General features: G+C 38.4%; 3 protein-coding genes and 1 long non-coding RNA gene across 4 annotated transcripts; 2 read left to right on the top strand and 2 right to left on the bottom strand.

The window, feature by feature from the left end:
- Positions 1-13669: 13669 nt before the first annotated feature.
- LOC140226802 (sulfotransferase 1C2-like) lies at positions 13670-24832 on the top strand. The gene is made up of 6 exons (XM_072307226.1): positions 13670-13855; positions 16957-17084; positions 19672-19918; positions 21484-21578; positions 23009-23186; positions 24007-24832. The coding sequence occupies exons 1-6, from the start codon at positions 13678-13680 to the stop codon at positions 24120-24122; spliced, it is 942 nt and encodes a 313-aa protein (XP_072163327.1). The 5' UTR covers positions 13670-13677; the 3' UTR covers positions 24123-24832.
- Positions 24833-41846: 17014 nt separating this feature from the next.
- Positions 41847-60682, top strand: LOC140226801 (sulfotransferase 1C2-like). Its single transcript, XM_072307225.1, has 6 exons — positions 41847-42024; positions 45763-45887; positions 57369-57615; positions 59826-59920; positions 60080-60257; positions 60528-60682. The coding sequence occupies exons 1-6, from the start codon at positions 41847-41849 to the stop codon at positions 60641-60643; spliced, it is 939 nt and encodes a 312-aa protein (XP_072163326.1). The 3' UTR covers positions 60644-60682.
- Positions 60683-70895: 10213 nt separating this feature from the next.
- On the bottom strand, positions 70896-72763 carry LOC140226800 (uncharacterized). Its single transcript, XR_011900998.1, has 3 exons — positions 72631-72763; positions 71728-71870; positions 70896-71000 (listed from the first exon to the last, which is right to left on the bottom strand). It is a non-coding gene; the product is annotated as an uncharacterized lncRNA (long non-coding RNA).
- Positions 72764-73623: 860 nt separating this feature from the next.
- LOC140227445 (nose resistant to fluoxetine protein 6-like) lies at positions 73624-122923 on the bottom strand. The gene is made up of 7 exons (XM_072307850.1): positions 122890-122923; positions 84925-85017; positions 81651-81813; positions 80691-80770; positions 75685-75786; positions 73678-73852; positions 73624-73635 (listed from the first exon to the last, which is right to left on the bottom strand). The coding sequence occupies exons 2-7, from the start codon at positions 84981-84983 to the stop codon at positions 73624-73626; spliced, it is 591 nt and encodes a 196-aa protein (XP_072163951.1). The 5' UTR covers positions 84984-85017; positions 122890-122923.
- Positions 122924-144179: the final 21256 nt, after the last annotated feature.

Here is a 144179-nt window from a genome sequence, read left to right as displayed (position 1 = left end):
GCTATTCAGTTGTTTTTGTTTTTTGTTTTTTTGCCAAACTACGTCATTGATTTTTAATTAATTTTTTTCTTCATTTACTTTGGTATCTTTGGTACGAATTTGTGAAGGGGTCTGCGATATTCCATTGTATTTACGAGTGTGTATGAGCCCTATAATGATGGTTGGCGTAACTGTCAGATATAAATAGATTAGAAAATACTAGTAGCCGGTGATAGATGGATGTAACGGATACATACTTGAGATAGATTGATAGACATGATGACATACATTCATGTGAATACATACTAGTTAAAAGTACATACATTTCATGTAATTTCATTATTTTTTTCCATTTCCAACGAAAACTAAACACAGACATAAACATAACAATTTAATTGTATGAATACAAAACATTTCGAATATTTACATTAGTATGTCAATTGCTATAATGATATGTTGGTAACAGTTACTTAAAAAAAATCATATATATAGAATTTATGTAATTGTATTGCATAATCAAATAGGCTGCTGAAAATGAAGGGGACAGCTATAAGGTGAGTTGGTGTATTGCAGTCCCCCTCATTTTTTTTTTTTTTTTTTTTTGCCATTGGAAGGCGATTTCTGTATCATTAGTACGATAATAGGTATATTGAATTTAGCTAGTAACTGATCAGTGAGAATCAGTGGGAATGCTGGGGGATGATTGTTCCAATCCTTGTGGGATTCATTTAAGAGTACATTATATATCTATTGTTATGTGAAAATTATTTGCTTCAGAATGGTCTCATATTCAAGTAACGTGTAGGTTAGCATGCCTGCACAGTGACGGGGCGATCGTTAACGGGCCGTTAACGATCGCCCCGTCACTGACACAGGCATGCTAACCTGGAAACATTAAACTGTACATTACTTGAATATGAGACCATTCTGAAGCAAATGATTTTTACACAACAATAGATATATAATGTACTCTTAAATGAATCCCACAAGGATTGGAACAATCATCCCCCAGCATTCCCACTGATTCCAGCTGATCAGTTACTAGCCATCGCCTTTAAACCACGAAGACAGGAGGAAGAAAAGCGGGGGGGGGGGGGGGGGCAAAAGAAGACGGAAACGAACTGGAAGAAAATAATCCAATAGTCCGGATGTTGAGTGTATTATCTGTTATCAGCTAATCTCGCGCGTGCGCATTCTTCATCGTTCTTGATATGTGCTTGTACCGTCTTGCTGCACTTCAGCTTCATGAACAAGCGAAGTGTGTGTAAAGGGCCTACTGTTATCACGCAGCCAGGGTTCATCAGTCTATAAATCACATGAAGAGTCATTGAGCTGCGATTTATCCCCGTAGTGTGCTGTTCAACACCATAAGAGTGTAAAAATTTAACAGGCGTTTTCAGAGGTCACGACATAGTCACAGAAAGTTATTTTTATACAATGTCGAAATAGTTATGCACGCGATGATGAAAGGTTCATACCACATTAATAATTGAGGGGGCGTGAGGGGGGAAGGGAGAAAAATTAACATTGTTGCAAGCATTCAATAAACAAAATTGTGCAGTACTATACAGGAAGTAGAACCAGGGAGGCTCCCATGGTAGAACCAAGGAGGTATCACTAGGCGAGCTCGCCTGTAGTACTTCCTTGATAGGACAAAGCAGGGGCGTTTCTGAACGTTAGCGTGACGGGGCGTTTCTGAACGTTAGCGTGACGGGGCGTTAAAGGCCCATTTACCCTTGAACGACTGCTCAGCGAATGCCCATGGCGAATTCGAAAATTTGACGATCTACGTTCACATCCGTTGCGTATATACTAGAATAGTTCGTCACCGTCATGTTTGGCGTTCTTATAGCCTTTTTTTTTTTTTAATTCAAGCTCCATATTCCACATTCTATATTCAGGTTTCATATTCCATTTGATTTCGGAGTAAAATATGTATAACACAACATTCAATTTTAGACATAATTTCACAAATGTATAAGGATAGTAATATGATTATGTGTAAATATGAGGAACCTACTAAAAAGCAATGCTTGTAGGGTGTAGGTTCCAAAGAAATAATATAAGCGTTTAGTACAACATGCTAATTACGAAAAATGACGAAACACAAGCGAAAATCGGTATGTCGAGATTATAATAAACACTATACGGAATGTACAAAATAGTTTATGATGTTCAAGATAAACTCAGGGATTCAATGCTCCAGAAAATTGCACTATTGGTCAAAGAAATGTGGTCAAATGAAGTCACCCGAGCGAGGCATCATTGCGAATAAGATCAGATATATCAAATGGTCAAGGCAAGTAACTATTATACATAGGATTTTAAAAAATTGGCTTTTAGATTTTGCTTAAAGGAACTTAGAGAACTTGATTGCAGCCGAACAGAATCTAACTCATTCCAGAAAGAAGGACCGGTAGAAGTAATTGTCTTAAGGGCTAAAACTGTACGAACGGGGGAAAAGTGATATGATCCACTGTGTCTTGTAGGGTAATTATGAATTTCACTGTTTTTAACAAACATTGAGGAAAATAAACTAGGAAGATCGCCAATGCTCAACTTATACATAAAAATTCCAACGTGATACAAATACAAATCAGAAACGTTTAGTAATAAATAAACAGTTCATTTGTATGATCAAAAAAATGTGCACGATTTATGATCCGCAAGGCCTTTTTCTGAATCAAAAATAACGAATCGGTTTTAGTCTTAGAGCAATTCCCCCAGGCCAATATGCCATAATTTAAGTAAGGTAATAATAGAGTTGAATAGAGGGAATGCAATATTGGCTTGGGGAAGAGGTACTTCAATTTGTGAATAACTCCAACGTTTTTACACAACAACTTATCAACATGAACCTTCCAAGAAAGATTACTATCAATATAAATATCTAAAAATTTTGTTGAATCTATTTGATTTAACTGCAAACCATTCACTAATAATGAACCTGGAAGAAACTTTATTGTATTATAGGTTTTCCCGGCCAATTTCGCACTTTTGTCAGTCCATTTGATAAAAGGTTCATTCAATTTAGCGAAAATCGTCATCACTACACATTCTGTCATTCAAAATTGCAACTTGTTCGTTCAATTTAGCATTTCGGTCAATGAAATTCGCACATGTGCCTTTCGAATTCGTAAAACGGGCATTCAAATTGGCACGTGCTCTTCAGTCATTCAAATTTGCCAGCACTGGCGGAAAATGGTATTTCAGTCATTCAATTTCGCGTATGGGCAGTCAAATTCCAAACATGTTCATTCAAATTGGCGTAATGCTATTTCTATTTTGAAAAGGTGAGAACCGTGATTTATACGTATTTGCGTATCTCTCAATAAAACAGGGAAAGAATCATAGAAGCATTTTAGGGTAATAGCCTTGACAAATTGATGGCTAGAGCTGATCCAAGAACTTTTATTTATTCCTAATGATAATTAACGCAATCTAGCACCCAACAACTGAAAATATTGAAACATGCACATGAAAGAAATAATCATGTAAATTGAAACCTCCTTCTCCCAATTATTGACAAAACAAACTTAAGATCAATGTATCTGTGAATGAAAAATGCTATCGAACATTATAAACACATACACTTATTTTGAAAGTACTGTTGCAAAGGTGATATCAGAATAAAAGCACAAACGTGTCTGCTAAATTGACTGCAGTAAATGCGAAATTGGATGCCCAAGAATGAATTCGAATGAACGAGCGCAGCGTTTACGTGATCACGTGACTATATCGTGCTAAATTGAATGAACGATTTGCGAAATGGTGCTTGTCTTACGAATTTGAACTGAAAAAGTGCTGATTCGAAAGATGTAAAAGGTAATTTGAATGCTCCAAAATGAATTTGAATGAAAAGATTATAAAATTGAAATACCGAACATGCCGTCTAGGCTAAATTGTGCTAAACTGAATGCAGCAATTAGGAATTGGACTGAAAAAAGTGCGAAATTGGCCGGGAAAACCTATATTAAAGACCATATAATTAGTCTTGTTTATATTGAGCGATAATTTATTCGCCTGAATCCATTCCAATACCAGTTGCAGTTCGTTATTCACAGAATCAAGCAACACATAAGGATCTGAGTGGGAATAAAAAAAGACTTGTGTCATCTGCAAACAGAAGAAAAGACAGCAGAGAGGATGAGTTGCGAAAGTCATTAATATAAAGAATAAATAAAAGAGGACCTAAGAGGGAGCCCTGTGGAACGCCACAGAAAATCGAACTTATTTCTGAGTCATGGTTATTCACAGTAACAAACTTAGTTCTTTCGGTAAGATAACTTCTGAACCACTACAAGGCCTTTCCACGAATGCCGTAATGATTTAATTTGTACAAAAGTATTTCGTGGTCTATTGTGTCAAAGGCCTTGGAGTAGTCCAGAAACAGGCCGACTGTATGCGACTTTGAGTCTATAGCTTTCGCAACTTTCTCTACAAGTAATAATATAGCATGAGTGGTTGCATGTTTTTTTCCGGAATCCGAATTGATTATCAGCTAAAATATCACATTGATTTAAGAATTTAAGTAAACGATTATAAACCACCTATTTTAGAAAAGGAAGACAGTAATGATATTGGTCGATAATTTCCCAACTCATCCTCTCTACCTTTCTTATAGATTGGTAGAACTTTGGCAATTTTCATTTGAGTGGGCACAATGCCAGTAAGTAAAGACAAATTCAAAATGTGGACTAATGGTGAAAGAATTTCATTTATAATACATTTTATGAGATGATTAGAAAACCCATCGTGACCTGCACTCTTCTTAGGGGAAAGGGAATTAACAATATCTAAGACCTGTGCTTCAAGTACAGGGAGAAAAAATAAAGACTGAGGATTGGAATTTAGTAGATATGAGTGGAAAGGTCTGTGTGCAGATGAAATGTTGCCTGCCAAGTTTGGACCAATGTTAAAAAAAAAATTAAATGCTTCCGCAATTTCTCCATCATCTGTTATATTCTTGCCTTCACAGACAATCTTATCAATTGCACTTTTATTTTCTTGTTTGTGAATTTTGTTTGTTTGTGAATTATTTTGTTTGTTTGTGAATTATTCGAAGGGGCTCACATAGATTTTGCCTTGAGATTTGGACATGTTAAAAAAAAATCAACTCCAGCGTATTTTTGCGAATCCTTTGAATTGCAAATGAACACAAAGAACGTCAAAAATGTTCAGAACTATTCTAATACTGTGTTAGCAACTGATGAAAACGTAATTTCATTTTTTTTTTAATTCGATGGGCATTCGTTGGACATTAGTTTGCAGCGTAACGGGGCCTTTAGAATCTTCCCGTGTGGGAGAGCCCGTAATCATTTTGTATCACCCCCCGCCCCTCACCCGGGAAAATTTTCCGCAGCTCCTGCAAAGTAATGATAACTGTATGACACTTTTTCAACACGAGTCATATCTAAGGGATTTAATTAGCACAGTATATAATTAGGCCCTACTGGAAACCAACCTTGGTGAGAATCACTTTGGACCTATAATAATTGTAAGCAAGCCAAGACGATTTTTTTTTTCCTTTGGACGGTAAAATCTATCAATGATTAACGACTAAAGGTGTCGTTTAGAAATATGGCAACAGGTGGATTCGTGCACCCCAAAACAAAGGAAATAGCACACAACAAAAAAACTCACTATGCAGAAATTTATTTTCTACCGACGTATCTTATTCTTGCTTTTCTTTCAATCGCAATGCTTATTTTTCTTCAAAAGGCAGCTTTTGTCATGTTGTTGCTGTAGCGACGGAAATGATGTGAAATGAACAGAATGGAAAAATAAGCTGATAATCAAGATAGTAATTTATTATAAATATTCCACTCAATCTTGTCCTGTTTTCTTTCTTTTTCATGAAAATATATTTTTTCTTTATAAATAGTTGTTGCCATGATAACCGTCATTGCTATGATGTCGCCATGACGTTATAAAAATTGTATTCTTTTTAGAATTTGATTAAAGAGGGTTCATAATGACATATTTTATTGTTTACAACATGTTTTTATGATGTTAAATGAAGAATAATGCGTTGCCATGGCAACGGCGGAAGACGTCGCTTAGAAAAATGGCAACAAGTGGATTCGTGTTCAGCACCCCCAAAATAGGGGAAATAGCACAAAAAATCAAAATCTACAGAAAATCTTACGAACATTACAACTCGCCGTCTACTAATACGTACATGCATGCAGAAAATAGCCCGATTTCACATTTTGTTACGTCATCAACCCCGGCAGCTGTGGGGCTCACACCTGTAAATAAAATGGAATGTCCCAGACCCCTTCACAAATTCGTACCAAAATACGTCATCAACCCCGGCAGCTGTGGGGCTCACACCTGTATATAAATAAAATGGAATGTCCCAGACCCCTTCACAAATTCGTACCAAAGGTACCAAAATAAATGAAAAAAAAAACCAACTAAAAATCAATAATGCAGTTTGACAAAAAACTGAATAGCTGTAGATATTGAGAATGAATTCCTCTACAAACTGCATTTTGGTTGGAAGATGAAAGCTTTTCTCATAGAGTTTGAGGGGACTATATTTCATTGCGTGCATGTACGGAAAATATGTGATTTTTTGAGTGAAAAGAACTCGTAGTCTGGCTTTGCGGACCCCTGGACAGAGTGAGCCGAAGAACCTGCCTTGTAAATTTGATGGATGACAGGGTATAGCTCACTTACCCAGGTTAGTGAAGGTGAAACACCTCATTTCTCCCAGCTATTTTACGGACTTTTTTCCCTAAACTTTGAGTTTTGACACGTACATGTCTCTATATGGGGAATTATTTACCCGTGAGAGCCCTGTAGGGCGCGCCTCGCCCTAACAGAAACTAGAGCACGCACTACGTCTTTATCAACCTTTTATTATGCCACCTTTTCTCAACCTTTCCAGCAAGTTTCATCCAAATCCGTTCAAAACTTTTTGAGTTATTTTGCACACGAACAAACAAACCAACCACCCAACAAACAAACCAACGGTAATGAAAGCATAACCTCCTCCTTTACCTATGGTGGAGGTAATTATGAGTTACACCAGCGTTCCCAAGAACTTGATGTTATTTCACTAGCTTTAATAATAACCAGGTTTCTGAAATGCGTTTTCCTCCTACAATTATATATCTGATGAACTCGTATGCAGTTTGGATTGCAAAAACGAAAGTAAACACAGTAAATTAACGCAACTCTGTGCTATATTCGGTGTCGTCTATCTCTCACGAAGTCTCTTTATTACTTCATAATCAATATGTTATTGTTACAGTGCTTATTGTTGGAAGAAAGACAAATGAATAAATAAACTTGAAACTTGAACTTGAACTTGAATATGTATCTCATTAACTCCTACAATTTACGCCTGAATGCCGTTTATGTGTAGGCGAAAACTGTGTGTCCTGCTTCTTGGTTGTTGTGTGTTATCAGTACAAATCCGACCTCATCCACCTCCATGACGTTCGCATTATCAGTGTTTCGGGACGATATACGTCATGTCGGGTCACCGAATCAACGATCCGAGGTTACATAAGATGTGGTGCCATTCGCCTCCTCAGTTGTACAGTGTACATTATTTTGTAAGTCACCGGTGCACGTTTATTTTCTCACTCAGGACTGCCACGCGCTGCTGCCTCTTGCGGTCCAAAACACAAAGCACAGCATAGCTTTCCCTATTCAACGCCCACTGCACTAGCATACGAGATCCTCGACGGCAAACCTCATTCATTGAGGCTTGTCTACATGTCTGTTCGTTCCACGCGCATACACTTCCCATCACACTTGCTTGCCAGAACATTAACAGAGAAGTCGACAGTCGAGTCACTACCGCTTCCGTCTCTTGACATCATAGGAAGGCAGGTAAGTGTTGTATTCTTCAGGTCACCCTAGCCTTTGATCCTGGTTCTTGTCCCGGGAGCTCAGTACTCGCATCCCGCCGCCAGTCTGGTAGTAAAGAGGTTGTTAGTGTGTGTGCGAGAAACCGATCAGCGATGCACAGCAGCAGAAGTGGTTAACGTTTCGCCGTACAATTTTGTCCTAAGCCGATCTCACATTTAATATTATACATATTTGCACGAAAATGATGTGCAAATACTGTACAATCTGCGGCCCGTAATGCCGAGTCTGTACAGAGTAGCTCTCAGAACTTCAATTCAGTGTCATTATGATACAAAATATTGTATATAGTGCAGTTCACTGTATAATAGTGTAGTGGAGGATGAGTGCATAGCGCGTTGCGTTGACAGTTTGCGACGATGCAGTAGAGCAAGTCTGGTAGGATGCAGAATAACCCTGTGTCAACCAACTCGGCGATCGCACCTACAGGGCAGTGTATTCTACAGATGCAGACATATGACAAAGGCATCTAATATTCACACAAGAATCCTATATAAATGTGAATGGTGAATGACCTTTGTTATTGTTATCAGCGCTATAATTGAATTCTGAATGTGGTATATACAATGACCGCCAATAAATCAGCAATGCAAGGTCAAAGGTGCATACATCTGGCTCAGTCATACATATCCAACGCTGTCTTGTTTTAAAGGGGCATTCCACACATGTTAAAGTTTGTTAAAGGGTGATTTTTGGTTGAGATGAGGATTCAGCTTTTAACTTCTGGTGAGATACTAAGAAACCACTTAATGATATGTTAAAGAGCATGCAATATTCTAAGAGAATTAATTCAAAGGTTATTCGATGAAAATCGGTTTTGAAATGGCTGAGATATCCAAAAATAAACTAAAACATTGCAATCCTATATGGCGATCCTAATAGTTTTGGATGTCTCAGCCATTTCAAAACAACTTTTCATCAAATAACTTTTAATTCCTCTTAGAGTTATATGCTCTTTCATATTTCATAAGAGATTTTTCATTATCTAAAAAAGAAAAAGAAAAAAAAAATCATCATCAAAACACGTTAGAAACCTGAAGCTCCTTCTCAACCGAAACTTTACCATTCCGTGAACAAACAAAATGGTATATTAGATGTCATAAATCACTGTATTGATGTGTATGTGTGTGTGTGTGTGTGTGTGTTTGTGTATGCTCATACGTCTGTTTATACTTAAAGGGACTGTACAGTACTGGTTGAGGTGGGGATTCATGTTTTGAACATTCTCAAGTGAGATAATGAGAAACCTCTTATGAAATGTGAAAGAGCATGTAATTTTAAGAAGGATTCAACGTTTATTTGATGAAAATTGGTTTTCAAATGGCTGAGATATCCAAAAAAGTGATAATAATAAAAGGCGACAGGCCCCAACTTTATTAGGATCTCTTTGTTTCACCTTGTTTTTGGATATCTCAGCCATTTCAAAACCGATTTTCATCAAATAAACTTTTGATACCCCCTTAGAATTACATGCTCTTTGACATCTCATAGAGTGGTTTCTGAATATCTCGCAAAACGTTAAAAGCTAAATCCTCACCTCGACCAGAACTGTACACACATTCGTGTTTTCAAAATACACCCGGAAGGTCGTACTACTTGTATATTCCGTATCATGTGCAAGCGGGGAAAAATCTACTCTCCTTATGATACGGTAATTTGATAAGCTATTTGCAGCTAACACCCGGCCCCTGTGCCACCCCACGATATCTGAATCTATACCTTTATTCATGGAAGTTACGTTTAAAGTTCCATGCTCTATTCATTTACGATTTATAATCATGCACATTGATTTTTCACCTTATGTTCAGATTTTGATTTATCATGATTCATTTATTATACACAGCCGCAACCAAGGCCGAAAAATACCGAAAGCCTTATGTCACCGGATGTTGCGTTCGCATTATGATCACCCGACGATATAATGAAAATCAAATTATTACATACAACTATAGGGAAAATTCTCTGTAGTCGTATGAAAGGCTGTGAGAGATATTTTTTAAGTAGTCAAATTCTGTCTCGTCCTCAACCCCCAAAGTACAAATATGTTTTTTTCTTTATTTTAAAAATAATGATGAAAATGCTAAGGATATACGCGTGGTTCCATATTTCTTTCACAAAAATCACGAATAGAGACCTGCTTTACAACTTTTGATATTTTTTTTTTATCTTTCAATTTTCTTTTATTAAACAACATCAAACAAAATTACAGAGATCAAAAACATGATTATACAAATAGAAATAAACTTTTGATATTTTAGGTTTGGTTCACCAACAATGCCTATTTCATAGTCCACTGTAAACTATAGAATATCAATTACAATATGCCGTATATATTTTTCTTGTATTTGGCAAATATTCTTACTTATAAAATTATTATTTTTTCTTGTTTTTTTTTTTTTGTTTAAGACCGGAAACATAAAAAACCCCTACAAAATAGGCAAAAGATAATATGCAAAATGCCATTCTTACAATATTCATGCTGGTATGAAGAGTGATATATGCTGGTGTTCGAAATAATTGTCATTTGGTTGTAAGGTTATAAAATCTTCATGTATTACTTCAATTGTGGATTTACCCCTCTTTGTACATCAGTCCTTAAATAATAAAGGATCCAATGGGGTCATAGACAACAGGTCATGTACATCAGTTTACGACTGCCTGTCATAAAATGATATAATGGGCTTGTCAGCAAATATACCCGTTATTACGAGCGGAAAATCAGCTCCGTCACTGCAAGTGAGAGTTTTAGACCAGAAGGAATATCTCCGCCTATACTTCATTCTGACGTTGATTACTCTTGAATCGCATGCATGTTGTGATGTTATTGGTTGATTGTCGCCATAACCAGTGATGACTTGCTTCTTTTTTTCTTTTTCTTTTTTTACATTGATTCTAGTCAAACCGCACTTAGACTCATAGGAAGACTTCATAATCAGCACACTTTACACCTTTTTTTTTTTTTTCTTGTCGCGTGTTCTGATTCAAGGATGACGGATACATTGTAGTAAACTAAGAATTCTTTTGTATAAATTCAATCTCGGTACTGCTTGCCATATCAGTCGTTCTCGCAGGGACGTAGGTTGACTCATAAAACATTATTCATAGCAATAAAGAAGAGAGACGTGCTGAGTTCTCAAAACTCAGACTCTGTCAATAAAGCGATTTCTACTTCTTCAACAATGCAATCCATGGTTCTATATTCTTAAGACTTTCAAATCGCCCCACACCACATGCTCTATCACTTTATTGTTTTCTCCGCATCGCCAAGGTTGTCAGAATGCACACTGGCTTACACTACTTGTCCGTTGTAAAAAAGAAATGCTATCAGACATCACCGGTAAATACCCATCTATACTTATTAGATTCACCAACAGTTACTGCATATTGAAAGGGTTTTACAATACTTCGCACACTTTCGCGTATAAAGGAAGTAGACGTGTCCTAGATAAGTATACCCTACAGTGGACCTTTCCTGTTGCCGTTGAGGAAGGACAAGTTCTTGTTTTTTTTTTTTTCAGCATAGCCATTTTATGTAAATTTTACAAAGTGAAAGCTATACCCAGTCAAACAACAGTGATTCAGTTAACATACATCTGTCTATTCCAGGTCTCGAATAGAAATGTCGATCACATGTGTCTGCTTCATGCCTTGAAACAAATGACGTCATAGACAACTCAGAGTACATTCCCCTCCCGAATCGATTGTGTTCTTATTCAAAGACGTGTCTATTGCGAAGTCTTTCATCTAGTTTGACGTCACTGCTATTTCCTCAGAAAGCAAATAACCTTGTTTGACCATGTTGTTTGATTTTAATACGTTGTCCGTTATTACATTTTCTTTGACTGGGTATATTAAATGGCTCAAATTTACAAGCTGTGCTTCCAAACGTCCCAGAAATTGGGTTTGCATGATCAAAATTTGGTTTCGGTGACCGGAAGAAACAGATGTGAAAATGTGACCGTGCACCTCAAAACGAACATAAAGTCGCACACACTGATTTTGCGTGAGGACTGAAAATAAGTGAAATGGGTCAACCTAGCTGAACTTGACTTTTTCATATTTTCTGAAAGAGCGGGTCTTCTATTACAATATGCTAAAATTTGGTATCATAAAACGGGCAGGAAAGTGTGTTTTTTTAGCAGTTTATCTCGAACATTTTTGGTAGAATAGTGTGATTAGGTGTGTCTTTAGAATCCCTTTTTCATTTCTGAAAAACCTTGTCCACACTCTTCACTTTCAACTCTAATAACTTTTGAAAAGATAGTGCTACTGCTTTGAAAGTAGGCATTAATTATGGACAGAATGTGTTAATGAGGCATGCTTAATTTCAGTTTAATCTGATAATCCCTTCATTGTTGTTACTCTGGTGGTTTACTTCCTGTTTTTTGTACCATTCATCGCACAGCCAGCACGGTTTGGTAAAGATTAAGCGCTTGAATAGACAATGTACTTCAGAGCCTCTTTTCTCAGTTCACACTTTTCCTGAGTTTGTGCCTTCTTTCCAACATTTAGATAGGTTAGGAGAGTCCATTTGATTTGAGTTATACATCATTTTAAAGCTTAAAGTCTGCTCTTTCAGAATATGGTCTTAACTAAAAATTCATATCTGGCGACTTTTTGTTTGTTTTGAGGTGCAGAGTCACAAATAATTAACTTTACAAGACATCAAGGCTACGCAGGGTTCGTATCATCAAAATCATAGAGTGATAATAATGATCCCGCATGCAATCCATGTGGAGTTCAGTGATCTACAATAAATAAATATGTATATATATATATATATATATATATATATATATATATATATAATTATATATATTATATATATATATATATATAATTATATATATTATATATATATATATATATATTATATATATATAAAATTAGATACTGCAGTCGTCTACATGATTACACTGATTATTATATAAAATATGCCATGAACCTGATGGCATAGCCAATCCATTCTACAACTTTATGGATGATGTTCATACCTGTTACCTCCGCCAAGAGGGTTTTGTTTTGTCGGTGTTTGTTTGTCTATCTGTCTGTGTGCAAAGTCACTCAAAAAACGTAGTGAACGGTTTGGGATTAAACTTGCGATTGCATGAAAATTTGATAAGGTTGCATGCATGGAATAAATAACTTTGGTAGTGATTCAGGAATTTTTGATGAATTTTTGAACGATTTTTTTAATCTTTTGGTCAATAGGGTCAATGAAGTGGGGAGTTCAAGCTATACGCGTATTTGAGGTTTGCATATTAATACTCATACTAATATTATCCTCATGCTCTGCTTGAGGTACCGCGCTGCATGCAGGAAGCTGATGAGGTACTAGTTAAACACAAGGCTTCATTAATGGGATTAAATTACACCTCTATACAAATCTCAAGATTTGGATAGCTATGTTATCCCGCTATTTTGTATGTGTTACTGCTGCTGCAGGAAATTTGGGCGATTTTCAAGCATGCATGTGTATGGGCAGAAGTGAGTTGCGTGGAGGAGGTATTCGCCCTAAGAGTGATTTTCTAGTTGTTTCTTGATTCGCATATACCTGCAACTTTGTGAAATATGAATATCAACTTTCATTTAGCAGCCCAATGGGACTTTGTATGCAATCGATTTATGGCTTCTCATAATTAAAAAAAAAGTACAAAGTACTTGTTTTCTTTTCTTCCGAAAGTAAAGAAAGGGTTCACCTGAATGGAAAAAAATATTGCACGTGATTTTTTTACTTTATGGTTATCTGTCTGACCCACTCTCCCTTCTCTCCTTATATCATTTCTCTCTTTTCGCTGTTGCAGAGGAGTCATCATGAGTAACGGCAACCAATCCACGCTACTTGATCAGGCACCGGCTTACGTAGCCGATGTCTCCTACGAGTACGAAGGTGTGCTCATGCCCAAATTCATGCCAGCTCGCTGCGTCGAGGCCGTCAGGAATTTTACCGTACGGGACGACGATATCTTCCTCATAACATATCCAAAGTCAGGTAAGCCTTTATAACCAGTTTTAAAATCTTTTGAGTTAAATGAAAGCAAGATATTTTGAAGCAGAAGGGTGAAGATAGGAGGTTTGAGTTTTCTCCACTAAAAAGTCTGCCCTCTGTCTGATAAAAGTGTAGATCAGCAGTTTAGATCTAACAAATTTCATCTGTATTAAGAGCAGACAAATTGGAGAAAACTCATATCTCATAATTATCTTCATTATCTGCTTCATGTTTTTTTCTTTTTTGCTTTCAGGTTTTTTTTTTTTTTTTTTTGGGGGGGGGGGTATTTTTTTTTCTTTCAGTTCATATGCCTTGTCCGCCTTAGACTGTACTGAACATACAGTAGCAATGTCAGAATTTCGGAGCTCGAGTCTCCGTTCCAAGTTCATTGTGTCGCTGCCAACAACAGGGGATAGCCTGGGTGTCGGTGTCGCTGCAGGAAGGCCGGTGGATGAAGTGTTCGGTTCTCACTGGTTCCTTTTCCCGACGTGTTTGTTTAAACGTAGATCAGCAGTTGCGATCTTATACATTTCATTTTGTACAAAGGGGTGTATTTTCTGTTTGCTGGTAGAATTAACAACCTCCATCCCTCTTAAAGAGTTTCACATTTGATGTTGTGATTCAGCGTATGAATATCAAGTATTTTGTTTTTATTTGATACAACCCCTTTGCTGTTTAGATTCACTTTTATTCATTCATGTAATTCTCGAATGAAGATGAGTAGGGCTATACGAATCAATTACTGCACAAATTGATGTGTCATATTCAATCCAAAATGTTCAGTGGGCGAACGATTTTTTTTTTTTTCAGGAGGAAGCGAATTCTTCCATTCGTTTAATTGTAATATACTCACAAGGTCTTGTGTCGATTTGTGATTGAAACAAATCATACCTTCAATAATTTTTAATATTATGCAAGAATCATGAGTCGTATATTATGATATGTAAACTGAAAACCATTCATGATCCCCTGTGTCATTTGAGTCTGTGTTTGTCCACAATACTGTGATAAGCTACCTACCCTTAGATATATTATTGTTCATCTTTGGCTACTATACCAATAAATCTCTAATTCTCTCTTTGGTATTCCACGGTTGCTGTTAAAATGCTGTGTGGCATAAGACATAATAGCCATCGACTTCAGTGATAACTAAAATCTCAACTTTTCGCTTTCAACGTATACACGTATTTGGCATCAACGTATAAACGCTCCAGCAGCATTTGACCGAAGTTTGCCATCATTTTTTTTTTCTTTCATACGACTGGGTTTTTACTTAAGGGACAAGTCCACCTTCATATACATAAAGATTGAGAGAATGCAGCAATATTAGTAGAACACATCAGTGAAAATTTGAGGAAAATTTGACAATCCGTTCAAAAGTTACGAATATTTTAAGTATCTGCGCAGTCACTGCTGGAAGAGAAGACTACTACAGTGTATGATGTCACATGCGTACAACTATATAAGGAAAATAAAAAGAGAATTTCACAAAACTTTACTTTTTGAATAAAGTGCACAGTTCTTCGACTTGCTACTGACGTATGTTAAGAGTAATATTATTCCCCCTGCCTTCTGAAAGAGAGAAGTCGAGTGTTCTTTTGTTATGCGAGAAAAATGGAAATATGTTGAATTTTCTTTATTCTTTCTTTATATCGTTGTACTCATGTGACATCACAAGCTATAGTAGTCTTTTCATCCAACCGTGACTGAGCAGAAACTTCAAAAATTCATAACTTTTTAACGGATCGTCCGATTCTGCTCAAACTCTCACTGATGTGTTCTATTAATATTGCTGCATTTACTCAACCCACATGACTAATTGTCTATGAAGGTGAGCTTGTCTGATGTCTACATTGAAGGGCAGACCCGTAACTCCGAGAAGATCCCGAACCTCCCCTACCCCTTTCACCACGTTCAGAGATATACCTTTCCTCGTTGACGTACGCAGAAGCAGGGTTTGGATTGTTCGTATTTTGTTTTGTTCTTTAGACTCAAATATTAGATTTTCAAATGATTTGAACAAAAAAAAAACAAAAAAAAAAAAACCGGAAAATCACAAAACAATTTTAAAAGTTTGTTTTTGTTTGTTTATTTGTGCTACCTTTTATGGTTTTTTGTGTTTTGTGAGTTTTTTTTTTTTGTGTGTGTTTTTTTTTTTTTTTTTTTAGCGTGTGCACTAGATCGGTAATGTCCATTCTAAAACGGGAATGCGAAAGAAACAGTTGCATTAGATTCTCAAGAAATTTGGTTATTAGTAAATTCCTGTGAAAAAATCGTGGCATAATGAAAGAAAGGTTATATCTAATTTGTATGTTTTTTTAATGATCAAAGTTTCGTATTACTCTTTTGATAGAAAAATATCAAAATTCCCTATTATACCCAAAGTGTGAAAATGCAAAAAAGCTCCTTCGTCGGAGAGGGAACGGGAAGGTTACAGCCCCCCCCCCCCCAACCCATTCGCTTGCTCGGTAGCTGTATATGCTCTCCTTTGCTAGCGTGTTTTCCCCAAGATTGAACGTAGATATTCTTGTCCCCCTCCTCGGAAAAGGATAACAGAATCTGAATACGGTCGTGCCACTCCCAGACCTATATCCTGCATCCCGCTCCACCATTTCCAGTTTAGAACCCCCATAAATATAATAGTTACTGCCATATTGGCCTGAAAGTTGCCATTGTTTGCTAATATCACTCACGTATTGGCGACAATGATTGAAAAATATGTAAGAATAAACTCGGCGCAAGGCTTCCTTGCGGAAGGCATGTGATGTTGTCGTTTCCGAGTGTATAATCGTGTGTAGGCCCTACAATAATCTATATGCCTTAGACCTTGCTCCCGCCAAAATAGATCTACAGTTGTTGTTGTTGTTGTCTTTTCTTTATGTGACTGCATGATACGGTACAAAGAGTTGATAGAAACGTATCTAGTTTATATTCCTATCCCACTGTAGTGTCCGACAAACCTTCGCACATCATTCACGACAGCAGGAAATTACAAAATTAACCGATATTGATGCTTACAGTGCGATGTTGCACATAACAAACGGTAGAGCTGTCATTTGGTTTTGTTTTTCCGTTCCCTTTATGCATTTTCCTTTTTATTCCAGGAACAACATGGGTACAGCAAATTGTTTTACTGGCCTACCACGACGGGGACAAGAGCCAACTCGAAGGCGTACATATCATGAAGGTGGTCCCATTCTTGGAAGCTGTAGAGAGCATGAACATAGAGGGGGTATGTCGTCTTCATCGCTCGAACCTGAGTTTCCCCGGTCGCGATATTTTTTTTTTCCCAGGATGGGAAAGGCATTTATTTGTCTTGGTGACTTGGATAGAGAATAACTATCAAGTCTTTGACTTTATTACTCTCTATAAGCCTGACGGAATAAACCGTTACAAACTTATTATACTTTACAAATTAAGAGCAAAAATGGAAACAAGATGGTGAGCAAAACCCAGCATGGGGTTCTAATCACCGTCCATCTTTTAAACACTTATAGCTCCATGATTAGAGCACTAACACATCGTGCCACAGCGAGGACCTGCCGAGATTGGTGGTCATTGGGCTTTTGAAGTATGCAAACATAATTTGTCTCCCTATAGTCTTAGTTTCAGACGTTTTTTGTCAGTAGACTGCCGTAGACTTTACACACACTAGTAACTTTCCCATCCTGGGAAAAAAAAATATTGCTCCCCGCGATTACATGACACCGCATTGTGCGCAAAGATTCGTATAAACACGAAGCAGAATCTCTTCTAAACGCAAGACTGAGGCATATCATCAATGCGCTTGCGATATCAGTCTATTTCACTAGAGGTTTTCCTGCAGCTCTGCGAAAATAATCTCAGAATGAAAAGAAGAATGGTGTTATTAATGCAACATAAACCTACTATTTAAACGAAGAGAAAAGAGAATGAAACGATGTAAGTAGATATAACACTACACTGAAAGTGCAAATAACATTACTCTTGATAACGAAGAGAACTTGCGTAATTTTACGTAACGTCTAGTTGCTTCCGGTTGGTCTTCCTCTATTCCATGGACCATTAAATGGGAAAGTTGTGTGCTCTGCATTGCCGTGATAAAACACTACAGCCCACTCTAAATCATTGTAAGAGTACTGGAGCTTCGTCACCAATAGCTGTCATAGTTACACTTATAATCTTGGTGGTATAGTGAGCCGCCTCCAAAGAAAATTGGTCCATTGGCTATATAACCATAACTTATAAAGTGGTAGCGTGCTACTAGGTAAACTTATATGTCAGAACAAGAACATATCAACATGTTGGATTCTGTTTATCTATCTATCTATCTATCTATCTATCTATCTATCTATCTATCCATGAACTTTCCATGAATTTTCATTTTTCTATTTGTTTCAGGTACGCTAGATGAGCTGTAGATGCTCTGATTAGATTTTTTTTTTTTTTTTTTTGGGGGGGGGGGGGCTCAATCCCTCAAGGTTCGGTGACTGGACTTTGGCTAAAATGCCACTCTCAGTCTATGTTGTAAAAATCATCTAGGAATGTTCAGTGAAAATATGATTTTGTTGGAAGGATTGAATGATGGATTATTTCCATGGAATGGTAAGTTGTGAAAGATCAAAGGTCCGGGTCGAAGGTTACTGTAGTCTAGTTGAAATATTCATCTTTAGCCACAAGTGTCGCCGCGATGTGCATTGATAAATCATTTTTTTTAAGGATAGAAACTATATCAGGTCCACGATTAACTGCCTGACAAGTCAGGGGTCAAAACCCTGAATTCGAGTTCAAAGATCACCAAATGTAACCAGAACATATAAGTTTCTGGTCATAAATTCTCGTAGGTGTAAGTCTTAGTACAATGTTCTGCGTTGTTGATTATAATCAAATGGTGGGGGGGGGGGATCTATATGCGGATGTTTACCACATAATGCTTGGTCAGTGGTCCAAACCAATAAGCTTCGTAAAAAACGAAAATGAAAGGCCGTATTATTATTATTATTTTTTTATTTTTTTTTGGCTAAAATTGTTTGCTTGAAAAAAAAATGTCCAGGTTCTGGGCGCTTATTTCAGAGCGACACAATGCGATGATTCGGTCACGGCAATAGACGGCCGAGAAAGAAAAACCGTTCCTCTTTTGGGTTGAGCCACCTATTTTTATCTAGGAGATTAGTGGGTTAATCGTCAGTGCCGCGTGAGTTTATACACGACATCATCACATCGTATCACTTACCAAAGTCTTCTGGGGCCCCATATGGTAACGATAAGACTGTAGCATCCTGATTAGCTGTTGCTGCGGGAAGTTGCTATTCTAGCAAGAGTGGGTATTCTAACATCTTTAATGACATGGGGCCCAAAACCTGGACTAAGTCACGTTGGAAGCTGAGCTGCCCTGCCGCAGTCGAATTGATCCAGTTTCCTCCTCATTAGGCCTACTTCACTGTCTAAAGAGGGCGCGATATGTAGTGTGGCATGTTCAGACTGATTCGGACCTTTAAACAGGAAATCACGAGTACAATATTTGATTGATGTTAAAATTCGCAATGGAGAAATTAGGCACGCCAGATGTTTTTTTAATGATTTGTTTTGGTATACTTTTGCAATATAAAGTGCATGATCTTCTGGCAGAAAGCCGATTCCTCATTAATATATTTGTGATAATTTTAGCGTCATAGCCATCTATTTTAGCTCTACAGCATCACAAATTAGCTGAAGTCCATATTTGCCTCTACCTCAAAGATTTCGTTGTTAATCAGCCAAAATATCCATGTTGTTGTTGCTGCTGCTGGTGATGGTGGTGATCGTGTTGATCCACTCGTCCACTGCTGATCTTTCTCCAGGCAAGCACATCTCGGATGCAGACGGAGCTTGCGGACGAGAAGCCGTCACCAAGGATACTGAAGACTCAGGTACCGACCAAGTGGTTGCCGGAGAGTATCCGGGAAAGCACGCGAGGAAAGGTCATCTACGTGGCCCGAAATCCTAAGGACATGATGGTCTCTTACTTCCACTTTTGCAAGATGACCTTTAATCTGCCCACCTATGAGTCTTGGGACGTTTTCTACGAGGAGTTCATGGCCGACAGAGGTACAATCTCGTTGCACTATATCTTAACCCTAAAAAGACTGGGCTATTTTGGTAGCTCGAAAGACTGGGGGGTGGGGGCCTAAAGGGCCCCCCCCCCTTAAGATCTCGGCCGTAGATCGCGCGATCGCCGCGAAAATTTGCACAATGGTAGTGTGCGATGTAATCTACAAGATCGTATATTTAAATTTGCCAAAATAGTCTTCTTTTATTTTATTTTGATTAATTATGCTAATTTATGCGAGAAATCAGACTCTTTGATCTAAATCAGTAAATAATAATAATAATAATAATAATAATAATAATAATTGCATTTATATGGCGCTTCATACTGACGTTTCTAAGCGCACTTTGCTACTCATACAAATAGATTAGAAAACACAATAACATTAACAAAATCAGCGTTAACAGTAACAAAAGAAGAAGAAAGAAAAGAAAAGAAAAGAAAAATACATGTGATACAATGGTACAATAATTGATAACTGTGTGCGCCTCCAAAAAAAAAAAAAAATTACAAAATAAAGCTCCAAAAGTGCTCATTTTTGGTCTAATTACTCTTTGTGGCATTCTTAGCAAATGCACTTGAAAAAAAATTCGGTATCAAAATTGATTTCTTATTTTATTGTTTCATGAATTTCTTATGTATTTCTTTGTTTTTTCGACCCTTTGTTTCTGTTGTTTTTTTTAACAAACTTTGTGGCAGACACTTTTTGAAGCATAAAACTCCTAAAACAAATTAATTTTAACCATTGAGAGTAAAAATAGGCATATTTATATGAATTATGTGAAAAAAAAATCAATTTGCATTGACTTTGAACACAAAATCACATATTTGAGCCATTTTCGGCCTCACATGCATGTACAAAATGTTACGTAACTTCAGAACCGTACCCCTGGGCGTCACAAATTTGGTGTCAAAATGTGCGGGAAACTTGAAAGAAAAAAGTCATAAAGCATCGCGGCGAGAGCATTGCGTGTTGCAGAGTAATCGCGCGAAATGTCGAGGGGGGGGGGGTCTTTTAGGCCCCCCCCCCCAGTCTTTTTAGGGTTAACCCTCTCTGTGTCAGGTACTTTTGACAGTGTGCACAATGCTATGAGGTTTTCTCCAGTCGGGACTCGAAGCACACAAAGGCTTTATTGACATGTCGAACACTTCTTAATCTCTGAAATTTCCACTTTTTATAAGGTATATTTTATATTTTGACCATAAACTGAAATGACGCAGCCTTCACTGACGTGTATCTGGTATTTGATTAAAAATCCGATGGATATTGGAGAGAAAAATAAATGATCGTGTACTCTTTTTTTTCCCCTCCGATCATAGAGTCGATGAAGTAATTCTGATTTTCTTGCAATATAAATCAAACTGATTATCAATTGGAGATCTTTGTGTGTATATTTGCCTCCATTCGACACGTTCACCCTGACAGCGACCGTGTGTTTGCTGTTTAATAGACGGATATAGGTCGCGATATCAACGGGGAAAAAATACGCGACACTTCAGTTGTGTCTCTATAACAGGACAAACGATCATATTATGACGTCAGTCTAACTACATTTCTTCACAGTGCCCCGCGGATCATGGTTCGACAGCGTCCTCTACTGGTGGAAAAAACGAGACGAACCCAACGTTCTTTTTCTCAAATACGAAGATATGAAAAAGGTAACTAGAAATGATTCTTTTGCTAGCCATTAGCAACCGTGGTTAAAGGTTAGACCACCGGATGATTTTCAGACTTTTGCATTTGAACAACTGTAAATTAGTTATACTGAGTACAGAGTTTCAGAATTTATAGTGATGGGGATGAGGAAAAAGAATGTTTTCAAGATTTATAACAAATTGCAAATAACAAGGATGATGACATGGCAGCCTCACAATAAGAATGCATGATTTGGGGCTCAATTAAGGAAGCTGCCTGCGTAGACTAGCTCTACACTGGTGAACTTAAATGTTAATCAAGCAGTATTGTAATGGAATTACACTGCTACATTAAATTTTCTGAAATATGTGAGGCTCGTATGTCATCAACACTGTTTAGTGTACTGTCGTTTGAGATTTTCAGAGTATTGGTTTCTCTGCTCAAGGACCACAATAAATTTCACAAATCTATACATGCAACTGTCGATTTATGTACTGTACTACATGGTGTAAAATTATGAAAATCGTTTGGAATGCCCCTTTAAGTCACATACAAGTGGAAGAGCTACTCGCTGGTTCTGTTAGTAAAAACGCACATTTGATTTGAGATTGCATCTCAGTGTTACAGATTTCAATGTTTTCAAAATCTTTTGATTCTTTGTCGCTGGTTGCTTGAATTTTGTGTGTGTGTGCGTGTGTGTGTGTTTGAGAAAATGAAAGAATTCTCGCACGTTTGATAGATGTTAGATTATGTACGATGTTAAGGTATGAAAATGATCATCAGCAGATTGTGTAGTCGTCATCCTTACAGGACAAGTTCACCTTCATTAACATAAGGATTGAGAGAATGTAGCCATATTAGTAGAACACTTCGTTGAAAGTTTGAGGAAAATCGGACAATCCGTTCAAAAGTTATGAATTTTTGAGGTTTTTGTGCAGTCACCGCTGGATGAGAAGACTACTGCAGTGTATGATGTCACATGCGTACAACAATATAAGGAAAATATAAAGAGAATTTCACAAAATTTCATCTTTTGAAAAAAGTACACATTCCCTTGATGCGTTACTGACATATGTTATGGGTAATATTATTCCCATTGCCTTTAGAAAGAGGCAAGTCAAGTGCTCTTTTATCATGCGAAAAAAGTGAAAATATATTGAATTTTCTTTACATTTTCTTTATACTATTGTACTCACATGACATCACGAGCCTTAGTAGTCTCCTCATCCAGCGGTTTCAACACAAAAGTTTTAACAATTCATAACTTTTGCATCGATTGTCCAATTTTCCTCAAACTTTCACTGATGTGTTCTACTAATATTGCTACATTCTCTCAATCCTTATGTTAATGAAGGTGAACTTGTCCTTTAATTTCCAAGTTTACAATTTTTCACTTTTCTAAATTTCCTCTCATTTTTTTTTTCTAAATTGTTAAACTTCGTAATCCTCCCAGGACTTAAAGGAGTCAATCAGACAAATCAGCGAGTTCATGGGAAAGTCTTTCTCAGATGAGACAATAGACGCGATCGTGGCGGGTAGTACGTTTGACGCTATGAAGAAGAACAAGACTTCTAATCCAGACCAAGTCATCAAGCGAGTGAAAGAAGGAAGCAAGTCTTTTATGAGGAAAGGTAATTTTGTTTGTTTGTTTGTTTGTTTTCATTTTCCATCTGACGAGGTGGCTCGATAGCTCATATTCCGCTGAGCTTAGCCGGTCTTTCATGGAGTCCAGTTGTGAGTGCTTGATTAGGGCGGACACTTCACCGGGTTGTGCACACTGCTCTTTGCGATGAATGAATGAAGCGTGATTTTGAACTTGAATGGGAAGTGGTTGTCTCACACATGGGACCTCTATTTTATGTCCTATCCGAGGGATTAGAGGGGACGGCATGTTAACATACAACATTGCTCAGTGAGACTCACTTGATGAGTCGGAACCCGCGTCCGAACCCAAGTCATTCAAATTCAGTAGAAAGGCATATACGCTATCTAACTACCCTGTCGCCTTGTATCACCAGAAGAAGACGGCTTAAGGAGCCATTCGGAACCCTATGATGAGGTACAAAATGAAAGCATTAAAACAATTTTTGAAGCGTTCTAACTCTTCGCATTTCAGTCATGACACTTATCTAAATTAAGTACTTATTTATCGCATTTGTATACTGTATCATTTTTTTTTTGTATTATCTTGGACTAATTATGAATTTTCCGGTAAACTGTGCACTCAGAAACATCCGTACAAAGCGTCTTATAATGTATTGTATTGTATTGTATTGTATTGTAAGATAGCTGGGCATAGGTAAGATGGACTTTTTTCTTGCTTTTTCGTATAGAGTCAGTGATGAAATTGTAAAAGTAGTTTGTCAATTGACCACTCTGGCGATGTTTAACAATAAGTTATAGTCTTTTTCTCTTTCTCTCTGTTTATTCCTTCATCTCCTTCTTTTGTAGGTGTGATAGGTGACTGGAAGAACTACTTTAGTGATGAGCAGAATGAGCGATTCGACAAGATTTACGCAGAAAAACTGGCTGGATCCGGACTCGAGTTCACGTTTGAACAAGAATAAGAACAGAGTAAAACTATTAATCGCTATACTCTCCTTTCGTTTACCTCCATTCATGTACATGTACTCTAAAATATTAGAGTACAAAGAGTTCGAGCAAGTCTATATGTGTACAGCGAGGAGAGAAGAGGCCCCACCCAATCCTATTACGTATGGCTATGCTTCGTTTGGGATAGAACGGAAGCTATTATACAATATATGCCATTTATTCCAATTATGGACTTCGAAAAACTGCCTTTGCAAAACATAAAGGGAAGGCATGTACTACTTGTGATTACAGGATGTTTCCAGCTCCATGGAGCGTTTTGTAAGTTGAAGTTAAAAAGAGAATAACGAATTAAAATGTAAATACATGTAATCATTTGGTACAATATTACTGCTGAATTAAATCTTTTTGCTGTATCCTGTTTTCTGCTCTTGTTTTGTTTTTATTGTCATCAGGGTTTTCTCCAAGCTTGCCAGTTCGAGTTCGACCAGATAATATTGTGAAACGAAGCAACTGATTGAGATGATTTTTATGTGGTTTTAATAGGCTCTCCGCGACTTCTGTTGAGTGACAAGTAATGAAACGCGTACTAAACTAACATGTGAACCTTTTTAACACTGCAAAAGACTGAAATCAGTCAGGTGACTGATTGTTCATTGTGCTGTCACTCATAATTGGTATCCACAGTGCATGTATTTCGTATTGAAGCATTGAAAAGCAGAGTAATACAAAGAGTAGAGTTTTTTTTTTTTTGTAAAGTAAAGCAATCTATCAAAAGATACTCCATGCAGAGACAGTTGATACATCCGACTGTACACTGACTATACTTAGCAGCTGCCGTTCCGTGTGTCCATAATCAAAAATTGGGAGTAAAATTTGCTTTATACACTATTTTCACATTAGATAATTTGAGCGAGTACCTTAAAAACAGCAACAACAACGTATCAACTAACTTATTGGATAATTACATTTTCATATATTAATTCCCCAAATCATACCGAGGTACACTGTACTTTGTAGATGATACTCGTCGAATATTTGTTATGTACTATTAAAGGGGCATTCCAGATGATTTTCATAATTTCACATCATCTAGAACATAAATCGACAGCTCCATGTTATTGTAGGCTCCCTAGATGTTTGTGGAATTCATTGTTGACCATGAGAAACCAATACTTTGAAAAACACTGAACAAAAATGATGACACAGGAGGCTCTATTTCAGAAATGTAGTCGTGTAATCCAATTACAATACCGCTTGTTTAACAAGTTCACCTGTGTATAGTGTATGCATGCCTTCTTCTTTTGTTCTGCTTCCTCGAGCCCCACTTCATACATTGTTATGGTGAGGCTACCATGTCATCATCCTTGTTTCTTGCAATTGGGTTTAAATGTTGAAAACATTTTATTCTTCATTCCAATCACTATAAATTTTGAAACTCTGTACTCAGTTTAACGAATTCATACTTTTTCAAGTGAAAAAGTATGAAAATCATCTGGATGTCTCCTTTGATATTACTACGTAATTTGTTATATTTTTCAACATCCCTTGAGAACCAAATAGCATACAAACAGTGTTATCACATATTGAGACTCAATTTAGAAATACCCAGCCATGTGAAAACACTTCGTAATTCCAGATTTAAAACAGAGTCAACAGCACAATGAATTCTTGGAACGTAACAGAATATGTGGGAAGAAACCTACATGTAGAACTGTATATGTAAAACAATACGTTTGACTACTGTAGTGCTCCGCCCTAAGTGAAAACTTCGACTGATGTGCATGTCAGTATGTCATCCCGTTATCCGTCTTAATTACAACATTTTCAGCAATATTCAGATCTTTCTACTTCTTTGCCTTCCTGCTGCTATACATTTTTTTAATATAAAAAACTTTTCTGGTATCTGCAATGCTTACCATAGCAACTGAATTGATTCGAATGATTTCTAATCGAAACATATTCATGTAAGTTGTGAGGCGTTCCGGATGTCGGTGGTGGTTGAGATTTGGATTTCTTTCTTTTTGCCTTGTTTATTTGTTTTTGTTTTGTTTTAAATGTCTTTGTTCACTCGTTGCCGTTGGTACATCGTGATATCCATTTGGCTGTAATTCTAACAACAACATAAATGTTTTAGTATCATTTTTTTTACCTTTGTTTAAGTTTCCTAATATGTGCTATATCTTTAGTCGTTTGCAGACAACCAGTGTTCACGTCAAAGTGAGTGTAAAAAGAGAGAGAGAGAGGAATAAATGGCTGCCATTCTGAAATTATTTCACTGCTAGTCTACATGTATTTATTGCAGTCTTTACAATGTGATAATTTAACGAACCTTTTGTTTGAGTTCTTCAGTGGCAAAGGAAAAACCTGTCACGGGACCATTGTACAGTGACGGGATCGTTAAATTAATGACCGGATATGACCTTATCAATCAAGGACTATATAAGATAATAATAATACAGGGTACTCATAATGCGCCAATTCCACGTAACTAACGTGCTCAAGGCACAATAGAAGAAGTGAGTTATGAAATACAAAAATCCTTACACAAACATGCACATGAAAATGAATGACACAATAATGATGAAAAAATCATAATATACAATTCTACTGGAAAACGGTTACAAACAAATGAGTTTTGAGGACAACTTTAAAGGAGTCAACATTGGAAATGTAACGGATAGCTTGAGGCAACTGATTCCACAGGTAAGGTCCAGCATGTGCAAATGACCGATCCCTCCATGATTTCATTGTTTTTGGAACAAGCAATCTACAATCGGATGACCTTAAACATCTGGGAGGATTATAAAATGTCAGCAAATTAACATTGTACTCCGGGGCAGATCCGTGTATGCAATGAAAAACAAATAGTAATAATTTGAATACAATGATGCGTCAAGTTTGCCTTCAGACAGCGACATTCCTAGAGAACTGACAAAATGTTACCGAAGGCCGCAAGCATTCGTTCAGGGGAGTAGCAGCCATAGTGACAGGCCCGTAAATATCAATAGGGCAATAATTATTACACACACTGCCTCCCTGGGTTCCCTTGAATGAAATTTGAAGGAAACAATCTAATCTAACAATCATTTTTATTCTGGTTTGCTTTCTATAACTTAGTAAATTTTCCACATAAAATTCCATAGAAAATTATTACCCAAAGTGTGCACCAAATCGTTGGGGTTGTTGAATCTTAATTCCAAAAATGCTAAAGCTTTTTGATGTGGGAGGGAGATATCTCATCCCACCTTCTCCTATAGTTTGAGTAGTAAATGAGAAAGTCACCCAACAATTGAAGAATTTAGTATGTTGTTATTTGTTTGATTGCTTTTTTCAACTTTGTTAGATAACCCATCTACATGTATCGTCTCATTTTTGGGTATTGAAAGTTGTTAAAATATTCCACCCACAGTGTGTACCAAATGGCTGAACTTCAAGTTAAAAAATGCTAAAGCTCCCACACCTTCCCGCTTGGTCGTCACGCTTAGATGTTACATTTTAGAATTATTTGAGCAGTAAACGAGGAAATCAAACAACAACGCGAAAGATACCTCGCTTGTCCCACAGTCTTTCCCTGTACGGTCGCTATGCTTAGACGTTATATTTTCAAGTAATTTGATCAATAAATGTGAAAATCAACAGTTGAAGTCCTTTTTCGCCTGGCGTCGAGTTCGTGGGCCTCACTTGTCTAGTGTCGCCCGTGAGACTTACAGGCCTACTGTCAAGCTCAGGTCTTATTTGCAGAGTTTTAAGCTAGTGGACCTTTTTGTGTAGTGTCGAGCTCGTGGGCTTTCAGACTCGTGAGCTGTCTGACTCGTTAGTGTGTGACTCGTGGACCTTTTCCAAATGTCGAGCTTGTCATGGGATGACCCAAAATATTCCATCCTAAGTGTGCACCACATCGTTTGAATTTATGGAAATTTAAACTCGCTATTGGGGGGGGGGGATCCCCACCCCCCCCCCTCTGTCACTGCGCTTAGATATTACTTTACCTAATTCATTTTAATCAGTAAACTAATGAAAAGATCATCCAAAATTAGGAACATTGCTTGTGTGTTAGGTTTTTGTTTGTGTATGTGTGTGTGTGTGTATGTGTGTGTATGTGTGTGATTGTGTGTGTGTTTTTTTTTTAATACCACGCAAAATGTGCACAAGAAAGTTGAATTTCAGTTTAAAAATTCTAAAAGCTTCCTCGTCTGGGAGTGGTAAGTACTACCCCTCCCAAAACCCTCTTCCGGACAGAAAGAACAGTCTTGACCCCCCCCCCCCCCAAAAAAAAAACAAACAAAACAAACAAACAAACAAGCCCTCCCAGACCCTGTCACTCGGTCGCTTTACTTCTTCAAAAAGGCTCATTATTTCCTGTATTCTTAAACTATCTATCCCCTCATAAAAACCCGAGTAAACGGGATGTGTAAATACTTTTCTGCTTTACTTTAAAGAAAAAAAAAGCACTCCTGAATTTTTTAAATTTCTCAAGTAAGAGGCAAAAAATTCCTGCAGAAAAGTGCAAAAAAATGATCAAAATCGGTTAAGAAATAAGGAAGTTACGACATTCTGAAATCTCAAGATTTTTCGGAAAATACTTCCTGACTAGTCGTTAAAGATATTCAAATCAGCAAGTTGACGATGTCATGCTCTCACAATATTTGTTATTCATTAGGGAAGTAGCAGCCGTCTAAGCTCTTTGGCTAGAGTTTAGCTCCTCTCCCACAATGGTGTACAGATCATGTACTTACAAACCGTACTTGAAGCAAAGTATATTCTAGTACAAATCTTGAATATAGATCATGATTACCAGAATAAGTCATTCAATCAGTACTAACATTGTGTTTTCCATTTTACGTTAGAAACACCGAATATTTGTCAGGTGGTCTGTCGACACGATCAATGGACAATTATGAGGTGATGACATCGTCAACTCATATAGAACATATAGAACATAATTATATTTATCAACTGTTCAAAAACTGTTTTGCAAAAATTCACGAAAGTGCACAATTTCATAATTTCCCTAATTTTTATCCGCTTCGATCACATGGACACTCTTGTGCTTGTAACTTTAAACTATTTTGGAATTCTACAATACAAGGAGGCTATTGTGGAATACAATGTGTATATTGCCTGGTGATAGAGGGATCTACTCTGGTGTTTGGGAGTGGCCTACGTGCAAAAGCTAATTAACACCTATTTTATGCTATTCTGGTTTTATTGTAACATTACACAAAGACATTTAGATGTCAGTATCTCCATTATATACATACCTTTATAAAAAAAAATACACACTTACAATTATTTGTGACACTGTTTTAATTCATTTATTAAGTTTCCTCACAAATCATACAGTACATTGTATTGTATTTACAACGTCCGTCCATGACAATGTAAAGTGACACATGAATTATAAGCATATACAGCGTAATATGTTTTAGATGGCCTCCTTTGTGACCGACTCTGCGCTTGCAATAAACTGAAGTTCGAAAGTACAGCGTATGTTGCGGAGATACGTGCAGGAATGACAGGTCACTGATGAAGGCCAGGCTGGATTTAATATACTACCGTCTCAAATTCAATGTCATGTCCACCATGAGGGCGCCACCAACTTGCCTCGAACTTATAGTTGCAGGAACGCCGTCAGTTTCAACTGTACTCAACCAGTACCGGTGCAGTGACAGTGGTATATAAGGCGACTAAAATTGATTTTAATATAGGTGATACCAAGGGCATAAAAGAAGACAAAGACTCATACTAAAGCCAGGTCTGTACAGCGAACCGTCGGAAGAGCATTCTTGAAAAGAGAACGGACTTGAGTGAGTATACTTGAATTAAGTGAACGACTGAAATTGATTTTTTTTTTTTTTTAAATCAGGTGATAGCAAGAACTTAAAGAATCACAAGTCTAAGCCGAAAGTCAAGTCTGTGCAGTGAACCGTCGTGGATCGGAAGTGCATTCTTGAAAAGAGAGCGGACTTGAGTGAGTATACTTAAATTAAGTGAACGACTAAAATTGATTTAAAAAAAAATCGGGTGAGAGCAAGAACTTAAAGAAGCACAAGGCTAAGCCGAAAGTCAAGTCTGTGCAGTGAACCGTCGTGGATCGGAAGTGCATTCTTGAAAAGAGAGCGGACTTGAGTGAGTATACTTAAATTAAGTGAACGACTAAAATTGATTTTAAAAAAAAAATCGGGTGAGAGCAAGAACTTAAAGAAGCACAAGGCTAAGCCGAAAGTCAAGTCTGTGCAGTGAACCGTCGTGGATCGGAAGTGCATTCTTGAAAAGAGAGCGGACTTGAGTGAGTATACTTAAATTAAGTGAACGACTAAAATTGATTTTTAAAAAAAATCGGGTGAGAGCAAGAACTTAAAGAAGCACAAGGCTAAGCCGAAAGTCAAGTCTGTGCAGTGAACCGTCGTGGATCAGAAGTGCATTCTTGAAAAGAGAGAGGACTTGAGTGAGTATAGTTAAATTAAGTAAGCGACTAAAATTAATTAAAACAAAACAACTCGAGTGATGGCAAGATTAGGGAGTGAGTATACTTGAAAATCAGGTGATAGCAAGAATTTACAGAAGCCCAAGTTTAAGCCGAAAGTCAAGTCTGTGAAGCCAACCGTCGTAGATCGGAAGTGCATTCTTGAAAAAGAGAGCGAACTCGAGTGAGTATATTTAAATTACTAAAATTTATATAAAAAAAAATCCTAGTGATCGCAAGAACGTAAAGAAGCATAAGGTTAAGCCCACAGCCAAGTCTGTTCAGCGAACCATCGTAGATCAGAAGAGCATTCTTGGGAGAGCGGAGTCAAGTGAGTATACACAAACCAGACAAAGAGTGCACAAAAATTCATTACTCTTGAACTACTAGTATACTGTTTAAGTTGTTACTGTATAAGTTTATATCACTTTTATATTAGCGCTTATATCAAACACTTTGTGTACTTCGTGCCTGCAGCGATCAATATGCATGATCAATGCTCAGAGTTGCTTTGTGATATTTACATACTAAGTTATTATCTTTTTATTTTTTTTATTTGTCTTTTTGAGGATTAATGCACACTATATTTGCATCTTTGTGCATGTTTTGACCATTCTGTCTGTACGTGGTTGTGGTTTTCTGGTGATGTGCAGTATTTGTTTTCCTTCTATGCCTGTATGCTTTGTCTTCCTAATCCTACCCTTTCAAACTTTGAATTTGAAGGGAGGCACAGTAGCAATTATCAGTTATTCTGAAAATAAGCTGTGAAGAATGTTAACACTTTGGTTAATGTGCACGTAGTATTCCTCTATGTTCTTTTTATTTAATCTGTCACTGTATTTCTTGGATTGAATAACAGCACAACACTTCCCTTTTAACAGTTCTTTGACTTCAAGCAGTTCTAGGAAAAATTTCCCATGACACCACAATACTGCCTGTAGTAAAATCCCAAACAAAATGCCAAGGGGTCGAAGTTCACATAATGTGCTTTACTGCCTCTTTGATAGCTCAGCACTTCTTAACGTCTTCATCAGTCTTTTTTTTTTTTAAATTAAGTTGTAAATATTATGCTCTTTACAAGTGGAGCTATTCCAGAGAAAATGACGATTCAGCTTGTGCACTGGATAGGTTGTTGTTCAGGAATTTGGTGGAATGGTACAATTTGGTAGTGTGATGGCAGAACGACTTGACTCACGTACATGACGAAATTGCAGCAAAAACTTGAGTAATTTATGTGTGGACTATACAATAAGCAATATTTGTTGAGTCAACTGACAATTTTCACAAATTGAACAGTAACAGAATGAAAGATACTTGTTAGATTGAGCACAACAGGTTCTCCAGACACCAACATGTCTTCATTCGTCAAATCATGGTATTGTCAATCTTTAGAACAAGGATTGAAGTCCAACATGTCCAATGAGATCCAGCTTCACCCACTTTAACCAACTTGTTGGATATGATGGGTGGATATACAATTTTGACTGTTTAATTAGTTCAGTTAGATAAACTAACTAAACTAATTAGTTTATCAAACTGCCTGTATAGCATTTCAAAACAAAGCACTACTGTAAAATATTATTCTTGTTCAAGAAGAATGACGTCATCGTGCAAAGTTTGTATCATTCGGGTGTTATCTCTTTATACGCTATTTGCAGCTAGTTTTCAAAGTCATTCTTCGTCATGTCGTTTTCTGGAACTCGGCGTATTACAAATTAATATTATATTTCCTCCTGCCGTGGACGGCAGTGCAATAAAAACCGAAGAAGAACAGACGCTATAGAGAGAGGTATATATGAACAATGATTTATACTAGTTATAGTTTAGCAGCGGATCAAGAATGATTCTACTTTTTATGCACCTATTACAAATAAACTGTCCCTCTGTTTGTCTTTGAGGCGGGTTCTGTCTAGCTGTGTGTATGTCACTGAATAACATGGCCTCTGTTTCAAGTTAGGATCGAATGAACTGGCTGGATCTGGACTCCAGTTCACGTTTGAACAAGAATAACAAAAGAGAGCAGAGCTATTAATCCCCACTCTCCTACCTCTAAGATGGATGTGCCTGATCTGTTGTGATATGAGGAACTGAGAGATAGTTACAGGCCCACCCAATCTTAATCCGTATAAGTTTGGTGGTTACAGTTCTTATTCCGAAGGTTCGTTATTGCGAAGGTTCTTTAGTCGAAGGTTTGTTATTCCGAAGGTTCGTTATCCCAAAGGTTCGTTAATCTGAAAATGTGATAAGGTTTGTTATTCCGAAGATTCATTAATCCGGAAAAGAAACAAGGTTCGCTATTCCGAAGATTTGTTAATCTGAAAATGAAACAAAGCTCGTTACGGACCCTATTTCATTTTGGATCAACGAACCCTCGGAATAACGAACCCTATTTCATTTTCGGATTAACGAACCTTCGGAATAACGAACCCTATTCTATTTTCGGATAAACGAGCCTTCGGAATAGCGAACCCTATTTCATTTTCGGATTAACGAACCTTAGGAATAACGAATCTTCGGAATAACGCCACAAATGTTCGGATTAACGAACCCTTTTTCATTTTCAGATTAACGAACCTCTACGTATATAGGGAATTTGTGTGTTTCGGATTAACGAACCTTCGGAATAACAAACCTTCGAAATAACGAACAGCACCCAAGTTTGGTTAAAGGGATCTATAGGGCAATTACCCCGGACCCTTCCCCTGACATTAACCCTAATCCTACTCCTGAACATAATCCTAACCCTAACACTAATCTTTACTCTAACCTTATCACTAACCAGTATTTACCAGGGGGTAAATTGCTCTCGGTGGTAATTACCGTGATAGGGGTTAGAGGTATAGAACGGACCCCATGGCGACAACTTTCGTCAGATGATCACTTAATGGTAATATCCAATTTTCACGACAATACTTTGAGCTATTTCCAAAATATGGAATAAAACTGCGACGTTTTAAAAATTTCAGTTGACCTCTGACCCCATACTAGTCCAGGCTATAGAAGGCACCCAACCTTGTTTTTGATATATACAATGTCTTTTGATGGTTTCTTGTCAATTCGAGGATGCTGATTCCAAATCCGATTGATGCCACTCGCGTAACCTTGAGCATTTTCGGCAAAATGCAAAAATCCAAAATGGCCGCCAGATATGCTAATTCGGCAGTGATAAACATAATAATGTGCATTATATGACCAATTATTCCACCAAACTTTGTACATTTCTGTTCCTAGAGTTACTCCATCTGCATTTGCAAGCGAATTTTCATTTCATATAGGTTCATTTAGCATTTAAAGCTCATTTTTATTCAAAATGGCCGCCATTCCTATGCTTATGTAATTTATGAATGGCAAAACATCTGCATGGAAACATAGAACAAATTTACTGTATTTCCAGTCCCGTTCCTGCGCTATCATAAAGTGTTGCATGTGCAATATGTTGGGTATCACTTACAATATATAGGGGGCCTACATAAATATGAGCATTTGATATCCATAAACTTTTTTATACGATGTTGAAGACAATTTCTTATATATTTCATTTTGTCTCAAACAAAAGTCTCAACGATAAGTTCACTAAATGTCTCGCAAGGAATCAATATACCATCATATGCCTGTGTAATATTAACACAATATATTAAGCAGCCTAGATACATGGTATTTATCAAATAATGTTGAAAATGGAGGGGAAGCTATAGAAAGCAAAGCTTGTAATATGCATTCCCCTAAAACCATATTAACAAAGTACAGAAAAATCCTATACAGTAAGTGCAGAGATACATGGCTGCAGGCAAAAACACATCGGACATTAATGACACAACTAAAAACCCTTTACATTGTATTTTTTTTTTCCAGCAAGGAGGGGGGGGGGGAGGGAGCAGTCCTGCACTCTTAAAACATCCGAGTCAGAACTGACCCGGAACTGGGTCCGTGTCCGATGGGGTCACACACCGTTCTGGGTCAAAAATGATATGGAATTTGTCATGAAGACCCCGAATGGGGTCACCCTGACCCAATTCATGACTCTGAATGGGTCACATCTGACCCCATTCCTTGTCATTTCTGACCCGGAACGGTGTGTGACCCGAACGGACCCAGTTCCGGGTCAGTTCTGACTCGGATGTTTTAAGAGTGTGAGGCGAGTTCGAAATGGATCATGACCTCCATCACTTTGATATGATTTAATTTAGAAGTGCTGCCTTGATTTATCGAGCAAACCTGATTTTCTTCTTGAATTAAAACAAAAACAAAAACTGTTGAAGGCATAAACGAAACTGTCCTAATGCAATACCGTACAAACTGTTCATTAAACATCAACCAAGGAGCAATGTGAGATACCTCTTTCAGTTCTCTCACAGTTCCCAGGTGTTGATAATATACACTTTGACATCATGATCTCATTCAGTCTTGTCTTAAAACTAAAACTGTCATTTTTATTGTCTTTAAAGAACCCTTTAAAGGGAAGGTAAACCCAAAGAGCAATGTGGATTGAGTGAAAGCAGCAACATTAGTAGAACACATCAGTGAAAGTTTGAGAAAAATCGGACAATCGATGCAAAAGTTATGAATTTTTAAAGTTTTGGTGTTGGAACCGCTGGATGAGGAGATTACTAGAGGATATGACCTATGAGTGGACAACAATACAAAGAAAATATAAAGGATATTCAACAAAAATTCACTTTTCTAGAATTATGAAAGAGCAGAGGACCAACCGCTTTCAGAAAGCAGGGGGAATAATTGCTACCCTTAACATATGTCAATATCAAGTTGATGGAATTTGTAATTTTCATGAAAAATGGATTTTTGTAGTATTTTCTTTATATTTTGTTGATACTGTAGTCCACTCATACGTCATAACCTCTAGTAGTCTCCTCATCCAGCGGTTCCAACACCAAAACTTTAAAAATTCATAACTTTTGCATCGATCGTCCGATTTTCTTCAAACTTTCACTGATGTGTTCTACTAATGTCGCTGCTTTCACTCAATCCACATTGTTCTTGGGGTTTATCTTCCCTTTAATTGTAAAGCTGTTAGCAGCAGGCGACATCAGCCCCAAATTTGCAGAATTCTCAGGCTGAAGATGCATATTAGACCTGCAATTGTTTTAATTGCAACCACATCTGGTGATGTTCAGCACTTCCTCAGGGGTCAGAGAGCGACTATTTGCCATAGAAACAGGATGAAGATATGAAGACTTGCTTGATCACCACCCGTTGAAGCCCTGCGGCTTTGTTGCCAGGCCAGAGACAATGTTGTAGGTAACTTGGGTGGTATCAGAGATGACATCAGACCAGCATCTGCACCAACCTGTTTTGGGGTCAAAGCTTTCAAGTTACAGTAGGGAAATCTATATAGGCTTGTGGGATTTCAGGCGCATTGATGGCAGGTTGTTCAAAGGGGCATTTCATGAAGTGTTTTGTCAGATCTTTTCTTTTTGACAAACTGTTATAAGCTATTAAATCCTTGCATCTGATTGGCTGAGAGCAAATTTGTCAGACAAATTTGTCAGACAAAACGCTTCATGAAATGCCCACCCCCCCCCCCCATGCTATCGTGTTTGGAAGGTGAGGGTATGCATGGACTTCCTTAGCCTATGCTTGGAAGGCTTGCCACAGAGGGCTACCTTGAACATAGCGTTGGCAAGATGGTTACTAAGATGGAAGGCATGGGTGTGATGATAATGAAAGGTTGGGGCAAAGTCTCCAGAAGATGAAGTACTCCACTACTGTCTTGAGATGGGTCAGTACTCGGCTCATGTCATCCAACGACTTTCTATGAGACGTAAAGGCAAGATCATCTGCAAACTTCCTACGAGAAGTGAATATAATGTCACCACATATATATGTTAAAAAGACCTCTAGTGGAGTTAGTTTACAGCCACCATCAAAGAGGCCATCATTTAGAGTCCTAACACAGCTGGTCGGGTTACCGAGAGCAATCCTGAATCTGCAAATGCTGAAGATTAAAGACAAGCAGTGTGAAGTTGTTTAACACTGCTTTCAGAATGAGGCAGCACTGTACAGATCTCAGAGTCTCCCTCGACATCATAGGCCTATACTCAAGCACATTCACTCCGAATAAAACGGTGGTAAAATTCATCTACCATATATAATTCATCTGGGTTAACATTAAAAACTTTGGGGCATTGTTTTCCTTTCAGAGATTTGACAACAGGAAGTGAGGTGGTCCCTTTTTCCACTTTCCCCTGCCTCATGTTCTTTCTCGGATGAGGGGACTGAAAAGTTTGTATAATATCGCTTTTAGATAATGTAGAACAGGACAGTTAATTGGAAATTCATTTGTGTCATCATCTAGGATTCAGCCTTTTAATTCAGTAAATTAGAATGAATATTTTGATGTTGAACATCTCAAGGCAAGTAAGTATCAAGTGTTCATATGTAATAATTCCTGATAAACGATCTTGATGTTGGCGTCAATTCAAGTTTTGGTGGATTTGTCCAAATACCTAGGAAAAATTTCAGATTGAGGTAGCAAATTTGGATGTTTGCATCAAAAAATAAAACGGCCTTTGTTAGTAACAACCTTCTGATTTATAATCAGCACACAAATTGTTAAAAAGTGTACCTGAGTGACAGAAAAAAAAAATTGTTTATTTCACACGCTCTGCCGTTCATATTGTGCAGGGGTATATGAGTGGCATCCATTTTGAAGTTTTGTATTAAGAAGAACATAATATGCCTAAAAACAATTGACTTTCTGTTTTTTTTTTGTTTGCTTGTTTTGCTAGTGGCATTCATCAGATTTGCATTGCACATGCAAAACTTGATAAAAACGTAGGTATGTGACTGAAAATTCGTCTTCTATTTGTATGCATATTTTTTGCCATTCATATAGTACATGAGTATAGGAGTGGCGGCCATTTTGAATTGAAAATAAGCTTAAAATACTAAATGTACCTCTTCAAATGAAAAATTTCTTGCATGTGCAAGTAGAATTACTCAAGGAACAAAAATGTAAAAAAACTTTGATGGAATAATTGACATAACTGGGATTATCATGGCCAAATTAGCATATCTGGCGGCCATTTTGGATTTTGGCGTGTTGCCGAAAATGCTCAAGGTTACGCGAGTGGCATCAATCGGATTTGGAATCAGCACCCTCGAATTGACAAGAAACCATCAAAAAAAATTGTATATATAAAAAAACAAGGTTAGGTGCACTTTCTATGAGCCTAGCCTGGACTAATACGTCCCAAATCTTTCTCTCTCTCGCTTCGCTTCCCCTCCTCCCCCCCCCCCCCCCTGCGATCAAATCCTGGCTACGTACGCCACTTCCAGGGGGTCGCTCCTTGGGCTACTGTTATTTCTTTACTGCACAAATTAATTCCCGGTAAAAAGTACAAAATTGCAAATTATCTCTTTAAGCTGATTACACGTGTGTATAGAGATCTAAACGTAATATGTGACAAGAGAATTACTGGTAAATGTTGAATGCTAGTATGTTGATGTTATTTGTTTCAAAGAGTGAAAATACCATCATTGGTACTTATTATCAAAATGTTAATATATCAAAATAGTAAAGCTTTGTAAATGTTTGAGAGTTTCTATTGACGAAAACTAATTCAAATTTAAGCTTATACTGAATATGTGAAATCCAAAGTATTTATTCAAGAGAACAAGATATCTTTTTACACACCAAACAGCAGCATTATCTTATGAATCTGTCATCTAAGCTCAATTTGATTACGGTTCAGTGAGTCATTCAGTTGTTTTCGTGTAAATTATTGTACTCATCATTGAAATTATATTTATTGCACATAATCAGATCAAAGCGTTTAGCTCAGGTTATTCATATTGATTGATGTGTTCATCATACTGCACCTCCGTGTATTTGACTAAACTTTTAACACGTCAATCATATTCCACAAGATTGGATGACTATGAATTGAATATGATACGTCCTAAAACACATTATTACTATGCATACAATGGTACTTTTCTATGAAATGATTTAGTTCGACGTGTTCCATTTTAATTATTTTTCTTGATACATTTAATAAAACTACTACATGACTATATAGAATAAGTTTGAATGTATGATGCGAATCCGATAGAGTACCAACAGTTTTCATGTTATGCACTCATCATTTCGCAGTTAAGATATCAGTGATACCGACCCCACCCCCATTTTAGTTTATTTCTCACATTCCCTTGCATTTTTTTCTACATGTTGTATTTTTTTAAACTCTTGTTGGTACTTTTTCTCTTGTGTCTAAAATAAGCTTCACCCTATTTTTCTTTGCATATCTTTCTTTGAACCTGTGATATGCATAATATTTGTATTTCAGCCTATGTGGACCCCTCTGAAAACCAGCCTTTGGCTGACGAGGGTGTTTCAACCCCTAAACGGAAAATAAAAATTTAGTCAAATTGAATTCATTTGTGCGTCGGCTTCTTTTCTAGGGACTATCATACCCCCACAAACATCCGCCGCTTTTAAATGGTCTTCCTCTCATCTTATCATATATATATATATATATATATATATATATATATATATATATATACAGTATACATGCGACCTGTAGACTGACAGAAGTGCACTCTTTGACTTATAATCCATATCCTTCGATCTAGTAATGCAATCTAAATAGCGAGCTTTAGAAAACGCTTGTTAAAAAAAAAAAAAAATCACGACGTAGCATCTGTAGGGTCGACCAGTGGAAACAGATGCCTCTCTCATTTTGCAGAACACACTTTTTAGCCTAATAGCGTCGTCTACAGCGTTCGCGTTTCAGAATGTAAAGCTTGCTCGGTGCCGGAGGCTATTTCACGCATGTCCACTCAGCTGTGCTCTCTCAATTTCAGATTGATGTCACTTCATGAGAAGGAAAATATTGCTGCGAAGCGCCTACCCCCATCCGCAGAAGGGTTAAAAATTGAAAGTTTATTATACTCAACAACCCATATTGAGTATCACAGTCCAATGTCAAAACATATTTTACATTATTAATTCAATGCTACAAACAGGAAATATACAAAATAACTACAATAAAGTAAGCAAGAGTAAAATACGATTGATGAATAAAAGTACATACACGAAAAGGTGAGAAAGGGAAGGAAAATATGACGAGTGAGAGAGGAACTATGGAGGGGAAGAAGGAAGAGTGAGAAGGACGCACAAAACTGATGACAAAAAAACTATACAAAATAGTAAGAGAAAATAACACGAGTGACATAATTTAAAAAGAAAAACGGAGGAAAAGAGGAAGGCTTAAATAGTAATCTAGATATGTGTCATTATATAACTACCAAACTTGGCTGAATTAGAAAGGACTGTCTTTTGATCCATCTTCATAGTATTTGGGTATTTACAGTAATATCTTTTCAAGTATTTCTCTCGCTGCCTTTAAGAGGCTGCACTGAAAGAGGAAATGTATTTATCATCAACTTTATTCTCATTTACAATTATACAAAATCTGTCATTTTTAGGAATTTCATTGTATCTTCCAGAAAACAGTTGGCACTGATTTGTAATTACAGCATCACGGAATTTGTATAAAATCTTCACCTGCGAATCTTTTAGGTGGTGGAAGTATTTCTCAAAATGAAGCTCCTGCTTGAAAATTCAACTGTTCAAACATTTGGAAGTTTCTTCTGCATGACTACGCCACTCTTGTTTATAAATGTCGTGTAATTGTTTAATCCGGTTCTAAACTTTTGAAGCCAGCTATAGGGTGAGATTTGATATTTGATTATTCCAAATTTCCGTGAGGACTAGGTTGTCAAATATCTTTTTTATTCTAATGACCCACGACATAGAATTCTCTTGCCTAATAGACGAAACTTTTTTTTTCTTTTAGAGAGAGAATTATGCAAAACATGTGCTATCTTTCACATATGACATAAAACAGAACCTCCTTCCATGACGGAGGTATGGATGCGACTATACAGAAAAATACGTTTGTATAGTGTAGACCTATGATTTCTGCTAGCTGCTTATCTGCTTCTATGTTCTAGAAGTGAAAGCCAGTCTAGAACAGTAGTGAAAGGAAGTGGGGCAAGACATTGTGGAATATTTGGTCAGAGTTATCAGTAAATACAGATTTCCCAGTTTGACCACGTATTTTGATATTTGATTCGTGTATTTTGTAAAAATTATTACATTCTTATCTATAGATCCCAGTTACAAGCTGCGCTTCCAAGCATTAATTTTTTTTCGTATCTTAACATGAATAATGCACTTTGTGATGGCCTGTTCAGGATTTGGTTGTGGTGGTTTGTAGAAACATAATGTGAAAATAATTACCGGCACAAGACATCAAGGCTATAATACAAGGTCTCATACAATTATAATCCTATAGTGATGTAATAACTGTGATCACTGATGCAATATGCGGAGCTCAGTGATCTAGACAATCAAGTATTTATATAGATAAGATTATATATGATAAAGTCATTATATTTTCATCTACATAATTATGAAAAAATGCCATGCCATAAATCCCCTGACAAAGTTAACCCCTCTGAAATTGGATGCACATCACGAGACCGACACCCACGAGACATACAGCCCACGAGTCATACAGCTCACGAATCATACAGCCTATGAGTTATACAGCTCACGAGTCATACAGCCCATGAGTTCGACACTAAGCCCACGAGACCGACACATTAAGCCCGTGTTGATCTGTCGAACTCGTGGGCTGTTTTTACCTAGTGTCAAACTCATGGGCTTTATTTGCCTAGTGTCGAACTCATGGGCTGTATGGCTCGTGAGCTGTATCACTGATGGACCTGTTCTCAATGTCGAACTCGTGGGCGGTATGACTTGTGGGTGTCGGTCGTGTGGGATGACCCCCTGTAATTCTTCTTCATTCTTTGTTTGAGGTACATCGTGGTGTAGTTTCATGATTCGCATACACCTGCAATTTATTTCAGTTCAGTTTCAGTTCAATTTATTCACCATCGATTTAGGAGTATACAATAAAAAGATACACAAAGATACATAACTGTATACGAAGTAAACAATTGAAAAAAAAAACCACCAGAAAACAATTAAACTTGATAGTGGTTGATTTTGAATATCAACTTTCAGTTCGCAAACCGCTCGTCGTGAGATTTGTACAATTTATGGATTGATGGTTTCTTGTAATTACGAGCGAGTAAAATATTTACTCAATAAAAATAATGTATAGGCATATCTAATTCCCCTTTCTGGTTGTAAGTCTGGGTATATATATGTATATTATGACCCACTCTTCCGCATTTCCTTATATAATTTCTTTATTTTCACTGTTGCAGAGGAGTCATGATGAGTAACGGTAACCAATCCACGCTACTTGATCAGGCACCGGCTTACGTAGCCGATGTCTCCTACGAGTACGAAGGTGTGCTCATGCCCAAATTCACTCCAGCTCGCTGCGTAGAGGCCGTCAGGAATTTTACCGTACGGGACGACGATATCTTTCTCATAACATATCCAAAGTCAGGTACGATTTCATAACCAGTTATAACATGTCTCGTGTTTATTTTCTGTTTGCTGGTTGATGGTTATATTTGAATTGATATTTTATTCGTTAAACTTTTTATTGTTATACTGTATATCTCAGATGAACTAGAAGCAGGCTTTTTGAAGCGCTTTTTTTTTGTTAATTATCCATGACTGAGTATAGAAAATTTTTGTATAGTGTATAGTATATATAGTATATATATATACAGGGCTCGACACTAACGGTGGCCCGGGGCCACCAAAAATGAAAGTCGGGCCACCAAATTTCCCAAAAGGGCAAATTTGGTGGCCCGCCTCGGGCCACCAAAATTTTTTGAAAAGTATGTCAAAAAATTCGTAACTTTTTGCGCCGGAAATGAGCAGTTAAATTTGTTTAAAGGATGGATGAAAAGGACTGAATGAGTGCCTGAGAGTGAGTGTTGCAAGTTTGTTGAAGTTTATTTATGAGTAGATATGTCCAACTTCTAATTCTTACTATCATAAAACTTAAATGTTTGACTCATTAGAAAAAAAAGGACTTTTAATGGGTTTTTTTTTTCGGGACACCAAATTTTTCTCTCGGGCAACCAAAAATTTGAAATTTAGGATTTTGGTGGCCCCATCGGGCCACCAAACAAAAAAGTTAGTGTCGAGCCATGATATAATTATATATATATATATACATATATATATATATATATAGTGTTTTTCGCAATTGTAAAGTGTAGTACTCTTAAGGCCCTGTCACACATTTCCGACCGGGCAAGCTACACGGGCTTGTTGCGTGTATGGATTTTCCAGCACGCAGATTAATTTTCTACGGACGACAAGGATTTGGGCGAGTTTCGCTTGCGTCTTACCTGCTGAACGTTTGCCACTTACGTTTTACTATCGTTCTAGTTGTTGTTACGGGCTAGTTTCGCGGGAGTTGCCTGCGAGGTGCTACCGCTACGGCATTTCTACTGGTTTTCTGCGTGAACATCTACAGGCAATCCCCGCCACTTGCTCGCTTGTCTGTTTGCAAAGACTCGTAAATCCGAAAATGACGAAAATAAATTAAGGTTCGTTATTTTGAAGGTTTGTTAATCCGAGAATTAAAAAAAAATCGTTATTCCGAAGCTTTGTTAGTCCAGAAAGAATATAGATTCATTATTCTGAAGTTTCGTTCATCCAAAAACAAAATAAGGCTTGTTCTTCAAATGGTTGGTTAAAAATACGCACTTTCTTTTCATTTTTGGATTAACGAACCTTCAGAATAACGAACACCACAAACTTTAATTGCACACCACTCAGTAAAGGATTGTTTTGCCAGATGTCGATGCTAATTGTACAATGCTGCAAGAAATATCACTTTGAAGAGGAAGAAAGTTGTGGGATTTTAAAGTTTCTCATGCTTTCACGAAATAGGGGTAGGATCACAGTCATAATACATGTGAATAAGATGAGCTGATGACGTCATCAATTTCTTCCGTTGACCTACACGCATGATCGTCACTATATCGTCTTCGTCTCAGACCTATTCAATTTCTTATATAGTTTATATTATGAGTTGCAAAGGCAATCACTACCTTTGTGATTATCATAGATATTTGAGTCACGTAAGCTTTAGTGCAGCATGTACATTGAGTGATAGGCGTAACTACGGGGGGGGGGGGGGGGCACGTGCCCCCCCCCCCCAATCCGCTGGTAAAAAAAAAAAAAAAAAAAAACTACCAAAATGGTAATTCAAGGGTTAGTAAACTACTTTTGAAATCGACATGAAAGGATGATCAAGAAAAAAGATATTTTTCTAAGATTTCTTTTAACCATATCATTAAAGAGGTATTATAGTGAAACATTGTTCAAAAAGCCCGGAGACGACAAAAGATTGTGATTTAGTGTGATTCCTGGGGCCCGTTGCATAAAACTCCAACCGGATTTTTTTCCGGTTGAAATCACAAAATTCCGGTTGGAAGCTCCCAACCAGAGTTTTTATGCAACGGATTTTACATTCTTAGATTAGCAACCTTAAAAAATTCTGGTTGGGCAAATCCCAACCAGAATTTTCTAAGGTTGCTAAAAAAGTTTTATGCAACGGGACCCTGGTTGGCATTTTGAATACAAGCAGGATGTGCGCAGTGTGCTCAGAACATCGGAATGGCAAAAAGAGTCGCTGCAATGTTGCGCAATGTGATGTTTGATAGGTTGTACACATTTGCTATCAAAGCTTGATCATTGATTTTGCAGTGTTGCTTTACATACTAGTCTATATTAAAATGCCTTGCATTGCCAATAATAAGACTTGACCTTGGCTATTTCCTAACTTTTCCATCTATATGAAACACACACACTCACAAACACAAACAAATTAGGGGATGCTCTATATAAAGTGCAGATTTTGGACATCCTTCTCCCGCTTGGTCACTTCGACGCCCCCTCGCTGGTCATACCTCCCCCAATCATGAACATAAACCGACACCCTTGACTACCAGTGGCGGATCCAGGGGGCGCAAAAGCACCGGGCGCCCCCTCCCTCCAAAGCGAAAAAATATATATGTAGCTACAAACGACAGTTTTTGGACTGTAAAATGTCAAAATTTTCAAGCTCGCACGCTTCGCTCGCTCGCGTTTAATCGTTATGCAATTCTCCTGATGTTGCTGTCAGTAATTGCCAGCAGTTGTGCCCGGTGCGCCCAGGCCCTCTCCTTAATTTCCAAAGCGAAAAAATATAGCTAAAAACGGCAGTTTTGGGACTGTAAAATGTCAAAATTTTCAAGCTCGCTCGCTTCGCTCGCTCGCATGTAATCGTTATGCAATTCTCCTGATGTTGCTGTCAGTAATTGCCAGCATTTGCGCCCGGTGCGCCCCCTCTCCTTAATTTCCAAAGCGAAAAAATGTAGCTACAAACGGCAGTTTGGGGACTGTAAAATGTCAAAATTTTCAAGCTCGCTCGCTTCGCTCGCTCGCATTTAATCGCTATGCAGTTCTCCTGATGTTGCTGTCAGTAAATGCCAGCAGTTGCGCCCGGTGCGCCCCCTCTCCTTAATTTCCAAAGCGAAAAAATATACCTAAAAACGGCAGTTTTGGGAACATAAAATGTCAAAATTTTCAAGCTCGCTTGCATTTAACCGTTATATGCCATTCTCCTTATATTACTGCCAGTAATTGCCCCCCCTGAATTTCCAAAGCGAATATAGCTAAACGGCAGTTTGGGGACTGTAAAATGTCAAAATTTTCAAGCTCGCTCGCTTCGCTCGCTCGCATTTAATCGTTATGCCATTCTCGTGATGTTACTGCCAGCAACTGCCAGCAGTTGCGCCTGTGCAACCCCCTTAATTTCCAAAGCAAATATATATATATATATATTTGCATATATATACATGCATATATTATTATATATAGCTACAAACGGGAGTTTGGGGACTGTAAAATGTCAAAATTTTCAAGCTCGCTCGCATTTAATTGTTACGTTATGCAATTCTGATGTTGCTGCCAATGTCTTGACCCACGGTACGCCACTGCTTGTGATGATTATAGGCAGACAGGACTACAAGAGATATTTGTACTCTATGTATCTCCCTTTTTCATGCCCACATTTTGTACACTTTCCGTGCATTTTCTGTCCCTTATTATACGTGGATTCTCTTCATCTTGTATTCAGTGGTATGTTTTATCAATGAGCGTGGGTTTGACTCCTATAATCATCCTTTTGTTTCCTCTTTTTAACCATTCTTCCTATCCATTTTTCTCTCTTATCCAGGAACAACATGGGTACAGCAGATTGCTCTTCTGGCTCGCCACAACGGGGACGAGAGCCAAGTCAAATATAATATTATGAAGATGGTCCCGTTCTTGGAAGCTGTCGAGAGTATGCATTTAGAGTCGGTATGTCGTTTTCATTGCATCGAGTTTCTTTGGTCATGTCGTCATGGCAATTCATTATAAAATAATATTCTTCGAAGGAGAGGAGAATCTTCTTCAGACTAGTGACTGATATCCGTTAATGCGCCTGTGATCTTATCATCAATAACAAGTTACGATAGTTGTTATAAGCTGCTGAAATTCTTGCATCTGATTGGCTGAGTGCAAATTTGTCATAAAAATGTGGCAGTTGTTACTGATATTACAAGCTTTATGAAACGGGACCCCGATTGAATCTATCCTCATTCGATGTCCACCGGTTTATATTCGAAAGATCACGACTATAAGCGCAGCGCAGGCCTGCTATAATAGAATAGAATAGAATTGCCCTTCAGCAATTATTTGCCCGTCAGCAATTACTGAATATGCATAAAAAAGTATGCTCATCTGTAAGTTTCGACTCGACGATTCTTCGATCAGTGATTCACTGCAGTGTACAATTCGCTAGTGGGATTCTCCAATACATCCGAGTCGAGTCAGCCCTCCATTGCATGGTATCCCCATACCGGGTCTCTATCTTGCATGGTGCCTGTTGGTTTCATCGGCATTCTTCTATCAAAAATGGTTTACTATTTAAAAGAAGAGAAAGAATGAACACGAAAATTGAGAACAAAAATATCACTTCAGTGAAAATGCAAATTAGTGGCATCCTTAACTGATAAGGAAGGGGAAAATGCGTAATGTTCTTGGGGAGAGAAAACTTGTAATACAATGCCAGGGGTCTTCACGCGGGGCCTGCGCATAGAGTTGCGTAGTGTTGCGTACCGACTACTGTAAAAGTGGAAATTTTCGCGGTGTTGAAATTTTCGCGCATTTCGCGCAACCAGAAACTAGCGCGAAAATAAAAACACGCGAATATTTTTGCTTGCCATACGTTCCTGTGCGTGATGTCTTGATTCCGCGGAATTAAAAACACGCGAAACTCTTCTGACCCGGCCTACCGCGAAAAATTAGTCACGCGAAAATATCCACTTTTACAGTACGCGGAGCTTACACTACCCTACGCTGTGCCTACACTGGACTACGCGAGGTGAATGCAAAGAATTAAACATTTTTTTTTTTTTGCGTACTTTCGACGAAGATCTAAGAACGCAAATATACGCAGTTTGTACGCAAGTCTATGCAACACTACGTCACTGTCATGTTTCTTCAAGACCGAGACTCACACCAGCATGAGAATTCCAGCCAGTGCACACAGACAGTAAGTGAACATTGTACATTGTACGATAATTTCCAGTTAAGAGAGAGAATGAAATGTGTAGAACCTTTCAGCTTGAAATGTGAATATATTGATTTGTTGGAATCTGTCATTATTGTTTTAGGATAAATTCTGATGTGATGTCTCATTTGAGGATACTTGTACAATGACTTCATCCTACTGAACAAGAAAATGTACAGCATGGCATAGTAATGAGTAAAGAAGACTTCGCAGCAGTTCATACAAAATTATAAGCAAAAATGATGCATTGAAATTTACATAACACAAAGTTACCCATAATGAAAGGAATGTTTTGTACAGCAATGGCTTATATTATGTTTAATAAAGAGTTTAGACATTCAAATCTCTTTATCAAGCCCCCTGAAAACTGAAAATGCTCTATATATCCTGACAGTAGTATTCAGGCCTTCATGATTCAGGTACATTGTATTATTTTGGCGCATGAAGTTCCATGTAATACAAATTCTTCAGTATATTACTGATTGTTTGAAATTTCCCTCATTTTCAAATCAAAATGTTGGCACCATCATACCTTTACACAAAACACCTTTTGGATGTCCACAAAATGACTTTGTGAGTGCAATGTTTCCATTTTTATTTCCCATTTCTTATTTCTTCAATATTTCTTGTATCATGTATAGGTATAACTTCTGTGAATCAAGGGGAATGGCAGCTGAGGGCAGACAGGCCAAACTTGATGTCAAGAGACGGTATACACTGCAAAGGATGAGCAGCTCGCTGTCAACAATGAGGAAAAGTGTGAACAAAACAAGGCAGTGATTTTTTAAACACATTTCATCAGGCTGAGGTCATCACTCTTAGAAAACAAGGGACACACGAAGCAAGCAGTGTTTCAGAGCTGCAACAAGTGCATGGGTAGTAATAATCTCGGCTGCATCACATGCATCCAAGTGTGCTAGCTACAATAATAGCACGTTGTGCTTTTCAAAGATATTGAAGAGTCCTTTGGATATTTTGCCCCTGTCACTTATTCTGTGTGAGTCATTTATTCTGCAGTATTAGCACTGATAATGGGATAATCAACCTTTTACTGAACCAGTGTTCAAGAAGTTACGTGTAACATCCAAAACCCTCCACGTAGAGATTGGCAGAAAACATATTGCAGAGCCCTGTTTTGTTCTTTTTCATGGGAAGAAATGTTCAGTCCATGATGTGAGTATGTATATAATGCAGGGAGGTGACTCACCTCCCTGGTATATGTATGTACACTGTAAAGCACCACAGTTTGAGTTTTCTAGAGAGCTGTAGGACAATTATAACTTAAATATACAAGAGTAATCTGGCCATGAACATCATGTCTATGGACATGTTTTACTATATTTTTTTTCCGTACCCTGGTCCATTATACACCGTAAATACAGCTACTACTGTATTCATAATCTCCAAGGTAACAGTTCACTGGTCCTTGTTTTGTTATTCAAACCACAAAATATGGTTTGTTACTCTGAAGGCTTGTAAGTCTCAGCCATATTCCATTTCAGGCTATCAAACCTTTAGAATAAGGAACATTCAAAATAACAAACAGTTGTATTAAAGGACATCATCGAACTCAAAACTGCCAAGGTATATTGTGAGACATTTTATGTTTCTTGGTGGTAAAAAAAAAAAAAGTTCTTTAATAAGTACTGGTTGAAATTATGATGATCTTGATCTTGTTTACAGTTGTGTAGCACCACCTGGGGGCAGATGAACCTGTGCTGTGGCAAGATGGCACTGAATTTGATTTCTCAGCAATTGAACCACTTATTTGTATTGCATTCATGGGTCCTGGCATAGTTCACACTAGAAGGCTAGAAGGTAGTTACGAGATATGTAGTAAACCATATTTTCCAACAAGCTGTATCTGTTTCACACTAGCACAAAAGATCAGTAGATACTGCTGTGGGCCAATTTGCAGATTACATTACTAATCAGTTGTACAAAGTTACATGTACAGTATTCAGTGAACACAATGGTGGATCTTTTTTGGTTAATATGTTGTTTCCCAATTGACATCGTGATATTGTAGCATAATTGAACACATTTCTAGGGCATTTGCATACATTTTTGGGCAAAAAATTAACAGTTCTGCATGTCAGAAGTATTTTTCGCTGTAACATTTGGTTACCTTAAACTTAATAAAGACATGTTTGTATGAGTAGATCACAGCACAAGTATACAAATGCAGATAAGTTACATGTAGATAAGCTAACTTTATGCGTGGTTGTCTTGATATTCAGTACTGTATTAGTACCTCTATGACCATGCATGCTTAAAAGATATGCATGAGTGCATGACAGTGGGGAACACACACATGAGTATTCAGCCATAGATGTGGGTTAATTTTGAGCTCAGTTGATGGTATGATCTAGGATAGATAGGGTTTATGCAATGGGAAGAGAAACTTGGTGTAATTCAGATGTGAGTGCATGATGTTATCATGAAGATGTTCATGTCATACACTACATATGTATGTGTTCAGTCGTGCTGAACTGCAGAGAAGACATAAGGTATAGAATATAGATTTCAATGTGGAGGCTTTGACACATTTAGTGATAGGCCTACATGTCCTTGGAAGAGAGCATGTGAAGTAATCCTTCATATGAGGATAGCTACAAGTAGTTGACTGAAGGGTTTCCAGCAGACTGTCAACCAGTTTGCAATTAAGCATGTTACAGAGAATGTTCATTCAATTTATCAGTTTTAAGTATAAATGAATCTGATTATTGATTTAAAAAAACAAAAACAAATAGAAAAATCACAAGCAAGGGATTATTGAAAACATTACTCTTTGTTCACTGTTTTAATGGAGTCAATCACACAGTGAATAGGGAGCTATGTATGGAGCAACATACAAGAAACAAACAATCAGCAGTAATGAATTATTGAACCTAGTAATTATTCCAGTAGTTTAATGTTACATATATCATAATAATATGTGACACTTTGATTTACTCAATCCTTCTCATTTTGTAGGTGTAACTAGTGTTTCATAATGAGGAGTGTATACTAAGTACACGTGTAATTGGCTCTTCTGTACTCAGCAATGTGTGCATTCTCATTAACTGCCTTTTCATACTTGTAGTATGCTTTTCTTTTGCACATTTCTCTGTACTATCAGTCATTATATGAACATTTCTCTCAATATGAGAGCAACAAGAAAAGAGGTACAATGTAGGGGTCCTACATATCTGTGAAAGTGCATGCTGTCTTGTTCAGAGAGACAGTGTGTCTTTTGTCTCCATCATGTCTTGTCATCAATTGCCCAGCATCATCTGATATGGGGCAAATGGGGGGGGGGGTGGATGAGGAGCAAGCTTAATTTGCGATACTGTACGCGCCATATATTTAACAAGTATTTATCAAGACTGAGACAAATTGTGCAAGTAGTTCAATTCATGATTGTGGGGTACAAAGTACTGAATGTAGAAATATATGTTTGCAGATGGACCCTAATGTCAGTGTCAGAGTTGATATTTTTGTGTGTCTTCAAATTCATGGATACATGTAGCAGCTGTCTTGGGAAATTCATGAAGATATATACCTTGCAGAATATTGAGCATATACAGTAGGTTAATTTTAGTGTGGTATGGTGTATATCATGTAATGCATCATATTCATACTTTACGTCATTAAAAAATGTCATTCTAGTGCTTACAGCTGCTTTAATAAATACTTGAAGTGCACCTTTAAAGTACCATCCTGACATGCGCCAAAATTTCTTCTGAATTTCCTGAAAACTGCAGGTGAATTTAAATCTGCATTTTTAAAGGGGAAGGCTAGTAACTGATCAGTGGGAATCAGTGGAAATGCTTGGAGATGATTGTTCCAATCCTTATGGGATTCATTCAAGAGTTCATTGTATATCTATTGTTATATGAAAATGATTTGCTTCAGAACGGTCTCATATTCAAGTAATGTGCAGATTTATGCTCCGTCACTGACCAGGGACGCTAACCTTAAACTTGAGTTTAGGGTCAAAATGCACTGTTTCCATGACAACAGAATTTCAACTATACTCTTGTTAAATGTGTCCATCACAAATTTGCACTGACCTTGCTATGTGTGTTTGTGTGTGTGTCTGTCTGTGTGTGTGTATACATATGTGTAGTACCTCGTGAGTACCTGGTGAATTTGACTACAGGTACTTCACAATTGTGGAAGTAGTTCACTGAAAAAGATTTGAAGAAAATATGCAGTAACCATGGCAACACGTCACATACAAACACAAAGAGTGTCTTGCATATTAGTACACCTTTGGATCATTTCACGCCCTACATACTGAATTTGAAATAGATAAACTAATAGTTCGTTCAGCAATGTTTTGGGTAGTTACCATGGCAACGCTTTCCCCGACAGACACACAAAAACATGTGTTGCATATCTACACCTCAATGTCATTATGTACACCAAATTTGAGTTCAGTTGCTTCAAAATAGTGAAAGAAGTTCAAATCTTAAGATTTTCAAGAAAATATGCCGTTACCATGGCAACGCCTTGTCGGGTACAAACACAAGTGTGTCTTGCATAATTGCACCTATAGATCATTATACATACCAAATTTGAAAGGAATTGCTTAAATACTATGAAGTAGTTCACAAGGTTTTTGGAAAATTGCGGTTACTATGGCAACGCTTTCTCTGACAAACACAAAAGACATGTCTTACACATCTACACCTCAATGACATCATGTACACCAAATTTGACTTCCATTGCCTTAAAACTCGAAATAGTTTCACCCCACATGATTTTCAAAGAAAAAATTGCCGTTACCATGGCAACGCCAAGTCAGGTACAAACACAAAGTGTGTCCTGCATAACTACACTTATAGATCATTATACATACCAAATTTGAAACAAATTGCTTAAATACTGTGAAAGTAGTTCACTCCACAACGTTTTGGGAAATTTGTGGTTACCATGGCAACGCTTTCTCAACGCAACGCCCAGTCAGGTACAAACACAAAGTGTGTCCTGCATAACTACACTTATAGATCATTATACATACCAAATTTGAAACAAATTGCTTAAATACTGTGAAAGTAGTTCACTCCACAAAGTTTTGGGAAATTTGTGGTTACCATGGCAACGCTTTCTCCGACAAACACAAAAAACGTGTCTTGCACATCTACACCTCAATGTCATTATGTACACCAAATTTGAGTTCAAGTGCCTCAAAATTGTGGAAGGAGTTCACTCCACAAGATTTTCAAGAAAATATGCCGTTACCATGGCAACGCCTTGTCGGGTACAAACACAAAGTGTTTCTTACATAACTACACCTAAAGATCATTATACACATAAGATTTGAAATGAATTACTCAAATACTGTGGCAGTAGTTTACTCCACAAGGTTTTTTGGGAAATTGTGGTTACCATGGCAACGCTTTCTCCGACAAACACAAAAAACGTGTCTTGCACATCTACACCTCAATGACATCATGTACACCAAATTTGACTTCCATTGCCTTAAAACTCGAAATAGTTTCACCCCACATGATTTTCAAAGAAAAAATTGCCGTTACCATGGCAACGCCCAGTCAGGTACAAACACAAAGTGTGTCCTGCATAACTACACTTATAGATCATTATACATACCAAATTTGAAACAAATTGCTTAAATACTGTGAAAGTAGTTCACTCCACAACGTTTTGGGAAATTTGTGGTTACCATGGCAACGCTTTCTCAACGCAACGCCCAGTCAGGTACAAACACAAAGTGTGTCCTGCATAACTACACTTATAGATCATTATACATACCAAATTTGAAACAAATTGCTTAAATACTGTGAAAGTAGTTCACTCCACAAAGTTTTGGGAAATTTGTGGTTACCATGGCAACGCTTTCTCCGACAAACACAAAAAACGTGTCTTGCACATCTACACCTCAATGTCATTATGTACACCAAATTTGAGTTCAAGTGCCTCAAAATTGTGGAAGGAGTTCACTCCACAAGATTTTCAAGAAAATATGCCGTTACCATGGCAACGCCTTGTCGGGTACAAACACAAAGTGTTTCTTACATAACTACACCTAAAGATCATTATACACATAAGATTTGAAATGAATTACTCAAATACTGTGGCAGTAGTTTACTCCACAAGGTTTTTTGGGAAATTGTGGTTACCATGGCAACGCTTTCTCCGACAAACACAAAAAACGTGTCTTGCACATCTACACCTCAATGACATCATGTACACCAAATTTGACTTCCATTGCCTTAAAACTCGAAATAGTTTCACCCCACATGATTTTCAAAGAAAAAATTGCCGTTACCATGGCAACGCCCAGTCAGGTACAAACACAAAGTGTGTCCTGCATAACTACACTTATAGATCATTATACATACCAAATTTGAAACAAATTGCTTAAATACTGTGAAAGTAGTTCACTCCACAACGTTTTGGGAAATTTGTGGTTACCATGGCAACGCTTTCTCAACGCAACGCCCAGTCAGGTACAAACACAAAGTGTGTCCTGCATAACTACACTTATAGATCATTATACATACCAAATTTGAAACAAATTGCTTAAATACTGTGAAAGTAGTTCACTCCACAAAGTTTTGGGAAATTTGTGGTTACCATGGCAACGCTTTCTCCGACAAACACAAAAAACGTGTCTTGCACATCTACACCTCAATGTCATTATGTACACCAAATTTGAGTTCAAGTGCCTCAAAATTGTGGAAGGAGTTCACTCCACAAGATTTTCAAGAAAATATGCCGTTACCATGGCAACGCCTTGTCGGGTACAAACACAAAGTGTTTCTTACATAACTACACCTAAAGATCATTATACACATAAAATTTGAAATGAATTACTCAAATACTGTGGCAGTAGTTTACTCCACAAGGTTTTTTGGGAAATTGTGGTTACCATGGCAACGCTTTCTCCGATAAAGACAAAAAAAAAAACGTCTTGCACATTTTCACTTCGATGTCATCATGTAACCCAAGTTTCATGAAAATTGCTTCAAAACTGTAGATGGAGTTCGTGACGCAAGATTTGCAACGGACTGCCCGACCGACCACATGCTGATTCATATACTAGTATACTGAGTAACCCCTTATACACTTTGTGTATGTTAAAAAAAAAAAGTATCTTACACAATCATACATTACATAAAAATGTCATTTATACGGAATATTTTCTTCTTTTTTCTTAAAAGAAATGATCAAGTTTGGAGATTTGTCCCCCAGCATCTATATAAGCAGCCGCAATTATGACATTTGTAATCTATTGCAAATCGATTGCAAAATTTGCAACTACCCCTGAATCTATTGCAAAGTTGCAATTGATTAGCAATTGATTGCAGAGATGCAATCGATTTGCAATCAATTACATCTTTCTTGCAACAGAATTGATTGCAACTTGCAATTGATTGCAAATTTGCAATGGATTTCAGGATTTGCAATAGATTTTGGGGACTTGCAATTAATTGCAAGTTTCTTGCAACACCCCCTAACACTTGCACAAAGAGGTTCTAGAACCTCTTTGCACTTACACGAATTTGGGCTTGCTCACTGCGCCGCACTATGGTGTGCCAGTGTGTTCGTGGTATATTTAGTGGCAGTTAGGCCGACTTTAGTCATGTTGAATTTACGAGTATTTCAAGTAATGCGTATTCTCAAGGAAACGCAAAGATACGTCATATTTACAGTACATTAAAGCATTATCTACGTATTGGTATTCATTGTAAATACACTACTTGCAGTGTTTTTGTCCCCATTTCAGTTTGCGCTCAAAACCGTTGTAGCTTTCCGAGGAAAAATGTGTCAATATCAATTGTTATAGATGCGAATAGCTTTGATTTTGTTTTTTACAGTTTTGATTATAAAGTATGGTTGGGTGTTCATAATACCGGACACCTAACGTTTTGCTATCAATAGAAACGTGAAAAATCTCACAATTTGCCTGAAATTTTACTCACGTGTGGAGAAAATACTCCGGATTCACAAGCGCGCACTGAAAATGCGATCTGAGGTACGCGCTCTTCATAATGGCGGCTTCGAACGGGTGGGGTGTCATTTTTTCCGCACTCAGTTGCCCTGCTCATTTCAACCGACCACCCTGACAATACGTATAAAGGGCACTTAAATGCGTTTTTTCGACAGGCCGATGTTTTTTTCTAGCCGTCTTTTTTTTCCCCAATAATATTTGAATATATTTTGAATCCTTCGATATTACTTTTGAAGGACTGTTTGATGAATTTGACTTGATTTTCATTAGGAAACTTTTCATCGTAATTGAAATAAATTAGATGAGTCGGTTTGTTTTTTCACATTGATTTCTCGTTTCTGAATCAACTCGTACGGTCGTAGCGGGCGACAAAATGTTTATGTCATGTGTACATGTGTAACGTGTGTGCACGATCCATAGAGCTGTATTTAACGCTCTATGGCACGATCGTACAAGCGGCGGTGACAATTTTGCGGTCAAAATCGTCAAATTTATTACGGAAGGATACTCTACATCTAACAACGAGTCAGCAAAGGTAGGCCTAGTTATATGTAGTTACACGATAAACCTTATTCGATTTTGCTAAATTTCGGTAATTTAGAGGGAATACTAGTTGTTTTCGCCACATTTTACTCGGTAGCATAGCCCAGTGAAGAATCGAACACCGTTGGCGTTGCGCGTAGTCCCATGCGTACATTTTCTTTCTGTACGCGCAATGCCATTATAATGCGCGGTCGGTCGTTATGGACCCGGTCGGTGGGTTGAACACCTACCATACTGTATTTTGTATGCAATCGCACTTGCAATAGACACATGAGTGATAAGTCCATAGAGTTGTGATTGCTCTCTTCAATAGCTGGCGCATGATAACAGTAAATTATACTTAACAACGGTCAATTCATCTGTTGAGGAACAGGCGCCTAAAGCGAGGAACGTCCCCTTGAAAATTAAGGGCAAAACGCACCCCCCCCCCAAAAAAAAAAAAAAATATGAAGGAAATGATGGGAGAAACGGAATGAAATTATAGATAGTGCACGTAAAGAAAAGACACCGAAAACAACAACAACAAAAAAGAGGCTTATTTAACCTTTCTCTGGATTAAAAAACAACAACAACATAGGCCATCAGTATACAGACCCTTTGAAGTCATCATGTTTGTGTTTGACACAAAATATTTCTAATGATTATGTACACCCAAAATTTTAAATGAACCAGAAAAAATCTCCTTGAACGTGACCCATTTTTTTTTTTAATGAAAAAAAAAACACCAAATAAACAAGCCGAAAATAAATACTGCATACAAACGAACCTTCGGAATAACGAACCTAATTTTTGTTTACGGACTAACAAATTAAACTCCGGAATAACGAACCTTATTTCTTTTTTTTTTTCAGATTCACAAGCCTTTGGAATAACGTACCTTCGGAATAACGTACCTTTGGAATAACGCCTCAAATGTTCGGATAAACAGACCCTATTCAATTTTCAGATTGAGGACCATCTCTACGTATAGGAAATTTACCCAGGAAATTTGGGTGTTTTTGGAATAACTAACCTTCGGAATAACAGACGTTACACGATTATATATCAAATGCAATCTGAAAAACTTCCCTAAATTGCCACTGCGTTGGAATACAATGCCTGTGCAGAAGTTTATAACCATGTTTTTTATTTTTTTTTTTTTAGCTAGCACGTAACAGGCTATGAGTAAAATTAAAGGCATAATTTACCATTTGCAGATGAAACAAAAACCCTGCTTTAGTGCTTCAAAATATTTCTTAAATGTGAGTTAGGGATAGAAACAACCAATGAAAAAAACTGCATGTGTATAATCAATGTTATGTATTCTTAGATATACAAAATGTAAACAATACTTATTAATAAAAAAATGTGTTTATACTAAAGCGTCAACAGTTACGGTTTATTGAGAAAATAGTGATACCTCATTATATTTTAGGCTTTCTAGCAAAATTTTGGTAGGATGTTTTGTGATACAACTCGCGTATACATATACCTCAAATGTGATATCTCGAACATTTTTAAGTCACTGCTGCTACAAGCAATACCTTTAGAATAACTGTCATTTATCTGTGTTTTGCTTGATATTGTGTAAATACCGATGTAACCTCATCTCCATAGTTTACCTGGTATTCCCAAATATAATGTTATCATTACTTTGCCAAAATGTCGATGTCGATAATTGTTAATGATGCTGGGGTCATGGTGTTCATCATCTCTAGCTCGTCTTCCCGCCTTTCTCCAGGCGAGCACATCTCGGATGCAGACGGAGATTGCGGACGAGAAGCCTTCTCCAAGGATACTGAAGACCCATGTAGTGCCGAAGTGGCTGCCGGACAGTATTCGGGACAGCACGCGAGGAAAGGTCATCTACGTGGCCCGAAATCCCAAGGACATGATGGTCTCCTACTTCCACTTTTGCCGGACATCCTGTAACCTGCCCAAGTATCAATCCTGGAATGTTTTCTACGAGGAGTTCATGGCCGACAGAGGTACAGTCTCGTCACATTATCGTAACGTTATTGTGGACCACTTCTATTTTAAGTCTTGCTGAAATTTCGATCAACAATCACTTTAGGCAATTAGGAAGTAAATCATCGCAAATCTATAATCGCATGTCTTCGATATAAATCCAACTATGCGGCCGCCACAAATCCGATGGACGCGTTTATCGGTCATGTCGGAGAAAAGTTGATAATTCACTCGTTTTCCCACTCACCTTGAGAGTTAATGAAATAATCTTTGATTATCCGACAATGTCAATGAAATTACAAGTGCATCAATTGGCAGTTCTGTTTTTGCCTTTTACAGTAATAATAATTATAATGATAATAGAAATAATAATAAAAGAAGAACAACAAAATACATGTAATAGTAATAATGATAATATCAATAATAATGTTAACAATAATCAGTGTCTATATAGCGCCTTTTCTATATTAACTCAAAGCTCACCAACTCTCGCTATTCGTCATGACAACGGCCTCAAATACAAGAAATCAACATTTACTGAACAAACCAAAAGAGAAAAGAACAAATTATAGGCCTACAGATAATAGGAACAGACATCAACTTGAATCACGAAACAGTTGTCTCTTTATGAAATGACAAGCAATAGTATTATGACGCCAGTTCAAAGGAGCATTCAAGACGATTTTTATAATTTCAAGGCCGTGTCACACATTTTCGGGCAAGCCTTGCGTGTGACTTGCAAAGAGCAATCTTTACTACCCGGAGGTCCCCGCAGATGACCCGCACATGACAGCACCTAGCATATATCTCACCCGTAGTACCCCGGAGGTACGCACGCAAATCTTTTTACCCGCAACCATGTTTAGGCCCTGTCACACCTTTCCGGGCAAGCTATGTGGGTTTGTTGCGTGTAGGGATTTTCCAGCATACCGGACAATTTCTGAGGGCGGACAAGGATTTAGGCGAGTCAGTCAGTGCATGCATGTGTCTTATCTGCTGGACGCGTTCTACTTAAAATCTACTTGCAGGTATACTGTTTGACCTGTGTGCCAGGCTCGTGGGGGCTGACAACTCAGTGAAGGAATTCCTCTGAAGGAATGGCAGAAGTCCCACAGAATGTCATTATCTGGGCTGCATACGGGGACTGCGAAGTACCCTGCATGGGAGTTGCCTGCGAGGTGCTGCCGCTAGGGGCATCCTACTGGCGTTCTGCGTGGATCTCTCCGGGCATCCCCGCGACTCACCCGGAAAAATTTTTGGTCATGTCCAAGACTTGGCTGCGGTTAAATCGGACTTGCGTGCGTACCTCTGGGCAAGTACAGGCGAGATACGCGCTATGTATAGGTACTGTCAGGTGCGGACCAACTGCGGAGAGCTCCGGGTAGCAAATTTGTTTCCCCGCAAGTCAAACCGCAAAACTTCCCCAGATAAGGTATAACGAGGCCTTGAGCATGCTCAAAACTTGTTCCGAGTGAGTCGTAGGGGTTGGCTCGCAGAGGTACACGCAGAACACCAGTAGGAGATCCTTACCGGCAGCACCTCGCAGGCAACTCCAACGCAGGTACTTCTAAGTTACCCTTAAGTCACTCGTAACAGAAAACGGATCGGTTTCAAAGCTCTCACGCAGGTCACACGGAATACACGCAAGTAGAAGTAAGAAGCACGCGTCTAGCAGGTAAGAAACAAGTGTAAAACTCGCAAACATTCTTGTCCACCCGCGGAGAATTCTCCTGCGTGCTGGAAAATCCCTCCTCGCAACAAGCCCGCGTAGCTTGCCCGGAAAGGTGTGACACGGCCTTCACATCATGTAGTACATAAATCGACAGCTCCATGTGCAGATTTGTGGAATTTATTGTGGTCCATGAGCAAACAATACTTTGAAAAACCTTAAACAAATTACACTGAACAATGATGATGACATAGGAGCCTCACACATTTCAGAAATGTAACAGTGTAATTTCCATTATTATACTGCTAGCTTGAACGTTCACCTGTGGATAATCAATGCATGCCTTCTTATTTTGTTCTGCTTCCTTGAGCCCCAACTCATGCATTCTTGTAGTGAGGCTGTCATGTCATCATGCTTGTCCATAGTGATTTGTTCTTTTTCCTCATCCCAATCACTATAAATTCTGAAACTCTCTACCCAGTATAACCAATTTACAGTTGTTCCTATGTATAAATCTGAAAATCATCCGGAGGTCTCCTTTAATGATCTATTTTGTTGCAGTGCCCTACGGATCGTGGTTCGAAAACGTCCTCTACTGGTGGAAAAAGCGAGAAGAGCCCAACGTTCTTTTTCTGCAATATGAAGATATGAAAAAGGTATTAAGAAATATTTAGCCAATAAAAAGGTACAAAAGAAGAAAATTACTGTGATTTTTTTCATCCATAACTTCCACTTTGCCAGGTTCTCTTGTTATAACCGTTTTCAAAATTTCCATTCATTTGTTGTTGTTTTTTTCAACCTCGTATTTTTCCCAGGACTTAAAAGGATCAATCGGACAGATCAGCGAGTTCATGGGAAAGTTTTTCTCAGAGGAGAAAATAGACGCGATCGTGGCGGGTAGCACTTTTGATGCCATGAAGAAGAACAAGACCTCTAATCCAGACCAAGTCTCCAAGAGAAAGAAAGGAGACGGTACATCCTTCATGAGGAAAGGTGAGTAGCTCGAGATCCGGATGAGGCACAAAAGAAAACGCATTAAAAGCGGCTCTGAAGCCGACCAACTCTCGCCTTCATCTAAAATTTAGAATTATACGGTGATCATAAACAGTTATCATAGACAATGATAGACTTCATTCTTTAAGTCTTGAGTGTGGAGTCAGTGATAAAATTATAAATGGAGGATAATTTAAATTTAGTCTGGCGTTGTCTGACGATGTGTGTGATGATATCTCGTTTTCACTTCTTCTTCTTCTTTTCTTGTAGGGGCAGTAGGAGACTGGAGGAACTTTTTCAGTAACGAGCAGAGTGAGCGATTCGACAAGATTTACAAGGAAAAACTGGTTGGGTCCGGACTCAGGTTCACGTTTGAACAAGAATAACAACAGCGAGCAAAATTGTTTAATCCCCTCCTTACATGCACAGACCTCAGAAATATTGGCGCAGGACAATGGGAGATATTTATAAGCAAGTTGTGATAGAGCAGGTAGAGCGAGAAATAAATACATTACAGACACACGCAATCCCAGTCCGTATAGAGCTGCTTGTTTTTGATCTGATTGCATAGAACGGAAGCTATTGTAAACTTTTGGTTCCAATGATGCATTGTGGCAAAATGTTGCCTAAGAAGACGAGAAAGACATATACCGCTATAGTGTCATGTATTTTCGTACTTAAAAGAACAACAACCCAAATTAATTAGATTATTATTTGATACAATTTACTGCTGAATTTAAAGGAAGCCAAATCCCAAATTCAGTATTAATAGTAGAAGACAACAAAGGAAAATCGATAATCGATTCAAAAGTTATGAATTTTTAAAGTTTCGGTGCCGTCATTGCTGGATAGGGATACTACTACACTTCATAACTTTTTTTTTTTTTTTTTTTGACAGCAACATAGAAGATATGAGGAAAAATCCATCCATGAAATCTATTTTTTAATGAAAAGTACACATTTCATCAAATTGTTACCATGGTTACTGATATATTGAAGGGTACTGGTAATTTTATTTGCCCCCTCCTTGCTTTCTGAAAGATGTATCAAAATCAACTGCTCTTTCAGTGTGCTAGAAAAGAGAAATATACACTCGTATAGTTATAGATTAAATTTTCTTAACATTGCTGCTCATAGAAGACATCACAAATTAATGTAGTAGTTTCCTTATCCAGCGGTGACGGCACGGAAACTTTAAAAATTCATAACTTTTGAGTCCATCACCTGATTTTCATCAAACTTTTAGTGATGTCTTCAGCTAATATTGATGCTTTCACTTAATCGCCATCTACAATTGGGCGTTGCTTTCCTTTAATCTTTATAAGATGTGTCGTATTAACGCATTGTAGTGCATGATATCGCATGTATTTCAACTTTGTTTAAGGTCAACGAGGTGCAGGATGTTTTCTTCGAGTGACCAGTATTATTTACTGCATTATAACCGCTGACATGAGCTGTATATAATGCTTCAAAAGTTTTGAATCATTCAGGCATGTGATTGCAAATTGTGTTATCACTGTGGTGTGGATTCACGTAGTTTTAAAAATTTGGGCAGGAACCTATACTTTTTGTGATTGATTTTTGCTTTATTCACGTGTTCGTGTAAAATTACTCTCCTTTTAACTTTAATAGCAATAACAATCTATCTTATTTTTTTCTTGGTACGTTCAAACTGTGTCTTATATAATCCAATTCCTTGTGTATACATTCTTTTGATTGCGACACATGAACACGTGTAAGATACTGATACAGTATGAAACGCTCGTTTGACCCAGGGAGGTGAGAGGAACGTCTCACCTCCCTGTTTGACCATACTGCAAGAGGCGAAACCGATTGGTGTACGTTTTAGCATTTTAGGTATTCCTTGCTCAGCCTAAAAAACAAACAAACAAACAAACAAACAAACAAACAAAAACTGCATTTTTCAGTGCACATGTTTCATGAAAGTTTTAATTCTCTGACACATTAACCATACTAACAGTCAGTGACCAGTTTCTCAGCCAATCAAAACCAAGGATTTCACTAAAAACTTGTTAGGCTGACAACTTTCATGAAACGTTCTTCTACGTCGTGCTGTCGCTACTACAAATTTCTCATCAGATTTACAAATTGATTAGTGATTTTCGCCGTACCAATTAAATTGACTTCCAGCAATATCCAGTGAACAGAAGTCGAACATATTACTCATGCAAATTGTAAGAGGTTTCTACTGTCGCTGATTGTGGTGGGCATTTTTTTTTTTTTTTTTATCTCTCTTCCTTCCTTCATTTGCATCAAATTTTGTACAAAGGACACCGCGATGTTCGATTGATAACGATCACTGATATCATTTACAACACTCACGGTTGATCAAATTGAAATGTTATTATCACCTTTTGTCTACCGTTGTTGAAGTTACCTGGAATACAAGTGATTTATACATGTATCATATCATTTATAATTTCTTGCAATCAACAAGTATTTATGTTACTGTAAAACTTGTTTCTTTCGCGTGCAGAAACTTTCGCGGTTTCCATCGGTGCGGACTTTTTCGCGTGTTTTTAAATTCGCGGTCGGTAACGACAGCGTTGTACAAGCGACGAGTTCAAAACATTTTCGCGTGATGTTAAAGGACAAGTTCACCTTAATAGATATGTGGGTTGAGTGAATGCAGCAATATTAGTAGAACACATCAGTGAGAGTTTGAGCAAAATCGGACAATCAGTTAAAAAGTTATGAATTTTTGAAGTTTCTGCTCAGCCACGGCTGGATGAAAAGACTACTTTAGCTTGTGATATCACATGAGTACAACGATATAAAGAAAGAATAAAGAAAATTCAACATATTTCCATTTTTCTCGCATAACAAAAGAACACTCGACTTCTCTCTTTCAGAAGGCAGGAGAATAATATTACCCTTAACATATATGTCGGTAGCAAGTCGAAGAACTGTGCACTTTATTCAAAAAGTAAAGTTTTGTGAAATTCTCTTATCATTTCCCTTATATAGTTGTACGCATGTGACATCATACACTATAATAGTCTTCTCTTCCAGCAGTGACTGTGCACATACTTAAAATATTCGTAACTTTTGAACGGCTAGTCCAATTTTCCTCAAACTTTCACTGATGTGTTCTACTAATATTGCTGCATTCTCTCAATCCTTATGTATATGAAGGTGGACTTGTCCTTTAAATTCGTGGTTCAACCTCAAAGCGCGAAAAGCGCGAAAATAAAACCACCGCGAAAGAAACCATTTTAGTACAGGATATTAGGAAGTAAAAAGGGGAAACTAATTATTGCAATCTGAATTTATGTCCCAGCTGGTACGCCTGATAAATTACAACCTTCGCCCTGTGAAAGTTTTTGAGACGAATGTTGCCTTCTACTTTTTTCTTTTAATCGAGCTTTTGGCCAGTCATGACCGTCATCAGGATCTACCAAGAGAACACACATTACAATAATTTTCTAGATGGCATAATGCGCCATGATGAAATACATGCAAGTGCAATTTGATACCGTCGATATCGTATATTTTGATAATGATATTAATCTTCTGAAGTATTACTTTTGCACATAATTATCAATCAGTTATTTCAACACAAAAATGTAATCTACGATCATCTCATCATCAGAAACTTATTGTGTGTAATACAACAATTCAATTCCTGTATCATACTTCCGAAATATAAGAATCATACTTGCCATCATTTTAGACATGATATGTATAATGGTACAGAAATGTGAATATTTCGACATTTTGGCGAAAAGAATAACATTGCAACTGCAGACTGTTACTGAATCATTCACGTAGTCAACAGATAGTTTTATCACAATTGAATACCGATTTCCTTCATATTCCATCCAAAATTGCAATTTTCACACAAAAACCAAGTTGCAAAATTATTCAACCCCCTGTGTAAATACACATGGATGAATACACAAATAATGACAAATTAAAAGCCACGTGCACATGTTCTGAGGTGAATACGAGATTTTATTTATCGTCCATCCAGAATTGGAACGTTCACATGCACACAAAAAAACAAGTTGTAACGTTACTCACCAACTTGGGTGTGTCTTTAGTACTTAGTGCAGCACCCATTTGTTGCAATGACCTGCTGTAGATGAGAGGTATCTTCTCTCACAAGCTTCTGACAGCGCTCCGTGGGGATTTTGGCCCATTCCTCATATAGGCAATGGTCTCCAGGTCAGCAATGCTTGTAGGTCTACGTGCTGTAACGTTACAACCTGTTTTTTGTGCATGTAAACGTTCCAATTTTGAATGGACGAAAAAATAAAATCTGGCATTCACGTCAGAACATTTGCATGTGTCTTTTAATGTTGTCATTATTTGTGTATTCATCCATGTGTATTTATACAGGGGGTTGAATAATTTTGCGACGTGGTTTTTGTGTGAAAATTGCAATTTTGGATGGACTATGATAGTATGAAGTAAATCTTGACTTTTGTTTCGGTATTCAATTGTGATAAACAATCTTTTGACTACAAAAGTCAAGATTTACTTCATATTATTATAGCCCATCCAAAATTGCAATTTTACGTGAATGATTTTAATAGTAACAGTCTGCAGTTGCAATGTTATTCTTTTCGCCAAAATGTCGAAAATGCGTGTAGGGGGGGGGGGATCGAATAATTTTGCTGGATATATATATATATATATATATGGATATATATATTATATAAATATATACATATATTGTTAAATAAGTATACACACATACATGCACAGGCATACATGGACTGACTGGTTCCAGTTGAAATTATGGATTCTGGGGTGACTGGCTGGCACTATTTTCTGAGCGGTGCAGCCACGAAGAAAATGGTGCAATAACAATCATTGACAGTCATTGGTATGCCTCGAAAACAGTACAAAGCATATTTGACTTATATTAGAGGCATTTGTTGAGTTTTGATATGATTGCAGGTTTATAAGGTTAAATAGTAAAAGCATTTCATTTGATCATTATTGTGCATACAGTATCACGTATTAAAAAAATAACACAATCTGAAAAATGAATACACATAGTCCTTCAGTAAAAATAAAACAGTCAGTATCAATGTTACCGATAGGTATACCGATAGGTATAAGCCCTGAATTTTAATCCAAAGCTTGTTTGTTTAAGTTTTGAATATGTTGTCGAATATCCTGATTAAACATCTTTTTTTAACTTCTCAAAACCTATCTCTCTCAATCTCTTTCAGCAATGCAACCAGGTAATACCTTAAAAATACGCGCTAAATTGTATCCTGTTTTAGTCAAAGTATGTGTCGTTGCTGGGGCGGCAAGACCTTGTATATGTCAAATGTTCGGATGACACGGCAGCTAGGGCACTCGCATCCAGTGGGATAGCCTTTCCTTTAGGCATGCCGTGGTGGCCTTCAGTTATTTTTTTTTTTTTAGTGGGGCGGCTGGGACTTTGGCGAGACGTCCCCTGATTGTCTGACCAGTAATCTAAAAAAGTAATTACAGCATATCTACAGCACATTCACAGAATATGAACGGGACATGAAGCTGTGACAAATACTAAACTGTATGTACCGGCCTTGCCGCAACTTACTCCAACAAGGACATATAAAAACTGACATTCTCCGACATTCTCCTCACATTTGACTCATGTTTGTATAACTTTATCATCTTGTATATCTTTTGTGTTATTTTGTGTAATCTACAAAAATTGTATTCTAGTTTTTCACAGTGTTATTTATATTCTTTGTTTGCATTCTCATTCCCTGAGACTGGGGGTCGAAAGAGTGAATAGATTCAAATTCCACATTCGAATGCACAAACTAACGCGAATATACTATATCCAAATTTAATCGTAATATGTCCCGTTAAGCATTTGAAATGGATACATATATGATTCTAGTGATATAAAGAATATAATAAACAGTAATTGTCATTAACTATAAGAAAATATAAACACAGAATAACGGAATAACGTGATAATGTTACAGGACAGACACTGTTATTAAGCCTTGTGTTCCACAAAAATGTGACAAAACAACCAAACATGTCGTGCATACAGGTTATGACGCAAAAAACAAACAAACCAGCAACAAAAAATGCACGTGTTAAGAAGAGCTGTTGCACTATTGTAACAGGAACGGACACAATGTGACAATAGAGCAAAACCATGTAGGAATTCCTATACGATCCAGGAGAAAAAAAGGCAGAGGAGGTGGGGGGGGGGGGCAGAGAAGGGAGGAACAGAGGTGTGTGAAGGGTCCACTCCATCGCCTGGACAGGTGAAAGCACAAATACAAGCGCAATGTTATTATCTATCATGTAGAACAAAAAAATAATTCATGTCCGAACGTAATAAACCTATATGGAATATCTTAAGCTCTTCCAAAATCTGGGTTCATGATAAACACAATAGTATTATGTACTGTCGCAACTTTCGCTCAGCCAGTCAAATTGCAATTTTCCTGCTATACTCGGTGGGCAAATTGAGAGCCATCCTGGACCAGCTTTTCTATGTGCCATCTGTGCCATTAAAAGAACATTGTTCGGAGATGGATAACCAGTCACAATAGTTAAGGTTTAAGCAAACTTTATTATACTCACGCAATACAAACTGCCGGCCGAAAGGGGCGAAGGTTGTACAACAACAATATAACAGACTTCTCAAACACTGCCCGTAAGAGGGCAGTATAAGACACTGGCGCTGCAACAACAGTGTTGGAGACCGTGATCGTGCTCTTTTATTTTGATATTTGCAACACTTGGTGCCATACCTCTTGCATTGGCGTCACAGAGGGATCGTATGAAGTTCATACCAAGCTCAGTAGCTTCTCCTGGGTATGCTGCAGATGCTATGGGATAAATGCCGAGTTAAACAACTCATTTGCCCACTCCAATTTCACTACACAGTATCGTTTCTCATCTTTGGATGCAAGCAATTCAACTGATGACAGCATACAGCCCCCGCAGACATCAACTCCAACTTCTGGAAGGCTGCCGCGTCCGCAATTGTCACCTTCTCAAAATCGCAGGAAAGTTCTCAGTGGTATGGTCATACTTTGCAATGGGCTCATTTTAAAGCACCTTGAAAGTTTCCCAATCCGAGTAATTTTAGATGATCACAAACTAGATATTGTTCTTGGTTGTGAGTCCAAGCTTGACGACAACACTCCAACTTACAGCATCTTTCCGAGATGTTACAATGTGTTCCGGAAAGATCGAAATGAGCATAGAGATGGTGTCTTTATTGCAGTTCACAGCTCTCTTACCGTTGTGAATTGTCCAGAATTTGAGTCAGATGGTGAAACTATATGGTTTAGTCTACAATTTACCAATGCAAACTGCTCTTCATAGCTTCCTACTATCGTCCACCAACAAGCCATGAGAAGAGTAATGAAGACTTACATTTTTCCTTAAATTATCGAAACTCAAATCCAAACATAAGAGAAGTCATAATAACATCAACATTGACGGAGATTCCACTCTCCCGGACAGTGGTAGGGAGTCAAATTCTACCAAAAGTTGAAATCGTGCAAATCTTCATCATCTCCTGCTAGACACTATGCTAGATTTCTCCTTTGCGCAAGCTGTCAGAGATGTCACACGCCACATGTCAGGGAACACTCTGGATCTCATACTGACTTCAAACCCAAACCTGCTTCCTAATATACGTAACCAACCGGGTATCTCGAATCATGATGCTGTCACATTCTTTTTTGCTGGAAGTCCTAAGACCAGCTATGCCCCACAGAGAAAGACCTACCAATTTCATCGCGCTAATGAAGACAGGCTCGAGTTTTCTTCTAGCTTCTTCCGGTTGACGGAAACTGGAAGAAAATCCGTAATCTCCTTACAGAATGCATGGAAAAGTTCATCCCATCAAAGATGAGCAAATCTAGACGGCATCTTCCCTGTATCACATCTGTTCTCAAGAGACAAATGAGAAAGAGGGATAGACTGTTTACGAAAGCGCGGAAAGACCCAAGTACTTCAAAATGGGAATAATACCGTGAACATCGAAACAAGGTTGCTAAACTTGTTCGCCGGGCTAACCAAGAATATGTCAATTCTTCCATAGGAGGCAGTCTCCAAGAAAACCCCCAAACCTTTTGGAGTTATGTCAAGCAGAGTAGATCTGAGAGTGTTAGAATTCCATCACTACATACTGACAGTGTCCTGTTTACAACTGACAAAGACAAAGCCGAGCGTCTAAACAAATTCTTCCACTCAGTACATACCGAAGATCGATCCTGCCCTTTGACTCCAAGGGGACTTCTCCTTACCCTTCCATAGGCCATCTTCACATTCATAGACCTGGTGTGGCTGAACAACTACGGAATCTCAACCTATCCAAAGCTTGTGGCCCTGACCAACTTTCTTCAAGATTACTCAAGCTTGTTGCTGAAGAGATCGCACTAGAATTAGCATTTCTTGTCCAGCAGAGAATCAACACTGGAAAGGTTCCATCTGAATGGGAGTACGGCATTGTAACATCTATCCCTAAATCTGGTTATGAGTGCAGCCCTGGGAATTACCGACCCATATCACTAACATGTATCTGTTGCAAGGTCATGGAGCATGTGGTGCTTAGTCACATCTTCAAGCAATGAGCAACATGGATTTCGCCAGAAGCTGTCCACCAACACCAACACCCAACTTATCTCAGCAACACACCGATTGGGCACATACACTCCAATACATGGGACTGACAGATGTGGCTTTTCTGGAATTCAAGAAGGCATTTGATCGCGTCACCCACTGCCATTTCGAAACCAAACTGAAATTCTAGGGAATCACATGGGATACGCTCCGTTGGACAATGACACTGTTATCTGATAGGCAACAGGCAGTAATTGTCAACTGCTCCAGGTCATCATGGCTGCCAGTAACATCAGGAGTGCCCCAGGGATCCGTAATAGTACCAGCTCTTTACTTGCTCTTTTCTTGCTGTACATAAGCGACACTACCAGTAACATCCAGTCTACTATGCGCTTTTTTCTGATGTTAGTGTTATCTATATGGACATCCACATATGGACATGAATATCTCCCCTGTGATTTTGAGGTCTTATTCACCTGGTCCAAAGTCTGGTTAATGTATTTTAATGTGAAGAAATGTGCAGTGCTTACCATTTCAAGAAAACGGTAACCCGACCTGTACAAGTATATATTATGCCATGAATATATCCCTAGAGTTGACAGCTACAAATACCTGGGAATTACAGTCACCTCCGATGGAATGAACAAAGGCCAACAATGCCAGCAAGACTCTTAGCCTGCTGCGCAGAACTCTTGCACCATGTCCAAATACGGTAAAAAAAAATGCATACAAAGCCCTGGTTCTCCCAAGACTTGAATACAGCTAAGAAGTTTGGAATCCATAGACGCATCACAGTGTGTAGAAAACTTTGAACGAATCCAGAGAGCAGCTGTACGTTTTGTTACCCGAGACTACCGAACAACTACATCATCTTCGAGTCTCGTGAATCATGTCGCTTAGATGGGATCCTTTGCACAACACCACAGTCTCAAGCTTACATTACCTGTGGCCACCACAGATCCCTACAAGTTTTCTTTTTATACTCAAGCCATCCGTATGTGGAACTGTCTACCACCTCAAGCAGTAACGGCACAAACCCTTGCTGCTTTCCTGGAGACTGCCCTTCCAGCTATTTGAACGATGAAACCTCCCATTCCTGACAGGATGGTGTAATTCAAGGGCATCTTTGACTTGCGTATGCATCACGTTTTAATTGTACACATCTAATCATGGTATAATCACGTGCACCATCACATACTGCCCCTGCACCAACCCATCCAAGTCTAGTTGCGTTGCAGTTGCCATAGGAATTACTTCATCAAGATCAAGATCACCGACGCTGTTGTTTCTGTTTGCTTATTTGTTTGTTTGTTTTTTGCATACAAATTCAACGCGGGTACAGAGTATAAATTACCAACTTAATCAGGGTCTTCTAAAGATTAAACGCAACACAGATGCTTTGTATGTCCAGGTGGGTATACTGGAAAGCTTCATCAACAATATTCTTGATTATTCTGATATAACTACTGGTTTGCGATCAAAGTACATGTATATAGATAGATGATAAATTCCTCACAGGATCATTCGAGTTATATTCAAATAATTGTGACAAGGTATTATATTTGCTCGATATATATTTTTATAGCGACTGAGGCTTTGTTTCTTTGATCTGACCCGGAAGTGAATGACAGGATCATAATGTTTTTCACTGAACAAAGAGTTAAAAAGCAAACGTTTTACTAGCCATTATTCAGAGAAAACGCACGACAGTTGATAGCAAGGCCTCACTGAGGCTGAAAACATTAGTTTGTATATACTTGATCGATCGCAATTTTTGTTCAGCCTTCTGATATCATAATACGACACAGAATAGTCTTCAGGTTGTGAAAGTGAAAGAGAAAGTATGTCTTTTTCCAGGTGGTAATGAGTAATATTTTTTAATATACAATATACAAATAAGTCAAAAAACCTTCGATTCTTGAGGTTCAGTTGTCAGTTTCTTCGCAGTCGGAAGTATTTACAGGTAATCATTATACTCTATAATTCATATCAGTCGCCCCCATGATAATTTTCATTTGTTGGGTTATCCCTTTTACTATTGCGTTTTCCATTACCACGAGCCCCTTTCACATCAGTCAAAAGCATCTTCCCCAGGTTGATGAATGGAAATTCTAGAAGTAGGCACATAACGAAGGCGCAAACGTAAGTCAGCGAGAGGAATCCTGCACTCAGAATAACCTGAAAAGACCACAAAAGTAAAAGATCAAACTTACATGACTCTGTCACGTAATGCAATTCCGGGGCGTAGAGAGTTTTTTGTTTGTTTGTTTGTTGTTGTTGTTGTTTTTTTTTTTGGGGGGGGGGATAACATGTACAATCACCCCCCCCCTTTCAGAGAATTGAATTATTAGTGGTATTCTCTGTATCTAATATCATGACTATCACTATTATTGTTGTTATTATTATTGTCATGTTTGTCATTGTCACCTCGTCTTTATTTCGGAATCCATAATATTTCTGATCCCTAAAAACAATTTTCTTCTGCCTTTAATGTAATTAATGTTTATCAAGAGATGTATACGACGGGGATGGGTAAATACATAAATTTCACTGTTATTGTTATCATTACTGTCTGTACTATTACTTTTCTTGTAATCTTGAAACGAGCATATCGTAAGCAATGGAAAATTTGCACCAGATCGTTGACTTTCAATTCTAAAAGGTCAAAAACTCTCTCGTGAAGAGGGGATCTCCATCCCATACCCCCTCCCCCTCCCGCTAGTTCCACCGCAATAAACTATTTGTTATAGTTCAGAGTGAAGAGACAAACACCCAGAAATATGACGATCTGCAATTAATGTAGTCATCAATGTGTGAATTGTTGTAGATTGCATCTAATATGCCTTGCCTATAACTGGCGTAGGTAATAACGGGTGTCAATATGTACTTCTTTCGCTATACTCACGTATTTGTAGATAGACCAGTGGATGGGCGTGGCTAAGCCGAATCCGTACACATCTTGCAAGACCTGATGCAGAAGGAATGCGGAATATGTAAGCCGGCTAAAGGGTGACCACAGTCGCCAGGACAGAAAGTCGTTGACCACTCCTTATGAAAAAGAAAAAAAAATTGTAAACAAAAAATAAACATAACTACACACAAATAAAACCACAGATACACGCACGAGAAAGGTATTTAAAGACAACATAAACAAAAAATTTATACAGTTTTACTTTGCAAACTTTCCCATCAATTTTAAGTTTAGCTCTCAGATGTAATTGCCATTAACTTTTAACTTAATACAGAACGTGGGGGTAACGAAGAAAGAAATGATAGCATCCAAGACAAAGATATTTTGTTCTTTTTTTTTCAACAGGTTTAAAGGAAAATTTTCAGACATACCATTATGGAACAAACACATGCTCACACAGAGTGGTTTATGTGGTAATGTCCCAATTTCACATCGTAACTATGTGAAATTGGGACACTACCACATAAACCACACTGTGTTACCATGTGTTTGTTCCATAAGGGTAATCGCAGTCATTGAATTCACTTTCGTTTTAAAAAAGAAAAAGAAACAAAGAATGCATTTCACAGATCAGGACTTTTTACCGGTGGGTTTGCAAATTAATTTTTCCCATAGATTCAAATTCCGTTTATATCATGCCGAGCAAACTTGTCAACAGCTCACATCTCTGACACACCCATCTAGTTTCACCTCTTTGCTCACTCATTGTGGCCTGAAATAGCTGGCAACGCCAATACAAAAAAAAAAAAGAGAAAAAAACAAGAAGAAGACCTGGCTTAGCTGTTAGCTTCGTCTATAATCATCTGCAGTATATTAGGACATATCATTTCTGCTCACCGCCGTATCCATAGTGACAGGAAAATATAACCCACGCAATGGCGATGGCCAAGGTGAATCTGGAGAAGGTATAGTACATGACACTCTCAGCTAAACTCGACGCACCACGATGGACATTGGGGTAGATCACCACCATATACAGTATGACAGCAGTGGTCCATCCACCAGCTACAACAACCTGAAAATCAGTTCGATATACACTGACGTTTAAGACAAAATAATCACCCAACATAAAACGCACGAACGCAGTAGTACAGTTTATATTGCTCTGAAAATTGTCCGAATATTATGGTTACACAAATAAAATGTAAGATATTACATTTATGTGTCCCCCACCCCAATCGAGATGGGTGGGAACATTACTCAGAAATTATATTTTAAAAGAGTGGCACGGAATTATGGTTGACATTCCTGTGAAAACCAAAATGTGACCAATATAAGATATCCGTTTGTCGGTTCTATACCAGTTCGAGCAGCTTGAGGGCGGAACACTAATAGACTCATGAGCCCAGAGTCCTACCAAGAGCTTAGTTTGTTCTTGGACAACATTCCTTTACTACGATGCCCCTGTCGACCTTCGCCAAATATTCGGTATCTGGTAAAGTTGGGTGTTCATAATGATAATTGCAGGACACTCTTGGAGAAAAGACAAGTGGCAATACTGTGGTGACACTGAAGAGGATACTACACGGTAAATAAACCCATACATGTATTAAGACTTGATATGTTTAGATATAATGTAACTAACTTTGCACCTTTGAAGTGAAAGTTAGCACAGACTTTTCTGGCTTCTTATCTAAAATACCTTGTGTTTGCTTGATGTGAGATTCACTTGACAAAGAAGATGCGGTCGAAAGACCAATAAATAACCATGCACGTTGAAATTTTCAATTATAATGGCAAAATTTACATATTAAGTTGAATAAATACTACTATAACATAATACACGCTATATTGACTCTTTGCCTTCGGTGCATGGTTGCTAAAGATTCCCTACTCAGTGACCTAAGCAAGACAAATTTCAATAAAGATTGTCCAGAAACTCACGGAATTCAAAACAAGTGTCCTCCTCCCGATGCGTTGCATGAGGTATGCCAACATCATGCCTAACAAGTAAGGCGAGATGCGACAGTACGGTTTGTCGTATACCACGGAGAAGTAATCACCGTTATTACCAGGTGATGATGTATGGTTTCCGTCGGGAAAAGCGTCATCGAATGAACTGCATGCAAGAGACGTGCGCAAACAATGGTAAATTCCTGCGTCAGAGATTCTATTCCCCACAACTTCCCAAATTCAATCTAAAATCATTTTTCTTGTGATAATTGGCAGCATACATTCTGGGTGTCTACATGTCAAATATTAGATTGTTAAGGCAGTATAGGCCTATTGTGCCGGACAGTGTGAACACGTTCCATAACTTTCGATAGACTCTGTGAAGTCCATGAGATCGTAGACATTCTACTTTTACTTAAAACAGTACAGACAAGATTTAAAGAAACTTTGCAATACACACATAATGTTGACTTTCGTTGAGTCATGATACCCTAAACATCCATTTTGTGGCTAAATGCATATCTCAACATGCTCAATACGTACTGTGGGTCTTGTAATAATTTTTATACTATTCAATCTTCAGATTACCTGGATACGCCCCAAAAGGAAATATCCCAACCAAGATTCTGCCATAGACATCATCTACTCTCAAAAAAAAAAATCGAGTGAAAATATTCACTCTTAAAGGAGTGAATACAGAAAAAGAGTGAATTTAGAGTGAAATTGGAGTGAATTTCGAGTGAAAATGTTCATATTCACTCATTTTGGAGTGACCTCAGGGATCACTCGAAGATTTTTGAGTGATCCCTGACGTCACTCTAAAACGAGTGAAAGTGAACATTTTCACTCAAAATTCACTCCAATTTCACTCTAAATTCACTCTTTTTTTTGTATTCACTCCTTTAAGAGTGAACATTTTCACTCGATTTTTTTAGAGAGTATCATCACTGCTAAAGTACTATTCTGATCAGAAAAATTAGACTTTGACATACACCTATCTCTGTAGACTGAGCATAACATTATGTTCATGCTACTATAATGATTAACAAAAGATATTGCTGGGCAAACTCTCACGCACTATGTCGTTTAAAAGAATAGAGTGCAGACGTGTCTATCCCAGGGAGAGAGAGAGAAAAAAAGAAGAGTTCAAAATGTGAACTTGAGCTGATTACGAGCTGACTCATAAAGGAGTGCGTGCCTACTAGCCAACTGTCGATGCAAACATTAAAGTCCACCTTTATATACATGTGGATTGAGTGAATGCAGCAATATTAGTAGAACACATCAGTGAAAGTTTGGGGGAATCGGACAATCCGTTCTAAAGTTATGAATTTCTAAAGTATCTGCGTAGTCACTGCTGGATGAGTAGACTACTACAGTGTATGATGTCATATGCGTACAACCATAATATAAAGAATATAAAAAGAGAATTTAACAAAACTTTACTTTCTGAATAAAGTGCACATTTCTTCAACTTGTTGCTGACATATGTTAAGAGTAATATTATTCCCCCTGCCTTCTGAAAGAGAGAAATCAATTGTTCTCTTGTTATGCGAGAAAAGTGAAAATATGTTAAATTTTCTTTGTTCCTTCTTGATATCGTTGTACTCATGTGACATCTCAAACTATAGTAGTCTTCTCATCCAGCCTTGAGTGAGCAGAAACTTCAAAAATTTATAACTTTTGAACGAATTGTCCGATTTCCTCAAACTCTCAATTATGTGCTCTACTAATATTGCTGCATTCACTCAACTCACATGTCTATGAAGGTGAACTTGTCCTTTAATCTATATGCCTGTGTATTTCGTCTTGCGAGGTACGTAGTTGGCAGATAGCTCCGGATGCCGCGCAAAAATGTCCCACTAATCCCATCCTTCTCTCACGCACTTTGTCAGACCCTTTTGGTAATGTACCATTATACAAGTCATCATTTCTAGTTAATACGAGAATGTGTGTGCCTGTATGTGTATGTGTGCCTCTGGTATCAACTTTACGCACTGCAGCTCTAGTCCAATATTGTTCTTCCAAACGATAGCAGCCGTGGTGATAAAGCTTGCAATACCCGTGGCGGTGATGGCGCCCAGTCCAATCTTAGGAAACCTGCCGAGTTAAGCCAACAGCACTGGTTTAAAGCACCCATCGCACACATTACATTCTTTAAAATGGAGTGAACGATAGAAGTGTATCTGCATGCTAAACTAAACTTTGAACTAAAAGTCTATATTTTCACTCACCCACCGTTCGCTTTCGAAACTTTATTTTTCTAAGATGTTTATTCCGAAAAGGAAGCCATCAAATAAAGAATACCGAGACTACGAACAAAAAAAAAAAAGTAGAAGTGTCCCTAGAGAACAATAGCTACAGTTCTCCGTTATTTATTAATTCTTTTTTTGGCGTCCGCTCAATTCATGATGTAGAAAGCTACTTCAAAAAACAACAACACTTTTTATTGGATGCAAAGAAACAGGTAAACAAACAAATGCACAACATTTACAAAAGGTACACATAATGTCAATATCAGCAAGATCAACATATCACATGGTTAGTATACAAATATTAATTATGCAGAAGTTTCAACTGTCAATATCTTGTAGGTTTCGGCGTAATTCATAAACTTATCAAATATTACAATATACCATCTAATGAATACGTAAGAGAAAACGTGAATATTATCATTGGAAATTTCACAACGCGCGTGGGAACTTAAAGAAAACATGGTCTATCATAAATGATGTCATGAATAAACAAAGACAGAGTAACTGTATAGATTCATTACAAATCAATGGTCATCTTATTGATGATAAAGAGTCTGTCGCACAACATTTTAATGAATATTTTTTACTATAGGTAGCAATATTATATCTGACGTATATGATTCATCTGAATCTATTCATACTTACCTGCACAAACCTGCACAAAGCTAATCCATGTTTTTTTAAACCTGTCACAATTGCCGAAATATTAACCATTGTAAGTGATCTGAATGTAAACTAAAGTCCTGGTGACGATGATATCCATGTCAATGTATTTAAAAAATATATTCGTTTTGTAATGGAACCTTTATGTGCAATATTTAATTCATCTTTGGAAAATGGTATATTCCCTCGGAAGCTCAAAGTTGCGAAGGTAATTCCAGTTTTTAAAAAGGGGGATAAGCACCAATTACAAAACTATAGACCTATATTGCTGTTGTCAATTTTCACCAAATTGTTTGAAAAATTAGTCTATGCTAGATTGATATCCTTCATTGATAACAATAATATTTTATATCATCAGCAGTTTGGATTTCGACATGGCTATTCCACTTATATGGCATTACTCAAACCAATGGAAAAAATATCAAATGCATTTGAAAATCATGAGTTTGTGGTTGGAATGTTTTTAGATTTAATAAAGGCATTTGATTGTATAGATCATAGCATATTACTAAATTGGAATATTATGGAATAAGAGGGAGTGCTCTGAATTGGTTTAAGAGTTATCTATCAGATCGTTCACAATATACAATTGTAAATGATATAAAATCAGATTTGTGTCATGTAAAAACAGGCGTCCCACAAGGCTCTGTACTGGGTCCCCTTCTTTTTTTCTTTTTTTTTTATTTGTCAATGATCTGCAATTTGTAAGCCCTACTTTGTTTTCTATATTATTTGCAGATGACACAAACTTTTTTTTCTCTGGTCGGGATGTTCATAAAGTCAATCATATGGTTAACACAGAAATGAAGAAAGTATATTCTTGGTTTGTTACAAATCGCCTGTTGTAAAACATAGAAAAATCATGTTATATGATTTTTAAAACAAAGAATAAGGTAATAGATGAAAATGCGTTACAAATACATATAGGTAATGTTAAAATTAAACAAGTGAATAATATTAAATTTCTTGGTGTGATAATTGATGATGGTTTAACATGGAAAGACCATATAAATGATGTTTGTATGAAAATAAGCAGAATTGTAGGTGTTATGAGTTATTTGAAATATGCACTTCCTTCAAAGATTCTTTTAACCATATATCACACAATGATTTCCCCCCACTTAACTTATTGTGCAATAGTATGGGGTCACACTTCATTGTACTTATTAAACCGTGTGTTATTATTACAAAAGCGTGCAATAAGAATAGCCTGTGACGTAAGCCCTTTTAAGCACACTGCAACATTATGCAAGAAAATGAAAGTTTTAAAAATTGATCAAATAGTGCAATTACAAGTGGCCACATTTATGTTTTCATATTTTAAAGGCGTTTTACCTGTAACCTTCCATAAGTTATTTGTTCAAAATAGTGCAGTCCATAGTTATACCACAAGATGTGGTAATAACATATGTTTACCTTTTCTGCAATATAAATTTTCAAAGACTACAATTAAATATATTGGAGCTAAGTCCTGGAATGAGTTACCTGCTATTATTAAAGAATGTCCTACGTTATCATCTTTTAAACGTAGATATAGAATGTTTTTAATCCAAATTGCAGCTGAATAATTATTGGGATATTTGCCTTTTTGGTTTCTTCTGTTTTGTCTTTCGTGTGTATTTTGTCCTTTTTGCAATTTTGCGTATAATTTCTAATGGTAGAGATTCATTCTAAAAATGTATATCTTTGATTGCAATTTGTAGCCTCATTTGTAAGGGAATCGGCCTTGATAAGTCCTATAGTATGGTCTTTTCTGATTCCCACACATGCTAATTATAGCTGTTTGCATCATTCCTTTTGTTTTTTATGTAAACCTAATGTGCAATATATGTTATGTCCATGTACATGTACTTGTGGGGTTTTTTTTTGTATACTTTTTAGCATGGGGAATAAAACTTAATTGAATAAAATTGAATTGAATAGGGGATACAATCTAAGAGCTACATTATGGAGGGTTAGGTTGGATTATGTATTTATTCAAAATAATGGTTCGGTAATTTGCCTTTCTTTTCTGCAATTCTCTTTTCAATATTTTTTTCTTTTTTGCAAAAACCAGAAATGCCTCAAAAGTTGGAAGCTGAAAGTTGAAAGTTGAAAAAGTTGAAATCTCTGCACATATATGAAAACTTTAAGCATAAAAACTGAACATTGATATATGTTTTTATGTTTTGTTTCTTCATCAATACCAAACATTAAATGAAATGATGAAAAATCCTAATTCATGTCGGTCTCTTTTGAAATGAAAAAACAAATTGTGCGAGAGTGGTAAAACCTTCTGGCAATTGACAAACAAACGGTCCAAGGTTTCAGGATGTTCTTTGCAAAAAGAGCAATTTGATGATTTTTTTCTGTTTAATCTTAAAAAGGAAACTATTGATCACGATTCCAATGTGAACTATTTTAAAGTAAAATGCTCGTAGGTGAGTCATTGTTCACCTGAAATTGTTTGTATGATAAATAGACCAATCTACCTCCTTTAAGTCCTCACCTTCTTCTGGAAATACATCATTCCATTTATTTTCTGCCTTCCACGAATTCATAAAGCATCCCAATTCACTATATGAACGTCGTACAACTTTTTTAACCTCAGTAGTTGTGAGACAATATTGTATACATATTTCAATGTCCTCATTCTGTCGGGGGAAGTCAAGCCACTAGAAAAATTCCATTCATGAGGGAGTCATATTTCCTTCGATCTCTGATTGGAATGTCATATTCGATAACTAATTGTTAAAAAAAAACTTGACCCTAGATCCAGTGCATAACTGAGAAAGTTCAACTAGGCCCTTTTCTAGCCTTATCAGATAATAGAAATAAGCTTTATGTTTAAAGCTGATACCTTTGTTACGCCGTAAAAACTCTTAAGGAAAATTCTGAAAATTTGTATCAAGAATACACTGATTTCTATACAAATACTTAACTTTTGTAATTTCTTGTAACTGACAATTATGTACTTTACTCAATACACTGTAAGGTTCATTAGTTTTCCATAATACTGGTTGAACTGGTCATCTGTACCTCGTGCTCATTCCCTTTTTTTTCGGAAAAAAAGAAGCATGTTCTATTGGCTCAAATAGGGGGAATATTTCCCCCAAACCATTGAAATATATGGGATGTTTTAGTACTTTCCCCGAAATAATGTTATTAAGGGTACCTCTTTCCTGAACGATCCTCAGAATGAATCGGGGATTGGTCCATGTTTGCTGCAAATAATGCCGGGCTGGGCTTCTTTTTTTTTTTTTCGCAGGACATTTTTGCACATCTCCTCCAAAACTATTGATGTGGGTGATTTAGATGGCCTCTCTTCGGCAACAAAAAGAAAAAAAAAACAACAACAACAAAAACAAACAAACAAACAAACAAATAAACAAACAAACACGTGATAGATGGTCAAAATCCTAACTCATTTCAATCCCTAAAGTGGTATACCTCTCAGAACCAGGAACAAGCATAGTAATGTGTATGGTCGACCGCCTTTGGGGAAATATACTAGTATGCCGCGCCGTCGATTACCGGCGCTTTTTTTTTTTTTGCCGCGGTCATTCAACACTCTGTTTTTTCAAAGCCCTAAGAGAGGCACTTTCATACTTTGCCCGAAGACAGCTTGTTGGAAGACCGATTGATTACGTGGTCTGACTATACTCCGTCTTCGAGGGTATTTTACCTGGTACATCTTGCCAATAGAGGATTGAAGGATAAGTCCCATCTTCATATAAATGTGGATTGATTGAATGCAGCAATATCAGTAGAACACATTGGGAAGTTGGGGGGGGGGGGGGAGTCGGACAATCCGTTCAAAAGTAATGGCGCAGTCACTGCTAGATGAGGATTCTCTTTTTTTAAGTACACTTTTCCTCGACTTGTCACTGCCTTCTGAAAGAGGCAAGTCATGTGCTCTTTTATTATGTGAGAAAAGTGAAAATATTTTGACATTTCTGAGTAGAAACTTCGAGAATTCATAACTTTTGAACGGATTGTCCGATTTTCATCAAATCCTTCCTTATGTGTTCTACTCACGACAGCATTCACTCAATCAGCATGTCTATGCAGGTGAACTTGTCTTTTAAAGTAATGGAATGCACGAACTTGTACAGAGGAATCAGGAGTAGAGGACTTAAGTAGTAGAACTGCATGTCACAGGCAAGATACCAAGTACCAGGTACGCACTATGGAAAAGAGACAGAGAAAAAAAATGTTAACATCAAACTCACTGACTCATCAGTTTATAGAACGGGTAGGAAATATGGTTCAAGGATTAAAAGCTGAAGTCAAAGAAACTTAGGACTGAATTCCCGAGATTGAATAACTGTTCATTGTAGCTTTAAGGCATAATTTACCATTTGCAGGTGACACAAAACGCAGCGTTAGTGCTTTAAAATGGTTCCAACATGCGAATTTGTGATAGAAACACCCACCGTAAAAATCTGAATCCGTATAATCAGTGTTAAGTATTGTTGGATACACAAAATTTGAACAATAGTTATAAGAAATATCTCACAAGACTAAACCGTCTACAGTTATGGTTTTATGATATCTCCTTATATTTTAGGCCTTATTGCAAAAATTTTATATGGTAGGCTGTTTTGTGATACAACAGACCTTCACATATGCATCGAATGTGATATCTCGAATAGTTTTTTTTTTTTTTTTTTTGTAAATCACTCTTCCCAAAGGTGAAAGGACCTTAAACCCTCTGGGTAAACAGTCTTGAATGTACAACGTATGCGAACGAAATAGTTTCGCTTCCGACATATCCTCATTCTCGGTTGAAATTTACATAATTTTATTATATGCACTGGGATGAAAAACCATTACAGAAGCGACATCATCTTTTTTTTTTTCCAGGGTCAATGAAGTTTTGTGTTCATTTCTGCAGTTTCACTATATACGAGTATATTCAAAACTTCGCAATCTGGTGTTGTATTGTACTTGTAGGTCAGTAGGTATAGTTCGATCACCAGGAGTGCGAGACATACTCTCTCGTCATTACAGACACTACACGACGCTAAGGTATGTGATTGTGTGACACTGGCATATCATATTTACGTCAACGGATGAGATAAAATTGTTGATGTAGAGGATGTAGCTCCAATAGTAGTGACGGCACTTGCGGGTAAATTCCTCTTGGTGGTACCAAATCGGGCCTTGATTCATCTCAGGAACAATGAACATCCAAATAAGGATAACCATAGCCAGGACTGGAGTTAACCTGTAAATCAAATAGAGAGCCGTCAAACAGCATACTGAAATAAACTGCATATCAAGAACAATTATTCTTGAGTGCCCCAAAACATTCGTTTACACTGCCCCCGGGTTTTGTAAAAATGCTCTGACCTTTTATTCCTTTAGATCAAAACTGAAAAAAAAAAAACACACACCAATATTTCATTATCAGAAAATTAGATTGATAGATAAATAAATAGATAGATAAATGAATAAATAAACAAATAAATGATAAGTTTTTCTTTTTCTAATATTAAGATTCCGTGTTTGATTATTTGGCAAATTTTCATTGAATTTCAAGTTTCTGCCCATACCCTGGCGACCCTTTTATAAGAACCTCATTGTAAACCACTTCTAATTTCCCTTTGCTTCTTTTTTATGCCTATGTTTAGTTTGTTTTCCTGATCTTGAGATGCCCTTATCTCCCAGAGTGATTCATAAAATTTACAAGCCATGCTTCTCTTGCGAATTCCTCTTTTCAATAATTATACAGTTAAAAATATAAAATTATAATTGCTTACTTGCTTATTTTTCAAAATATAAAATTGTAATTGAGTATCTGAATATAAGAACGACCCAAGTCCATGGAAAACCATTTTGAATTCTAAATGTGATTGGAAGGCAACATTGTATATACAAATTAGAACATATATCATTATAACAATTAACATTTACATTAATTGTGGAGTGGCCATTTTGTGCGATGGACAAAAAAAGTTAATTAGCCAGATGTTGTCGTGTGCGAGACGGTACGTCTGCTTGTATCAGTGTGTACTCGGATTGCTTGTGTGTGTGTCTGTATCTGTGGTTCTGAGTGTGTGTGTGTGTAGGGGGGGGGGGGCACCTGTGTGTATGTTAACTCCTGAATGTAAAATGTGAACGGTTACAGAAAAAAAGACATGAAAGACTGGGAAATCACACCAGTTAGAGATATGAGACGAATATGAATAAAAATTTAAAGAATATGATTGACAAAAGATGAAATCGATCCTGCTGTTTTGAGTGCTGCGAGTGAGACTGACGAATTTGAACTGTAAATGAAGAAAATGTATGCCAAATTACTAAATTGAATGGACTTTATTTGACAATAAACGACGAAAGACGAATTTAAAGGTAAGATTCGCCTATTCCCGACATCCCGCGATGAAATTGAAGTAAAAATTTGTGAATTGAATGAAAAAAAGTTTGAAAATAAATGGGAAAACCTACATTAAAAGTCATTGGGAAACTGGTGGCAGCCTCGCCAGCAGGCAAGCCGGTATGAGCCTTTGTTTTTATTAAGCCACAGTGAAAGATAAGGTTGTTGCCTTTAAATTGCACAGAGGTCAATTTAACAAGAGAATGCCATTACTACATGAATCAAAACAAAAACTCGAGTGGTGGGTTTCTTGTGTCGAGCCTGCACACATGCCAATATGAAGATCCTATCCATCCGTTGATAACCGTACAAATGCTAGTATATAGTACAGTGGCTGGGATGCCACTGACCAACACATTTCCACAGGGGGTAGGTGGGATGAGGACGAGCTATGTTATATCAAAGACAGTAAGATACTGTCTAGAAGTCCTGGGCCCCGTTTTATCAAAAGATAAAATCGATTTTAAATTTCCTTACTACACAGTCTCCCATAGACTTACAGTTGAAATCACCTTTATAATCAATTTTAACTCTTCATAAAACAGGGCCCTGGTGGTAAAATTTGGTCTGCAATCACTATGGTATATGAGCTCATTCTTATGCGCACAGATAACAACACAGCAGTATCCTACGTAAATCACATGGGAGAAATGAAATCTGTGGAATGTAACAGCATTGCAAGGTACATTTGGATGTGGTGTATTAATCACAAAGTTTGGGTTTGCCAGGCAAATTTAGCGAGGAAGCAGATGACGTGTTTCAAAGGTTTGACGAAAGGACAAAATGGACGCTTGACAGGGTAATTTTCCATACCATCACTGCTAAGTTCCGAGAACCTGAAATCGACTTACTCTCATTATCACTGAATAAGCAGAAATATGTTTCATAGTTATAAATGACCCTGACACTGCCTGAAGCGGTCTCAGTCGATGTGGTAAAATTCACTCTCAATTGGGTCGGACTGAAATTCTACGCATTTCCTCCATTTCGTCTTAGCAAAAAAAAAAAAAAAAGAAAGAAAGAAAAAAAATGCCCGCAAAAAGGTAACGTAAGGAAGGGTTATGCGGATGGAATAATCATTGTACCAAACTGGCCCAGTCAAGCATAGTTTCCACTCTTCATAATTCATAAGAAATGGCCATAGGGAGGACTCGTGCTGCTTTATAGGAGGGACTCATATTGCTTCATAGGAGCATCACACTCCTAACGCTCCCTAAGTCAAACACACCACATCCTGTGCACTCAACTCTCGATCTTCTCTGTGCACACCACTCGAGCACCGAGAAATTACGAAGGACAACATAAACATCCTTACTATATACTTACAACAGCTGGTGTTAATCATGTTAATACGGATAAGTTCAAAGCACACAGCACTAGAGGTGACCTACCAATGTCTGCTATACTGGAGCAGGCTGGACGGGCAAATTATAGAACACTACATTCGCATTTCGTCTTTTCCACTACAACCTCCCCCCCCCCAAAAAAAAAACAACAACAACAAAAAAAACAACAACAACAACAAACAAACCAACAAACAAACAATGTAAAGTTGAGTTTTTAACACGCTGTCACTCGTTCAACTGGTACCTAGTTATTATCATGCCAAATACATTTATTTGCTGTATGGAAAAATGTATCACCACTGTCACCTGACCTAACATTAAGCGAATATTAATGCTATAGACAGATTAAACAAGGAATTACCTGTTCAAAGGGGGATTCTGTGCCCCGACGTTGCTCAAACATGTGTGCAAGCAAGCATTATTTGTCTTGTTCCCGTAATATCACAATCCATTTTTCTCTCTTCGAAAATTAGCCATTTTAATCATGCACCCATGGCGTAGCTTGCGAAGAAAAAAATTGGCACGAAAACAGATGAAATTTTGCATCCATTAGTTTTTGCGTGATGTTTATGAAGTAGACGCGTTGTATGATATTTTGCCTGCAATCCTTTACCTGAAGTGTCTGTGAAGGTAGAACCTTATCCAGCTTATCTTCCCATCACTGGCCTTCATTTTTTTGAGCGTCAGGCATGTTAGGAGAAATCCGCTGTGAAGTTCAAGAGGAGGAGAAGAAAGTTGGAAATGAGTCTGTATTTGTAAACACTGAACCAAACGTAAAAACTCTGAGACAATTTTCGTTTGTTATTTTTTTTAAACTCACCTGTGCAAAGGCTCAAGAGTATTAGTGAGCTGTTGCAATCACTCACTATCCTGCGTCCGTCGTGCGTCGTTCGTCGTGCTTAAACTTTTTTTTAAAAGAATATTTCCATCTTCTTAATATAAACCTCGAAACGGATTTTCACCAAACTGGTATAACAGGTGGCATCCACAAGGACTTTGGATCTCAATTTATTCAAATGGGCACCATACCTCCCCTTTCTTCTCTAGAATTTTCTTCTCTAGAACCAGAAGTGATAGAGCTAGGATAATACTACATAATATGACAATTAGCAGATTGACGACTAGTTTCCGAGCCTGTGGAGGAGGGATAGGGGTCTAAATGGGGATCTAAATAGTGCATCTTCTTGAGAAACTCCATGATGAAACTATCACCAAACGTGGCAGGTAGCATCCCTAGGGGGAGAAAGGGCTCTCAACTTGATCAAGTGGGCACCATGTCCCCCCCCCCCCCCCCCCGAATCTGTAAAAATCTCCCTCTTTGTAACCGGAAGTGATAGAACTATAAGTTTGTCGGCCTACTGAAATACATTGATTACAGTATATAGTTTCAAGTTTGTTCATGGCGGATCCGGGAGTGCCCCCCCCCCCCCCCCAGCCTTGGTGTCCAAGTTGGGGGTACATTATACACTGTGATATACATTTTCATCCTCTTCTGGAGAATGCATTGTTAAATTTTCACCAAACTTGGCAGGTATCATCGCGAAGGTGATAAAGTTCTAAAATGGGCATCACTGTTCAGGGGATATACATAGGGGAAACAGAGAGAGAAGCCATTTCAAACCCTCGTTGAAACCGTAACTGATACGCTAAGGTTGTAATAATTAACTCATAATTTATTCAATTAGTATTTAATTAAAAATTGATTAAATAATAACAATAGTGGTAATTATATATTAAGTCGCTAAATCTAGCGCGTTATCAGAGTGATGTCAATTTATATGCTATACAAGGATCCCAGTGCTCCCTACATCCCATTTACGGCGCCTTCTCTGTATCTAATGGGGCAAGGTGGGGAATTTAATCTGAATAAGTATGGTTAGAAGAAGCAATGAATTAAGTGAATATCTGTATATTGACATATACTGTGTGTGATCATGTAGTAATTATGACAAAATCGTATTCTAGTTCCAGTTCCTGTACAGGAAAGGCCAAGAATTTTTTTTAATTATTTTTTTTTTTTATAGCCTACTCGAAAACGTTGTGAGGACCATGCCCCAAGGGGCCGGCTACACAGGAATGCAAAAGCCGTCTTTACAGACACGTACCTTTAATAACAGGCACGCAATAATGTTGGAGAAGAAGATAAACCAAAACGCCATGGGATAAAGCACTTTTTCCTGTCGTTTGGTCTTCCGCTTTCTTTAGAGCTTTCGACTAAAATATAATTATGTATTTAATTCCTATCTTTCCCTGTCTGATCAAACAAAGTCCCGTTTTTAACTCTTCTCTCACATTATCCGTCTTTCATCAAACCCCCTTCCTCTCTACCTCGAGATTCTTCACTATCATTGGTGTTGCCTAGAAGTAATTTTCAGCGAAAGATAACCAATGACATTTTCTCAACCTTCTACTTACTATAACCATCCAGCCCTACAGTCTACAGTCCTTTTTAGGATCAATACGACATCACAGTACTGGTAAACCTATTATCTACCATATTCTATGCACACATACAAAAGATTCACCAATCGTTTTTGTAATTATAATACGAAGTTATGGATATACTAGGTGAGATTAGCTGTCAGGTCTAATACTGCTTAAAATTACATGAAGTGAAAAAAAAACCCAATAATTATAATAACTCTGAAAGTACGGAAAGCACCAGGACATAATATCGTAACAATAATTGTGATACAGACCGAATTACATGACATCACCATTCCGAGTCTGTGAAGCATTATGCGTGATAAAAAGAAATAATACATTAAGATCTATTGTCAATGCATGTGGGCATTTTCACAGTAAAAGCGTACTTTTCAGAGATGTCTCTTTATTTTCTGCTGCCAATGTGCAGTACCCCCGAATAAAATCTGATCTTCAAGAACACTTCAATGAGAGTTAACTTTGCCCCAAAACGCAGGAAGGAAATCTATGTACAATGTAACAGTAATTATGAAGGTCAAACTATGAATCCTCACTGAAACTTTTTTTTTCTTCAGTTGAATGGCTTAATTTTTGGTGTGAGAAGATAATGACAGCTGTAAATGTCTATTGAAATTTGCGTTTTAAACCATTTCTAGACTTAGCAGTGAACGCGCGTAAAATGGACAGACCAAAATGCGACAAGTTGGTCTGTCCACGTTACACGCGTTCACTACTACAAAAAAATATGTTAGTCTATAGAAATGGTATCAAATACAGTGGTCAATAGACTGTTACAGCTGTCATTATCTTCTCTCATCAAAATTAAGGCATTCAACGGAAAAACACAACGTTTCACTAAGTATTCATAATTTGACCTTCATATGTTAGAACATAGATTTCTGTCCTGCCTTACACGCGTTCGCCCAATTTTTTTTTTTATTTTGGCATAAATTTTAATTGATTGCTTGTTTGAAGTAATTTTTGGGCAAAGTTAACTCTCATTTGAGTGTTCTTGAAGATCAGATTGTATTCGATTTCGATTTTCGATTTCGATTTATTTTCATATTTCTTGATGAAAAAATACATCAAATATAACAAAATTAAATGAAGTACATGATATCAAGCTGGAGACATACATAAAATATTGCAAATAAATAAAACATATAGGCCCGAATTCACGAAGGTGGTACAAATGAAACCATGGTTTAAACCATGGACAAAACTATGGAGCGCCAAGTGTCGCACGGAATATTTCGTTACGAAATTGGTCATTTCGTCGACAAAATGACCGTTTCGTTAACGAAATTATCATTTCGTGGATGAAATGTTCATTTAGTTACAAAAAGTTGTCATTTCGTTACAAAATAATCATTTCATCGACGAAATGACTGATTTCGTAACGAAATGTTCCATGCCACACTTGGCACTCCATGGTTTTTGTCCATGGTTTAAACCATGGTTTAATTTGTACCACCTTCGTGAATTCGGGCCATAGTGGTCGATCTATGACGTTTTGAATCTGTGAATGGATGCTAAAGAAATATGAAGGGGTATTGCACATTGGAAACAGAAAATATAGAGATATTCTTGAAAAGTACCCTTTTTCTGATGAAATGCCAATGTGTTATTACTAAGGTCTAAAAACAAACACTTATCTAACGACGTAGTTAAACGTACCGGTACTTAAAAGCCTGAAGTGAAAGACAAACAAACCAAAATAAAAACTATACTTAGATCACATAATTGTTTCCACAAAGTAAAAAAATTGTGACAACGTATCGTGATGTCATGCTGTGCATCGTGAGACCGACACTTACGAGTCATACAGCCCTTGATTCATACAGCTCGCGAATTCGACACTATTCAAATAAGGCCCATGAGTTCGACAATAGACAGACAGTGCCCACGAGTTCGAGATCAGACGATATAGGCTATTCAGTCCGACACTAGGTAAGCAAGTCCAACGAGTCCGACACATACATCACGGATCATAATGTACGCAGTATCGGTCTCGTGGGCCTATAGTTTGCTTAAAGCCACTATTTAACATTAGGAGCAGTAATCTAAAAAACAAATGTTCGAACTAGAGAAGCACTTATTTTCACCACTATTTTGTTCAGTGATTTCCATCCACACGTGCTGTAAGTTTCCTGATTTCCCAATATACCAGCCTTTGGTTAAAGGGGAAATCCAGTCCAAAAATAAGTTAGTCTGATAGGAAAGAGAAAAATATTTGGAGGTCAACGTTGAAATTTTGATCAAAATTGGTTGAAAAATGAGAAATTTCCGACATTTTGAAGTTTCGCTAATATTGAAGAAAACGGTTCTTGAACGGTCAATATTGATATGCGAATGCCAAAGGGATCATGTCATACCATCACATCCTGCCATATAGTTTCGTATGAAATATTGAAATTTCCCATTTTTCATTCAAACATAATTATGCCCGAGGCTCAGATCCTTATTACATTTAACAAATGATCACTATTCTGATGTTATTCAACCTGGAATAACATAATGTTTCAAACCTCACTGACAGAAACATTGAATTTTCGTCATTTTGTTCTTGTACATGATCATGAGAGGTTATGGCACGGCCAGCTCACTCATCTGCATCATATTCATATCCACTGTATAAGAACTGTTCTGCAGAAAGTAGCAAGACTTCATATTGGCATTCCTTATTTTTATATCCAATTTCAGTCAGGTTTTTTTTTTTCACCATTTGGGCTCCTAAGAATTCACTCATTTTTATCACACAAAAACAACCACTGTGATTGGGTACTGTATAGCTCTCTTCTTCCGCGATTCTCCAGGAACTTTATGTGTACGTAAACGCAACTCTCCGGCAGAATGAACGTAGCCCATCACGACACAAGGGGCCGACATAACAACTGGCGCTGTTCATATGTTATATATAGATTATGTATATATATATATATATATATATATAGATAGATAGATAACAATAATCAATTGATTTAACCAATAGATCAGTTCGTAATTCCACTCTGCGCATGAGTAGGAAAAAGATCATTTGTACCAACAGTCATGTTGGTTTGTTAATTCACTGAGATAAGCATCTGTGATATGATGATTATTCATGGTTCCTGAAAATGATGCTTGTCAGCGCATCCACCTGACAGCAAGCCTGGTATTTGGCAATATTATCAAAAGGAATTGATTGTTGCTGCATTCAACACAAAACAACGGAATGGATGCATGCTAAAATGTCAAATGACGGACCATTCTGTGGGGTGTTTCATACAGCTGTTCGTATTAAAAGTTACGAACGACTTACGAAGGACTGGTGATCAGCTCTTGTGCTGAATTATGGAAATTCTGATAAGTATAGCACATCAGAACTGATCACCAGTCGCATTATAAAACAGGGCTCTGGTCACCTGATGTAAACGCAAGTTCATTCTTTGTTTGAACCGAATTCCATTAATTGTTACGGTGGGCAAGCTTACACATGATGCCACTTTGATAACGAGTGAAGTGCCTAACGAACTGAGGAAAAAGAAAAGTCGTTTGTATCAATGTATACATGAGCTAATACGAACTGGTTTATTGAAGTGAAAACATATGTTGCCACAAGGATTGTCGCCTCCGGCGTGTTTTTTTTTTTTTTTTTTTTTTTTTTTTTTTTTTTTTTTTTTTTTTTTAGACGGCTCAGATTGGGGACCCTAAAAATCTATTGGGGACCCTATCCCTAAACCTAACCCTAATCCTAACCCTAACCATCAAACCCTAACCCTAACCATCAAACCCTAACCCTAACCCTAACCCTTACCAAAAACCCTAACCCAACGTAATTTCCCATAGGTTTAACACGCGCCATGCCCCAATCTGTGCCGTCTTAAAATAAACGCCCCCCCCCCCCCCCCCGGCTTGGGGGCAGCAATCCATGACGGAGTTGGCGTCAAGGATTGTCGCCCCGTCAAAGATTGTCGTCTGGCGACAATCTGTGACGAGGGCTGGCGGCAAGGATTGTCACCCACCCTCGAAGCATATTTTGCTGGGTAATATCGTTCTTGACATAGTCATTGAAATACCAACACATAACTTACATGGCTATATCCATGCAAACATGCCATGTAAAACGTCACGGTGAGGTTTCAAGGAAGTGTGTATGTGCGCGCGCACATGATAATTTAGTGACATTTAGTGACAATAACAATTAAACCTTCCGCCCCACATTCCACACATTGTGAAGGCTACTGGTTCTATGGCAAGCCGAATTCTCGCTGGTTTCGGTATCTCTGAGAGTGCAAAATGATCACATTTTGAAAATTGCAAGGGTTCACAAAAATGGTCCTAAAATCATAACGCATTAACCAAAATTAAAGAATTTGGTGTCATTCTATTGGAAAAAGAATGGCCTTTCCAATATGTAAAATAATGACATATTTGCAACGATATTGCTGAAATTAAAGATCTTAGGCGTTCCGTTCTTTTTGGGCCACCCTGTATAGTAAGCTGTTGCTGGCATAAACGTTATATTGATTTTATCAGCTGCTCTGACTTTGATGAGTTTGTTTGACGGATTTGTATATGAATTCGGAGTGGTGCTTGCGTGCGGGCGGATGCTGCTTTTATCCATACAGTCCATTATGTCTTATGTATCAGCACTGGGAAGTCTTTTCATCAGGAAGGAAGGTAGCATCGGTTCGGGTTTGTGTGTTGGGGGGGGGGTACATTTCGTTATTGCGAAGGTTCGTTATTCCGATTTTAATTTTCGGATCACCGAACCTTCGGAATAACGCCACAAATGTTCGGATTAACGGACCCTTTTTCATTTTCGGGTTAACGAACCTTTAGGTATAGAGAATTGTGTGTTTCGGATAAATAAACCTTTGGAAAAACGAACCTTCGGAATAACGAACAGCACCCGTGTGTGTGTGTAGGTGTGTGTATGTATCGTGGGTTGGTGAATGTGGGTGTGGAATGATTTAGGTTTTGGCTAATCGGGGATTGGTGGGTTGGGGATTTGATTTGAAGAAGGATAGTTATAAATGGTATGACAGATTTCGGTAGGATTTAATATTTAGGATAGATGTAGATTTGTTTCGGTTGGGGGGGGGAGGGGTGGTCGGGTTTTTTATGACTGATTTCATTTTAGATGTGCATAATGTATTTGTGTTTGTTTTTTATGTATATGCCCTTGTAAGTGAGAAGGTGTTACATGATCCAAGCCAATATATTCAAGGGATATAGGTTTTGTTTGGCCCTACATGTCAAAACTTTCTCGTGAAGAAATTGTTAGTAGGGTTGGTCTATAATCGAGTTGATAAACAGTATGTCCCCCAAAAAATTACAACGGGACCCTCCGCAATGATATCTTTAATAATAGTGAATCAATCAAAATACAAATTCAGGGTATGAAGCTATAACTCATTGCCCACATCTTACAGAAAACCCCATTCGATTTGCTTCAATGGTCAAAGAGAAATGAGGAATTTTGTAGAGGATGTCGGGAATCTCTTCCGTCCAAGTTCTGTCTATTATTTACACACAAGAGCATTGAATTGTTAAATTGGAAGAATCAGACTCATGACATGATTTACAACAATCTACATTTCTCTCCAACCGCTTAACCAAATTGAATGGCGTTTTCTTCAAAATAGAGCTGAGATGTTATATTTAAGACCCTGAAGTCGCATTTAGACAGGTCAATCATATTGGATGTTATCAACTGGAAAATCTTATTGTAATTTTTGAGAGACATACTGCAGTATGTTCCCCCAAAAAATACAATCAGATTTTCGCATTGATAACACCCAATATGATTATTTTTTTTTAAAATGATACTTCAGGGTCGTAAGATAAAACATTTTAGCTCTATTATGCAGAAATCCCCATTCGATTTGGTTAAGGGGTCACAGAGAAATGTGGATTGTTGTAAAGCATGTCATGAGTCTGATTCTTCCAAGTTTAGCACTTTGATCTTCTTCTTCTTGCTTATTAGACAGCAGCAGCTAAATAATGTCCCTCAATGTTGTAGCCAAGTTACAGTCTCTGGAGTAGGGTGTGTTAGGTCCATGTTGTCAGTAGGGCGGAGATCAGGGCACTCACTCAAGATGTGTTGAGCAGTCTGTTCTGGTGCACCACACTGGCAAGCTGCCGACGGGCGTAGTAGTCCGGGAGCCAGCGGGGGTCAGCCTAGCTGAAAAGGTTACCAATTTTTATGTGTATAGCAATTTAGTACATATGCCCCGGAGTATGGAAATGCACGTCTGGCTGGTCATCGGTGGTGGGTGTGGCCAGGCGGGCCAAAAAAAGGACCCCCCCCCCCCCAAATTAGGCTAGCGTAGCCGGAAAAGTAACCCCATGAAAACAACTGGAACATGTTCGTTACACTTACAGGATAAATGAATGACCATTGCCAGACGTTTTAAGTGGTGGGGGGTAGCCGCCAGACGCCCTTAAAGACCCAACTTCTTCCAGCTAGGCTAGCCTAGCTGAAAAAGTAACCTAATGAAACCCACTGGAACTAGTTCGCTACTCTTACAGGATAAATGCATGACCATTGCCAGACGTTTTAAGTGGTGGGGGGTAGCCGCCAGACGCCCTTAAAGACCCAACTTTTTCCAGCTAGGCTAGCCTAGCTGAAAAAGTAACCTAATGAAACCCACTGGAACTTGTTCGCTACATTTACAGGATAAATTCATGACCATTGCCAGACGTTTTAAGTGGTGGGGGGTAGCCGCCAGACGCCCTTAAAGACCCAACCTTTTCCAGCTAGACTAGCCTAGCTGGAAAAATAACCTCCTGAAACCCACTGGAACTTATTCTTTTGATACACTCAAAGGATAATTGAATGATTGTTGCCAGACAATTTAAACGGTGGGGGTAGCCGCCAGATTCCCCCAAAGACCCAACTCTTACCAGCTAGGCTAGCCTAGCTGAAAATTAAAGTAACCCCATGAAACCCACTGGAAATTGTTCTTACACTTACAGAATAAATACATGACCGTTGCCAGACGCTTTAAGTTTAGGGGCGTAGCCCCCAGACGCTCTCAAATACCCAATTTTACCAGCTATAGGCTAGCCTAGCTATAAAAGTAACCTCCTGAAACCCATTTAAACTAGTTCTTTACAATAAAAGGATGAATGAATGATTGTTGCCAGACGTTTTACGTGTTGGGCTCAGCCGCCAGACGCCCTCAAAGACCCAATTTTTCCAGCTAGGTTAGCCTACCTGAAGAGTATGATAACCTATTATAGTGAAACCCACATGAACTTGTTTTTTTTTAACTCAACACAGGGAGATGGTTCCACCTCCCTGCTCAACAGTTGCATGAATGACCTTTGTTAGACTTTTTGAGTAGTGGCCTAGGGTGAATTTAGCTGTCAGACAGCCCGGAGACACCATCTACATGCGCGTGTACGCAAGCACACACACACACATACACACACACGCACACACACATACACAGACACCAACACAACCACAACCATCACAATCACCAATAATGGTATGTAACGACGATGGACCCTTCCATCGCCAAGTAAAGTGGTTATGCCATCGTCCTTATAGGGATATTGCCACTCTCTATTTTTAAATGGGGGAGTTTCTTGAGCGCACAGGGAAACATGCTTTGAAATATCAATAGGGTAAGTGTTGAGACGAAATACTGTAGAAATATGAGAATATACAGTGCTGTGGTTTGGGTAGAAGAAATAGGGTATCTGTATTTGTCCTCAGTGATAACCAAAACACTTATTTGGAAAGAATAATAGACAGCAAAAAAGAATTGCCCAATCAAACATGTCGGGATTTTTCTCAAACATGTTCTCATTTTATATGCAGTGTAAAACAAAAACAAAAAACAAAAAACAGGGCCGGGTACAGTATCCGGATGGAAATTGGTGGGATGGGCGTAAACCCGCGGGTATTATAACATACTGACGTTAAAAAAAAAAAAAAAAAAAAAAAAAAAAAAAAAAACAAGACAAAAACTACTTTCTTTCTGTGCCCTGGGGAGAAATATTCATCAATTGCATTTTGGAAATGTTGAAAATCACAACTTTTGATGAATCGTGTTCTACAGTATCTCTTCTTATATGATGTTCAGGCTTTTTTATAATCAAGTTTCTTTCCTCTATGACCATGATAAAACAAACCCCAGATGATTATAACAAAAGACAATAAAAATTTGGCAAATGAACTCTTTGGACTTTAGCAAAAAGGGAATACATTAACAGTTTTTGCAAACACTTGATACAATTGTATAATACTCCATCAAGCTCATAAAAAAAAATACAATTCTAATGTAACAAGAAATCCATTCAGTAAGACTCGTACTCGGTGTACATAGCTTTGCAATAAAATGCCAACTTTTTAGAAATAATGCCCTAGCTCTTAAATTTATTTTAAAATGGGAAGTAAAGCTCAACATCTTTGGCCTATGACTTTTTAGGTACCGTATAACCTTACGGTTGAGGAGATGGGTAAAGAAAAATTATTAACGAAATAAGACTTCTAGGAACATGCTTCACATGACCTCACCGTTTTCTTCTCTTAAGAAAGAAACGAAATCTGAAAATTGTTCAAGAGTGTTTTTGAACATAGTGCATTGCAAAAGCAGAAAAATTCAGTGTTTTTAAGAAACATAACTCACAACAACAAGGCATTCATATAGTGTCTGGTATTGCACGTTTTTGGTTTGGATGCTTTTGGATGCTAATATTTCAAGACAAGTTTATGCTCCGGCACTTAAATGATCTTAAATGTAAAGTAATGATCAACCTCTCTTGCCCATAAACTCAACATTTGCTGTTCTTCAGTAAAACATATGACAGAAACATATGAGAAACATGTCTAAGAATTCGTCACGTTCATATGAATAAGCTAACAAACAACAAAAATATTATGTTATCTATGAACTAACTGCATGTACTTAGTTTCAAAGGATTAAGATGCAAAATGTTATGACAAAAGCCCCTACGTGGCTACCAGCAATTAAACATCCTTCAACTTCTTCAGCAAATGAGCTCATGTGTATCATTTTCTTGTTGAGAAAACGAAGATGAGTAATGATAAAATAACCAAACTATCAACTTTCCTTAACATGCTTTACATGAAATCATTATTGCCTCCTCGTAACGAAATTGAAAAAACCAGAACATCTGAAATTGTTCAAAATCGCTTCCTGATAACTATGAAAGCAAAGGAAACTTAGTGTTTGTAACCACTATATGACACGTGTCTACAGATCTACAGATCTTAAATTTGTTTTAAATGACCTTTAAACAATATGAAGAAGAAAAAAAGATTTGTGTCTGCAAAGGCTTGACACGTGTCTAATACTCGGTCACGCTCATATTAAACGTAGCTCACAGGAACAAGGAATTCACATGTGTATAAAATAATACTGCAAGTACTTGGTGAGAGGGATTAAAATGCTTATGTTTTAAAGCAAATGCTTCAGTAACTAAATGTTCAACTTCTTTAGCCAATGAGCTTATATATGGACGTATAGGACCTAGTATTACCTTGTAGCTGAAAAGACGGTGACGAGTAAAGATAAAATAGCAAAATAAAGACTTCCAGCTCATAACATGCTTTATACACACTAAGAAAAAAAAAATGGTTCACTTTTGCACAATTTAAGGGTGCAAAGTGATGTCGCACTGGCGGCTCCCAATGGGTTTTATTTCGCACCCTCAAGAAATGGGTGCAAAAGTTGCACCCTGCGCAAGGGTATAATCTTGCACCGTGTGGGTGCACCAATGCACCTCCAGAGAAGGTGAAAAGTCAAGCCCTTTATTGAGGGTGCGAAAATGTTCCCTTGGGTGCATCTTTCCACTCACACTAAGTGGTGCTAGATTGCACCCTTTCTTGAGGGTGCATCTTTCCACTCACACTAAGTGGTGCTAAGTTGCACCTTTCTTGAGGGTGCGATCTTGCACCCTTTTCCTTTCGGCGCACCTTTGCACCCCGTTTAGCCTTTACATCTTGGTGCAACTTTACACCCTTTCGTAAGGGTGCAAAGAAACACCTAAAGTTCCAAGATTGTGCCTTGTTTTGAGGGTGCAATCTTGGAAATTTGGGTGCTGCTTTGTACCCGCAAGAAAGGGTGAAAGTTACACCTTCGGGAGCGACTTTGCCCCCTTGAAAAAGGCGCAATCTCGTACCTTTAGTTGCAACTTTATACCCGAAGGATGCACTGCCTGCTCCTTTATAGGGGCAATATTGCCCATCATCTCAAGGTGCAACTTAGCATCACATAATCGGGTACGATTTATTTACTTAACTACTCTAAACCTTGAATAGTGCGAACTGATGTAAGCCTATTTGCTCAGTATATAACTTATGTTGTTGTTGCACTCTGCAAAGTAAATAGGATTAGTGTAACTTGGATCTTGTGAATCATGAAATGTGTGTACGTGTGGAATTTGTGAGTTGTGAAAATATTAATGTAAAAGTTAACTTAGTTGTGTTTGAATAATATACTGAAACCAAAAATTTACCCGATTCCCTTTTCAATAAGGTGAGCACTATAATCACTATCTATCAAACAAACCCTCTCGGCAAGAGTATACATCTGCATGAAGGAAGAGGTGAAAATATATTATGCAGTTGTCTGGATACGTTTTATTCAAAACGTTCTTGAATGCGTGTATGCTTATTCACATAATCTATAAGAATAAGATTTGCTTCTCACCAATACTCAAAGCCTCTAAAATAAGGGTGGTATTCTGAAAATCTTCCTAAGTTTCTTCCTAAGTCAGAAACTTAGGAAGTGCCTAGGAAAGACAAAATTGGGGTGGTATTCTGAAATCCTTCCTAGAAAGAAATTTCTTCCTAAGTCAGGATTTTTTCCTAAGTGGTATTCTGAAAATCTTCCTAAGTTTCTTCCTAAGTAGACTTAGGAAGAAACTTAGGAAGGGGGCGGGAATATGCAAATTTCTGACTTAGGAAGAAGTTGGTATTCTAGAATGCACTTAGGAAAGAATTTTAGGAAAATATTTAGGAAAGCTCCACCCCTGTCCTAAGTACGTTGTTAAGAATAGCAAACTGCAAGCATCGTGATAGGCGCGCTTGTCAGTCATTGCGCGCACATGTACTTTGATGCGCGAAATGAGCGTGAGAAAGGGGACATGCCGCGCACTCGTGTATTTGACCCTACGTCACAGTAATATGCGATTGTCATTGGCAGACATTGGTTAGTTCCTTATGATACGGCATTTCGTATTGGCTTAGGAAAGGACGTGGGTGGGGATAAGGATGGCTTAATTTGCATTAAGAAGTGCCTAGGAAGAAATTTCAGAATACCAATTTTGTCTTTCCTAGGCACTTCCTAAGTTTCTGACTTAGGAAGAAACTTAGGAAGAAACTTAGGAAGATTTTCAGAATACCACCCTTGGTATTCTGAAATTTTTTCCTAGGCACTTCTTAATGCAAATTAGGCCATCCTTATCCCCGCCCACGTCCTTTCCTAAGCCAATACGAAATGCCGTATCATGAGGAACTAACCAATGACAATCGCATATTACTATGACGTAGGGTCAAATACACAAGTGCGCGGCATGTCCCCTTTCTCACGCTCATTTCGCGCATCAAAGTACATGTGCGCGCAATGACTGACAAGCGCGCCTATCACGATGCTTGCAGTTTGCTATTCTTAACAACGTACTTAGGACAGGGGTGGAGCTTTCCTAAATATTTTCCTAAAATTCTTTCCTAAGTGCATTCTAGAATACCAACTTCTTCCTAAGTCAGAAATTTGCATATTCCCGCCCCCTTCCTAAGTTTCTTCCTAAGTCTACTTAGGAAGAAACTTAGGAAGATTTTCAGAATACCACTTAGGAAAAAATCCTGACTTAGGAAGAAATTTCTTCCTAGGAAGGATTTCAGAATACCAACCCAAGAGCATGCTTTTTACACTTCTAAAGTATACACCATATCTTAAAAACAAAATGTAAGAGGATTTAAGAAGCTGTTTGTATGCATTCAAACGAATCCATATTTCTATCTAAAATCTAAAACGTGTCTTGTAAAAGGGGAATTTGTTTTATAATGACGATGCCAATTGCACGACATGTCTTGGAGTTCACGCTCATTGAAAACATGAGATTCTTAACACGTAGATTACAACTATGGTTTAAAGAGTTAACTGAGATACGCATACCGTATACGAGCATTTCGATGAAAACATTTAAATACAAGGTACTGTAAATAATATGAAAATCAAACTTGATACCAGCCCTTATCGGCAACCAATAGAGACTATGGAGGATTGCAGTTATGTGTTTAGATATTGTTTTGGGTGATACACGCATTCCGACTGATTTGGGATCAATTCGAGTCCCTCGAGCTGAGATTCCGGAAACTGCAATGAGCAAACCATCATTATGAATAACAAAGTGACTGAGAATAATGCATGCACCAGTTTCTGTTTCGTTGTTCTATACACAGAAAGTTGTTTCGTTTTCCAATCCTGTGCAGGCACACAGAGATTTACAGAATTCAGTCATCTTTGGCTATAACGCCATGGTCGCGTGCAAAATGAATGCAACTTATCTAACTTAACCTGTAGTTATAGGCCATGGGGTGAGCTGGTTTTTTCGCTTGTTTCGTTCCGACAACTGCGGCACTAAAATTTCTCCACAGCTACGTGTAAACAAATAACCAAAAAGGCTACAGGAAAAAGTTCGACACAAACCCTGCTGTAGTATTTTGGTAATTTAGGGGGAAACAGTGAACTTTTTTGTCACTGAGGAGCTGAATATGTACACTTTGCCGTGTACGATATTCATTCGCGAACGATCATGTGATGTATGTTATCCAATCCGAATCGAGAATTATCGTTTACGAGTCAAAATGGCCGCCCCCTGTGAGCCTGTCGATGCGTCTACGTCGTCTGCTCTGCCGAAACTTTTAAGATGCGTTATTATGCATGTAACATCGATGAAGTTTGAAAATTTCACGGCCATGACAAACCTAAGATAGACGAAACCTATTTTGTGTGCCAAAAAGTGGATCAAATTGAGTGGGGGAGACCGTGAAATCGCAGACCAGAACGAAGTGATTCAGCTGCTCGGGGGACTGACTGCAACCTACGTAGGATTGTACAGGTTAGTTTACGTGCGTACAGTCGTAGCAGTCGACACTGCAGTGCAGTCTCTCTCATGTTATATGCGTAATGTTAATGACCATGATGTATTGATGACTACAAGTACAACGTTAGCTATGTTATGAACGTTGCTTGTGTATGTTATAATGGGCGCTAATGCAGTAGCTTTAATAGCCATTAGCGTGTCTGTTACATTTTAGATAAATTATCTTGAATTTCACCTTGGCATGGCATAGCGCCGTTTATAATGTAGCCTAGTAGATGTAATTTTACATGTTGTTCTATACAGCCCAGGTTAGGTTGATGTGGCTGATCGGTGATATTGTTTTGTAAAAATCTTGACACACAGGACTGGATAGAGTGGATTGAAAAAGGTCTAAACTGCATGTAAATTTATATTTTCATAATCGTGGCCATGGAGTATTAATATTAAAAATCCATCCTGTTTCTCTCACCCCGAAATTGGCGAATCCCCCCTCAAAACACACATTTAGCATCTCATTAAATTAACTTATTAATATTTGATATAAATAGGTCTAAAAAACCAACAATGACAAGAACATAATTTCAACAATTAAACTCCCTAAAACATATGATTGCCATTATGTTGTGCCAAACTATAAAGCAGTGGGTGGTGGCGATAGTGAAAGGCCAAGGATTACTAGTATTAATGATGATAAGGCAGTTGTATTCATAATTATGATAATTGATATTGCATGTGATCAGGTGCTGAAAGCTGTAGATGTGATTTAAAATCAGTAATTGGACTGCAAGTACAAGTTGAAGTAGTTGATGATGACAATGATCATGAGGTGTTAATGATTACCTGGCATAGTACTAGGGCCTATTGGTAATTACAAGATTCAAATATTGGCAGTCAATAGTCTACCGTACATTTAATGATTTATTGAGTGTAATGTTCAACCCCTCCCTCTAGCGTTTAGCTTTTTTTTCCCCCTAACAAAATCCAACGGCTAATCATTGCTGTTCATTTCTCCATTGTATTGAATAGGATTCCATGAAACGTGCTACAAGAGGTTTATAGATCCTAGCAAACGCCTGAATCTCGCTGGGAAACGAAAGCTGAAGGAGGAGCCTGGTCCGTCAGCAGGAGCATCTGTTTCCTCCCCTAAGACGCTCACATCAAGATCAAGATTTTCTTCTGGAAGCTCTTCAGGTTCTGCTGTGTTGCCTGTATGCATCATTTGCAACAGAGTCAACCTGCTCATTACTTGCCAAGGGAAATAGGTTAATATGATTGATATTGAAGCATGAAAACATTGTCATGTTACTATAAGTTGTCCTTGATAAAATGGAGCAATATATATACACCACTGAAACATTCACACACATACACAAAGAACTTCAGTGCAAAGTTCAGAAACAACAGAATGTACTGTATATGCACCAGTTCTTTGGTCAATGTGATTGATATTCAAGAATTGACATCTTACCAAAGTTGTGCATGATAAAATGTCTTTGTAATACAGATTGCTTCCTGTATTTTGAATGCCAATGTTTATGCAACATGTTTTGACTCCTTGCCTCAGTATGTGATTGTTCGCCCTTTAGCAAACATTTCTGCCCACTATTATGATTTGATTAGGGTTGAATTATTCTAAGAACAAAGATGTTTTCCTAAGTGTGGTTTTTTTCATAAAACTGAATGACTACAATTAAAATTTGTTTCTCCCACTCTGGGAAAAAGAATATGTAAATATTATTAATACTGAAACAGAATGTTCATGTAGAAAGGTCAGTACAATGTAGGTGTGAGTACAAAATCAGTTTCCTAAAACTAATACACACCAGCCAAATGAAAATTGTGCATAAGTTTAGTCAGGTTTGCACAGATCCTCTGATATTGGAAGTTAATTGCAATGTTATCATAATTTTTAATGCCAAACCTGTTTTATTCTCTCCAAGATTTTCAGGTACACATTGCCTCCAATACAGAATCCAACAGTTTTCACTCATGAATGGGTAAACTATAATTTTGCCTTTATTTTATATATTGGCATTTTTCAAAACTTTTACACCCTTTCAAGGATATTTGGACCATGGAATGTTTCAGGAAATTTATTAAAACTAGAAAATTTGACTGATTATCATTTTGAGCTATCTTACATGAAAGGAGGTAGTGTCCCACCATGCTGTAACCTAATGATAGCAATGAAAACTTCAATAAATTTTATGAAGATTAAATTTTCTAAAGTACTGTATAATATTTCATGAACAACGTGATTGCTATGTGATCTAAGTATATTAAAGCTTCTTAAGAAGAAGAAGAAGAAAAGAAAAACATGTTTACTGATAAACAATATGATCTGTTTAATAGTAATGTCTCATGTGTGTAAATGAGTTTGTATGTGTGCGTGTGAGTGTATATAATATGTCAGCATTTTTATGCACCTGTGTATGTGTAATGCACTGATCAATACATGTATTATATCATTGTGTGTGTTCATGTTTATGGTCATCTTTTTTATGATGCTGATGTGATAAATGGCCAAGGCATGTAGAATAATATTTTAATACACTTGGGTATATTGAATGTTCATAACTATGTGTGTGCATATGTGTGTGTGCATGTGAGGGTGTGTGTGTGTGTGTGTGTACAATAAGATTCTCCCACATGCACGCGGACACACACACAAACAAACGCACTGAATTTTTTCTTTTTTTTGCCTTGAATGATTAGTCATTTGATTAATAACATGTCTTTGAACAGAATATAAGGCATTTGTCTTGACCTAGCTGAGGGTCAGTCAGTGCTCTCTCTCTTATGGTCTCGAACCACTTTGCTCTTGTCTTCCTTTGCATAGTCAGCATCAGGAAAAGCTGAAACATGAGATATAATGCAACTATTAAACCAAAACTTCACTTTTTTTCTAGGTATATGGCTAAAAGCAGTGCTTTACAAATGTGTATACACTGTATCAACGGCGTAAATCCGTACTGAGGAGTGGGGGGGATGGTCACCATCACCACGATTACAAGCCCATAACCGGACCGGGGCGGGAAGAAGCTTGGTGCCCTCCCCCCCCCCCCCCCCACACACACACACTTTACAGGAACCGGATGTCCCACTCTTTTGCATGAAATATAAAGTGGGAGGAAAGTGGCAGCAAAATTTATGAAGACTTTTTGTTCTTGTTGCTTTTTTTTTTGCTTGTCAGATGACTTTCGGCGGAAAATCAGACCTTAAAAGTATGAAGATATTTTTTTGATTTTTAAATATCTGTGAGAGGGAGCGGAGCGACCGAACGGGGGGAGGGTGTGTAGGGGGGGGGGGTATCCCTCTCCCACACGAGGAAGATTTTGCATTTTCAGACCTGAAATTCAGCGATCTGGTGCACACTTTTGGTGAAAATTTTCTTTTCTTTTCTTAAAAGAAAAATAAGAAAATGAAATATTCATAATATATTATTGAAAGACTAAATCGTGGTATTTCAGCTCTTGCTCCGCCTGTGCGACATCACTGTGAAGGCCTACTAAATAATGGGGCCTATCACCGGCGTAGACAGGATTTGACCTATAGGAGGAGCGGTTATGTGAGGGAGCGAAGCAAACGGGGGGGGGGGGTATAAATCTTTTTGTATTGAAAATTTTGACATTTTACAGTCCAAAAACTGCCGTTTGTAGCTATATTTTCGCTTTGGAAATTAAGGGGGGCACACCGGGTGCAACTGCTGTCAATCACTGGCAGCAACATCAGGAGAATGACCGCTATTTGATAGCGATTAAATGCGTGCGAGCTTGAAAATTTTGACATTCTACAGTCTAAAAACTGCCGTTTGTCGCTATACTTTTTCGCTTTGGAAATTAAGGGGGGCCGCGCCGGGCGCAACTGCTGTCAATCACTGGCAGCAACATCAGGAGAATGGCATAGCGGTCAAATGCGAGCGAGCGGAGCGAGCGAGCTTGAAAGTTTTGACATTTTACAGTCCAAAGACTGCCGTTTGTGGCTGTATTTTTTCGCTTTGGAAATTAAGGGGGACACACCGGGCAAAACTGCCGGCAATTACTGGCAGCAACATCAGGAGAATAGCATAACGAATAAATGCGAGCGAGCGAAGCGAGTGAGCTTGAAAATTTTGATATTTTACAGTCCCCCAAACTGTCCTTTGTTGCTGTATTTTTTCGGTTGGGAAATAAAGGGGGCGCACCGGGCGAAAACTGCTGGCAATTACTGGCAGCAACATCAGGAGAATGGCATAATGATTAAATGCGAGCGAGCTTCAAAATTTTCTCATTTAACAGTCCAAAAACTACCGTTCGTAGTTATATTTTTCGCTTTGGAAATTAAGGGGGACCGCACCGGGCGCAACTGCTGTCAATCACTGGCAGCAACATCAGGAGAATGGCATAGCGATTTAATGCGAGCGAGCGGAGCGAGCGAGCTTGAAAATTCTGACATTTTAGAGTCTAAAAACTGCCGTTTGTAGCTATACTTTTTCACTTTGAAAATTAAGGGGAGCCGCTACCTGGCGCAACTGCTGGCAATCACTGGCAGCAACATCAGGAGAATGGCATAGCGGTTAAATGCGAGCGAGCGGAGCGAGCGAGCTTGAAAATTTTGACATTTTACAGTCCAAAGCCTGCCGTTTGTGGCTGTATTATTTCACTTTGGAAATAAAGGGGAGCGCACCGGGCGAAAACTGCTGGCAATTACTGGCAGCAACATCAGGAGAATGGCATAATGATTAAATGCGAGCGAGCTTCAAAATTTTCACATTTTACAGTCCAAAAACTACCGTTCGTAGTTATATTTTTCGCTTTGGAAATTAAGGGGGACCGCACCGGGCGCAACTGCTGTCAATCACTGGCAGCAACATCAGGAGAATGGCATAGCGATTAAATGCGAGCGAGCGGAGCGAGCGAGCTTGAAAATTCTGACATTTTAGAGTCTAAAAACTGCCGTTTGTAGCTATACTTTTTCACTTTGAAAATTAAGGGGAGCCGCTACCTGGCGCAACTGCTGGCAATCACTGGCAGCAACATCAGGAGAATGGCATAGCGGTTAAATGCGAGCGAGCGGAGCGAGCGAGCTTGAAAATTTTGACATTTTACAGTCCAAAGCCTGCCGTTTGTGGCTGTATTATTTCACTTTGGAAATAAAGGGGAGCGCACCGGGCGAAAACTGCTGGCAATTACTGGCAGCAACATCAGGAGAATGGCATAATGATTAAATGCGAGCGAGCGAAGCGAGCGAGCTTCAAAATTTTCACATTTTACAGTCCCAAAACTACCGTTCGTAGCTATATTTTTCGCTTTGGAAATTAAGGGGGACGCACCGGGCGCAACTGCTGTCAATCACTGGCAGCAACATCAGGAGAATGGCATAGCGATTAAATGCGAGCGAGCGGAGCGAGCGAGCTTGAAAATTCTGACATTTTAGAGTCTAAAAACTGCCGTTTGTAGCTATACTTTTTCGCTTTGAAAATTAAGGGGAGCCGCACCGGACGCAACTGCTGGCAATCACTGGCAGCAACATCAGGAGAATGGCATAGCGGTTAAATGCGAGCGAGCGAAGCGAGCGAGCTTGAAAATTTTGACATTTTACAGTCCAAAGACTGCCGTTTGTTGCTGTATTATTTCACTTTGGAAATAAAGGGGAGCGCACCGGGCGAAAACTGCTGGCAATTACTGGCAGCAACATCAGGAGAATGGCATAATGATTAAATGCGAGCGAGCGAAGCGAGCGAGCTTCAAAATTTTCACATTTTACAGTCCCAAAACTACCGTTCGTAGCTATATTTTTCGCTTTGGAAATAAGGGGGGCGCACCGGGCGCAACTGCTGTCAATCACTGGCAGCAACATCAGGAGAATGGCATAATGATTGAATGCGAGCGAGCTTCAAAATTTTCACATTTTACAGTCCCAAAACTGCCGTTCGTAGCTATATTTTTCGCTTTGGAAATTGAGGGGGGCGCACCGGCCGAAAACTGCTGTCAGTCACTGGCAGCAACATCAGGAGAATGGCATTATGGTTGAATGCGAGCGAACGGAGCGAGCGAGCTTTAAAATTTTGATGTTTTACACTCCAAAAACTGCCGTTTGTAGCTATATTTTTCGCTTTTGTTTGTCCCACTTTTATGGGAGAACCACCCCCCCCCCCCCCGATCGACGCCTCTGCATATGAGGGTGCTTTTGTTAAGTGAAAGATCTGCTGCACACTCTTTGATGAATTAGGGATATATACGTCAATGTCAAAAGTGTACAAAGTTTATCGAAAGGGATCCTGTATATCGGAGCTTTTGCATGCTTATGATTGCAATACAACGATCTGGTGCATAGTTCTGGGGATATTTGGACAATTTTCCATTAAGAAAGTTCGAGATTTGTCCTCATCTCGGGAATTTGCTTGGGGGATAAATGATTTGTCTGCCTAAACACTTCCAAAGGGGCGGGACAAATGCCCCTTTGCCCCCCCCCCCCCCCCCCGAGATAGATTTGACGCCCCTGATCTTCCCTGGGAATGCCCATAGATGTATCCTGACTGAGTAATCAGTCACTGTCGTTTCTCAGGAATGATTCAGGAAATGGAGGGAGTTCAATTATGACGATATAGTTTTTGTTATTGTTTGTTTGTTTGTTTGTTTGTTTTCGTACATATTTTGCAGATGGTCCCCAGTTACTCGCGTCATAGCATGTTTACATGTAGGCCTATACTATTTGACGTTGTCAACGTCTGAGCCATACCTTACAGTGACTGTATGTCGATGTTACTTTCTTCGCGAGCGAGCGAAGCGAGCGAGCGCTTGAGAAAATTATGTATACATTTTCCTACAAGATAGAATACTGTTCAGCTATGTTACCTGTCTGAAGGCCGGCGTACAAACGTCATGCAATATTTTTATTATGTCAAAATTGTTACAATCACATTTCTGCTTCCTCCATTTTTTTCCTCAAAATTCAGGGGGGGATGATTGTACAGGCCATCCCCCCCTCCTCCATTTCAGGGGGGGATATATCCCCCCCCATCCCCCCCGGGATTTACGCCCATGCACTGTATGTATTTCAGCTTAGAAACACCATGGGAACTATACTGCGGCTAGCATCCCCATACGCATAACTGCGGCCAGCAGCCCCATACGCATAGCGTCATGAGGCTGTGAACTGTAGCATACAGGATCATGACGGAAGTTTTATCGCGGACAAATATCAACTTAAAATCGGGAAAAAATCTTCAATTTGAAGACTTATTAATAAATTTGAAGTATTGATAACACAGTTCGTGCAAGGGTTGCTTCTGCAAATAGTTCCTTTCTGTTCAAATTGATGACTAAATGTGACTCGGTCGAGAGGAAACTGGGAGAACTACACTGAATTGACGGCCAGCGCATGCACACACGGACAGTCAATGGATTCGAAATTTGTGCGCAGTGATGTGTGCGCCTGCGCTGACCGTCAATTCAGCGTAGTTCTCCCAGTTTCCTCTCGACCGAGTCACATTTAGTCATCAATTTGAACAGAAAGGAACTATTTGCAGAAGCAAACCTTGCACGAACTCTGTTATCAATACTTCAAATTTATCAATAAGTCTTCAAATTGAAGATTTTTTCCTGATTTTAAGTTGATATTTGTCCGCGATAAAACTTCCGTCATGATCCTGTATGCTACATTTCACAGCCCCATTACGATATGTGTATTGGGCTGCTGGTCGCAGTTTATAAAATATGGATTTTCGCAAAAACTACAGGATATTTCGAGGAGAACTTTTTACAGTATATTAAGGATGTACAAAACATCACATTTCTGCATTCAGAAAGTAGTGCCAGTGTTGCTGGAACGAAACCCATTTTCTAAGCCTCTTTTTCAGCTTCACCCCATGGCCTATTACTAAAAAGGGGACTACTGTATATTCAATTTATACATATTAATCGGATGATAGAACCTATCAAAGAGTAAATTGCGGATATCATATACCATTGTCAAATTCACTTTCTGTTCTATACATAGTATCAATGGAATGTTATGAACCATGTTCAGCATTACCAAATCATGAAGTATAAGAATATCATAATTATTTCCCTGAAACGGCTGCATTTGTATGAGCGGGAAGAGTTTGGCATCATACATAGAAAGTGTCGTGACTACAAAACTAAATACATGTATTATACAAGGTTTTAGGACAATCTGAATCATGCCCCCCCCCCCCCGAACCCCCCCCCCCCAAAAAAAAAAACAAAAACAAAACCCAACAACAACAACTAGTGAAATGTCGTATACCCTACTTCCATTAACCTATGATCTTTGACCTTGGCCCGCATTTTTTTCAACGAATAGGCATTTGGATGCAACGTAGGTATATATAAACGAAAAAAATGTTTGAGGAAAATAAATTTAACCACTTCAGAAATAATTATGGAACAAATAGCAAAATATTGACACGTTCACTTCTTCCGTAATGACATGACAGAAAACTTTCCTCACCGAATCGTTCTGCCGTAATTCATGTGCAAGTCACGGATATATACTTAGTTCGATTAAAAGTATACATTGAGTCATTGCAAAAGTATCTAATGAAAAGTACGATATGCTTCAAAACTACATCATTGTCATTTTATTCTATAACACTGATAATATAGAGTTATTGTTCCGCCATATTGCCTAACAGGTCGTTGTCCTCCTACGACGTTTGTTCAGCAAATGAGGCACAGAATTTAATTTTGCACTTGTTGCCAAAGACTCTAATCTTTCTTATCGCTATTCTCAGACATATTGTATGCTGATGCTGTATGAATTAGAAACGGAAGCTTACAAACATTCACCATCTAACTATCTAAAAGTATCGACTTCGGGATTACAGAGATTTTCAAATGGTATAGTTCATTGACTTTTTGACTGTTGACGTAGTCGGACTTCCGTTGAAGGTGTCTATGGGAAATGCGTGTTGTAGCAAAATCAAACCGTCCTCAACGGGTTAACACTTGACAGCAATCATTAGATGATCTGAGGAGTGAATTTGGTGGTCATATAGCTCAAAAGTGTGAAAAGTTATTGAAAGAACACCAGAATACTATGTCGACAGAGTTTACCAGGTGAGATACAAACATAGAACAAGTTCTAGTGGGTTTCAGGAGGTTATTTTTTTTCAGCTAGGCTAGTATAGCTGGAAAAAGTTGGGTCTTTAAGGGCGTCTGGCGGCTACCCCCCACCACTTAGAACGTCTGGCAATGGTCATGCATTTATCCTGCAAGTGTAACGAACAAGTTCCAGTGGTTTTCACTACGTTACTTTTTCAGCTAGGCTAGCCTAGCTGGAAAAAGTTGGGTCTTTAAGGGCGTCTGGCGGCTACCCCCCACCACTTAAAACGTTTGGCAATGGTTATGCATTTATCCTGTACGTGTAACGAACAAGTTCCAGTGGGTTTCATTAGGTTACTTTTTCAGCAAGGCTACCCTAGCTGGAAAAAGTTGGGTCTTTGAGGGCGTCTGGCGGCTACCCCCCACCACTTAAAACGTCTGGCAATGGTCATTCATTTATCCTGTAATTGTAACGAACAAGTTCCAGTGGTTTTCATGGGGTTACTTTTCCAGCTACGCTAGCCTAGCTGGAGTTGGGTCTTTAAGGGCGTCTGGCGGCTACCCCCCCCCCCCCTCCACCATTTAAAACGTCTGGCAATGGTCATTCATTTATCTTGTAAGTGTAACGAACAAGTTCCAGTTGTTTTCATGGGGTTACTTTTCCAGCTAAGCTAGCCTAATTTTGGGGGATCCTTTTTTTGGCCCTCCTGGCCACACCCACCACCGATGACCAGCCAGACGTGCATTTCCATACTCAGGGGCATATGTACTAATATACAAATGATGCACAGGATAGAGTGTGTTGGTGAAGGTGCGGCGCGCTCGAGAGTATTGACAATGGTGCGACATGCACTCGGCTGCGCCTCGTGCATGTTTGCAACCGTTGTCAATACTCGAGAGTGCGCCGCACCTTCACTAACGCCACGAAATAACCCTGTGCATCATTTGTTTTATAAAATGGGTCGAAAACTAACAGCATTATTCACGTACCTTTGTGGGTCAATACCAGTCAGCTACATGTAGCACTCGCTCAAAAGTCAAGATGTCCGAAGATGTTCGTCCCAAACATTTACGCACGTCGCACTCGGAAATCCCGCACATAAGTACTGTACGTACGTATAAGAGTATACGTACGCCATGTACTGTTATGCACAAGAAAGGCCGCCGGCTGTTGTGGCAGCCCGCGGCCCGAACTAGAAGTTGTTTACAGGATTGACAGCGCGTATAGTAGCGCGTAACGCACTTGTAACAACTGATTGAGTGCGCACTGCTAGTGTAAACATTGTGACGTACGTCAGGCCAGGGAGGAGGTAGCCTTTAAACAAGGCGACTCGCTCTGCGTGCCCCCGTATAGCGCGTTTACCCCACAAACCTGTTGGCCGGCGAGTGGAACGAGCCGCCTTTATCCACTCGTTCAGGGATGTGTACTTTTGTCGTTGTTGTTGCTTTATATTCTTTGACAAATTTGCGTACAAATTTGACGCAGAAAATACACACGGCACCAAGGCGAGCCGCGCGCGCTTGCTAACAAATTTGTACGCAAATTTGTCAAAGAATATAAATTTGTTAGCAAGCGCGCGCGGCTTGCCTTGGTGCCGTGTGTATTTTCTGCGTCAAATTTGTACGCAAATTTGTCAAAGAATATAAAGCAACAACAACGACAAAAGTACACATCCCTGAACGAGTGGATAAAGGCGGCTCGTTCCACTCGCCGGCCAACAGGTTTGTGGGGTAAACGCGCTATACGGGGGCACGCAGAGCGAGTCGCCTTGTTTAAAGGCTAGGGAGGAGGTGGAAGAGAGACTCTTCCACCTCCTTGGTCAGGCAGTGCATTTACTAAGAAATTAATGCACGCACACGTGACTCATTTCAGCGCTTCCAATTGGCTACATTCTTGAACCCATTTTATAAATTGCTATATACATAAAAATTGGTAACCTTTTCAGATAGGCTGACCCCCGCTGGCTCCCGGACTATAGCCCCCAACGATGCATGGCTGCATTGAAACGCCCAGCTCCCGTTCGAATCCGATTTAGAGACACCCACTCACTCCTTATTGGGAGGTTTGCTCCTGGGGGGACAGAGGTATTGGGCGTAACAACGAGTTGGGCAGGTCGTTGGGTGTCTTCCCAGCTTGTTCTCCGTGTCTGGCAGATGTTGAAGTCTGATCCTCTCAGCGTTGCTGCATGGCGGGAGAAAGAGCGGCGAGACTTCAGTCGCTGATGCCGCTGACCCAGAGTTACAGAGCCCTCAACTATGTCGTGGAGGAGGTCGTCAGGTTTGGTGGAGGCCTTTGTGACCAGCCTATGTGTGTGATGTTCTCGGCGCATGGGGGCGGGAGCGATGCCTGAGAGAACAGGTAGGAATTCCGTTGGTGTAGGCCGGAGACATCCTGTAATTAATTTCATGGTGTCATTCAGAACTGAGTCAAGTTTCTTGGTGTGAGAACTCCTACACCACGAGGGGGAGGCGTATTCCGCGGCACTGTATACCAGTGCTAGCGCACTAGTGCGAAGAGTGGTTGCACTGGCACCCCATTTTGAGCCTGCAAGTCGGCGAAGGAGGTTGTTCCTTGAAGACACTTTTGCACAAATGGCCTTGAGTTGTTCCTTGTAGGTCAGCTGCCTATCCAGCTTCACTCCAAGGTAGGTTGGTGTGGCATTGTATGGTAGAGGTGTTCCATCAAGAATGACACTTTGATGATCTTGTGTGTGAATAATACACAGAACTTGGACGGAAGAGTTTCCCGACATCCTCTACAAAATTCCGTATTTCTCTTTGACCACTGAAGCAAATCGAATGGGGTTTTCTGTAAGATGTGGGTAAGAGTTATAGTTTCATACTCTGAATTTGTATTTAGATTGATGCAAGATTTTTAAAGATATCATTGTGGAGGGCCCCCGTTGTATTTTTTTTTTTTTTTGGGGGGGGGGGACATACTGTATGTAATGTTGAAGTAAGATTATTTGTAGTATAAATTGACAAATGGATATGTTTGTGACTCAAATTGCCATTTTGTAACGTTTTTGTTCATGTTACACCCAGAATAGGTCGATTTATGAATGATTTGAATGAAATCAATTAATATCAAGGAAAAAATGTTGAGGTGGTTTATTTGTATTATGAAGATTTGAGTGTTTGTTGGTGTTTATTTACAATACGTATGTATTGGTGGTATGCATATGACAAAGAGTAGTGATATGGAAGGTATAGTTCAGACTGATGGAAGAATATGACTACAGCGAAAAAAAAAATGAAGAAAGGCAGATAACATTTAGGGAGGGTACCTCCCTCGAATGCCTTTTCTCTCGGTCTCCCTCTCCTAGCCCGCCTCACCGCTGAAATTGACACACCCATACTACTCCAGTCAATCTAGCGATTTTTAGGGGGTAACCCACCACTAATTGCAACAGTAGGAATTTCACTGCAGTGCAAGTCGTTGAGGCCTCCTGAACACCATACTAAAGTCCCAAAAAATCCAGTGGGGCAAAATAGTAAAATTTGCATAATATGCAAATTAGTACCTGTAATGAGAGAAAATTGACAGATCCTAGCTTCCCGTTATCCAATTTTAAAGATTTAAATGTGTAAACTTTTTTTTTGTAGGTCAATGAACACGATGGATGCCTTTTCGAATTGGTTATACAAAAACAATTTACATAAAATGCAAATTGGCGGTAGCTGTAAGAGTACATTCATAACAACAGTACTCACGTTGGCATAACGCACGTTTAGCATATGGGGACGCGGGGTTGAGGGGGTAACTTTGGGCGCCTCACAAGGGGCCGCTTTTAATGTGCACCCCCTTTTACTATATAAGTATTGTAAAGCAATGTATCCTGCATCGATTACATTGTATTTCTTGGAAACAAAAGTACCCTTGCTATAAGGCACGATCAAATTTTGATAGCATGTACGTTTGGAACATATATGTTTGCGTTATAATTATATGTTTTCTATAATGCCATGTGAATAAAGGGCACTTTGGGGGCACACGCCACAGGATTGCCCTTCAACAAGCACCCTCTTTATTGTGTACATCTTATAAAGCAAATCTTCTTCTATCATTTTCGTGATTTTCATTTATATAAGAGTGTATTTTCTGTATTGCCGGACCTACTTTTAAAACCACTCACGCTAGAACAAATGTATTTGGGTTGCTAATATCTGTATTTCGTAATAAAGGGGGTGTGCGTAGGCGTGCATTTAGACACCTCCCCAGAGATTACCTTTGATTGTTCACGTCTTTGACAATGTAGTTATTGTAGAGCAATGTTTCCTCTATTAATTAGTTGCATTTTTTGGAAACAACAGTGCCTTTGCTATAGGCATTTCGAATTTCGAAAACATGTACGTTTGGAACATATATTCGCATTATATGATATTATATGTTTTCTATATTGCTGTGAGGGTGGGTTGTTTGTTGGCACATCCCAAAGGGTTGCCGTTTAATGCGCACCCTCTTCACTGTATAGATCTTGTAAAGTTAAGTCTCTTCTATCATTTCCATTACTTGTCATCGATGAAAATTGAATTTGCTGTATTGCCGGGACTACTTTTACAACCATTCACGCTAGAACAACAGTATACGTGTTGCTAATATCTGTGTTTTGCACTAAGGGGACGTGAGCGTAGGTGTAAATTTGGACACTTCCCAATGGATTACTTTTGAATGTTCATCCTCTTGACAATAAAGTTATTGTAGAGTAAGTTCTTCTCTATTAATTAGTTGCATTTCTTGGAAACAAAAGTGCCTTCGATATACGGCACGATGGAATTTTAGAAACATGTACGTTTGGAACATTTATATATTCCCGTTGTTATAATGACAATAAGTTTTCTATATTGCCGTGATGGTGGAATATTATTTGACACATCCACAGGGTTGCCATCTAATGTGCATCCTCTTCACTGTATGGATCTTGTAAAGTTAAGCCTCTTCTATCATTTTCATGAATTTTTATTGATAAAAAGTGCATTTGCTGTTTTGCCGGGACTACTTTTAAAACCATCCATGCTTTATAGAACAATGGTGTTTGCGTTGCTAATATCTGTGTTTAGTCTTAAGGGGGCATGAGCGTAGATGTAACTTTGGACCATTCCCAAGGGATTGTCTTTTAATGTTCACCCTTTTTACAATATGGATATTGTAGAGCGATGTCTCCTCTATTAACTAAAACATATTTTTGAAAGCAAAAGTGACCTTAATGTACGGCGCGATCGAAGTTTGAAGACATGTAAGTTTGGTACATATAGTATATTCTCGTTAATGATATTCAATGTTTTCTATATTGCCACGAGGGTGGTGTACTTTGGGGTACATCCCACAGGATTGACATTTAATGTGCATCCTTTCACTGCATAGATATTGTGAAGCAATGCTTCTTCTATCATTTCCACGACAGTCACTGACATAAAAGTGTGTAACTGTAACAGTATTGCCGGAACTACTTCATGCACGAAAGAACGTCGGTATTTGCGTTCATAGTATCCTTGCGTTGTAATTACGAGGCTTGAGCGGAGGTGTAATTTTGGACACTTCCCAAGGGATTGCTTTGGATTGTTCACCCTTTTGACAATATAGTTGATGTAGAGCAATTTTTCTTCTTGTAATTAAATTGCATTTCTTGAAAACAAAAGGGCAATAATTATGCTGTACAACCGTAACGACTATATGAAGACATGGAATATTGGAACATAATACGTGCTATGTGGTAGTGCATGTTTCCTATATTGCCCTGGGGATTAAATGACTTTAACACATCCCACTCGGTTGCCTTTGAATGTGCATCCCTTTGACTATATGATTATTGTAAAGCAGTGTCTCTACCATTCAAAAATCATGAAAAGTAAAGTGTCTAATATTTACCACCCGGCAAAACGACTTTCTATATGCATGTTCAACTGAGTTTGATTTGGCATATAATGCATGTTTTGTTAACCTGTTTTGGGACCACGACGGTCAGGGTAGGAGTATCTGGGCACTTCCCAAGGGCTTGCGTTTGAATGTCCACTTTTTTGACAAAATAAATATTGTAAAGCAACGTCCCCTATTACCTTAATTGCATTTTAACGAAAATAAAAGCGTATGTGCTATACAGGCGGAAGAACTTTTCAGAGGCATGTACCCATGGAACATTTTTCGCGGTTGTATATACCACGTTTTTCACTGCCTTTAGGATGCATGGGGTTACTTTGAGCACCTCCCACAAGGTGGTCTCTGCAAGTGAACCCTTTGTACTGTATAGATATTGTAGATCAATGCTGTTGTTTATCTTTACCCCGGCAATTTTTATAGAAATACAAGTGTCTTGATATGGCAGGAATTAAATTCAATACAATTATTATTCCATTCAATTTTTATTTCATTTTTCGACAATAGACATCACTTTTTTTGGAACAGAAAATGAGGTGCGTAAAACTATGAAGGATGAAAAGAATGTACAATGATTGCATAGCACCTTACAATATTTATACATAGTCATAAATCTCAAGTGATAGTCATAAAACTTTTTGAGACATGCACTTTTTGAACGACTGTACTTGCGTTGGTATTTGCGTTATAAGGTCATGTATAGAGGCAATTAATGTGGGCACTTCCCATATAGGAGGCTCCCTTCGAATGCTCACCACTTTAACTATGTCAGTGTAAGTCAAAATTGCAGAGCAATATATCTTCTGTTAACCTCATTGAATTTCATTAAATAAAAGTTTCTTTGCTAGAGGACCAGAAGGACTGTTGAAAGGCATGTACTTATAGAACATAATTATGTATTTGCGTCGGTACATGATCATTGCAAGTCTTAGACTGCCTTTGGAAGGGGTAACTTTGGGTACCCTCCATGTGGTTGCCCTCGTATGTGAACTATTTTCACCTTATAGATATTGTTAAACAATAATTCTTCTATAACTTTCACTGAATTTTAATGGATAAATGAAACGAAAAGGACGTTATACAGTTCTTTTCGCTTCAAACAGCTGTATTCACGTGCGTATGATTATGTTTTGTACCGGGCCGTGAGGGTATAGGGATGAATTTGGGTACCTCCCTGCGAGTCGCTTTGACTGTGCACCACCTTTTATTCAAAAAGATATACACATTGTAGAAAAATATCTCCGCTGTCAGTGCCAATTCTATTTCATGGAAATAAAAGAGTCTTTGCTAGACGGCCGAACGACTTAAAAAAAAATGTACGCTTAGAACAATCGAAATCGCGTTGGTTGATGCATGTTCTGTAATTGGTCGTGTAGATAATATGATCGAAAGGGGTAACTTTGGGCACTACCCACAGGGTTTCCTAAAGTTGACTGGCCATCTTCAATATCTCAAAACCCTCAAGGATGCAAGAGCTGAATCATCGAGATTCGAATAAATCACCCTCCAAATACAGTTCATTCATTACAAAATTGGAGTTATAGATGTTGACACTTGTTTAATTTCGTACTTTGATTCTACGTAATTGATGGATAAGCTATCATTATCTGTCTGATAACAAAATTGTAATTTGCGTAATATTATTCATGCTAGGTTACTAATGCTGTAGAGTTTATTTTTGGTGAAGAGAAACTGAAATATCACATTTGAACACTCTTAATATGCTCATATCGGGCGCTTTGAAGCATTTGAATATTCCGTTGGCTCGGTACCCTTTCTATATCATGCAAATGAGGCCCAGATTATGTACATGGAAATGTTTGCAGCGCACTAACTGACATTGTAAACATAGGTTTCAACACTTTCGGTGTTCCAATCTGAAACCTAGAAGCGTTTTCATGAAAACACTGTTTTTATCATTATGGGAACTAATTTGTATATTATGCAAATGAGGTCCAGATTATGTACATGGAAATGTCTGCATCGCACTAACTGAGGTTTCAACACTTTTGATGTTCCAATCTGAAAACTAGTAGCATAGTTTTCATGGAAACACTATTTTTATCGTTATGGGACCTAATTTGCATATTATGCAAATGAGGGTCTGATTGTGTACATGGAAATGTTTGCATCGCACTAACTGATATTGTAAACATAGGTTTCAACACTTTCGGTGTTCCAATCTGAAACCTAGAAGCATAGTTTTCATGGAAACACTGTATTTTTATCATTTTGGGAGCTAATTTGCATATTATGCAAATGAGGCCCAGACTATGTACATGGAAATGTTTGCATCGCACTAACTGACATTGTTAACATAGGTTTCAACACTTTCCGTGTTCCAATCTGAAACCTAGAAGCCTAATTTTCATGGAAACATTGTATTTTTTATCGTTCTGGGAGCTAATTTGCATATTATGCAAATGAGGTCCAGACAATGTGCATGGAAATGTTTGCATCGCACTAAATGACGTTACAAACATAGGTTTCAACACTTTCGGTGTTCCAATCTGAATCCTAGAAGCCTAGTTTTCATGGAAACACTGCATCTTTATAACTATGGGAGCTAATTTGCATATTATGCAAATTTAGCCAATTTGCCCCATTGGATTTCTTGGGACTTTTAGTATGGTGTTTAGGAGCCCATAACAAGATGCACTGCAGTGGAATTCCTACTGTTACAATTAGTGGTGGGTGAAACCCTATTTTGACTGGACAATACTATTTTGAAATCAACGCTGCTGTGAACTCTATAAATACGTGCGCATACACGTTGAAGGCATTTTCATTGCCACAGTAGTGCCTGCTGCTCAAAAAAGTTTGTTCGCACAAACATCAAAACACAAACACAAACAGACACACGTACCCATACAGGCACACGTATACACACAGACAAACACTCCATTACCACTATACAATCATCACACATGCACAGTTTCTAGTACATATTGTATTATTATACTCCAAACACACACACACACACAGCTATTCGGAAACTCATACACAAATTATTTATTGTACACACCTACAAATCATACACAGCACATACCATCCAGCTCCCAACAAACACACAGACACACACACACGCACACACACACACACAGCTATACGGAAACTCATACACAAATTATTTATTTTACACACCTACAAATCATACACAGCACATACCATGCAGCTCCCAACAAACACACACACACACACACACACGCACACACATACGCATAACTTACCAGTCATACCCATCCCACCAAAGAATAACACCGGAGCAACCACACCTAGCCGGGGGCGACAATCTTTGTCGCAACAATTTTTTCTTCTTTTTTTTTTTTTGCCATCATAGATTGTAACCATGGAGGTCGAAAATTTGGAACTGCATAAGCGTCACAGATTGTCGTCAGACGACAATCTCTGACGGGGCGACAATCCTTGACGCCAACTCCGTCAAGGATTGTAGCCCCGAGCCGGGGGCGCCAATCCCTGTTGCAACAGCATAGTTGTGGTAAGGGCTTGAAACCCGTCTTGCACCATTTCATATTTGCTTGCAATATATCGAAAGAGTCTACCAAGAATCTTACCTGGCTGACGCGATTTGCCGGGATGATGAATGGTTTCGGAGTATGGTTGGGTGTTCATAATACCGGCCACCTAACGTTTTTCTATCAATAGAAACGTGAAAAATCTGACAATTTGCCTGAAATTTTACTCACGTGTGGAGAAAATACTCTGGATTCACAAGCGCGCACTGAAAATGCGATCTGAGGTACGCGCTCTAGATGGCGGCTTCGAACGCGTGGAGTGTCATTTTTTCCGCACTCAGTTGCCCTGTTCATTTCAACCGACCACCCTGACAATACGTATAAAGGGCACTTAAATGCGTTCTTTCGACAGGCAGCTGGTTTTTTTTCTAGCCGTCACTTTTTCCCCAATAATATTTGAATATATTTTGAATCCTTCGATATTACTTTTGAAGGACTGTTTGATGAATTTGAATTGATTTTCATTAGGAAACTTTTCATCGTAATTAAAATGAATTAGATGAGTCGGTTGGTTTTTTTTTTCACATTCATTTCTCGTTTCTGCTTCAACTCGTACGGTCGTAGCGGGCGACAAAATGATTATGTCATGTGTATGTGTAACGTGTGTGCACGATCGTACAAGCGGCGGTGACAATTTTGCGGTCAAAATCGTCAAATTTATGACGGAAGGATACTACACATCTAATAACGAGTCAGCAAAGGCAGGCCACTGTAGTTACACGATAAATCTTATTCGATTTTGCTAAATTTCGTTAATTTAGAGGGAATACTTATTTGTTTTCGCCTCATTTTACTCGGTAGCGTAGCCCAGTGAAGAATCGAACACCATTGCGCGTAGTCCCAGTACCTGTACATTTTCTTTCTGTACGCGCAATTCCATTATAGTGCGCGGTCGGTTGATATGGACCCGGTCGGTGTGTTGAACACTTACCACACTTTGCGATCAATTTTCTGTTACATAGGCGCATGTTCATTTTGGATGCGTCCAAAGAGGTTCTTTAATGCGCGTTATGACAACTCGGCCCATAACTGCGACCAGCCAGGACAACACTCCCCCGCCATTTAAGTGAGGCCGAGTTGTTCCCGAGTCCACGCTATCTAGGCCCCAAAGAGATTTGGCCCCGATCAAAGAGATTTATCTCCTCCCCACACTGGGGAAAATCTCTTTGGCCCCGGTCAGGTAAGTTCTGAGATTAACATTTCGCATTTTCGTCATTAACAAAAGAATATCTTGTCATTTCACACATTAAATAGGCATACGTGTACATTTTGGGATGAAATTTGACAAGTTTGCAGGCGAACCAGAACTATGTTTTGCCTTAAAAGCTTTCATATTGGTTATTTTTTTATCCGTAAATGACATCTTAAAACTATTTTGGAGGATCAAAGATGTGTGTGTGTGTGTGTGTGTGTGTGATCTGCAAATGTTAATACGGGGCCTCAAGGGGCTTTAACACCGAAATCCCGGAACACCGCCCTTCGTCCAAAGCCCCCCCCCCCCCCCCCCCGGTTTTGCCGAAAGGGTGCTTTGGGAGAGCTTTAGATTTGCAGCGCGGACGCTTTGTACGACGCTCGAGCTGGAAATCTAAAGCTCCCCTGAGTCGTATTAACAAGTGGCCTTAGATTACGCTAGGGTACCACCTATCGGCACGGTACCTTCCCTGCATCGGCACCCTGCGTATCATGGCTGTTTGCGTATAAAACGAAAAGGTACGCGCGGGATTAAGTGTCATGAGCTATAAAGACAATAAAAAGGAAGAAACGAAAATCAAACTCAAAAACAAGCTGACAAACCAAGCTAAAAACGTTTCAATTACACATCCGCTCAGTAACGACGCATAATTTATATTGTATAGCTGTGAAATTCACGTGTATTACCTATGCTGTAAAATTCACGTGTATTACCTATGGAGGGGAGGGGGTGCCGATCGCAAGGTACCCTTTTTAGCTGCGCGAAGAAAACGGAACGCCCGCACTAAAATTGCGCTATTTTAAAACGGAGATTCATAATCAACGAGACGGTCACGACATTCAAAACTGCAGTATTTATGGCATATTTGAGGTGAGAATTAGGCGAATTTGTGTTATATTTTTAGAATAAACAAGCTACAGATCCATCTATAGCTTCTTTCAATTCTCAGAACTGTACTTTGTACTTGCATGTCCAGTCAGTGAAAAGTATGTTGATAATGGGGAACTTTGTCAATGCAAATTGCAAATGGGGTTCCCTACCTTTAAGGTGACGATAGGTGGTACCCCCAACAAAATGGCATACCCAATGCCCCCTATTGAGTACCTACTACGCTATTTTTTTTAAGGGACTAGCGTAGAATAGCGTATAGTATGGTAGGTGTTCAACACACCGACCGGGTCCATATCAACCGACCGCGCACTAAAATGGCATTGCGCGTACAGAAAGAAAATGTACGCATGGGACTACGCGCAATGGTGTTCGATTCTTCACTGGGCTACGCTACCGAGTAAAATAAGGCGAAAACAAATAAGTATTCCCTCTAAATTAACGAAATTTAGCAAAATCGAATAAGATTTATCGTGTAACTACTTATAACTAGGCCGGCAGTGGACTACCTTTGCTGACTCGTTGTTAGATGTAGAGTATCCTTCCGAAATAAATTTGACGATTTTGACCGCAAAATTGTCACCGCCGCTTGTACGATCGTGCACACACGTTACACATACACATGACATAATTATTTTGTCGCCCGCTACGACCGTACGAGTTGAAGCAGAAACGAGAAATGAATGTGAAAAAACAAACTGACTCATCTAATTTATTTCAATTACAATGAAAAGCTTCCTAATGAAAATTAATTCAAATTCATCAAACAGTCCTTCAAAAGTAATATCGAAGGATTCAAAATATATTCAAATATTATTGGGGGAAAAATGACGGCTAGAAAAAAACAGCGGCCTGTCGAAAAAACGCATATCAAGTGCCCTTTATACGTATTGTCAGGGTGGTCGGTTGAAATGAACAGGGCAACTGAGTGCGGAAAAAATGACACCCCACGCGTTCGAAGCCGCCATCTAGAGGGCGTACCTCAGATCGCATTTTTAGTGCGCGCTTGTGAATCCAGAGTATTTTCTCCACACGTGAGTAAAATTTCAGGCAAATTGTGAGATTTTTCACGTTTCACTGATAGAAAAACGTTAGGTGGCCGGTATTATGAACACCCAACCATACCGTTGGGGAAATATTTGCGTAGTGTAGTGTTTCGTACCACTGCGTAGGCCAGGCGTACAGTAGCGTACAGCGTTGCGTATACTAGAGAATAAACCGGTAGTGCGTCCTTTGCCATTCGCTAGATATATACACACATAGGGTGCGTTCGAGCGCTCTCCTAAAGTGAACTGTACCGTACCGTACCGCGCCAGGGGAGCGTTCGAACGCTCCTAAAGTGTACCGTACCGTACTGTACCGAGCCAAAAGTGGACCACTTCCCGATGTGCTCCAAAAGCGTACCAAAGCGTACCAAAAGTTCGTTGTAAACCATGCGCGTATCATGCGCATACGTCACAATGCAAAAACATCATTCTCTTTGTTCGGGACAGCTGTAAGTAGGTCAAGCGCAAGGTGAATGACCTTCTTGCTACAAACAAGCGTGAACTTTTCTAAAAATAACTCGAGAGGTACACTTTCTCCACAGAGCATTCGAACGCTCCCATATTATATATATCTAATAATAGTAATAATAATAATAATAATAGTGAGACTCTTGTAAAGCGCACATTTCTACCTAAAAAAGTTACTCAAGGCGCAGAGTACATAAAGTGTCACGTTACAACAGTATCACAGAAAATAATAAGACAATAAACCAACAAACAATAGGCCTATATACGTACACATACTATACATACAGGTATACAATATTGTCAATTCAAATTAAAAATATATGTCTTGAGATTCTTTTTGAAACTATCAATAGTAATAGTAATAATAATAATAATAATAATAATAATAACAATAATAATAATGATTTTTTTTCGCGTACCATGAGTTAACCCTTTACGTTGCTTGCAGCCGGCGTAGCCATCACATGGCGTAGGGTATTGATGCTTGGCGTAGTCGGCACACAACACTATTCAACTCTACCATGTCTACGTAAGCCACGTGTGCTCCTTTAGTGACGGACTCATAGGACTTTTTGCCTTGTGCGAACTCGTGGACCAATATTAGCCTATTCGTGGATGGATTCATGGGCTTTATTTGCCTATCAAGTGTCTAGCTCATGGGCTGTATGACTCTGGGCTGTATGACTCATGGACCTTTTTTCAATGTCGAGCCCGCTGGCTGTACGTATGACTTGTGGGTATAGGTCTCGTGGGATGACCCCGATATGAAAACGTAGGTGATAGTATAAGTGAATACAAACGTTTAAAGTTTAAAAAAGAAACAGTAGAGCACGTAAATGTAATGTAATTCTTGCCCTTCACATTATATATGTTATGAGACACTTCATATAATGCATTTAGAGGTTCCAGACATAGTTTGAAAGTTTCACGACTCTAGCAACGTTGAGAAAGTTCTAATGAAACATGACAGCGCTGTGACCTTCATTGATTTTAATTGTAAAGCTCGTTTTTAATGTAGAGACTGTCGTTACCTTAGTAGGAAGAAGACATCTACATATAAGTCTGCATTTAATATTGGCCTGGATGTGAAACACTCGTACAGACTGTGAGCTATTTTACTGGAAAAAGTATCTGTGAATGACAACAAAGAGAATGAAAAGAGATGGTTAATGGAGTGCTTCTACCGTCAAAAATTTTCAACCCTAATGTCATTACTTTCAAGTCTTTATCTAAGTCTGCACTTTTGGAAATGACCTTAAAACAATCTCAGAAACTGCTTTTTGTGATTCATGTTCTTCAACTGTAAATCTTAAATCTGATTCAAAGAAGACGTCAGATTGTTTTAATTGTCAAAAACATAGCAACTATTAACAGCAGTCGTTCCCAACAGGGGCCGCGGAACCGGGGGGCTGCAGCCCCCCCCCCCCCCCACTTTTGGGTCGTACGGGAAGGGTGGGGATAGCACTCTTCCACGCTTTCTCCCTGTTTGCCCCCCCCCCCCAGCTCTGCATACAATTAAACTATGGCTACACTTTGAGTTTTCAAATATCTGCCACAAAATGTGGGCACCAAGACGTTTAACTGCAATCAGAAAATACAGAGTCTCCCTTATGTAGGAGGGAGAATAGTGCTTATCCCCCTCCCACATCATCCTGCTATGTTTTCGTCCACAGACTTGCACTTCTCTGATTGACAAATTTCCAGATAAATTCAACAGAAGTGTGCGCTAGATAGTTGAATTTCAGTTCTAAAAATCATAAAGCTCCCTTGAATATAGGAGGGGTATCTTACCACCCTCCCATTGATTGGTCCCCTCTGTAGACCCATAGTACACTTTGGGGAATGACAATTTCAGAATTTCCCACAAAAAGTGTGCATCAGATCGCTTTATTTCCATTTTAAAAAAACGCAAAAGCGGGAGGGGGCATTCCCCTCCCACATCCCCCTCTTTACCTCATTAGACTTTGTACATAGTACACACAGAATGATACACAAGCGGAATAAGAGCTAAATGCCGTGATTTTGCTATTAACTCTTCCCTGAAAAAAAAAGGCACTAATTATTTCCATTATAATGTATATGTATGTATATATATATATTTTCTTTTTGGGGGGGGGGGAGCTAGAAAAAAAAAGTCAAGTATTGCACCAAAAGTTTGCACCAGATCGGTGAATTTCAGGTCCGAAAATTTAGAATAGCCTTCGTGTGGGGGGAGAAATATCTCTTATGTACACTCGTGTGTATGCCTTTTCTGTAATGAAATTCATTGTAATAATTAATACAAGAAGTTTATTTAAATGCTACCACTTTATAGGCAAATTGTTCAATCATCCACATCAAAATATCCTGCTACCTTAAACAAGTGGGGCCGTTTCAAGTCGTTAAAAACGAAAAACATGAATCAAATTGCACCATTTACAACATCAAAGTGCAAAAAGTTCTCACCGTGGGAGGGGGTACACACCCTCCCCCTCCCTTTCGCTCCGTCCGTTCGCTCATATCCTGGCTACTACGCAGGTGCGTCTAAGCGGGGGGGGGGGGGGTGAGGGGGGACTTGACCTTGACACCCGCTGCCCCGCAGCCCCCCCCCCCCCCCAAAAAAAAAAAAAAAACAAACAAACAAACAAACAAACAAACAAACAAACAAACAAACAAACAACTGAAAAACGTTCCGCGGCCCCTGTCCAACATAGGAAACATAGGGAGCATAATCGTTTTCTACTGTTGCTTATTTAGCCTCCAGATCGTTACACAAGTAATACAGTATGTGTAGCTTGATGTTTAATTAAAATCACAACCATCAGATACCAGCGTAGTCTAACAGGGTTCGAGCCTCCCGTCGACGATCTCATTGTCACTCCTTTCAGAACATCTAACTTAGCTCTTTATGAGTCGCCTGATGGCCATTTACTACCAAAAGCATTACACCTTACATAGCCTTTTGCCCACAAGGCCGATTACTGTGAAGCCCCAATTTTAGACCATAGACGTTTAAAAAATTGTTTTAAAGCAGTCAGCCTTTGTGAATTTAGGTGTTTGACTTTAAAGTCTCCTTTGGTATATTATATCTTAATGCCTTCTTGTCCATTCGTTATCTTTGCTAAACAATATATAAACAGGTCGAGAAATCAGAAAATGTTCACGAATACATAGCACTTACCGTTGAAGTCCACTAGTATAAAGATCCTCATGAAGGTATGAACGAGAATGATCATACACATGCTAATGACTCTGATCCCGTTGAGACAAGGTATCTCGCCTTCTGCCTGCTTCGTGCTTAGAATCTTTGGAAGGTTGTAAGAGATGGCGAAGCAGCGTAGGAAGTTAAATGATATTCCTGTCCAAAATTGAATATGAATGTATTTAGCCTGTGAGTCTTTGCAAGCAATGCGATTTCATATGGTTTCTTCGTAGTTGCATCGAGACGACTTGATCGTCAGTGTCCACTTTGACAGGTTAATAATCAGTCTAAATTTCACGTTTTGTGCATGGTGATCACCCGGTGATCAATACGAAAATATGATACACAACAAATGTTCGCACATCAGACTAACGTTTACACAGTAATTTCATGACTCAACTGGCAAGATACCACTAGTTGCAGTTAACTTGTACTCCATGTGTCACTGATATAGAAAAACTGAACCAAGATTTATTTCTTTTGAAATGACTGGGCAAGTGTCAAGCATTTCTAAAACGGTCAAATTATAAAGGATATAGACCCGCATCCTTAGATTTGCACCAAGTTTTGGGACGATGCATCCGGTTCCGATTAGCGTCTGTTAACAGTCATCTAGTTAGATACCATCGCGGAACGACTCACCTGCCCCATCACAAGAATTATAGCACTAACGAAATAAACCAGATATCATACAGCAACGGGTGTCGACTGCGTTACAATCATGTCTTATTTCCATGAAAACTGGTTTTAACGTGATAAACTTCTGAAGCATCATCATAAATTTGACGTTTGAAAAACAAAGAAAAAACACACAGGAGCTCTGACACACACCTGCAGCTTTCTCTTTCCATCTCCGTCTATTTTCCCTGCCAGAGACATCCATCAGTGGAGTTGTTTCAGCTGCAGACTCGGGCGGTAGCTGACTAGTAGACACTATATCCAACTAACATATTAACGACAACAACAGGCAAATACAGTCAAATACCTTGAAACAGTCAAGCCTTGAAAATCGAAGGGATAGCATTGGGAAATTGAAAAGAGCACGCTGACTTCAAAACAAACAAATAAGCTAACAATGATATGCTCTGCCAATACGTATATTTCTATTGAGACATATTGCAAGGGGCATAGTGCAAATCACGTAAGCGGGAGGAGGAGGGATTGAATAGTGCCAACTATACTAATGTCTTCTTCACCTCTCATCATGGCATGGAGAACACTGCACCATTATAAGGTTAAGATGCCAGGGAAGATTTTTGTCACATCTACCATGCAGTCTACCACTTGCCAAATTAGGGGACTTTTTGCAGCTCTTCTCTGTATAGGACAAGAATGTAGTTACCATCGGAAATCGTCTTACAACGATTTCCGGTGGTAACTCACCAAGACGCACATGTGACTTGCTGGGTGCGTTAAAAGAATAGACTTATACACATTTTCGTTTAAGTTGTTAAAAAGGATACAGAACACAAGTGATATGACAGCAGTGCAAGACTGGACGTTGTGGTATTCTTCGTGTAAATGTTCAGCCCTACATTATTATTATAGTCTTATGAAATACTACAACACGAGGATATCAAATTGGCCATTGGTATACATGTATTGTTTCATACTCTCATACTTTTTATAACCAATAATATGCGGATGTTGAGCTAACCTCCATGGCCTGACATTATATTACCCTTATAAAATATGAACTGATAAATTTTATATTCTTATTGTAACAACTATGAACCCACTGATAAAATGTCCCTCATTGACTAATGCTAGTTAGATTTATGCTGCTGACGGGGACAGCCATGTTGTTATAATGTATACCAGTGAGTCATCTTATGTGTTACTTTTGTACAGCTCTGATGAAGGTCCAATGAAAATAAAGGTTGAACGATTTATTCTCGTACTTTACACGTATATATATATATATATATATATATATATATATATATGTGTGTGTGTGTGTGTGTGTGTGTGTGTGTGTGTGTGTGTATGTACTGTAGTGAAAAATGTGAGCAAATAAGATGGGATTTCATTGGGATTCGAACCCAAGACCCCCGGATTACTAGACCGGTGCTCTACATCACAGATTGAGCTATTGAAAGCCCTAGTGCGGTGTTCGTCCCATAATCCTTAATTCTCTTTGCTCATAGTTTTCACTATTTATCATTACTGGTCAATAATATCCCTTTCCTTGTTAATACACATATATATATATATACACACACACATATATATATATAAATATATATATATACACAATAAATACATCTATATATGTGGAATCTTACCGTTGCCACTTCCTTTCCATCTTCCACATTGGCACACAGATCAGATTTGCCATCTCCTTCGTTTGTTCCATTTCCAATTTTTGACCCTTGACCTCCCTCAGGCAAAGTATTGACCATGTCTGTGCTACCATAGGGGTTCAGTGTGGCACGTGGCTTTTCATCAAGGGTCAGTCCGTTTGAGGTGGGTTTAGAATGGAGATGCGCCTCACAAGCTTCCTTGCGCTTCAGATATTTGTCTGCAATGCTTCCAAGTATTGACAGCGTGAAGAGCAATCCAACCAGGACCCTGCGAACAAATAACAATATCACAACAAAATACCAATGATCCTGTAAAATACCGTCATAAGAACATGGAATTTAATGTGGCAACAACTGAATGACTCGTCGGGGATACTTTCTAAAATAAATAATCTAATACGATTAAATCCCACTGGAAATTGCATAATATAGCATTGTAAAACAATTAAAAGCTCGGAAATATTCAAGCTGAAATATTATAGTCATAGGCCTACGTAAGGAAATATGAAACGAAGCCAGAAAAAGGTGGTAATGTCGCTATATGGCGACTGGTGTGTCCCGCCATGATGCATGGTTCTCCCTCTGGGTATTGAGTACGTTTTGGCAAAGTGACACAATAATGGTGTTACATAATTGCTAAAAACTGAAATGACATGTTTGTCAAAAACAATATCTTCAGTATTTACTTTCATTGAAGTAGGTTTCATTTGGATGGATGGCTAAATTGTTCGAGAGAGGACGAGTTCGGTGGTGTCAACTTAGCATTCAACTTGTCCTTTGCCCTTTGATCCCCTGGCCAACAATATCCATGATGATATTTTGAGGTATTTTCAATTTTTTTTTTAATTTGTTTTGTTTTGTTTTTTGTTTTGTTTTTTGTTTTTTGTTTTGTTTTTTGTTTTGTTTTGTTTTGTTTTTTTTTTTTGTTTTGTTTTTTGTTTTTGTTTTTTTTTTTGGGGGGGAGGACTGTGATATTTTCACATGTTCATGTGACCTTTGACGCCATGGCCAGAATCTTTCTATGCAGAATCATCGTGAAGTAATGCACGTACAGGGGCGGATCCAGGAATTCCGTGAAGAGGGGGCGCGTTTACAAGATCAAAGGGGGGCGCACGCACCCCCCCCCCCATTTTTTTTTCTTTTCACTTCTTTTCTTTTAACAAAAAAAAAAAAAAAATCAAAGGGGAGGGGGCGTGCGCCCAGTGTGGTCCTCCCTGGATCAGCCACTGCACCAAATACCTAGTTTTAAGTTTCTCCATTGAGTAATCTCTAAGGTACAGAGAAAAGGTGTATATCAGCATTACACAGTAAACTTTTAACATCAGAACTCTATTTTTGACCCTTGGTCTTTGAACTCATGACCCCAAAATTCCCAGGACAATCACTTGCAAGAAGGACATGCATAATTGTTATGTAATCAGTTTCGTGGTGATGCATTGAGCCATTTCGAAGATGTGGAGAAAAAAAATTATCATTTCCACTTGACCTTTGACTTTTGATCCCATAGGGAATCTTTCATGGTAAAGCACGCACACACTATATTTCAAGTAATGCCTTGTGGCATTTCATAGATAAGGAATTTCTGAGAATTTGACGTTGAACTTTGACGGTTTACCTTGGGCATGTGCAACTAAAAGGCACAACTACATTCATCAAAATTCATTTGGATATCTCAAGTAATTCTGTCCACACGGACAACCCGAAAACATAATGCCTCCGGTTACACTTCGTGGCAGAGGCATTAAAAAGGACAAAAAAAAAAAAAACACCCTCACTTAATACATTATAAATGCACCGGAAACACAGAACATCACCAATGGTAACTGCAAAACATCATTCCAACCTTCATTTAGGCGTCACGAAACTACACTCCATTAATGAACAAATATATACAAATTACAAGGCAAGCACATACACATTTTAGCACATCTAACAAAATGTATATTGGGCGAACGAGATGTCATCGTTTTAGGATGACCTTTGAGCAAAAAGTCATTGGTAATGGATGGTGTGATACCGCTGCATAATGAAGTTTTTCGTTGCTCACCAGGTGGCGATGAAGCCTGCACTGAAAGCAACGTTCTTCTCGGTGCAGTGGACAGGGGAGCCACTCAAGTCATCAACAGTCATCCATCTCCAGTCAAAGAAGTCTATCACACAATGTGGAACATTATGGAAACTGTACGTTCGAAATGATACACGAATAATTACATAACTATATATCACCCTTTGATTAAAGACGATTGCGGATGAGCACAAATCCGTAGCTGTGAACATGGACACAACTGACAGATCATGTAAACTGTCAAGGAAAAAAAAACACCCAAGTAATTATGTAATGTCGAAATCTGTCATGTTCACTGCAATAGTGATGCATAGGATGGCATGCCTTTCAAACCATTGGTCGGGGTAATATTTTTGTTGTTTTTGTTTTGTTCTTTAACAAAAGCGTTTTGGTGACATCAAAATCTAGACTGGAACTTAACATGAGAAAACAATGTACATTTCAAAGGCTTTCTAATGGCCTGGCATTATCATGTGATTTCTCAAGTTTTCTCTTACATGCCATATGACTATCTTTCGTTGTAATGAAACTCTGCAGAATTTCAGCTCCTAATTGTAAAATAATTTAACCTCTGAGTTACCTTTTTATCTTCGGCACTTTCTGTTCATAAATGCATTTAACTTCTGTGGAAAGCACAGTTTTCATGGTCTTGTACATTTGTACTGAAATTTACTATAGTTTAACCATTTTTAGTGTCTGGTCAAATGCAGTTCTTTCTAAAAGTTAGAACGATGTGTCAGTAGTGTCAGGAGCTAACAACTCATATCGTTCATCTCATGGTCTCGACTAAAGAGAAACAAAGAATGTTCTTTACCCAGCAATATCTCCAGTTCGTTTTGTACATCCGCCTCGCTGCAGCTAACGGGAACACAAACACCCCAGTTCACAGTCAATGCCTGCATGAGTAGTGCATTTCGAACCATGACGGAAAAAATCAAGGGAGATTCTCAAGAAAGTTTTCGGTCTTATTGGTGACTGTATGACTGTATGAATCCATTGTTATCAAAGCTTGGTTCACAGCCCACTATTTAAAAATGATGACTTCTTGGTAAACATCTTGTAGGATGGACATTTTTCATCAACTGAAATGTTTCATGTAACTGCCGAAGGTTGAATAATTTGGTTCCGTCTTACTTTGACGAGCATGCAAATTAAATTTTGTCATATTTTTCATTGCTCAGTTGAGTTTAACCCGTGGCGGCCGTGATCTGGCAAAACTACTTATCTCGTTTGAAGTAATTTCGAGATATTCACTTTAAAAGTTCAAACGCCTGCCGTTTTGAGTCCGTGTCACACCTTTCCGTTCAAGCTTGTTCCGAGGAGGGATTTTCTAGCACGCAGGAGAATTTTCCGTCGGCGGACAAGAACGTTTTGCAATTCGCACTTGCTTCTTACCTACTAGAAGCGTGCTACTTACCTTCTATATACTTGCGCGCACCCGTGTGACCTGCGTGAGAGCTTTGAAACCGATCCGTTTTCTTTTACGAACGACTTATGGTTACTGAGAAGTACCTGCGTTGGAGATGACGGCGAGGTGCTGCCGGCAAGGGTCTCCTACTAGTGTTCTGCATGTACCTCTGCGGGCGAACCCCCACGACTCACTTGGAACAAGTTTTGAGCATGCTCAAGGCCTTGTCATATCGTATCTTGGGAAGTTCGCGGCTTGATTTACGGGGAAACAAATTTGCTACCCGGAGCTCTCCGCAGGTGATCCGCACCTGACAGTACCTAGCGCGTACCTCAGTTGCCCGGAGATGCGCACGCATTCCGATTTTTATAACCGCAGCCAAGTTTTGAGCATGACAAAACTTTTTCTGGTTGAGTCGCGGGGATGCCCGGAGAGGTCCACGCAGAACGCCAGTAGGAGGCCCTTAGCGGCAGCACCTCGCAGGCAACTCCCACGCAGGTACTTTACAATCCCCGTACGCAGCCAAGATAATGACATTCTCTGGGACTTCCGCCATTCCTTCAAAAGGAATTCCTTCACTGAGTTGCCAGCCCCCACGCGACTGGTATGCACAGGTAAACAAAGTATACCCGCAAATAAAATTCAAGTAGACGCGTCCAGCAAATAAGACGTATGCACTGACTTCAAGTGACTAAATTCTTCTCCGCCCTAAGAAATTGTCCGGTATGGTCTGGAAAATCCCTACACGCAACTTAAGTCCGCGTATAGCTTGTCAGGAAAGTGTTTCAGGCATGTCAGGGCCTATACACTCTTCAAAAAAAAATCCGGATCAGAACTGATCCGGAACTGGGACCATTTGGGTCACACACCGTTCCGAGTCTAAAATGACCCGGAAAGGTGTGTGACTCCAGCTTACCAAGTTCCGTGTCAGTTCTTACCAGGATTTTTTTAAGAGTGTACATGATTGCGGGTAAAAAGAATTGCGTGCGCACCTCCGGGCCACTACGGGTGAGATACGTGATAGGTACTGTCACGTGCGGGTCATCTGCGGGGACCTCCGGGTATCAAAAATTGTTCATCGCAAGTCGCACGAAAGGCTTGCCCGGAAAGATGTGACACGGCCTTTACATATTAGTGATTTGCATAACTTGGAATTGCGTTCTATAACACACACACACAAAGAAAAAGTTTAACGGGATAGTACAGTATTGGTGGAGATGAGAATTGGGGATTTAACTTTTTGCAAGATACCAAGAAAACACCTATGAAATAGTATACGAAGCATATCATTTCAAGAGGAATTCAAAGTTTATTCGATGAAAATCCGGTTTGGAATGACTGAAACATCCAAAAACAAAAGAAAACAAGCGATCGTATAAGTGTGGGTTCCACACTTTATCAGAATCGCTCTTTTTTGGATATCTCAGCGATTTCAAAACCAATTTTTATCAAATAATGTTGATTTCCTCATAGAATTACATGTTCTTTCATGTATCATAAGGGGTTTCTCATTGTCTCACCTAAAAAAAAAAAAATAGAAACCTGACATTGGGTCTCAACTAAAACTATACGATCCCTTTCATGTTTTATCTAACTCGATATATATGCTCATTGCCACATATTTAGAGAAATTTGTTGTTTTTAGAATTAAAAAAAAAAGATACGTTGTTCTGCCTGATCATGAGAATCCCATAGATTGTGTACAAATACGACACTCGCGTACGGAGCGGAACTTGAGATACGTAGTTCTGCAAGCTGCTCAAGCTGCCTCAAGGAAGGAGTACGATCAAGCAAAACTACCTAACTATAGCAGTTACGTAGTTTTGCCAGCTAAATTACCTCATTTTCCCCCAAAGACTTGATATTTGAGAATTTCACTTTTTAAGAATGACAAAGAGTTATACCTTCATATTCTAACATATCAAGCATGATGCTATGAAAAACTCAATAAGCCAAAAAACAAAACAAAAAATATCAACAAAAAAAAAATCGAGATACGTAGTTCTGCCAAATCACGGCCGACCGAGCTCAAACTATAACTTGGAGCGTTAGATCCCTTCGAATATCTGATTATTTTAGAATTTACAATTAATGTTCTTTTTTTTTTAATGGCCACGAAATTCCAAGCCGTCTTTCGCACGTTGGACAAGGTCCAGTATTGCGCTCTGCACAATCTCACACTATCAGAGTGCGCTCTGCACAATCTCACACTATCAGCATAAGGGTCATTCCATCAACGGGAGCATCATTCGCCCGAAGAAGCCAATTGATAATTGGCGAAACGTCAAAACAGTGAGTTTCTTTTTTTCAGTTTCTTGATTCAACTTATTATTGATCTTGTACTTCGACTTTATGAATGAGAAGAATTTACATCAGTCTACAATAATGTTGTTCAGGAAAATCTTCTAAAAAGTAAGATCTTTCTACACGATGGTGCTACTTTATAAGTATTTATACCTTTTTAGAAGCTACGCACTGCGCTAAAAAGATAGGCAAATATTACAATGAAAGGAACAAAAAATGCACTAGGGAAATCATACCTTTGATGAGTTGGATTCTATGGCTATGTTGACATCAAGATCAACAAGACAGTATTTGAAATCTTTTATACCCATGCACTCATCAAAATGGCCAATCCATGCTGTGTTTCCAACAAGCATACCAGGAGTAGGCTTTCCAAAGGCATCTAGAGCTGAACAATATGAAGAGAAATAAAACAGAAAAAATGCATACCAGGAGTAGGCTTTCCAATGGCGTCATAACGAGGTTTATTTCACTGTCGGAATTACGAATCTTATTCTATATTCGGATAAACGAACCTTAGGAATAACGAACCTTATTTCGTCTTTGGATAAACGAATGTTCGGAACAACGAACCTTCGAAAGAAACGAACTTACATAGGCCTACGGATTCACGAATCTTCGAGTTAACGAGCCTTCGGAATGTAACGAACTGTACCGACGAAACAACTTCCGTGCGCATCACATGTAATAATGCTATATGCATGATATGATGACCAACCTAAAGTAGATATGCCGTGCTCTGACAATGAGGCAAAGATGAATCTGAACACGAGTGAAAACACGTAAGCCCGCCGCACACTATACGAACAGAAAGTCGCACGATCGTAATATCGGAAGTGTGACGTCATCAGCCTAGCCAGTTTTCCGTCGTGCAACTGGGTCTTAGGGCCAACCGTAGATATTTTGACACGTCAAATTTTCACGACCAGTCGGGGACTTTCAGGCAATCAAGGTACAGCGATTATACAAAGAGTATGGAGGCTCACCCGAGTACAAGTCGCCAAAAAGAACCTACCTGGTATCAAACTGTCTTCCAGGGCGAGAAGGCCCAGTAGGTCCTGCGTACAGTTTTGGGATACTTCCAGTGAATCTAGCCTCTTTGCGTAAAGCTGTAGTGACAGCCTCCTTGGATTGATTTGGTCTCTAATGTACCTCCCTGTGATGATGGGGTTCCTCTCAGCGTTACCATGACAATGAGTTAGCATTGCCATCATGCTGACAAGTGTGCAGAACCTGGCGGAACCTGATGCCATCGTTAGCTTGATGACGTTCAGCAAAACTTGTCTAAAACATTAGAAAGGAGAACATGATTTGGCAGGACAGTAGTTGTAGGAAGATGTTTGAAATGAACACAATGTTGATATTTATTCATCTCATATCTCAGCAGTAGCAAACGCAAGCAAGTTCCCGTAACTTTAGACTATAAGTCGCATAGTTTAAATTGCTGCCAATATTCGATAACAAGACGTGAGACTAAAATTTCTGATTGTCTTCTTTTTCAGTGGAAAATCGAGCAAACAAAATGGGATTCCATCTCCATGGAATCCCATTTTCTTTGCGCAATTTTCCACTTATAGATAATATTCATTTCTGGTCAGTTTTTCTGTTTGCGTTGGTTTGTTTTTTCGTTAAGTCCGATTTCATTCCATTCATTTCAGTGTCAGTTAAACCCACTCTTAAAAATGGACAAGAACGTTAACGAATATTTTGAGCACAAGCCGATATGAGAAAGTCAAACAGTGTAGAATAACATTGTCATCTTGCTTGACTCTTCCTATACAAACATAATTATAATATACTGTAAAATAACATTTCTTATCATACATGGTCGAATACATTTATTTGTCAATACTCCCATTTTTTATTCGCTTAAAATCTATTGTTTGACGTCTACGTCATAGCTAAACACGGACACGTGGTGTCCCTTTTGTTTGTTTGTTTGTTTGGTTTATTTCTGCATTTTCTTTCTCCGAATACAATTGCAAATGAAAACAAAATGATACAGATACATACAAATCAATACAAAGAAAAATCATTTGCGTAACAACATTCAGTCTGAAGTGGCATAATTATGAATCAAAATAACATATTGTATCTATTAACAAAGGAGAAATCAATACAGGGGACCGTCATCATGAAGCAGAGCTTGACGTGGATGAGGCCCTATCTGAATATGTATACCAATGTAATACAACACCAATTATATATGTACTCATAAAACTCTTAATCTTAATACACAAAACGCATTTTGCTACAGAAAAAAAAAACAGAAAAGAAAAATAGTGACTTGGCGCTTTAAAACAAGAAAAAAAAAAACAGCACGCAGCACCATTGACTGCTGCATGGTATAGTAGACAATAAAAGTGTAGGTGTGTGCGAGTGACAGTGCGTCGTGTGTGCAGGTGACAGTGCAAGAGAGAATAAATGCTGTAGCATGCCTATTTGGGGGGTAAGGTACTGTAAAAGTGGTTTCTTTCGCGTACAAAAACTTTCGCGGTTTCCATCGGTGCGGACTTTTTCGCGTGTGTTTAAATTCGCGGTCGGTAATGATAGCGTTATACAAGCGACGAGCTCAAAACATTTTCGCGTGATGTTAAATTCGCGGTTCAACCTCAAAGCGCGAAAAGCGCGAAAATAAAACCACCGCGAAAGAAACCACTTTTACAGTGTACGCTTTAATGAATGTATGCAATATCATTATCAAAGAAAGGAACGGGAGGGAATGAAAAAAAAAACACTTTGCATGGATCAGGGCTTACTGAGACTTCAGAAAAAAGAAGAAAAAGTACATTGATCAAAGACTACTAACTGGAAACATATTTCAATAATAAATACTTTTTTAAATGAGCTTTAAAGGAAAACAGTGAAGTACACTGCTTTAATTGATCAGGTAGGTTATTCCAGACATCGGGTCCGTAATGTCTAATTGATTTCTGAGCTAAAACAGTTTTGGGGTTAACAAGGTGAAAATCTGTCGAACGGCGAGTTGGATATGTGTGTATATTCGAATTTAAGTGAAAAATATTATGAAATAAAGAGGGAAGTTGATTTGTTGCATACTTGTACATAAATATACCTGTTTGTAAAATGTGGATGTCCTGAAGCTTCAAAGTATGCAAACGATGAAATAAAGGATCTGTATGAGATAAATATGTGGAATTAGTAATAATACGAATAGCACGCTTTTGGAGTAAATACAATGAATTCAGTTTAGTAATACTACAATTTCCCCATACAATATTTGAATACAATATATGAGGCAAAATTAAAGAATCATATAAAATAATCAGCGATCGTTCTGATAAGAGATCTTTCAACTTCCAGAGATAAGATAGTTTTAAAGATAGTTTAAATGGAAAACTTCAATACCTTCAAATCTGAATTGAAGAACTATCGTTTCCAGCAATTTTTTGAATAACGTGTGACACATCATAGGAGGTGGGTGCCTTTGAATGTTTCAGCATATAAATTGTGCTACATAGATGTTGTTTCATCACTACCACGATCATCATCATCATCATCATCATCATCATCATCAAGGTTTTCATACTGATGATCAGTTGCAGACACGTGCCTGGCTGTATTATAATGATCTACAGCAAAAAAGGAACATGCATACAAATAAAATCGAGATTTTCTACCTGTTTATGAAGTCCGACAGTTCAGGTCTACAAAGTCTGTAAGCAATGTCTGTAGATCAAGAGGAAAAATAGCATTGCATAAACAGTTCGTTATTCCGAAGGTTCGTTAGTCCAAAAACGAAATAAAGTTCGTTAATCTTAATGTAATAGAGTTCTTTTTCCGAAGGTTCGTTAATCCGAAAATGAAACAAGGTGATGGTTATTCCGAAGGTTCTTTGGTACGAAAACGGAATAACATTCGTTGATTCGAAAATGTATAGGGTTCGTTATTCCGAAGGTCCGTTTATTTGAAAATGAAATAAGGCTCGCTATTCCGAAAGTGCGTTAATCCGAAAATGAAATAAGGTTCGTTATTCTGAAGGTCCGTTACTCCGTAAATGAAATAAGGTTCATTAATTCGAACATGAAATAAGGCTCATTTAATTCGAAAAAAAATAATGCTCGTAATTCAAGGGTTCTATGTAGGACTTACTTCACCTTAACACACACTCATTCCCATATAATATGCCCACACGTATCAACCCTAACACATATCACTAAATACATAAAGTCGTTGCATCATCGTGTGTGCCTGTTTACATGTGTGTGTGTGTGTGTGTGTGTGTGTGTGTGTGTGCGTGTGCGTGTGTTCATGTGTCCAAAGAGAGTATGATGAGCATGCAGGCATCAACATGCCTCTCCTGATGATGATGATGAATTTTAGACTACTGATAAACGCGAGCCCAAGGCACAGACGAACACACGCGATTTCCTACAAACTTTTATCAGCGACGTATAGAATGCCGTCGTAATTTGCAATTTCATTTTGTACTTGTGTAATGTTGATGATAGCATACAGAGGTATTTTCTCATCCGGAGGATGAGCTCGCCCCTCCCCCTTCTTTTTCTCCTCTTCATCATTGTCAGGAGAAAAGCATTCATTATTTGAAATGATTACCATATTCGGCAAATCTAATGTGTCTCAAGCAGAAAAAAAAATCCCACATGCGAGCGGAGGACTTTGAAATGAAGGATATTTTACAAATAAACAATTAGATATACTTTCGCGTGTGTTTAAATTCGCGGTCGGTAATGATAGCGTTATACAAGCGACGAGCTCAAAACATTTTCGCGTGATGTTAAATTCGCGGTTCAACCTCACAGCGCGAAAAGCGCGAAAATAAAACCACCGCGAAAGAAACCACTTTTACAGTATACGCTTTAATGAATGTATGCAATATCATTATCAAAGAAAGGAACGGGAGGGAATGAAAAAAAAAAACACTTTGCATGGATCAGGGCTTACTGAGACTTCAGAAAAAAAGAAGAAAAAGTACATTGATCAAAGACTACTAACTGGAAACATATTTCAATAATAAATACTTTTTTAAATGAGCTTTAAAGGAAAACAGTGAAGTACACTGCTTTAATTGATCAGGTAGGTTATTCCAGACATCGGGTCCGTAATGTCTAATTGATTTCTGAGCTAAAACAGTTTTGGGGTTAACAAGGTGAAAATCTGTCGAACGGCGAGTTGGATATGTGTGTATATTCGAATTTAAGTGAAAAATATTATGAAATAAAGAGGGAAGTTGATTTGTTGCATACTTGTACATAAATATACCTGTTTGTAAAATGTGGATGTCCTGAAGCTTCAAAGTATGCAAACGATGAAATAAAGGATCTGTATGAGATAAATATGTGGAATTAGTAATAATACGAATAGCACGCTTTTGGAGTAAATACAATGAATTCAGTTTAGTAATACTACAATTTCCCCATACAATATTTGAATACAATATATGAGGCAAAATTAAAGAATCATATAAAATAATCAGCGATCGTTCTGATAAGAGATCTTTCAACTTCCAGAGATAAGATAGTTTTAAAGATAGTTTAAATGGAAAACTTCAATACCTTCAAATCTGAATTGAAGAACTATCGTTTCCAGCAATTTTTTGAATAACGTGTGACACATCATAGGAGGTGGGTGCCTTTGAATGTTTCAGCATATAAATTGTGCTACATAGATGTTGTTTCATCACCACCACGATCATCATCATCATCATCATCATCATCATCATCAAGGTTTTCATACTGATGATCAGTTGCAGACACGTGCCTGGCTGTATTATAATGATCTACAGCAAAAAAGGAACATGCATACAAATAAAATCGAGATTTTCTACCTGTTTATGAAGTCCGACAGTTCAGGTCCACAAAGTCTGTAAGCAATGTCTGTAGATCAAGAGGAAAAATAGCATTGCATAAACAGTTCGTTATTCCGAAGGTTCGTTAGTCCAAAAACGAAATAAAGTTCGTTAATCTTAATGTAATAGAGTTCTTTTTCCGAAGGTTCGTTAATCCGAAAATGAAACAAGGTGATGGTTATTCCGAAGGTTCTTTGGTACGAAAACGGAATAACATTCGTTGATTCGAAAATGTATAGGGTTCGTTATTCCGAAGGTCCGTTTATTTGAAAATGAAATAAGGCTCGCTATTCCGAAAGTGCGTTAATCCGAAAATGAAATAAGGTTCGTTATTCTGAAGGTCCGTTACTCCGTAAATGAAATAAGGTTCATTAATTCGAACATGAAATAAGGCTCATTTAATTCGAAAAAAAATAATGCTCGTAATTCAAGGGTTCTATGTAGGACTTACTTCACCTTAACACACACTCATTCCCATATAATATGCCCACACGTATCAACCCTAACACATATCACTAAATACATAAAGTCGTTGCATCATCGTGTGTGCCTGTTTACATGTGTGTGTGTGTGTGTGTGTGTGTGTGTGTGCGTGTGCGTGTGTTCATGTGTCCAAAGAGAGTATGATGAGCATGCAGGCATCAACATGCCTCTCCTGATGATGATGATGAATTTTAGACTACTGATAAACGCGAGCCCAAGGCACAGACGAACACACGCGATTTCCTACAAACTTTCATCAGCGACGTATAGAATGCCGTCGTAATTTGCAATTTCATTTTGTACTTGTGTAATGTTGATGATAGCATACAGAGGTATTTTCTCATCCGGAGGATGAGCTCGCCCCTCCCCCTTCTTTTTCTCCTCTTCATCATTGTCAGGAGAAAAGCATTCATTATTTGAAATGATTACCATATTCGGCAACTCTAATGTGTCTCAAGCAGAAAAAAAAAATCCCACATGCGAGCGGAGGACTTTGAAATGAAGGATATTTTACAAATAAGCAATTAGATATACTCAATAAAGAGATTTCACATGTAACATATCTGTTAAGAAGGTTCACTGCGAAGAGTGGAATGTAATCAAAATTGTCCTACCGATCACACACTTGGTAAGAAATTATTTTTGCATGAATTCAATGAGAAGTTAAATGCAGTTCTCCACTTTTTTGTGTTACATGGTTACACATGGAATTCAAACCATTATGGTAACTGACAAAATGTAAGCCAGAGTTATGTATCATTTCTAGCTCTAATAAAAAAAAGTAACTTGCGTTAGCAGTCCGTTATGTCAGCCTTTGCCATGACACTACTCATGCTAGTTACAGAGCCATGTTTTCATTCGGTTCAGGCCCAGGATACTAATTGCTATCTACCCTCTTGTGTTATTCCGACCAACAAAAACTTTGAATCTCTTGTGAAAGAGTGGAAGAATAAAATATGACAGAAAGGGGGCTTAATTTATAGTGAAGGAATTACTTGTTCAATTGCAACAAAAGTCCTAATTACTCGCTGATTCTTCTTATGTTGCCATGGTAACACATTGTTTTTGAAAAAATACACCTTTACTCATTATACAGTATCAAAATGGCAAAAATGACAAAATTTGCATACTTACAGTCACCCTTTCAAATGCAATCGAAGTGGGAATAATAAAAAAATCTCTGTTGCCATGGTAATACTTATATTTCCGGAAGCTATCATACATTTATAATGAAATAATGTAAAAACGTAATATAAGTGTCTGAAAATATCTCGTTCAGTTTCAAGCTTTGTTTGTCATTAGCATGTTGGTTATACAAAGTCACATTGTGGTTGCTACCATACAGCAACGACTTTACAGAAATTGCTATCTGAAGAAGAAGAGCACTGGCATCAACCCTAACACATATCACTAAATACATAAAGTTCCAACTATGGCTAACTAATACTAAACTCTACTGGTCTAGTGATAACTATGACGAATGTCTAGCAATCACGAAGTTCCAGATGTTCTTTCCATACGCGTGCGTTAACATCCACTGAGAGTTCAAACAATGAATGTGCTATGATTAAGATAAGAATAATAATTCATGTATGACAGAACATCATTTTCATAAGCCTGGGAGTAAGCTGGAACGCCGTCCTAGCCCCAAACCCCTGGATGCACTTGCATGACAGCTGAAATAACTGTGTATCTTACTTGATAGAATGACCTTCCATTCAAACGACCATCTTCAGAGATAACGAATGTCACCATGAGAATCCTTTCTCAATTACAATGTGCAATGATATCATGGACAAATACAATTTTCAGTGTCCTATACAGCCTTTTGAAGAGGATGCTGCATTACCCCTGGTTAAGATCACGTTTCTTTCCAATACCCCTCCCCTTCCCCTGCCAGTTCCTCCTGGCTCTACCGCAGGTCGTTTCATTATCGGATTAATATAAAGTGCTTATGCCGGTAACGACACTTTTCACTATGAATCTTATACTAATTATATTTGCTATGCGTAATAATCATTGTTACAATCGATGATTGTTGCCATTACTACCATCAATGTTACTTTTTGTCTTGTCCATATACGTATTAATCGTTCTCTGTATTAGTCTTATTGTTGTTACTGTTATTATCATTGAAAATGTGAGGGTCTGAAGGTAGGCTTTAGAAAAATTACACAGTCCCCTACCCTCTAAATACAATCGCTCAGGTAAATAATTGTTCAGATCAAACTAAAATAAAGATTCTTGATCTACGCCACTTCTTTGCGCAACACGACCTGCTTTATCTAAATATATACACGTTTATCATCCTCCCCAGAAACAATATCGAATTTTCATTGCGTAATATCCAAGCAGACGTTTTTTGTTTTTTGTTTTTTTGTGGTTTTTTTTTTAATTACGACAACTTATTTTCTCATTACAATGAGTCTATTTCATTTTCGGAATTACGAACGAAATTCAGTTTTCGAAATAACAAACCTTATTTCATTTTCCGATAAACGAACATTCGGAATAACGAACCTTATTTCATTTCCGGATTAACGAACCTTAGGAATACCGAACCTTCGGAATAACGGATCCTATTTTATTTTCGGATCAACGAATCTTCGGAATAACAAACCTTATCTAATATAAGATTAACGAATCTTCGGAATGGGGAGTCTTATTTCATTTTCGAATTAACGAACATTAGGATTGACGAACCTAGGATAAACGAACCTTAAGAATAACGAGACATGAAACTCGTCACACTGACGAGTTAGGTGATACGCCTGGGGTCATCAGATGTCGGTCATCTGTGATCGACAAAGAAAAGAATGTGATATAGGCACCTTGAAGTTATATTGAGCGTGCATGCAAAACGGTTTCTCTCACCACTCGGCCACGGGACATCCACGGAAACGGTAAGGCCGAAAAAAGAAATGTATAGATATTACAGGGGGAAAAAGTCAATGCCCACTCAACAATCGTGGCCGCGTGAACATGTATTGCATTGCTAGAAGGAAATGCGGCCTTGTAACGACTGAGGGGTCGCTGTGCCATTTCTGGCAATTTCGGAAAAATACGTCCCGCAGACATAAAACCTATAATCGGCTGATTTTGATACCTTGCCTTTAATCACAATTTTCAGTGTGATGACGTCATCAAAGTACAAAACAATGACATGGACTTGAAAGACTTGCTCAAAGTACAACACCTCCGTTGCCGTCATTACATACTATTTGACAGAGTCAGGATGCAACATTCTGCAGCAGTCGAAGCAATGTGGTCTCCAACACAAAACAGAGGGATATTGTGTGTGTGTGTGTGTGTGTGTGTGTGTATAGGTGCGTTTATATACGAACGTAATTTCTACATGGACGAATGTGTAATACACCATTGAAGAAAAAAAAAGTAAAATAGCTAGGTATTTTGTTTCGTGATCTTGTGGGGTTCGAACCCGCACGAGTGCAACCTCACGTCTCTGAGACGGCGCCTTTAACCACTCGGCCATACGTCTCGACGAGAAAATATGAGGAACGTAAACTTATGTATGTGAAAGATGAATCAGGAATCGATTCGTCCACATTCCATTCTCATTTTCAGTTTTAAACTGCAAAATTGTCAACCTCATGAGAAGATTTCAAAGAACAAAATGCATGATTACTGCAGCTTATTGTCTCAGCTACAACATACTTAAATTTCAGAGGAAATGAAGCAAAATCAGCTGAGATAAAGGTGCTTAAACGTTGTCAAGTCAATGGATGGTTTTAAAAAAAAAAAATCACCTCCCATAGACATAACACGTAAACTTGTCCGATTTTGCATCTTTACTTTTAATCACAATTTCAAGTATGATAACGTCATCAAATTTCAAAACCATGACATGGACTTGAAAGGCAAATGTTTAAAGTACAACATATGTGAATTTGGGATAATATTGAGCTTAAACAACAGAGATACGAGCAAATGAATGTCAGAAACAGTACCTCAAAAAAATCAATTCCACTTTTTTTATTCAAAATGACGATATGATCACGTCATCGCGTTTTCCTGGCAATATTGATACTTGGAATGTTATTTACAATTCTTATGCTTTTGTAATATGCAATAGAAATATCGGGTCAACGGACGATTTAAAGAGCTATGGCGAAATAAACAAAGACATGTTTTTTCACTATATTTGCAGAAAGACGCGCGCGCGGAATTTCAACTTTGACGCCAGTGCATTCCTTTGTTATAGGTCAACATCGATCGGAAATCAGTGGATATTATTACTCAAAGTATCAGGAATCCAAATCAGTCAAAAAAATTGCATTTTCATGTTGGTTACGCCCTCTGCGCGTGAAATTGCGCGGACGGACGCGCACGCGAGAAAATGTTTGAAACGCTTAAAATTGTCTGAAACTTCGAGATTTCCCATTGGGAAGTCGTTTTGAGCCTTTTAAAATTTTGACGCGGGCAAACGCGCGCGTAATGAAGACCTGGGTAACTAGCGTTAAAAAGTAAGATAGAGCGTGACCTGAACTTTATGTCCACCGAAAATGACGCAGAAATTACATCTAGTTATGAAGTTATGATCGATCATGTGACAAGGTCCGAAAATCACAAAATGGCGCCTAAATGACGTCATAGATATGTTACTGTCATGAAAACCTTATTGTGGCTAGATATTGTTATGAGACATGTTAACTGAAAATTTCATGTCATTCCGTAATGTCATTGTTGAGATATTGACGACACAAAATTGTCCAGAAAGAAAGAAGAA

The sequence above is a fragment of the Diadema setosum genome, chromosome 4 (genome assembly GCF_964275005.1).
Source record: "Diadema setosum chromosome 4, eeDiaSeto1, whole genome shotgun sequence".
Taxonomy (NCBI): domain Eukaryota; kingdom Metazoa; phylum Echinodermata; class Echinoidea; order Diadematoida; family Diadematidae; genus Diadema; species Diadema setosum.
Note: the sequence above shows the minus strand (reverse complement) of the source record. Positions and strands in the feature narration are given on the sequence as shown.

Coding starts and splice junctions, on each gene's coding strand:
- LOC140226802 (XM_072307226.1), top strand. CDS start 13,678: ATGAGTAACGGCAACCAATCCACGCTACTTGATCAGGCACCGGCTTAC. Junction 21,579..23,008: donor AATACGAAGATATGAAAAAG/GTAACTAGAAAT, acceptor TAATCCTCCCAG/GACTTAAAGGAGTCAATCAG. Junction 23,187..24,006: donor CAAGTCTTTTATGAGGAAAG/GTAATTTTGTTT, acceptor CTTCTTTTGTAG/GTGTGATAGGTGACTGGAAG.
- LOC140226801 (XM_072307225.1), top strand. CDS start 41,847: ATGAGTAACGGTAACCAATCCACGCTACTTGATCAGGCACCGGCTTAC. Junction 45,888..57,368: donor AGAGTATGCATTTAGAGTCG/GTATGTCGTTTT, acceptor GCCTTTCTCCAG/GCGAGCACATCTCGGATGCA. Junction 60,258..60,527: donor TACATCCTTCATGAGGAAAG/GTGAGTAGCTCG, acceptor CTTTTCTTGTAG/GGGCAGTAGGAGACTGGAGG.
- LOC140227445 (XM_072307850.1), bottom strand. CDS start 84,983: ATGAAGGCCAGTGATGGGAAGATAAGCTGGATAAGGTTCTACCTTCAC. Junction 80,771..81,650: donor ATTTTATCTCATCCGTTGAC/GTAAATATGATA, acceptor TCTTTTCCATAG/TGCGTACCTGGTACTTGGTA. Junction 73,853..75,684: donor AATATTGGACTAGAGCTGCA/GTGCGTAAAGTT, acceptor TCTTGCATGCAG/TTCATTCGATGACGCTTTTC.